Source organism: Cibotium barometz, chromosome 46 (genome assembly GCF_041138505.1).
Source record: "Cibotium barometz isolate CiBa-2024 chromosome 46, ASM4113850v1, whole genome shotgun sequence".
Classification (NCBI taxonomy): Eukaryota; Viridiplantae; Streptophyta; class Polypodiopsida; order Cyatheales; family Cibotiaceae; genus Cibotium; species Cibotium barometz.
This window is the reverse complement of record NC_141091.1, coordinates 1,085,589-1,229,767: the sequence shown is the minus strand read 5'-3', so window position 1 is coordinate 1,229,767 and position 144,179 is coordinate 1,085,589.

The window sequence follows — 144,179 nt, the reverse complement described above, 5'->3', positions numbered from 1 at the left end:
CACGTGGCTTGTCTTGGGGAGTCTCAGTTAGTTTGGGTGGTCGAGAGGGCATTAACTGACTTGGTTGTGGGGCTGACAAAGTTTCCTTCTGTTTTTCCTTATTTATGTACTCGCTTGATTCTCCTTCATTGAGCTCCCGAGTGGGTTCCTCCTTTAAGGTAGTGGCTTTGGTCCCCATGGTTTCTATTGAATCAGAATCATCTTCAGGATCATTCATATACACGGGGTTGTCTCCTGTCCCTATGTTAGTCTTTGAACTGGGCTTGGAGCTCGTGGCATTAAGCGATCTCTTTCGTCGTGTTTTCTTTTTCTTTGCCTAAGCGATTGATGCAGTATCCCTCTCTTCAAGAATGTAGTTTTGATTTTGAAGCATTGACCGTGTAACTACATTCGCGGGTACAACAGGTGTGGTTCCTCGTGCTTGGTTGGTGACCTCAACCAAATTCAATGGCGTAATCTTGGGTGCATTAGGATTATGTGGACATTGAGCGATCAAATGATCTATGCCACAACGATTACATGTAAGTACCGGCATTCCCGATGTGCTCCCTTGATTTGGTTGCATTTGAGTAGCGATCTTCTGTAGCCTATTAGGGCACTCCGCTACACGATGCGGTCCACCACACTCATAGCATTGAAGAGGTGGTCTCCTCGCCAAGGTGTTAAGGTTTTGCCCTCTTGTGGCGAGAGAAGCCGCTTGATATACAGGCTTGACTTGCCCGAAATGATCCTCCATGTAGTACTGGGGAATCATTTCAAACGTATCAATCCCGTATGGAGCAGTAGGGTCTATCTCCTCTTCATAATCCCCACATGCACTATGTGACTAACAGCCCATCTGGTTTATTGGGGTAATCCTTGGGATGTGGAGGTTGTGGTCCTAGCACTGGCGGTGGTAACGGCACAGACTGGACTACATTCGGATTCCTTGGAACTATGTGCTGTGACGGTTGCTCGATAGGTTGTGCAGGCATTAGCGCGGGCACTTGAGGTGTGTTTGACCAAGCTAGTGGTGCCTGGTTTGCCAACATTCGCTTAAGTGTTAGGCAATCTTTAGATTGATGGCCATACTTACCACATGCATTGCAATTTCCATTGAATTTGACTCTGAATGTGGGACATTCACTCGTGCTATGTGGTCCTAAGCACACCGAACACCATTGTTGCTCTCTCCTTGGGTACATATGGCTATTCTGGGGAGCTCGATTACCCCTAAAGTATTCTTGGAGAGCCTTAGTAAGGTTGGTCACAGACATTTCAGATATCTTGGGCTCCTTGGCAATAGGTTTCACCGTCATTGGCTCGTGCCCAGATACTTGCGAACTAATGGATTTTGTCTCCGAAGACACCTTTTTACCTGCAATCATCAAGTTGTCTTCTAACTGGATTGCATTGGCAGTGACTGCTTCCCACGTTGTAAGACCTCTAATGACTAGGCCATTGTAAATGTCCTCGTGGCGCAATCCTCGGATGAATCTATCGAGGAGTTGGTTGTTATTAAAGCGTTCATCGGGAGTGCAGCGAGAATTTAGATGCTTCAATCGACTTATAAAGTCTCTCACTGACTCCCCTTCCTCGCGTTCAGCTTTTTGGAGTTGAGATGCTACTCCCCAAAGCACACCCTCACGTATGTATTCTTTCAAGAACAATCTCTTGAGAGTGGGGTAGTGAGTGCGCTCTTCAACCCTTAAGGTTCGATACCAATCTCCGGCCTTCCCACTCAAGGTTAAGCCTAAGGCTTTACATTTATGCAGCTCATTGTGCTCTTCCAAGGAATCACACACGTGTTCAAAGACTTCAATGTGCTTCCTAACATCCTCGTTACCACCACTGAAGTTTTGAGTGAGCTTAGCCACTTGTACTGCCTTGCTTCTAGGTTCTCTCTCAAGCATGCCCCGCATGTTTTCCGCAATAGATCGTCCGATCGTCTGAGCAAACGCTGCGAGATCACCTAAGTGAGCAGGCATAGTTGGTGGAGGCACTTCTGGGATAGCCTGGATAGGAGTTGGCATTGGTCTGAGTATGTTGGCAAATGACGTAGGATATGATATGTGGCTAGGCCTAGCTCCCCTTGGATAATGGTTATGATAAGGTGGTCGTGGAGCATATGCCATTGGCATACTAAGAGGCGTAGGAGCTATTTGAGCATGAGTAGCAATAGGTACATAAGGCCGATAGGCACTACCACGCACTGTTGTAGGTACTGTTCCACCAGGTAGCGGTGTCGTACTAACTGCAGTGGCAACAGGTACGCTTTCTGTCATGCTCATCATTGGGGTAGGCATTGTGGATTCCTTAATGGAAAGTTGAGCCAAGATTGGAAAGCTAAAGTTACTACTCGTGGGCTCAACTTGCATTGAGACTCCAGGCGAAACAACATATGAAGGGTCTATGGGACTCACCGAGGGAGTCTCCAATTGTGATAGGGTTGGTTGTTTGGCCTTGCCTGTATCCAAAAATCTCATAGGGCCAGTGGAACCTAAGTTCACTCCCCTATTTTGCCTCTCAATTTGGATAATTCTATGAATAACCTCACATATCATTTGCTGCTGCTCTTCTAGATTAGTGGCGCTAGATGTAGATCGTAGGACTTCTAACCAACCTACATGGTATGTGTAACCCGTGTATAGGTCCGTTAGAGTCTCTGTGTGTAGATCATATTCCCAATTTTCATTGAGAAATATCCCATCCAGACTTGGTGTGCCAAACGGCTCTCTTGAAGTGGACGCAATGTCACTTCTTATGGGTTGGCTTCTAGGGACCTCTACTTTAGGAAGAGCATCGGAAGTTGGTAGCTCAGTAGGGCCCTCATTAAACGAAGTGGGTAGAATATCCACATGGACACTCTTTGGGAGGGTAGGGTCTACATAAGATGTGAATGGTGAATCTACTACCCCTCCTTCTTCATTTACTTCGCTTGTCGCATGCTCAGAGCGTGTAGCTTACTAAAGGTCTCTATTAGACGACTAAACATGCTAGATCCAGGTTGTGGGGCCCACACTGGCATGTTTTGGCTTGTCTCCTCAGGGTTCTTGGTAGGGTGTCCTTCCATGGCTTCTGAGTCAGAAGATGAGTCACTATCCACTATTCGTGGATCTTGGGTCGCACTCCCTTGGGTTCCAGCCGAAGGCCAAGATGCCAACGTGGAGGGATGGTGTGAGCCTGCGTAGACTGAAACGCTTTCTAGTGGCTCAGACTCCAGCACCCGACCAGAGCGTAGATGCATGTGACGTGGGTACCCTACGTGCGTTGGTAACTACCCTTGAAACTCACACAAGTGGTTTCTTAGGTGTTTCGCACCTCATTTTTACTTGTTTTTAGATTATTTTTAACCCGTTTTTGACCCCCTTACTTATGGTCGAACCTGGACTAGGGCGTGTGATAGCTCGAAACGAGTGTATTGTTTAAAGGGTCCTAGTGTGCTTTACAGCACCGTGTTCGCCTATCTAGAGCTCCTGTGGTCCTCAAAACAGTCCGTTTCCCTTGGGGGGAAGGGGCAAAAGCCTATTTGCTTGTGGAGGAAAGGGTGAGGGCTTTATCCCACATACTCACTTTACTCCTTGGGGAGTGGGCTACATATAGGGCACAACTTCCCATAAGCTCTCACTTGAAAGAAAGCTATGGAGGCTCACTCTCCTATATATATATATCAAAAGACCGAGGCCGGGGTCGTGGGTCAATTGGGGTTCTCTCTTTTCAAAATTTTTTTCTCCAATTAGAAAATCTTTCCTCTCCACATGTTTGGTTCTTTCTTCAAAAATAAAATTTAATTTTTTATTTTTAATTGTTTATATTTTTTTAAATTTCTATTTTTTTGGATAAGTTTTCTGGAGTTTCTATCTAGGGTTCAGCCTTGGCCGCGGTGCAGTTCGCACACAGCACAGGTCTAGGGATTCAGAAATCCCCCCTCACACGCAGAAACCAGATAACAGATCACACGCCCACACGCGGAGCGGAAAAATAACAGAAATGCAGAAGACAAATTACAGAAACAGATTGCAAATCACAGAAACACCTTAACAACAAACACACAATCGCTTTCCTATAGTGTAGATTAAACTTCACGCAGCAGCCGAACTGCAAACTGAAGCTTGGTGCAGGGCAACTCCCTGGCAGCGGCGCCAAAAATGTGCGCTTTTGCCGCACAGGTCGTAGCTGGGGACTTGCCGAACACCGTATGCGAGCCACGAATGGCTGCAAGCATACAACCAGGAAGGCAAGCTCAAAACAGAATGCAAAAGGTGTGTCACTCACCGCTTAACTGCCGCCTTGAAGGATTCTCGCGTCGCAGCCGTGAAGGAGGAGCCGCCGTCGCGCCGCTCTACCGCCTCTCCGCCGTCGTGCCGCTACACAGTGCTCAAACGCTCTCTTACTCTCTCTCTCTCTCTCTCTCACACACAGGAGAAGGAAACCAAAGAGATAAGGCAAGAGCACTCTTGTATTCACAACACATGAGAATGAGGATTTTAGGGTTACATTTGACTCATATAGGTGACTTGGCCGTTCACACTTGGGCGCCCATACATGGCCGGCCGACCCTAACCCTTATCCTACTGATATCCAAGGTGCGCCTCTCATCGGCGATCACCCATGTTAATTGGGGACAATACCTCCAAAGTGTCATGTGGTGTATTCCGCAACCTCATGACGTCGCCCAATTAGAAATCGAAGAGAAGCCAAAACTAAGTCGTACTGCAAGAAGGCGGCAAAACCAAGAGTTGGCTCAACAACAAAAGGAAGCGGAATTGAAAGAAAAAAGCCTGGCACAACAAGAACCAGTAGACTTACACCCCGCACCCGAGCATTTCAAATCATTCACCACAGGGGAACGTAAAGTAGTCTACACAAAAGCCCAACGAACGCCTACCAATGGGAGTAGCGGTGTCTACGATGGCCCTGCGGTAGTCAAGGAGATAGACTTAGCAGATCTAGGTGAGGAGTCTAAACCAGTTTTTATTGCTCAAGACCTCACCAAGGCGGAAGAAGCTGCACTTACGAAGCTTCTTAAAGAATTCAAGGACATATTTGCTTGGACATATCATGATATGAAGGGTGTTCCACCCTCGGTGGTGCAACACACGATTCCAATGATTAGCACTGCTAAACCAGTACAGCAACGTCCCTACCCAATGAATCCTAAGTACGCAAAGATTGTACAAGAGGAAATTGAAAAGCTGGTAAAATGTGGATTCATATATCCTATTGAGCACTCAGAATGGGTTTCTCCGATAGTCATCGTGCCAAAGAAGAATGGGAAACTCAGAGTGTGCGTTGATCTCAAAAAGGTTAATGCAGCCACCAGAAGGGATCACTACCCCTTGCCATATTCTGAACATGTGCTTGAAAGAGTGGCAGGCAAGGAGGCATATAGCTTTTTAGATGGGTACTCGGGTTACAATCAGATCACAATTGCAGTCGAGGACCAAGCTAAAACAGCATTTATCTCACGGAGTTTGGAGTGTTTGCCTTTCGAGTCATGGCTTTTGGCTTGACCAATGCACCTACAACATTCCAACGATTGATAAACACGGCCTTTAAGGAATATCTAAGGGACTTTTGTGAAGCTTTCTTAGACAATATTTGTGTTCATTCCTCTTGGGATGAGCACTTGGTGATGTGTTTACGAAAAGTATTTGAAAGGTGTAGATTATATCGCATCTCCTTGAATCCTTTCAAATGCCAATTCTGGGTTAAACACGGAGTTATCTTAGGGCATATAGTGTCCAAAAATGGGATTTCCACTGACGAGAGTAAAATCAAGGTCATTCTGGAATTACCCCCACCCACCAACTACAAGGGAGTCCAACGCTTTATGGGCCACGTTGGTTATTATCGAAGGTTTATTCTCTTCTTCGCCGAGATAGCTCGACCATTGTATAAGCTTCTCATCGAGTTTATTTGGACCGAAGAATGTGACCGTGCCTATGAGCTATTAAAGAAGGCCTTGGCGAGTGCTCCAATCTTGAGAATGCCTAACTGGGATTTACTCTTCCATGTGCATATTGATGCATCAAACTTTGCTATTGGGTGTGTGTTAACTCAACCTGGAGAACACAAACTAGACTACCCCATTAGCTTTGCCAGTCGTCAGTTGAACGATGCTGAGATGAACTACACCACTACGGAGCGAGAAGGGTTGGCAATGATAGATGCCGTAAGGAAATTTTGTTATTACCTCCTTGCCACCAAGTTTGTTTTCTATGTAGATCATCAAGCATTGTTGTATCTGGTAAACAAACCATGCTCCACAGGAAGAATCACACGATGGCTATTGATTCTTCTTGAGTTTGATTTCACTGTTGTTGTGAGACCTGGCAAAAAACATGTTATGGCTGATCATTTGTCTCGCATACCTAATAGCAAGGCTACTACGGGGGTTGATGATGACTTACCAGACATTTCCCTGTTCATGGTGGAGACAATGCCTGAATGGAGTGAGAAGATTGTTAACTTTTTGGTTAATGGCTTTCCACCCAAGGAGCTTCGTAAAGATCTAGCTCGAAAGCTAATCAAAGAATGCGAACCTTATTGCCTGATAGCCGGGACTCTTTATAAAAGAGGAAAGGATGACGTTCTTAGGCGTTGTGCTCGAGAGGATGAGTATCTATACATTTTACAAGAGGCACATATGGGCGTAGCCGGTGGTCACTTCTCAGGAGACTTAACTGCGCAAAAGATCTTACAATCAGGGTATTGGTGGCCCACTATGTTCCGATGCATCACTCTTTGTGAAGGGTTGCGATGAATGCCAACGATACAAGAAACCCCAACGAAAAGATCAGATGCCCCTACCAATCTCGCTATATTATTGTGGCCACTGACTATATGACCAAATGGGCTGAAGCGAAAGTGACACGTAAGGCAGATGCAAGGACAACAGCCAAGTTCCTCTTTGAAAATATAATCACACGCTTCGGTTGTCCTTTTGAACTTGTGAGCGACAATGGTACGTATTTTATAAATGAAGTGATTAAGGAGCTCACAACAAATTTCATGATATCACATCATAAATCTACTCCTTACTATCCGCAAGCGAATGGCCAAGCCGAGAGTACCAACAAGACTTTAATCTCTATTTTGACAAAGACAGTTGAAGCTCATCGCACGGATTGGGATCTAAAGCTTACGACAGCTTTATGGGCCTATCGTACTGCGTACAAAGTGGCTATTAATTGCACACCATTCAAAATGGTATATGGCCAAGAAGCAGTCATGCCGTGGGAATTTGTCATTCCTAGTCTTCGTGTTGCTACTCAAGAGGGTTGGGATGGTAATCCCTTAGCAGAGCGTCTGTATATCCTTGAGCGACTAAACGAAGAAAGACAATTGGCTGTATACAATGCCCTTGTGGAGAAGGATAGAAGGAAAAAATGGTTTGATTGCCATCTAAAGGACAAGGACATCAAGGTTGGGGATAAAGTCCTGATGTATGGAGTGCGAAACGAAAAGAAGAAGCTCAAATATGCTGGTAAGGGACCATATAGAGTATGTGAAATTACCCCGCAAGGTACCATCAGAGTGGAGACTCTCGACGGAGTTGAAACCATTGGATTCCTTAATGGGAGTAAATTCAAACGATACTATGACCCCCTGAGCCAGGAAGAGTTACATGCAATCCATCAAAAGAAGGCAGCTAAAGAACAAGCTGAGCTTAAAAAGATACAAGCGAGAGTTGAAGCCAAAGAACGTCAACAGCGTGCTAGGAGACAACGAGAAGCCAACTTGGGAATTACGCAAGTATTTTTCGAGGAAGCAGAAGAGGATGCACTGGAATCTGACCCACCTCTAAGATACCCAATTGAGTTACAGAGTCCTTACGGGGAGGTGCTGTGTAATGCATTATTGGATACAGGAGCTCAACACAATTTGCTATCATATGGCGTGTGGTGTCAACTGGGAAAACCACCTTTAACCAAGAGTTCTATCCAAGTTCAAGGAATCAACAAGAAGAAAACCCCTGTCTCAGGAATTCTGCACACTCCGGTTGCTTATGACAAGGGAACCATAATTCAAAGCTTTTTGGTTATGCCTGCTGGTACCATGGAAGGGAGTGTAATCTTAGGGCGCAAATGGATGATGGCCACCAAGTGCAATATCGATTGGGCAACCAGACAAGTCACAACGCAAGAACCAACACTAGGTCTGACCGCTCAAAATCCCGCACCTAAGTCATCCACTCAAATATTAGATAATGAAAAATCACAAAGTCCAATGGCAAAACCATCTTCGATTGTTGGCCACCCCTCTAACGCTTCAACGCCAAGAGTGGAAACAGGCAAGGTGGTCCCTAAAGCTTCGCTTACTATGCCAAAGAGTACATACAAATGGGTCCCCAAAGCTTCGCTAACAGCTACTTCCCCTGCTCAATCTCGTTTAGCCACCAAGAAGCCTCGTAAAAGGAAAGCAGCCACCCACCCGAGAAAGGGCAATGTAACATCACGATGGATCCCTAAAAAATTATTAGTAGCCCAAGGGTACTACGAGGGGAATGACCAGATTTGGGTCCCTAAACATAAGGTGAATCCCTCTACATCACCTGTAAAACCTTGCAAACCAATTGTTGCCACCCCAATGACAATTCAAGATCGTGGTAAGGGAAAGGTAACAGAGTGCTCCGCACCACTTCTTCCAGAGTTATTTTGGATTCCCAAACGATATCGATCATTACCACCTAGCTCAGGAAGGGGGGAGCCACATGAAGCTTCTAGCTCCTCATACCAGGCACACGCTGATATAGAAGTTTCTACATGCTCTACACCTACTCTTGCCAACACCCAACAAAAAACCGATGAGTCTACGTCTCCCCTTGTAATAGTATCGTCGGAAACCATTTCCTCCATTCGTCAATGGGAGCGTACCCTACCATCTCTACAATTGGATGTGGCCACAAGGGTAGGTCTTGACCAGCCTCAGTTCGATTAAAATGGTGAGCTTCCGGTACGGTGGATGAGGGACCAAGGAAGCGGCCTATGAGTGAAGCGCTAGGTCACCTGCGAAGGATCCTAGAGGGTGCTGACCATACGGTGCTCGGGCTCTGGGTCGCCCAGGATACCCACGCGTGCGTCGAGGAAGATATTGGAACAAGGAGTAAGAGTTGTTTTGTGAAAACGGGCATGGATCTGGTTGATTGACCTTGCTAGTCTTCAATGGATGAGTCCATGGCTCTTTATATGGATCTGTTGGTTGATCTTGCTGATCTTCAACGAGAGTCCATCTTGATTTTTATAAGTGATTATATTGCCGAGTATTATGGGCTAGGAACTATTGAAAAGGCCCCTGTGTGGACAGGTGGTGAGCGTTCTAGTTGCCAATGATGCCATAGATACTCTGATGAAGGAATGATGGGAAATTATGAATCAACTGGATAAATTGGAAGATTGTGATCAGTGGTACTATGGTTTCATTAAAGGATTGTTTTAAAGTTAGCTGATGCTAAGAAAAAGGCAATTTTCATATTGGGTGTGTAAGTGGTGTGGCTAGTTTTATGTTTGCATGAACTTCCGGCTAGGGGGCCTTGGAACTCTTTTCCTTGGTACCCGGGACAAAACCTAACCAAATTCCAAATTGGATCCCATCACTACAGTGGTTGGGCGGTTGGCTAACCCATGGGATCGGATGGGGTTAGGCTGGACTGATGGATCCGTAAATCGAGATTTAATTTCTATTATTACGATAGATGAAGTAAATCCCGGATAGAAATTGTTCTATGGATAGGAATCAACGGCTGTGCCTCTTGATGGGGAAAAAAGCGTTGATCCCAATGATCCAAGTGCAAGTTTCTTCCTTGATTTGACCAAGTACCGTTAAAGGTGCAGTCAGATCAGTTGATCTGTAATGATCTTGACTGCGTTAGAGTAAAGAGTTATCCTGGTGGAATCGCCCATGCTTTCCGGGTAAGGGAAGTTTTTTTCGAGTTCGGTTTTTGGAAAAACCGACGGATTAGTCTCTTGTCCGGATATCCGTGGGCGAGGCCCCGAATGTGGGACCCCTGTCCCGCGCGAGAAGTGCTACTTCCGCTGCTAGTACCCCGAATCCGTTGCTCGGTGGGAACAGGGGGACCTCACAGGTTTTCCAAGTTGACACCACACGCCATATGATAGCAAATTATGTTGAGCTCCTGTATCCAATAATGCATTATACAGCACCTCCCCGTAAGGACTCTGTAACTCAATTGGGTATCTTAGAGGTGGGTCAGATTCCAGTGCATCCTCTTCTGCTTCCTCGAAAAATACTTGCGTAATTCCCAAGTTGGCTTCTCGTTGTCTCCTAGCACGCTGTTGACGTTCTTTGGCTTTGACTCTCGCTTGTATCTTTTTAAGCTCAGCTTGTTCTTTAGCTGCCTTCTTTTGATGGATTGCATGTAACTCCTCCTGGCTCAGGGGGTCATAGTATCGTTTGAATTTACTCCCATTAAGGAATCCAATGGTTTCAACTCCGTCGAGAGTCTCCACTCTGATGGTACCTTGCGGGGTAATTTCACATACTCTATATGGTCCCTTACCAGCATATTTGAGCTTCTTCTTTTCGTTTCGCACTCCATACATCAGGACTTTATCCCCAACCTTGATGTCCTTGTCCTTTAGATGGCGATCAAACCATTTTTTCCTTCTATCCTTCTCCACAAGGGCATTGTATACAGCCAATTGTCTTTCTTCGTTTAGTCGCTCAAGGATATACAGACGCTCTGCTAAGGGATTACCATCCCAACCTTCTTGAGTAGCAACACGAAGACTAGGAATGACAAATTCCCACGGCATGACTGCTTCTTGGCCATATACCATTTTGAATGGTGTGCAATTTAATAGCCACTTTGTACGCAGTACGATAGGCCCATTTTGAATGGTGTGCAATTTAATAGCCACTTTGTACGCAGTACGATAGGCCCATAAAGCTGTCGTAAGCTTTAGATCCCAATCCGTGCGATGAGCTTCAACTGTCTTTGTCAAAATAGAGATTAAAGTCTTGTTGGTACTCTCGGCTTGGCCATTCGCTTGCGGATAGTAAGGAGTAGATTTATGATGTGATATCATGAAATTTGTTGTGAGCTCCTTAATCACTTCATTTATAAAATGCGTACCATTGTCGCTCACAAGTTCAAAAGGACAACCGAAGCGTGTGATTATATTTTCAAAGAGGAACTTGGCTGTTGTCCTTGCATCTGCCTTACGTGTCGCTTTCGCTTCAGCCCATTTGGTCATATAGTCAGTGGCCACAATAATATAGCGAGATTGTGTGTTGCGGGCTGCTGGGCTAATTGGACCTACAAAGTCTAAACCCCACTTTTCAAATGGTTGGTTTACTTTGATCGGATGTAGGGGCATCTGATCTTTTCGTTGGGGTTTCTTGTATCGTTGGCATTCATCGCAACCCTTCACAAAGAGTGATGCGTCTTGGAACATAGTGGGCCACCAATACCCTGATTGTAAGATCTTTCGCGCAGTTAAGTCTCCTGAGAAGTGACCACCGGCTACACCCATATGTGCCTCTTGCAAAATGTATAGATACTCATCCTCTCGGGCACAACGCCTAAGAACGTCATCCTTTCCTCTTTTATAAAGAGTCCCGGCTATCAGGCAATAGGGTTCGCATTCTTTGATTAGCTTTCGAGCTAGATCTTTACGAAGCTCCTTGGGTGGAAAGCCATTAACCAAAAAGTTAACAATCTTCTCACTCCATTCAGGCATTGTCTCCACCATGAACAGGGAAGTGTCTGGTAAGTCATCATCAACCCCCGTAGGAGCCTCACCATTAGGTATGCGAGACAAATGATCAGCCATAACATGTTTTTTGCCAGGTCTCACAACAACAGTGAAATCAAACTCAAGAAGAATCAATAGCCATCGTGTGATTCTTCCTGTGGAGCATGGTTTGTTTACCAGATACAACAATGCTTGATGATCTACATAGAAAACAAACTTGGTGGCAAGGAGGTAATAACGAAATTTCCTTACGGCATATATCATTGCCAACCCTTCTCGCTCCGTAGTGGTGTAGTTCATCTCAGCATCGTTCAACTACTAGCAAAGCTAATGGGGTAGTCTAGTTTGTGTTCTCCAGGTTGAGTTAACACACACCCAATAGCAAAGTTTGATGCATCAATATGCACATGGAAGAGTAAATCCCAGTTAGGCATTCTCAAGATTGGAGCACTCGCCAAGGCCTTCTTTAATAGCTCATAGGCACGGTCACATTCTTCGGTCCAAATAAACTCGATGAGAAGCTTATACAATGGTCGAGCTATCTCGGCGAAGAAGAGAATAAACCTTCGATAATAACCAACGTGGCCCATAAAGCGTTGGACTCCCTTGTAGTTGGTGGGTGGGGGTAATTCCAGAATGACCTTGATTTTACTCTCGTCAGTGGAAATCCCATTTTTGGACAGTATATGCCCTAAGATAACTCCGTGTTTAACCCAGAATTGGCATTTGAAAGGATTCAAGGAGATGCGATATAATCTACACCTTTCAAATACTTTTCGTAAACACATCAAGTGCTCATCCCAAGAGGAATGAACACAAAGATCGTCTAAGAAAGCTTCACAAAAGTCCCTTAGATATTCCTTAAAGGCCGTGTTTATCAATCGTTGGAATGTTGCAGGTGCATTGGTCAAGCCAAAAGCCATGACTCGAAAGGCAAACACTCCAAACTCTGATAAATGCTGTTTTAGCTTGGTCCTCGACTGCAATTGTGATTTGATTATAACCCGAGTACCCATCTAAAAAGCTATATGCCTCCTTGCCTGCCACTCTTTCAAGCACATGTTCAGAATATGGCAAGGGGTAGTGATCCCTTCTGGTGGCTGCATTAACCTTTTTGAGATCAACGCACACTCTGAGTTTCCCATTCTTCTTTGGCACGATGACTATCGGAGAAACCCATTCTGAGTGCTCAATAGGATATATGAATCCACATTTTACCAGCTTTTCAATTTCCTCTTGTACAATCTTTGCGTACTTAGGATTCATTGGGTAGGGACGTTGCTGGACTGGTTTAGCAGTGCTAATCATTGGAATCGTGTGTTGCACCACCGAGGGTGGAACACCCTTCATATCATGATATGTCCAAGCAAATATGTCCTTGAATTCTTTAAGAAGCTTCGTAAGTGCAGCTTCTTCCGCCTTGGTGAGGTCTTGAGCAATAAAAACTGGTTTAGACTCCTCACCTAGATCTGCTAAGTCTATCTCCTTGACTACCGCAGGGCCATCGTAGACACCGCTACTCCCATTGGTAGGCGTTCGTTGGGCTTTTGTGTAGACTACTTTACGTTCCCCTGTGGTGAATGATTTGAAATGCTCGGGTGCAGGGTGTAAGTCTACTGGTTCTTGTTGTGCCAGGATTTTTTCTTTCAATTCCGCTTCCTTTTGCTGCTGAGCCAACTCTTGGTTTTGCCGCCTTCTTGCAGTACGACTTAGTTTTGGCTTCTCTTCGATTTCTAATTGGGCGACGTCATGAGGTTGCGAAATACACCACATGACACTTTGGAGGTATTGTCCCCAATTATCCGCTATCTTCCGATGGCTCCTACATAACTAAGCCATTCTGCAATGGATCTTTCCTTGTTTATTGCAGTGCGTACATTAGCTCGATAGCGTTGGCGCTTATGTCTCGTTTTCTTCTTACCAAGTTTTTGATTTTTGTTTCTATCAGATTCAGACTCACTTGGTCGATCTTCACTTTCGGATGAACTGCAGGAGGCCACTGTCCTAGGCCTTGAGCACCTTGCTTCCACATTTGGGTGAATATTTGATTCATTTTCCCCATCAGGCTCAGGGTCAGTTTCTTCTTCAGATTCATACTCAGAGTTGCATTGGTCAGAGTCTTCGCTACTTTCAGTGTCGGTGGAGTTTGCCACGTTCTCGCCATCAGGAGTCAAGTGCATCACACCTATCATGTTTATTGGCACTAACGGTGGCATATCTTGCCCCTCAGGTGTTACCCAACTTGTGCCTCTATTTCCCCATGTGTCTATGGTTGCCGCTAGGTGTACCCAATCCACGTTATCCGACTCAGTCATACCCGGTAGGACATCCATGTAAGGAGAATCTTTCCCATCATCAGTCTCTTTTTTGCATGTATAGCAATACCTTAATGGGGCGGAGTGAACAGTGGTATCCGATCGATTATCGATGATAACCTTGCTTCCTAAAGGATGCGCACGACCATTCTCAAGATCAACTCGAATGACAGAGTCCTGGAATTGTAGATAGACATGGTTTTTCGACCAGTCATGCACCATTTGTGCTTCCCTCATGAAAGGACGTCCTAAGATCATTTGATATGACATAGGATGCTTGGAGAAATCCATTACAATGAAGGTATGTTTTACCTTGTATCCCAGGACCTTGATCTTGAGGTCCCTTAACATTCCAATAGGTTTAGCTATGGTTCCGTTTGCCATCTTAACCACTATATTTGTGACTTCGAGGTGAGGCCTTCCCATAGATTCCCAACAGTTTTTAGTCACAATGCTCACTCCAGCACCACCATCAAGGATTCCCTTTAGAGTTAATCCCTTGGTAGTAATGGGGAGGGTGGCATTAGATTCGTCCCCTTCAAAGTACTGACCCAACTTGTTCACAGGTATTTCAACGACCGAATCTTCATCTAAGTTGGGTTATAGATCCCAATGCTCCCCTTCATCTTGAAGCGTGTCAGGTCTATCCATATTTGCAAATTGTGGTAGCCCCACCTTTAGTTCTCCATTGAGAAATGCCTGAAGAGCTAAGAATAGCTCAGGATCTCCGTATAATTTGGATATGATCGTGGTTTTGATCTCAGAGGACATGAAATCCATTAGCTTAGACACATTCAACGGTACTTTTCGAGACATCGCCCCTTGACTAGGGATTGGTGAAGATGGAATCACTTCCTCTTCGATGGGGTCAGGCATTCCCTCACTAAACATTCTTTCCAGCAAGAAGGGTGTTTGCCCACTTCCTGATGTCCTATCCTCACTTTCTTCCCGAATGATACTAGGTATAGCTAACGGTTTATGGTTCCGGTGAGGCTGAACTTGCGTAGGAAACACTGTGTCTGGAATTTTGATTTTTCTCGGGTTTGGCTCCAGTTCTCTTTGTGTTTCTTCCACCAAACCCCTTAAGTGTTGCACTTGTTCAATCTCCTCAACTGGGTTTGGGTAAGTTCCAATCTTTTTCTTGAGGGTTTTTGGCCCACGTGGCTTGTCTTGGGGAGTCTCAGTCAGTTTGGGTGGTCGAGAGGGCATTAACTGACTTGGTTGTGGGGCTGAGGAAGTTTCCTTCTGTTTTCCCTTATTTATGTACTCGCTTGATTCTCCTTCATTGAGCTCCCGAGTGGGTTCCTCCTTTAAGGTAGTGGCTTTGGTCCCCATGGTTTCTATTGAATCAGAATCATCTTCAGGATCATTGAGCTCCCGAGTGGGTTCCTCCTTTAAGGTAGTGGCTTTGGTCCCCATGGTTTCTATTGAATCAGAATCATCTTCAGGATCATTCATATACACGGGGTCGTCTCCTGTCCCTATGTTAGTCTTTTAACTGGGCTTGGAGCTCGTGGCATTAAGCGATCTCTTTCGTCGTGTTTTCTTTTTCTTTGCCTGAGCGATTGATGCAGTATCCCTCTCTTCAAGAATGTAGTTTTGATTTTGAAGCATTGACCGTGTAACTACATTCGCGGGTACAACAGGTGTGGTTCCTCGTGCTTGGTTGGTGACCTCAACCAAATTCAATGGCGTAATCTTGGGTGCATTAGGATTATGTGGACATTGAGCGATCAAATGATCTATGCCACAACGATTACATGTAAGTACCGGCATTCCCGATGTGCTCCCTTGATTTGGTTGCATTTGAGTAGCGATCTTCTGTAGCCTATTAGGGCACTCCGCTACACGATGCGGTCCACCACACTCATAGCATTGAAGAGGTGGTCTCCTCGCCAAGGTGTTAAGGTTTTGCCCTCTTGTGGTGAGAGAAGCCGCTTGATATACAGGCTTGACTTGCCCGAAATGATCCTCCATGTAGTACTGGGGAATCATTTCAAACGTATCAATCCCGTATGGAGCAGTAGGGTCTATCTCCTCTTCATAATCCCCACATGCACTATGTGACTAACAGCCCATCTGGTTTATTGGGGTAATCCTTGGATGTGGAGGTTGTGGTCCTAGCACTGGCGGTGGTAACGGCACAGACTGGACTACATTCGGATTCCTTGGAACTATGTGCTGTGACGGTTGCTCGATAGGTTGTGCAGGCATTAGCGCGGGTACTTGAGGTGTGTTTGACCAAGCTAGTGGTGCCTGGTTTGCCAACATTCGCTTAAGTGTTAGGCAATCTTTAGATTGATGGCCATATTTACCACATGCATTGCAATTCCCATTGAATTTGACTCTGAATGTGGGACATTCACTCGTGCTATGTGGTCCTAAGCACACCGAACACCATTGTTGCTCTCTCCTTGGGTACATATGGCTATTCTGGGGAGCTCGATTACCCCTAAAGTATTCTTGGAGAGCCTTAGTAAGGTCGGTCACAGACATTTCAGATATCTTGGGCTCCTTGGCAATAGGTTTCACCGTCATTGGCTCGTGCCCAGATACTTGCGAACTAATGGATTTTGTCTCCGAAGACACCTTTTTACCTGCAATCATCAAGTTGTCTTCTAACTGGATTGCATTGGCAGTGACTGCTTCCCACGTTGTAAGACCTCTAATGACTAGGCCATTGTAAATGTCCTCGTGGCGCAATCCTCGGATGAATCTATCGAGGAGTTGGTTGTTATTAAAGCGTTCATCGGGAGTGCAGCGAGAATTTAGATGCTTCAATCGACTTATAAAGTCTCTCACTGACTCCCCTTCCTCGCGTTCAGCTTTTTGGAGTTGAGATGCTACTCCCCAAAGCACACCCTCACGTATGTATTCTTTCAAGAACAATCTCTTGAGAGTGGGGTAGTGAGTGCGCTCTTCAACCCTTAAGGTTCGATACCAATCTCCGGCCTTCCCACTCAAGGTTAAGCCTAAGGCTTTACATTTATGCAGCTCATTGTGCTCTTCCAAGGAATCACACACGTGTTCAAAGACTTCAATGTGCTTCCTAACATCCTCGTTACCACTGAAGTTTTGAGTGAGTTTAGCCACTTGTACTGCCTTGCTTCTAGGTTCTCTCTCAAGCATGCCCCGCATGTTTTCCGCAATAGATCGTCCGATCGTCTGAGCAAACGCTGCGAGATCACCTAAGTGAGCAGGCATAGTTGGTGGAGGCACTTCTGGGATAGCCTGGATAGGAGTTGGCGTTGGTCTGAGTATGTTGGCAAATGACGTAGGATATGATATGTGGCTAGGCCTAGCTCCCCTTGGATAATGGTTATGATAAGGTGGTCGTGGAGCATATGCCATTGGCATACTAAGAGGCGTAGGAGCTATTTGAGCATGAGTAGCAATAGGTACATAAGGCCGATAGGCACTGCCACGCACTGTTGTAGGTACTGTTCCACCAGGTAGCGGTGTCGTACTAACTGCAGTGGCAACAGGTGCGCTTTCTGTCATGCTCATCATTGGGGTAGGCATTGTGGATTCCTTAATGGAAAGTTGAGCCAAGGTTGGAAAGCTAAAGTTACTACTCGTGGGCTCAACTTGCATTGAGACTCCAGGCGAAACAACATATGAAGGGTCTATGGGACTCACCGAGGGAGTCTCCAATTGTGATAGGGTTGGTTGTTTGGCCTTGCCTGTATCCAAAAATCTCATAGGGCCAGTGGAACCTAAGTTCACTCCCCTATTTTGCCTCTCAATTTGGATAATTCTATGAATAACCTCACATATCATTTGCTGCTGCTCTTCTAGATTAGTGGCGCTAGATGTAGATCGTAGGACTTCTAACCAACCTACATGGTATGTGTAACCCGTGTATAGGTCCGTTAGAGTCTCTGTGTGTAGATCATATTCCCAATTTTCATTGAGAAATATCCCATCCAGACTTGGTGTGCCAAACGGCTCTCTTGAAGTGGACGCAATGTCACTTCTTATGGGTTGGCTTCTAGGGACCTCTACTTTAGGAAGAGCATCGGAAGTTGGTAGCTCAGTAGGGCCCTCATTAAACGAAGTGGGTAGAATATCCACATGGACACTCTTTGGGAGGGTAGGGTCTACATAAGATGTGAATGGTGAATCTACTACCCCTCCTTCTTCATTTACTTCGCTTGTCGCATGCTCAGAGCGTGTAGCTCTACTAAAGGTCTCTATTAGACGACTAAACATGCTAGATCCAGGTTGTGGGGCCCACACTGGCATGTTTTGGCTTGTCTCCTCAGGGTTCTTGGTAGGGTGTCCTTCCATGGCTTCTGAGTCAGAAGATGAGTCACTATCCACTATTCGTGGATCTTGGGTCGCACTCCCTTGGGTTCCAGCCGAAGGCCAAGATGCCAACGTGGAGGGATGGTGTGAGCCTGCGTAGACTGAAACGCTTTCTAGTGGCTCAGACTCCAGCACCCGACCAGAGCGTAGATGCATGTGACGTGGGTACCCTACGTGCGTTGGTAACTACCCTTGAAACTCACACAAGTGGTTTCTTAGGTGTTTCGCACCTCATTTTTACTTGTTTTTAGATTATTTTTAACCCGTTTTTGACCCCCTTACTTATGGTCGAACCTGGACTAGGGCGTGTGATAGCTCGAAACGAGCGTATCGTTTAAAGGGTCCTAGTGTGCTTTACAGCACCGTGTTCGCCTATCTAGAGCTCCTGTGGTCCTCAAAACAGTCCGTTTCCCTTGGGGGGAAGGGGCAAAAGCCTATTTGCTTGTGGAGGAAAGGGTGAGGGCTTTATCCCACATACTCACTTTACTCCTTGGGGAGTGGGCTACATATAGGGCACAACTTCCCATAAGCTCTCACTTGAAAGAAAGCTATGGAGGCTCACTCTCCTATATATATATATCAAAAGACCGAGGCCGGGGCCGAGGCCGTGGGTCAATTGGGGTTCTCTCTTTTCAAATTTTTTTTCTCCAATTAGAAAATCTTTCCTCTCCACATGTTTGGTTCTTTCTTCAAAAATAAAATTTAATTTTTTATTTTTAATTGTTTATATTTTTTTTAAATTTCTATTTTTTTGGATAAGTTTTCTGGAGTTTCTATCTAGGGTTCAGCCTTGGCCGCGGTGCAGTTCGCACACAGCACAGGTCTAGGGATTCAGAAATCCCCCCTCACACGCAGAAACCAGATAACAGATCACACGCCCACACGCGGAGCGGAAAAATAACAGAAATGCAGAAGACAAATTACAGAAACAGATTGCAAATCACAGAAACACCTTAACAACAAACACACAATCGCTTTCCTACAGTGTAGATTAAACTTCACGCAGCAGCCGAACTGCAAACTGAAGCTTGGTGCAGGGCAACTCCCCGGCAGCGGCGCCAAAAATGTGCGCTTTTGCCGCACAGGTCGTAGCTGGGGACTTGCCGAACACCGTATGCGAGCCACGAATGGCTGCAAGCATACAACCAGGAAGGCAAGCTCAAAACAGAATGCAAAAGGTGTGTCACTCACCGCTTAACTGCCGCCTTGAAGGATTCCCGCGTCGCAGCCGTGAAGGAGGAGCCGCCGTCGCGCCGCTCTACCGCCTCTCCGCCGCCGTGCCGCTACACAGTGCTCAATCGCTCTCTTACTCTCTCTCTCTCTCTCTCACACACACAGGAGAAGGAAACCAAAGAGATAAGGCAAGAGCACTCTTGTATTCACAACACATGAGAATGAGGATTTTAGGGTTACATTTGACTCATATAGGTGACTTGGCCGTTCACACTTGGGCGCCCATACATGGCCGGCCGACCCTAACCCTTATCCTACTGATATCCAAGGTGCGCCTCCCATCGGCGATCACCCATGTTAATTGGGGACAATACCTCCAAAGTGTCATGTGGTGTATTCCGCAACCTCATGACGTCGCCCAATTAGAAATCGAAGAGAAGCCAAAACTAAGTCATACTGCAAGAAGGCGGCAAAACCAAGAGTTGGCTCAACAACAAAAGGAAGCGGAATTGAAAGAAAAAAGCCTGGCACAACAAGAACCAGTAGACTTACACCCCGCACCCGAGCATTTCAAATCATTCACCACAGGGGAACGTAAAGTAGTCTACACAAAAGCCCAACGAACGCCTACCAATGGGAGTAGCGGTGTCTACGATGGCCCTGCGGTAGTCAAGGAGATAGACTTAGCAGATCTAGGTGAGGAGTCTAAACCAGTTTTTATTGCTCAAGACCTCACCAAGGCGGAAGAAGCTGCACTTATGAAGCTTCTTAAAGAATTCAAGGACATATTTGCTTGGACATATCATGATATGAAGGGTGTTCCACCCTCGGTGGTGCAACACACGATTCCAATGATTAGCACTGCTAAACCAGTCCAGCAACGTCCCTACCCAATGAATCCTAAGTACGCAAAGATTGTACAAGAGGAAATTGAAAAGCTGGTAAAATGTGGATTCATATATCCTATTGAGCACTCAGAATGGGTTTCTCCGATAGTCATCGTGCCAAAGAAGAATGGGAAACTCAGAGTGTGCGTTGATCTCAAAAAGGTTAATGCAGCCACCAGAAGGGATCACTACCCCTTGCCATATTCTGAACATGTGCTTGAAAGAGTGGCAGGCAAGGAGGCATATAGCTTTTTAGATGGGTACTCGGGTTACAATCAGATCACAATTGCAGTCGAGGACCAAGCTAAAACAGCATTTATCACGGAGTTTGGAGTGTTTGCCTTTTGAGTCATGGCTTTTGGCTTGACCAATGCACCTGCAACATTCCAACGATTGATAAACACGGCCTTTAAGGAATATCTAAGGGACTTTTGTGAAGCTTTCTTAGACGATCTTTGTGTTCATTCCTCTTGGGATGAGCACTTGATGTGTTTACGAAAAGTATTTGAAAGGTGTAGATTATATCGCATCTCCTTGAATCCTTTCAAATGCCAATTCTGGGTTAAACACGGAGTTATCTTAGGGCATATACTGTCCAAAAATGGGATTTCCACTGACGAGAGTAAAATCAAGGTCATTCTGGAATTACCCCCACCCACCAACTACAAGGGAGTCCAACGCTTTATGGGCCACGTTGGTTATTATCGAAGGTTTATTCTCTTCTTCGCCGAGATAGCTCGACCATTGTATAAGCTTCTCATCGAGTTTATTTGGACCGAAGAATGTGACCGTGCCTATGAGCTATTAAAGAAGGCCTTGGCGAGTGCTCCAATCTTGAGAATGCCTAACTGGGATTTACTCTTCCATGTGCATATTGATGCATCAAACTTTGCTATTGGGTGTGTGTTAACTCAACCTGGAGAACACAAACTAGACTACCCCATTAGCTTTGCCAGTCGCCAGTTGAACGATGCTGAGATGAACTACACCACTACGGAGCGAGAAGGGTTGGCAATGATATATGCCGTAAGGAAATTTCGTTATTACCTCCTTGCCACCAAGTTTGTTTTCTATGTAGATCATCAAGCATTGTTGTATCTGGTAAACAAACCATGCTCCACAGGAAGAATCACACGATGGCTATTGATTCTTCTTGAGTTTGATTTCACTGTTGTTGTGAGACCTGGCAAAAAACATGTTATTGCTGATCATTTGTCTCGCATACCTAATGGTGAGGCTCCTACGGGGGTTGATGATGACTTACCAGACACTTCCCTGTTCATGGTGGAGACAATGCCTGAATGGAGTGAGAAGATTGTTAACTTTTTGGTTAATGGCTTTCCACCCAAGGAGCTTCGTAAAGATCTAGCTCGAAAGCTAATCAAAGAATGCGAACCTTATTGCCTGATAGCCGGGACTCTTTATAAAAGAGGAAAGGATGACGTTCTTAGGCGTTGTGCTCGAGAGGATGAGTATCTATACATTTTATAAGAGGCACATATGGGCATAGCCGGTGGTCACTTCTCAGGAGACTTAACTGTGCGAAAGATCTTACAATCAGGGTATTGGTGGCCCACTGTGTTCCAAGATGCATCACTCTTTGTGAAGGGTTGCGATGAATGCCAACGATACAAGAAACCCCAACGAAAAGATCAGATGCCCCTACATCCGATCAAAGTAAACCAACCATTTGAAAAGTGGGGTTTAGACTTTGTAGGTCCAATTAGCCCAGCAGCCCGCAACACACAATCTCGCTATATTATTGTGGCCACTGACTATATGACCAAATGGGCTGAAGCGAAAGCGACACGTAAGGTAGATGCAAGGACAACAGCCAAGTTCCTCTTTGAAAATATAATCACACGCTTCGGTTGTCCTTTTGAACTTGTGAGCGACAATGGTACGCATTTTATAAATGAAGTGATTAAGGAGCTCACAACAAATTTCATGATATCACATCATAAATCTACTCCTTACTATCCGCAAGCGAATGGCCAAGCCGAGAGTACCAATAAGACTTTAATCTCTATTTTGACAAAGACAGTTGAAGCTCATCGCACGGATTGGGATCTAAAGCTTACGACAGCTTTATGGGCCTATCGTACTGCGTACAAAATGGCTATTAATTGCACACCATTCAAAATGGTATATGGCCAAGAAGCAGTCATGCCGTGGGAATTTATCATTCCTAGTCTTCGTGTTGCTACTCAAGAGGGTTGGGATGGTAATCCCTTAGCAGAGCGTCTGTATATCCTTGAGCGACTAAACGAAGAAAGACAATTGGCTGTATACAATGCCCTTGTGGAGAAGGATAGAAGGAAAAAATGGTTTGATCGCCGTCTAAAGGACAAGGACATCAAGGTTGGGGATAAAGTCCTGATGTATGGAGTGCGAAACGAAAAGAAGAAGCTCAAATATGCTGGTAAGGGACCATATAGAGTATGTGAAATTACCCCGCAAGGTACCATCAGAGTGGAGACTCTCGACGGAGTTGAAACCATTGGATTCCTTAATGGGAGTAAATTCAAATGATACTATGACCCCCTGAGCCAGGAAGAGTTACATGCAATCCATCAAAAGAAGGCAGCTAAAGAACAAGCTGAGCTTAAAAAGATACAAGCGAGAGTCGAAGCCAAAGAACGTCAACAGCGTGCTAGGAGACAACGAGAAGCCAACTTGGGAATTACGCAAGTATTTTTCGAGGAAGCAGAAGAGGATGCACTGGAATCTGACCCACCTCTAAGATACCCAATTGAGTTACAGAGTCCTTACGGGGAGGTGCTGTATAATGCATTATTGGATACAGGAGCTCAACACAATTTGCTATCATATGGCATGTGGTGTCAACTGGGAAAACCACCTTTAACCAAGAGTTCTATCCAAGTTTAAGGAATCAACAAGAAGAAAACCCCTGTCTCAGGAATTCTGCACACTCCGGTTGCTTATGACAAGGGAACCATAATTCAAAGCTTTTTGGTTATGCCTGCTGGTACCATGGAAGGGAGTGTAATCTTAGGGCGCAAATGGATGATGGCCACCAAGTGCAATATCGATTGGGCAACCAGACAAGTCACAACGCAAGAACCAACACTAGGTCTGACCGCTCAAAATCCCTCACCTAAGTCATCCACTCAAATATTAGATAATGAAAAATCACAAAGTCCAGTGGCAAAACCATCTTTGATTGTTGGCCACCCCTCTAACGCTTCAACGCCAAGAGTGGAAACAGGCAAGGTGGTCCCTAAAGCTTCGCTTACTATGCCAAAGAGTACATACAAATGGGTCCCCAAAGCTTCGCTAACAGCTACTTCCCCTGCTCAATCTCGTTTAGCCACCAAGAAGCCTCGTAAAAGGAAAGCAGCCACCCACCCGAGAAAGGGCAATGTAACATCACGATGGATCCCTAAAAAATTATTAGTAGCCCAAGGGTACTACGAGGGGAATGACCAGATTTGGGTCCCTAAACATAAGGTGAATCCCTCTACATCACCTGTAAAACCTTGCAAACCAATTGTTGCCACCCCAATGACAATTCAAGACCGTGGTAAGGGAAAGGTAACAGAGTGCTCCGCACCACTTCTTCCAGAGTTAGTTTGGATTCCCAAACGATATCGATCATTACCACCTAGCTCAGGAAGGGGGGAGCCACATGAAGCTTCTAGCTCCTCATACCAGGCACACGCTGATATAGAAGTTTCTACATGCTCTACACCTACTCTTGCCAACACCCAACAAAAAACCGATGAGTCTACGTCTCCCCTTGTTATAGTATCGTCGAAAACCATTTCCTCCATTCGTCAATGGGAGCGTACCCTACCATCTCTACAATTGGATGTGGCCACAAGGGTCATAAAAAGCTATCTGCCCACATCACAACCTATGACCCGCTGGACAAATTGGTTCCAAGAGGCTGCAACATCATTGCAAATAATATGATCTACCCAAGGAAAGGGGGAGCATGTACTCACGCTCGACATTCTAATGCTTCCTCCTTAGCCTTCTCCCCTGACCATGTAATTGCCAAATTCAAGGGGATGTATATATATAGCTTCATACATTTAAAAAAAAAACAAAGAAAAGAAAAACAAAAAATAGTAAAAAGAGCAAGAGCACAAAAATAAGAGAAATATCCGTATACAATCAAGAACTAGATTGATCTATTTCTTTTTTATCTTTGCTCCTGAACTATAATTTGTCTTGCATCCTTTCGACAAAGGGGTAATAGCTATGTCCTAGAGGTCAACACACACATGGCCAGGTGTCAAACATTAAGATGGTTTGATCCTAGACCTAAGACAATCGTATTCCAAGGTTAACTAAAGACGTCATGCTGCCTAGGAATATTTCCAATAAAGTTAAGCTCATTAATGATTTACACTAGCATGCAAGCAACTTCAAAAACTAAGTAGTACATTGATAATTTCCATGTGGTCATGCATTATAGTTTATGCAATTGATTGAACAGTAAAAACGAAAGAGAGTGGGTATGGAAGAATTACACCTGTAATTGGAGATCTCCTTGATTTGACGAGACAGATATATTTTGATGAACGTTGTGGCAGTCTCAGGACTTGAAAGCGAACCCACCTCAAACTTTTTAACCTGTACAATCAACTAACAAGCACTATACCTCGAGAGGCACATCAGTGTGGAAAATCAAAGACTCGTTTAAAGAATCCAAACTAGAAAAAACTTGAAAATACTAACCTACCTACAAGTTACCACACTACTACTGAGGATACGGTAAGAGGATGTTGTAGAGTCCTGGCTCTAGCCCTAAGGCTAAGCCTCTATCCGCATCATCCAAACAAATAAAGTCAACCTCAGTAGTGCCATGAGTTTCATCCGTCCATTCATCACTGTCAGATATTTCCTTTTCATTTATTGTAGGCTTTTTTTTAAAAAAAAATCTATTTCTTTTTTATCTTTGCTCCTGAACTATAATTTGTCTTGCATCCTTTCGACAAAGGGGTAATAGCTATGTCCTAGAGGTCAACACACACATGGCCAGGTGTCAAACATTAAGATGGTTTGATCCTAGACCTAAGACAATCGTATTCCAAGGTTAACTAAAGACGTCATGCTGCCTAGGAATATTTCCAATAAAGTTAAGCTCATTAATGATTTACACTAGCATGCAAGCAACTTCAAAAACTAAGTAGTACATTGATAATTTCCATGTGGTCATGCATTATAGTTTATGCAATTGATTGAACAGTAAAAACGAAAGAGAGTGGGTATGGAAGAATTACACCTGTAATTGGAGATCTCCTTGATTTGACGAGACAGCTTGCAATTTGATGTAGATATATTTTGATGAACGTTGCGGCAGTCTCAGGACTTGAAAGCGAACCCACCTCAAACTTTTTAACCTGTACAATCAACTAACAAGCACTATACCTCGAGAGGCACATCAGTGTGGAAAATCAAAGACTCGTTTAAAGAATCCAAACTAGAAAAAACTTGAAAATACTAACCTACCTACAAGTTACCACACTACTACTGAGGATACGGTAAGAGGATGTTGTAGAGTCCTGGCTCTAGCCCTAAGGCTAAGCCTCTATTCACATCATCCAAACAAATAAAGTCAACCTCAGTAGTGCCATGAGTTTCATCCGTCCATTCATCACTGTCAGATATTTCCTTTTCATTTTCCCATCCACATAAACTCATCAAAAATGTAACCATGCGAGGATAGTCATCTTGTGGAAAAGGAAAGTATTGGGCTATCGGGGATATGTCCTCTACGGAGTAGGGGTCAGTCATGGTCAATAGGCGAATTAACCATTCTAATTCCTCAACATTTTCCTCTCTGGCTAGTACATCTATATGATCCCATTCAGTTTCAATTACAGGATAGCACATGTGGAATATCTGAGAAAGGTACAGATGATACCTCTCACCAAAGGTAGGAGTGGATGAAGTGTATGATGATCGGGCATCTGCCATATCTGCAAACACAAATATAGCATCAGTAGGTTTAGACAGGTCAATCTAGTTCTTGATTGTATACGGATATTTCTCTTGTTTTGTGCTCTTGCTCTTTTTACTATTTTTTGTTTTTCTTTTCTTTGTTTTTTTTTTAAATGTATGAAGCTATATATATACATCCCCTTGAATTTGGCAATTACATGGTCAGGGGAGAAGGCTAAGGAGGAAGCATTAGAATGTCGAGCGTGAGTACATGCTCCCCCTTTCCTTGGGTAGATCATATTATTTGCAATGATGTTGCAGCCTCTTGGAACCAATTTGTCTAGCGGGTCATAGGTTGTGATGTGGGCAGATAGCTTTTTATGACCCTTGTGGCCACATCCAATTGTAGAGATGGTAGGGTACGCTCCCATTGACGAATGGAGGAAATGGTTTCCGACGATGCTATTACAAGGGGAGACGTAGACTCATCGGTTTTTTGTTGGGTGTTGGCAAGAGTAGGTGTAGAGCATGTAGAAACTTCTATATCAGCGTGTGCCTGGCATGAGGAGCTAGAAGCTTCATGTGGCTCCCCCCTTCCTGAGCTAGGTGGTAATGATCGATATCGTTTGGGAATCCAAACTAACTCTGGAAGAAGTGGTGCGGAGCACTCTGTTACCTTTCCCTTACCACGGTCTTGAATTGTCATTGGGGTGGCAACAATTGGTTTGCAAGGTTTTACATGTGATGTAGAGGGATTCACCTTATGTTTAGGGACCCAAATCTGGTCATTCCCCTCGTAGTACCCTTGGGCTACTAATAATTTTTTAGGGATCCATCGTGATGTTACATTGCCCTTCCTCGGGTGGGTGGCTGCTTTCCTTTTACGAGGCTTCTTGGTGGCTAAACGAGATTGAGCAGGGGAAGTAGCTGTTAGCGAAGCTTTGGGGACCCATTTGTATGTACTCTTTGGCATAGTAAGCGAAGCTTTAGGGACCACCTTGCCTGTTTCCACTCTTGGCATTGAAGCGTTAGAGGGGTGGCCAACAATCAAAGATGGTTTTGCCACTGGACTTTGTGATTTTTCATTATCTAATATTTGAGTGGATGACTTAGGTGCGGGATTTTGAGCGGTCAGACCTAGTGTTGGTTCTTGCGTTGTGACTTGTCTGGTTGCCCAATCGATATTGCACTTGGTGGCCATCATCCATTTGCGCCCTAAGATTACAGTCCCTTCCATGGTACCAGCAGGCATAACCAAAAAGCTTTGAATTATGGTTCCCTTGTCATAAGCAACCGGAGTGTGCAGAATTCCTGAGACGGGGGTTTTCTTCTTGTTGATTCCTTGAACTTGGATAGCGCTCTTGGATAAAGGTGGTTTTCCAAGTTGACACCACACGCCATATGATAGCAAATTATGTTGAGCTCCTGTATCCAATAATGCATTATACAGCACCTCCCCGTAAGGACTCTGTAACTCAATTGGGTATCTTACAGGTGGGTCAGATTCCAGTGCATCCTCTTCTGCTTCCTCGAAAAATACTTGCGTAATTACCAAGTTGGCTTCTCGTTGTCCATGTAACTCCTCCTGGCTCAGGGGGTCATAGTATCGTTTGAATTTACTCCCATTAAGGAATCCAATGGTTTCAACTCCGTCGAGAGTCTCCACTCTGATGGTACCTTGCGGGGTAATTTCACATACTCTATATGGTCCCTTACCAGCATATTTGAGCTTCTTCTTTTCGTTTCGCACTCCATACATCAGGACTTTATCCCCAACCTTGATGTCCTTGTCCTTTAGATGGCGATCAAACCATTTTTTCCTTCTATCCTTCTCCACAAGGGCATTGTATACAGCCAATTGTCTTTCTTCGTTTAGTCGCTCAAGGATATACAGACGCTCTGCTAAGGGATTACCATCCCAACCCTCTTGAGTAGCAACACGAAGACTAGGAATGACAAATTCCCACGGCATGACTGCTTCTTGGCCATATACCATTTTGAATGGTGTGCAATTAATAGCCACTTTGTACGCAGTACGATAGGCCCATAAAGCTGTCGTAAGCTTTAGATCCCAATCCGTGCGATGAGCTTCAACTGTCTTTGTCAAAATAGAGATTAAAGTCTTGTTGGTTCTCTCGGCTTGGCCATTCGCTTGCGGATAGTAAGGAGTAGATTTATGATGTGATATCATGAAATTTGTTGTGAGCTCCTTAATCACTTCATTTATAAAATGCGTACCATTGTCGCTCACAAGTTCAAAAGGACAACCGAAGCGTGTGATTATATTTTCAAAGAGGAACTTGGCTGTTGTCCTTGCATCTGCCTTACGTGTCGCTTTCGCTTCAGCCCATTTGGTCATATAGTCAGTGGCCACAATAATATAGCGAGATTGTGTGTTGCGGGCTGCTGGGCTAATTGGACCTACAAAGTCTAAACCCCACTTTTCAAATGGTTGGTTTACTTTGATCGGATGTAGGGGCATTTGATCTTTTCGTTGGGGTTTCTTGTATCGTTGGCATTCATCGCAACCCTTCACAAAGAGTGATGCGTCTTGGAACATAGTGGGCCACCAATACCCTGATTGTAAGATCTTTCGCGCAGTTAAGTCTCCTGAGAAGTGACCACCGGCTACGCCCATATGTGCCTCTTGTAAAATGTATAGATACTCATCCTCTCGGGCACAACGCCTAAGAACGTCATCCTTTCCTCTTTTATAAAGAGTCCCGGCTATCAGGCAATAGGGTTCGCATTCTTTGATTAGCTTTCGAGCTAGATCTTTACGAAGCTCCTTGGGTGGAAAGCCATTAACCAAAAAGTTAACAATCTTCTCACTCCATTCAGGCATTGTCTCCACCATGAACATGGAAGTGTCTGGTAAGTCATCATCAACCCCCGTAGGAGCCTCACCATTAGGTATGCGAGACAAATGATCAGCCATAACATGTTTTTTGCCAGGTCTCACAACAACAGTGAAATCAAACTCAAGAAGAATCAATAGCCATCGTGTGATTCTTCCTGTGGAGCATGGTTTGTTTACCAGATACAACAATGCTTGATGATCTACATAGAAAACAAACTTGGTGGCAAGGAGGTAATAACGAAATTTCCTTACGGCATATATCATTGCCAACCCTTCTCGCTCCGTAGTGGTGTAGTTCATCTCAGCATCGTTCAACTGGCGACTGGCAAAGCTAATGGGGTAGTCTAGTTTGTGTTCTCCAGGTTGAGTTAACACACACCCAATAGCAAAGTTTGATGCATCAATATGCACATGGAAGAGTAAATCCCAGTTAGGCATTCTCAAGATTGGAGCACTCGCCAAGGCCTTCTTTAATAGCTCATAGGCACGGTCACATTCTTCGGTCTAAATAAACTCGATGAGAAGCTTATACAATGGTCGAGCTATCTCGGCGAAGAAGAGAATAAACCTTCGATAATAACCAACGTGGCCCATAAAGCGTTGGACTCCCTTGTAGTTGGTGGGTGGGGGTAATTCCAGAATGACCTTGATTTTACTCTCGTCAGTGGAAATCCCATTTTTGGACACTATATGCCCTAAGATAACTCCGTGTTTAACCCAGAATTGGCATTTGAAAGGATTCAAGGAGATGCGATATAATCTACACCTTTCAAATACTTTTCGTAAACACATCAAGTCCCAAGAGGAATGAACACAAAGATCGTCTAAGAAAGCTTCACAAAAGTCCCTTAGATATTCCTTAAAGGCCGTGTTTATCAATCGTTGGAATGTTGCAGGTGCATTGGTCAAGCCAAAAGCCATGACTCGAAAGGCAAACACTCCAAACTCCGTGATAAATGCTGTTTTAGCTTGGTCCTCGACTGCAATTGTGATCTGATTGTAACCCCAGTACCCATCTAAAAAGCTATATGCCTCCTTGCCTGCCACTCTTTCAAGCACATGTTCAGAATATGGCAAGGGGTAGTGATCCCTTCTGGTGGCTGCATTAACCTTTTTGAGATCAACGCACACTCTGAGTTTCCCATTCTTCTTTGGCACGATGACTATCGGAGAAACCCATTCTGAGTGCTCAATAGGATATATGAATCCACATTTTACCAGCTTTTCAATTTCCTCTTGTACAATCTTTGCGTACTTAGGATTCATTGGGTAGGGACATTGCTGGACTGGTTTAGCAGTGCTAATCATTGGAATCGTGTGTTGCACCACCGAGGGTGGAACACCCTTCATATCATGATATGTCCAAGCAAATATGTCCTTGAATTCTTTAAGAAGCTTCGTAAGTGCAGCTTCTTCCGCCTTGGTGAGGTCTTGAGCAATAAAAACTGGTTTAGACTCCTCACCTAGATCTGCTAAGTCTATCTCCTTGACTACCGCAGGGCCATCGTAGACACCGCTACTCCCATTGGTAGGCGTTCGTTGGGCTTTTGTGTAGATTACTTTACGTTCCCCTGTGGTGAATGATTTGAAATGCTCGGGTGCAGGGTGTAAGTCTACTGGTTCTTGTTGTGCCAGGATTTTTTCTTTCAATTCCGCTTCCTTTTGCTGCTGAGCCAACTCTTGGTTTTGCCGCCTTCTTGCAGTACGACTTAGTTTTGGCTTCTCTTCGATTTCTAATTGGGCGACGTCATGAGGTTGCGGAATACACCACATGACACTTTGGAGGTATTGTCCCCAATTATCCGCTATCTTCCGATGGCTCCTACATAACTAAGCCATTCTGCAGTGGATCTTTCCTTGTTTATTGCAGTGCGTACATTAGCTCGATAGCGTTGGCGCTTATGTCTCGTTTTCTTCTTACCAAGTTTTTGATTTTTGTTTCTATCAGATTCGGACTCACTTGGTCGATCTTCACTTTCGGATGAACTGCAGGAGGCCACTGTCCTAGGCCTTGAGCACCTTGCTTCCACATTTGGGTGAATATTTGATTCATTTTCCCCATCAGGCTCAGGGTCAGTTTCTTCTTGAGATTCATACTCAGAGTTGCATTGGTCAGAGTCTTCGCTACTTTCAGTGTCGGTGGAGTTTGCCACGTTCTCGCCATCAGGAGTCAAGTGCATCACACCTATCATGTTTATTGGCACTAACGGTGGCATATCTTGCCCCTCAGGTGTTACCCAACTTGTGCCTCTATTTCCCCATGTGTCTATGGTTGCCGCTAGGTGTACCCAATCCACATTATCCGACTCAGTTATACCCGGTAGGACATCCATGTAAGGAGAATCTTTCCCATCATCAGTCTCTTTTTTGCATGTATAGCAATACCTTAATGGGGCGGAGTGAACAGTGGTATCCGATCGATTATCGATGATAACCTTGCTTCCTAAAGGATGCGCACGACCATTCTCAAGATCAACTCGAATGACAGAGTCCTGGAATTGTAGATAGACATGGTTTTTCGACCAGTCATGCACCATTTGTGCTTCCCTCATGAAAGGACGTTGATGGCACGGAAGCGGTAAAGCTGTCTACGCCCTTATAGCATGCCACACTTCCACACACGCATGCAAACACACCAGAACACCAGACCAAAGAGCATGAACAAAACTCATATTTCAGAAAGGACCTTGACCTTTACAGAGGTAGATATCCCAAAATATCCCAGACACCAGCTACACCAAGCACCCGCTCACAATCAGCCCTCTCCAGCTCCTGGTCGCTCCAAAATCCCTTCGCTCTCTTCTCTGCTCCAGCTCCTCTCGCTCTCTGCTTTGCACCTCAGCTGAGGTCCTCTCTGCTATACCACCAGCACACTGCCAGTCCTCGAAGCAAGAACCCAATGACCCTTCTATCTTTGGCACCAATCCAACAACCAAAAACCTCTGCTGTATCACCAGCCCAACAAAACCAGCACTAAGCACTACTCCCTCCTTCACATGAACACCTAATATCCACACTTGCCAGCCCGACGCCAACCTTGAAGTCCCTTTGTGCATCTACTTCAAACACCAGCTGCCTTCACGTTATCATAAGGCGGCCACTCCTCATTCGCTGCAGATATTCCAGTGGCCTTTGCACACCAGCTGCCCTCTCTTCCCGTCTACTCTCAGCAGAATCCACACACTCAGCTGCGCCTTCCTACGCCTAGCTCCACACGTCAGTCCTCTTCAGCCAACCTCAGTTACGCCTAGCTGCACTTCGCCTGCAGCCTCCACACAGCAAACTCCCTTCGCGTCTCTGGGCTCCTGTGGCTACAGCTAGCCACCACACACACAACCAGGCCACTTCCGTCCTCGCGCTCTCCCCCGCTACTCTTTCTGCAGCGCCTCACCCCCAGAACACACGGGGCTCTCCTCCCCGTCGGCTCCCTGCAGTCCTCCTCTTTGCTGCGCTCTTTCCATGTTCAGTAGCCCGTCGCTGCTCCAGCTCCTGTGGCTGCAGCAAGCCACCCAAAACACTTGCGGGGCTCTTCCGTCCTCGCACTCCACCGCCCACCGCTGCACTCACACCCGGCGGCTTCCTCTTCTTTTCCACTGTGCCGACTCACCAGCTTCTCCAGAAGCATGCGTTGGCAGCCCCTCAACGCTCCATGCACACCACCTTTTTATGGCCACGTTATCCATCATTTATTTATTTTTTTCAAAGGCTTAAAGATGGCCACCCATATTGCTTTCACACCCACCAATTTTAAAGGCAACAAAGGCCCCTTCACCTATTAATTGCCCTCCCTTCCACATACCTTCAATGCGACCTTGAGTGCTCGCTTCTCTTGGAGACGCATACACATATCCAAACACCCGAGCAGCGGATATTATCTCCATCATCTGACCTCTCACCCGTCAGGCCTGCAACAAGCTCAACACCAAACTGTTCACCCTGAACACCTGAAGACGCATTTCAAAGCAAAACCTTACACACGCCATGTACACGTATGTACACATTATCCGCCTCTATTTTTAGCCACACAACGTCCTAAGATCATTTGATATGACATAGGATGCTTCGAGAAATCCATTACAATGAAGGTATGTTTTACCTTGTATCCCAGGACCTTGATCTTGAGGTCCCTTAACATTCCAATAGGTTTAGCTATGGTTCCGTTTGCCATCTTAACCACTATATTTGTGACTTCGAGGTGAGGCCTTCCCATAGATTCCCAACAGTTTTTAGTCACAATGCTCACTCCAGCACCACCATCAAGGATTCCCTTTAGAGTTAATCCCTTGGTAGTAATGGGGAGGGTGGCATTAGATTCGTCCCCTTCAAAGTACTGACCCAACTTGTTCACAGGTATTTCAACGACCGAATCTTCATCTAAGTTGGGTTATAGATCCCAATGCTCCCCTTCATCTTGAAGCGTGTCAGGTCTATCCATATTTGCAAATTGTGGTAGCCCCGCCTTTAGTTCTCCATTGAGAAATGCCCGAAGAGCTAAGAATAGCTCAGGATCTCCGTATAATTTGGATATGATCGTGGTTTTGATCTCAGAGGACATGAAATCCATTAGCTTAGACACATTCAACGGTACTTTTCGAGACATCACCCCTTGACTAGGGATTGGTGAAGATGGAATCACTTCCTCTTCGATGGGGTCAGGCATTCCCTCACTAAACATTCTTTCCAGCAAGAAGGGTGTTTGCCCACTTCCTGATGTCCTATCCTCACTTTCTTCCCGAATGATACTAGGTATAGCTAACGGTTTATGGTTCCGGTGAGGCTGAACTTGCGTAGGAAACACTGTGTCTGGAATTTTGATTTTTCTCGGGTTTGGCTCCAGTTCTCTTTGTGTTTCTTCCACCAAACCCCTTAAGTGTTGCACTTGTTCAATCTCCTCAACTGGGTTTGGGTAAGTTCCAATCTTTTTCTTGAGGGTTTTTGGCCCACGTGGCTTGTCTTGGGGAGTCTCAGTCAGTTTGGGTGGTCGAGAGGGCATTAACTGACTTGGTTGTGGGGCTGAGGAAGTTTCCTTCTGTTTTCCCTTATTTATGTACTCGCTTGATTCTCCTTCATTGAGCTCCCGAGTGGGTTCCTCCTTTAAGGTAGTGGCTTTGGTCCCCATGGTTTCTATTGAATCAGAATCATCTTCAGGATCATTCATATACACGGGGTCGTCTCCTGTCCCTATGTTAGTCTTTGAACTGGGCTTGGAGCTCGTGGCATTAAGCGATCTCTTTCGTCGTGTTTTCTTTTTCTTTGCCTGAGCGATTGATGCAGTATCCCTCTCTTCAAGAATGTAGTTTTGATTTTGAAGCATTGACCGTGTAACTACATTCGCGGGTACAACAGGTGTGGTTCCTCGTGCTTGGTTGGTGACCTCAACCAAATTCAATGGCGTAATCTTGGGTGCATTAGGATTATGTGGACATTGAGCGATCAAATGATCTATGCCACAACGATTACATGTAAGTACTGGCATTCCCGATGTGCTCCCTTGATTTGGTTGCATTTGAGTAGCGATCTTCTGTAGCCTATTAGGGCACTCCGCTACACGATGCGGTCCACCACACTCATAGCATTGAAGAGGTGGTCTCCTCGCCAAGGTGTTAAGGTTTTGCCCTCTTGTGGCGAGAGCAGCCGCTTGATATACAGGCTTGACTTGCCCGAAATGATCCTCCATGTAGTACTGGGGAATCATTTCAAACGTATCAATCCCGTATGGAGCAGTAGGGTCTATCTCCTCTTCATAATCCCCACATGCACTATGTGACTCACAACCCATCTGGTTTATTGGGGTAATCCTTGGATGTGGAGGTTGTGGTCCTAGCACTGGCGGTGGTAACGGCACAGACTGGACTACATTCGGATTCCTTGGAACTATGTGCTGTGACGGTTGCTCGATAGGTTGTGCAGGCATTAGCGCGGGTACTTGAGGTGTGTTTGACCAAGCTAGTGGTGCCTGGTTTGCCAACATTCACTTAAGTGTTAGGCAATCTTTAGATTGATGGCCATACTTACCACATGCATTGCAATTCCCATTGAATTTGACTCTGAATGTGGGACATTCACTCGTGCTATGTGGTCCTAAGCACACCGAACACCATTGTTGCTCTCTCCTTGGGTACATATGGCTATTTTGGGGAGCTCGATTACCCCTAAAGTAATCTTGGAGAGCCTTAGTAAGGTCGGTCACAGACATTTCAGATATCTTGGGCTCCTTGGCAATAGGTTTCACCGTCATTGGCTCGTGCCCAGATACTTGCGAACTAATGGATTTTGTCTCCGAAGACACCTTTTTACCTGCAATCATCAAGTTGTCTTCTAACTGGATTGCATTGGCAGTGACTGCTTCCCACGTTGTAAGACCTCTAATGACTCCATTGTAAATGTCCTCGTGGCGCAATCCTCGGATGAATCTATCGAGGAGTTGGTTGTTATTAAAGCGTTCATCGGGAGTGCAGCGAGAATTTAGATGCTTCAATCGACTTATAAAGTCTCTCACTGACTCCCCTTCCTCGCGTTCAGCTTTTTGGAGTTGAGATGCTACTCCCCAAAGCACACCCTCACGTATGTATTCTTTCAAGAACAATCTCTTGAGAGTGGGGTAGTGAGTGCGCTCTTCAACCCTTAAGGTTCGATACCAATCTCCGGCCTTCCCACTCAAGGTTAAGCCTAAGGCTTTACATTTATGCAGCTCATTGTGCTCTTCCAAGGAATCACACACGTGTTCAAAGACTTCAATGTGCTTCCTAACATCCTCGTTACCACTGAAGTTTTGAGTGAGCTTAGCCACTTGTACTGCCTTGCTTCTAGGTTCTCTCTCAAGCATGCCCCGCATGTTTTCCGCAATAGATCGTCTGATCGTCTGAGCAAACGCTGCGAGATCACCTAAGTGAGCAGGCATAGTTGGTGGAGGCACTTCTGGGTTAGCCTGGATAGGAGTTGGCGTTGGTCTGAGTATGTTGGCAAATGACGTAGGATATGATATGTGGCTAGGCCTAGCTCCCCTTGGATAATGGTTATGATAAGGTGGTCGTGGAGCATATGCCATTGGCATACTAAGAGGCGTAGGAGCTATTTGAGCATGAGTAGCAATAGGTACATAAGGCCGATAGGCACTGCCACGCACTGTTGTAGGTACTGTTCCACCAGGTAGCGGTGTCGTACTTCTGTCATGCTCATCATTGGGGTAGGCATTGTGGATTCCTTAATGGAAAGTTGAGCCAAGGTTGGAAAGCTAAAGTTACTACTCGTGGGCTCAACTTGCATTGAGACTCCAGGCGAAACAACATATGAAGGGTCTATGGGACTCACCGAGGGAGTCTCCAATTGTGATAGGGTTGGTTGTTTGGCCTTGCCTGTATCCAAAAATCTCATAGGGCCAGTGGAACCTAAGTTCACTCCCCTATTTTGCCTCTCAATTTGGATAATTCTATGAATAACCTCACATATCATTTGCTGCTGCTCTTCTAGATTAGTGGCGCTAGATGTAGATCGTAGGACTTCTAACCAACCTACATGGTATGTGTAACCCGTGTATAGGTCCATTAGAGTCTCTGTGTGTAGATCATATTCCCAATTTTCATTGAAAAATATCCCATCCAGACTTAGTGTGCCAAACGGCTCTCTTGACGCAATGTCACTTCTTATGGGTTGGCTTCTAGGGACCTCTACTTTAGGAAGAGCATCGGAAGTTGGTAGCTCAGTAGGGCCCTCATTAAACAAAGTGGGTAGAATATCCACATGGACACTCTTTGGGAGGGTAGGGTCTACATAAGATGTGAATGGTGAATCTACTACCCCTCCTTCTTTATTTACTTCGCTTGTCGCATGCTCAGAGCGTGTAGCTCTACTAAAGGTCTCTATTAGACGACTAAACATGCTAGATCCAGGTTGTGGGGCCCACACTGGCATGTTTTGGCTTGTCTCCTCAGGGTTCTTGGTAGGGTGCCCTTCCATGGCTTCTGAGTCAGAGGATGAGTCACTATCCACTATTCGTGGATCTTGGGTTGCACTCCCTAGGCCAAGATGCCAATGTGGAGGGATGGTGTGAGCCTGCGTAGACTGAAACGCTTTCTAGTGGCTCAGACTCCAGCACCCGACCAGAGCGTAGATGCATGTGACGTGTGAGAGAGAGAGAGAGAGAGAGTAAGAGAGCGATTGAGCACTGTGTAGCGGCACGGCGGCTGAGAGGCGGTAGAGCGGCGCGACGGCGGCTCCTCCTTCACGGCTGCGACGCGGGAATCCTTCAAGGCGGCAGTTAAGCGGTGAGTGACACACCTTTTGCATTCTGTTTTGAGCTTGCCTTCCTGGTTGTATGCTTGCAGCCATTCGTGGCTCGCATACGGTGTTCGGCAAGTCCCCAGCTACGACCTGTGCAGCAAAAGCGCACATTTTTGGCGCCGCTGCCGGGGACGGAATCTACATCAGGAAGGGGGGCATGTTAACCCATAGAGCCTTTTGCCTTTTTTTTTTTTAAATGCACGTGATAATTTTTACACAATGGCGACCTTCCTAAGGCAAAACTAACATCGATCCTGGTACCATGTTTAACACAAGGCATTATCCAGGAATCTATTAGCTCACTTTAGGCAAGGCTACCCCCTACCAACCAAGGCATCGGTTTGGAGTAGAATACTCCTCGCCTACCAAGTATCAATAAGGTGATAGGCCAACATTAAAGCACATCATAGACTTGTATTGCCATTTATTGTAGGCTTTTTTTAAAAATCTATTTCTTTTGATCCTCGCTCCTGAACTATAATTTGTCTTGCATCCTTTCGACAAAGGGGTAATAGCTATGTCCTAGAGGTCAACACACACATGGCCAGATGTCAAATTTTAAGATGGTTTTACACTAGACCTAAGACAATCGTATTCCAAGGTTAACTAAAGACGTCATGCTGCCTAGGAATATTTCCAATAAAGTTAAGCTCATTAATGATTTACACTAGCATGCAAGCAACTTCAAAAACTAAGTAGTACATTGTTAATTTCCATGTGGTCATGCATTATAGTTTATGCAATTGATTGAACAGTAAAAACGAAAGAGAGTGGGTATGGAAGAATTACACCTGTAATTGGAGATCTTTTTGATTTGACGAGACAGCTTGCAATTTGATGTAGATATATTTTGATGAACGTTGCGGCAGTCTCTGGACTTGGAAGCGAACCCACCTCAAAATTTTAACCTGTACAATCAACTAACAAGCACTATACCTCGAGAGGCACATCAGTGTGAAAATTTCAAGACTTGTTTAAGGAATCTGAACTAGAAAAAACTTGAAAACGCTAACCTACCTACCAGTCACCACACTACTACTGAGGATACGGTAAGAGGATGTTGTAGAGTCCTGGTTCTAGCCCTAAGGCTAAGCCTCTATCCACATCATCCAAACAAATAAAGTCAACCTCAGAAGTGCCATGAGTTTCATCCGTCCATTCATCATTGTCAGATATTTCCTTTTCATTTTTCCATCCACATAAACTCATCAAAAATGTAACCATGCGAGGATAGTCATCTTGTGGAAAAGGAAAGCATTGGCTATCGGGGATATGTCCTCTACGGAGTAGGGGTCAGTCATGGTCAATAGGCGAATTAGCCATTCTAATTCCTCAACATTTTCTTCTCTGGCTAGTACATCTATATGATCCCATTCAGTTTCAATTACAGGATAGCACATGTGGAATATCTGAGAAAGGTATAGATGATACCTCTCACCAAAGGTAGGAGTGGATGAAGTGTATGATGATCGGGCATCTGCCATATCTGCAACACAAATATAGCATCAGTAGGTTTATGATAGGTCAATCTAGTTCTTGATTGTATACGGATATTTCTCTTGTTTTTGTGCTCTTGCTCTTTTTACTATTTTTTGTTTTTCTTTTCTTTGTTTTTTTTTAAATGTATGAAGCTATATATATACATCCCCTTGAATTTGGCAATTACATGGTCAGGGGAGAAGGCTAAGGAGGAAGCATTAGAATGTCGAGCGTGAGTACATGCTCCCCCTTTCCTTGGGTAGATCATATTATTTGCAATGATGTTGCAGCCTCTTGGAACCAATTTGTCCAGCGGGTCATAGGTTGTGATGTGGGCAGATAGCTTTTTATGACCCTTGTGGCCACATCCAATTGTAGAGATGGTAGGGTACGCTCCCATTGACGAATGGAGGAAATGGTTTCCGACGATACTATTACAAGGGGAGACGTAGACTCATCGGGGTGTTGGCAAGAGTAGGTGTAGAGCATGTAGAAACTTCTATATCAGCGTGTGCCTGGTATGAGGAGCTAGAAGCTTCATGTGGCTCCCCCCTTCCTGAGCTAGTGGTAATGATCGATATCGTTTGGGAATCCAAACTAACTCTGGAAGAAGTGGTGCGGAGCACTCTGTTACCTTTCCCTTACCACGGTCTTGAATTGTCATTGGGGTGGCAACAATTGGTTTGCAAGGTTTTACAGGTGATGTAGAGGGATTCACCTTATGTTTAGGGACCCAAATCTGGTCATTCCCCTCGTAGTACCCATGGGCTACTAATAATTTTTTAGGGATCCATCATGATGTTACATTGCCCTTTCTCGGGTGGGTGGCTGCTTTCCTTTTACGAGGCTTCTTGGTGGCTAAACGAGATTGAGCAGGGGAAGTAGCTGTTAGCGAAGCTTTGGGGACCCATTTGTATGTACTCTTTGGCATAGTAAGCGAAGCTTTAGGGACCACCTTGCCTGTTTCCACTCTTGGCGTTGAAGCGTTAGAGGGGTGGCCAACAATCGAAGATGGTTTTGCCACTGGACTTTGTGATTTTTCATTATCTAATATTTGAGTGGATGACTTAGGTGCGGGATTTTGAGCGGTCAGACCTAGTGTTGGTTCTTGCGTTGTGACTTGTCTGGTTGCCCAATCGATATTGCACTTGGTGGCCATCATCCATTTGCGCCCTAAGATTACACTCCCTTCCATGGTACCAGCAGGCATAACCAAAAAGCTTTGAATTATGGTTCCCTTGTCATAAGCAACCGGAGTGTGCAGAATTCCTGAGACAGGGGTTTTCTTCTTGTTGATTCCTTGAACTTGGATAGAACTCTTGGTTAAAGGTGGTTTTCCCAGTTGACACCACACGCCATATGATAGCAAATTGTGTTGAGCTCCTGTATCCAATAATGCATTATACAGCACCTCCCCGTAAGGACTCTGTAACTCAATTGGGTATCTTAGAGGTGGGTCAGATTCCAGTGCATCCTCTTCTGCTTCCTCGAAAAATACTTGCGTAATTCCCAAGTTGGCTTCTCGTTGTCTCCTAGCACGCTGTTGACGTTCTTTGGCTTCGACTCTCGCTTGTATCTTTTTAAGCTCAGCTTGTTCTTTAGCTGCCTTCTTTTGATGGATTGCATGTAACTCCTCCTGGCTCAGGGGGTCATAGTATCGTTTGAATTTACTCCCATTAAGGAATCCAATGGTTTCAATTCTGTCGAGAGTCTCCACTCTGATGGTACCTCGCGGGGTAATTTCACATACTCTATATGGTCCCTTACCAGCATATTTGAGCTTCTTCTTTTCGTTTCGCACTCCATACATCAGGACTTTATCCCCAACCTTGATGTCCTTGTCCTTTAGATGGCGATCAAACCATTTTTTCCTTCTATCCTTCTCCACAAGGGCATTGTATACAGCCAATTGTCTTTCTTCGTTTAGTCGCTCAAGGATATACAGACGCTCTGCTAAGGGATTACCATCCCAACCCTCTTGAGTAGCAACACGAAGACTAGGAATGACAAATTCCCACGGCATGACTGCTTCTTGGCCATATACCATTTTGAATGGTGTGCAATTTAATAGCCACTTTGTACGCAGTACGATAGGCCCATAAAGCTGTCGTAAGCTTTAGATCCCAATCCGTGCGATGAGCTTCAACTGTCTTTGTCAAAATAGAGATTAAAGTCTTGTTGGTACTCTCGGCTTGGCCATTCGCTTGCGGATAGTAAGGAGTAGATTTATGATGTGATATCATGAAATTTGTTGTGAGCTCCTTAATCACTTCATTTATAAAATGCGTACCATTGTCGCTCACAAGTTCAAAAGGACAACCGAAGCGTGTGATTATATTTTCAAAGAGGAACTTGGCTGTTGTCCTTGCATCTGCCTTACGTGTCGCTTTCGCTTCAGCCCATTTGGTCATATAGTCAGTGGCCACAATAATATAGCGAGATTGTGTGTTGCGGGCTGCTGGGCTAATTGGACCTACAAAGTCTAAACCCCACTTTTCAAATGGTTGGTTTACTTTGATCAGATGTAGGGGCATCTGATCTTTTCGTTGGGGTTTCTTGTATCGTTGGCATTCATCGCAACCCTTCACAAAGAGTGATGCATCTTGGAACATAGTGGGCCACCAATACCCTGATTGTAAGATCTTTCGCGCAGTTAAGTCTCCTGAGAAGTGACCACCCGCTACGCCCATATGTGCCTCTTGTAAAATGTATAGATACTCATCCTCTCGAGCACAACGCCTAAGAACGTCATCCTTTCCTCTTTTATAAAGAGTCCCGGCTATCAGGCAATAAGGTTCGCATTCTTTGATTAGCTTTCGAGCTAGATCTTTACGAAGCTCCTTGGGTGGAAAGCCATTAACCAAAAAGTTAACAATCTTCTCACTCCATTCAGGCATTGTCTCCACCATGAACAGGGAAGTGTCTGGTAAGTCATCATCAACCCCCGTAGGAGCCTCACCATTAGGTATACGAGACAAATGATCAGCCATAACATGTTTTTTGCCAGGTCTCACAACAACAGTGAAATCAAACTCAAGAAGAATCAATAGCCATCGTGTGATTCTTCCTGTGGAGCATGGTTTGTTTACCAGATACAACAATGCTTGATGATCTATATAGAAAACAAACTTGGTGGCAAGGAGGTAATAACGAAATTTCCTTACGGCATATATCATTGCCAACCCTTCTCGCTCCGTAGTGGTGTAGTTCATCTCAGCATCGTTCAACTGGCGACTGGCAAAGCTAATGGGGTAGTCTAGTTTGTGTTCTCCAGGTTGAGTTAACACACACCCAATAGCAAAGTTTGATGCATCAATATGCACATGGAAGAGTAAATCCCAGTTAGGCATTCTCAAGATTGGAGCACTCGCCAAGGCCTTCTTTAATAGCTCATAGGCACGGTCACATTCTTCGGTCTAAATAAACTCGATGAGAAGCTTATACAATGGTCGAGCTATCTCGGCGAAGAAGAGAATAAACCTTCGATAATAACCAACGTGGCCCATAAAGCGTTGGACTCTCTTGTAGTTGGTGGGTGGGGGTAATTCCAGAATGACCTTGATTTTACTCTCGTCAGTGGAAATCCCATTTTTGGACACTATATGCCCTAAGATAACTCCGTGTTTAACCCAGAATTGGCATTTGAAAGGATTCAAGGAGATGCGATATAATCTACACCTTTCAAATACTTTTCGTAAACACATGCTCATCCCAAGAGGAATGAACACAAAGATCGTCTAAGAAAGCTTCACAAAAGTCCCTTAGATATTCCTTAAAGGCCGTGTTTATCAATCGTTGGAATGTTGCAGGTGCATTGGTCAAGCCAAAAGCCATGACTCGAAAGGCAAACACTCCAAACTCCGTGATAAATGCTGTTTTAGCTTGGTCCTCGACTGCAATTGTGATCTGATTGTAACCCGAGTACCCATCTAAAAAGCTATATGCCTCCTTGCCTGCCACTCTTTCAAGCACATGTTCAGAATATGGCAAGGGGTAGTGATCCCTTCTGGTGGCTGCATTAACCTTTTTGAGATCAACGCACACTCTGAGTTTCCCATTCTTCTTTGGCACGATGACTATCGGAGAAACCCATTCTGAGTGCTCAATAGGATATATGAATCCACATTTTACCAGCTTTTCAATTTCCTCTTGTACAATCTTTGCGTACTTAGGATTCATTGGGTAGGGACATTGCTGGACTGGTTTAGCAGTGCTAATCATTGGAATCGTGTGTTGCACCACTGAGGGTGGAACACCCTTCATATCATGATATGTCCAAGCAAATATGTCCTTGAATTCTTTAAGAAGCTTCGTAAGTGCAGCTTCTTCCGCCTTGGAGGTCTTGAGCAATAAAAACTGGTTTAGACTCCTCACCTAGATCTGCTAAGTCTATCTCCTTGACTACCGCCGCAGGGCCATCGTAGACACCGCTACTCCCATTGTTAGGCGTTCGTTGGGCTTTTGTGTAGACTACTTTACGTTCCCCTGTGGTGAATGATTGAAATGCTCGGGTGCGGGGTGTAAGTCTACTGGTTCTTGTTGTGCCAGGCTTTTTTCTTTCAATTCCGCTTCCTTTTGTTGTTGAGCCAACTCTTGGTTTTGCCGCCTTCTTGCAGTACGACTTAGTTTTGGCTTCTCTTCGATTTCTAATTGGGCGACGTCATGAGGTTGCGGAATACACCACATGACACTTTGGAGGTATTGTCCCCAATTATCCGCTATCTTCCGCCGATGAGCGTCAATGGCTCCTACATAACTAAGCCATTCCGCAGTGGATCTTTCCTTGTTCATTGCAGTTCGTACATTAGCTCGATAGCGTTGGCGCTTTGTTTCTATCAGATTCGGACTCACTTGGTCGATCTTCACTTTCGGATGAACTGCAGGAGGCCACTGTCCTAGGCCTTGAGCACCTTGCTTCCACATTTGGGTGAATATTTGATTCATTTTTCCCATCAGGGTCAGTTTCTTCTTGAGATTCATACTCAGAGTTGCATTGGTCAGAGTCTTCGCTACTTTCAGTGTCAGTGGAGTTTGCCACGTTCTCCCCATCAGGAGTCAAGTGCATTACACCTATCATGTTTATTGGCACTAACGGTGGCATATCTTGCCCCTCAGGAGTTACCCAACTTGTGCCTCTTTTTCCCATGTGTCTATGGTTGCCGCTAGGTGTACCCAATCCACGTTATCCGACTCAGTCATACCCGGTAGGACATCCATGTAAGGAGAATCTTTCCCATCATCAGTCTCTTTTTTGCATGTATAGCAATACCTTAATGGGGTGGAGTGAACAGTGGTATCTGATCGATTATTGATGATAACCTTGCTTCCTAAAGGATGCGCACGACCATTCTCAAGATCAACTCGAATGACAGAGTCCTGGAATTGTAGATAGACATGGTTTTTCGACCAGTCATGCACCATTTGTGCTTCCCTCATGAAAGGACGTCCTAAGATCATTTGATATGACATAGGATGCTTGGAGAAATCCATTACAATGAAGGTATGTTTTACCTTGTATCCCAGGACCTTGATCTTGAGGTCCCTTAACATTCCAATAGGTTTAGCTATGGTTCCGTTTGCCATCTTAACCACTATATTTGTGACTTCGAGGTGAGGCCTTCCCATAGATTCCCAACAGTTTTTAGTCACAATGCTCACTCCAGCACCACCATCAAGGATTCCCTTTAGAGTTAATCCCTTGGTAGTAATGGGGAGGGTGGCATTAGATTCGTCCCCTTCAAAGTATTGACCCAACTTGTTCACAGGTATTTCAACGACCGAATCTTCATCTAAGTTGGGTTGTAGATCCCAATGCTCCCCTTCATCTTGAAGCGTGTCAGGTCTATCCATATTTGCAAATTGTGGTAGCCCCGCCTTTAGTTCTCCATTGAGAAATGCCCGAAGAGCTAAGAATAGCTTAGGATCTCCGTATAATTTGGATATAATCGTGGTTCTGATCTCAGAGGACATGAAATCCATTAGCTTAGACACATTCAATGGTACTTTTTGAGACATCGCCCCTTGACTAGGGACTGGTGAAGATGGAATCACTTCCTCTTCAATGGGGTCAGGCAGTCCCTCACTAAACATTCTTTCCAGCAAGAAGGGTGTTTGCCCACTTCCAGATGTCCTATCCTCGCTTTCTTCCCGAATGATACTAGGTATAGCTAACGGTTTATGGGTCCGGTGAGGCTGAACTTGCGTAGGAAACACTGTGTCTGGAATCTACACCTTTCAAATACTTTTCGTAAACACATCAAGTCCCAAGAGGAATGAACACAAAGATCGTCTAAGAAAGCTTCACAAAAGTCCCTTAGATATTCCTTAAAGGCCGTGTTTATCAATCGTTGGAATGTTGCAGGTGCATTGGTCAAGCCAAAAGCCATGACTCGAAAGGCAAACACTCCAAACTCCGTGATAAATGCTGTTTTAGCTTGGTCCTCGACTGCAATTGTGATCTGATTGTAACCCCAGTACCCATCTAAAAAGCTATATGCCTCCTTGCCTGCCACTCTTTCAAGCACATGTTCAGAATATGGCAAGGGGTAGTGATCCCTTCTGGTGGCTGCATTAACCTTTTTGAGATCAACGCACACTCTGAGTTTCCCATTCTTCTTTGGCACGATGACTATCGGAGAAACCCATTCTGAGTGCTCAATAGGATATATGAATCCACATTTTACCAGCTTTTCAATTTTCTCTTGTACAATCTTTGCGTACTTAGGATTCATTGGGTAGGGACGTTGCTGGACTGGTTTAGCAGTGCTAATCATTGGAATCGTGTGTTGCACCACCGAGGGTGGAACACCCTTCATATCATGATATGTCCAAGCAAATATGTCCTTGAATTCTTTAAGAAGCTTCGTAAGTGCAGCTTCTTCCGCCTTGGTGAGGTCTTGAGCAATAAAAACTGGTTTAGACTCCTCACCTAGATCTGCTAAGTCTATCTCCTTGACTACCGCAGGGCCATCGTAGACACCGCTACTCCCATTGGTAGGCGTTCGTTGGGCTTTTGTGTAGATTACTTTACGTTCCCCTGTGGTGAATGATTTGAAATGCTCGGGTGCAGGGTGTAAGTCTACTGGTTCTTGTTGTGCCAGGATTTTTTCTTTCAATTCCGCTTCCTTTTGCTGCTGAGCCAACTCTTGGTTTTGCCGCCTTCTTGCAGTACGACTTAGTTTTGGCTTCTCTTCGATTTCTAATTGGGCGACGTCATGAGGTTGCGGAATACACCACATGACACTTTGGAGGTATTGTCCCCAATTATCCGCTATCTTCCGATGGCTCCTACATAACTAAGCCATTCTGCAGTGGATCTTTCCTTGTTTATTGCAGTGCGTACATTAGCTCGATAGCGTTGGCGCTTATGTCTCGTTTTCTTCTTACCAAGTTTTTGATTTTTGTTTCTATCAGATTCGGACTCACTTGGTCGATCTTCACTTTCGGATGAACTGCAGGAGGCCACTGTCCTAGGCCTTGAGCACCTTGCTTCCACATTTGGGTGAATATTTGATTCATTTTCCCCATCAGGCTCAGGGTCAGTTTCTTCTTGAGATTCATACTCAGAGTTGCATTGGTCAGAGTCTTCGCTACTTTCAGTGTCGGTGGAGTTTGCCACGTTCTCGCCATCAGGAGTCAAGTGCATCACACCTATCATGTTTATTGGCACTAACGGTGGCATATCTTGCCCCTCAGGTGTTACCCAACTTGTGCCTCTATTTCCCCATGTGTCTATGGTTGCCGCTAGGTGTACCCAATCCACATTATCCGACTCAGTTATACCCGGTAGGACATCCATGTAAGGAGAATCTTTCCCATCATCAGTCTCTTTTTTGCATGTATAGCAATACCTTAATGGGGCGGAGTGAACAGTGGTATCCGATCGATTATCGATGATAACCTTGCTTCCTAAAGGATGCGCACGACCATTCTCAAGATCAACTCGAATGACAGAGTCCTGGAATTGTAGATAGACATGGTTTTTCGACCAGTCATGCACCATTTGTGCTTCCCTCATGAAAGGACGTTGATGGCACGGAAGCGGTAAAGCTGTCTACGCCCTTATAGCATGCCACACTTCCACACACGCATGCAAACACACCAGAACACCAGACCAAAGAGCATGAACAAAACTCATATTTCAGAAAGGACCTTGACCTTTACAGAGGTAGATATCCCAAAATATCCCAGACACCAGCTACACCAAGCACCCGCTCACAATCAGCCCTCTCCAGCTCCTGGTCGCTCCAAAATCCCTTCGCTCTCTTCTCTGCTCCAGCTCCTCTCGCTCTCTGCTTTGCACCTCAGCTGAGGTCCTCTCTGCTATACCACCAGCACACTGCCAGTCCTCGAAGCAAGAACCCAATGACCCTTCTATCTTTGGCACCAATCCAACAACCAAAAACCTCTGCTGTATCACCAGCCCAACAAAACCAGCACTAAGCACTACTCCCTCCTTCACATGAACACCTAATATCCACACTTGCCAGCCCGACGCCAACCTTGAAGTCCCTTTGTGCATCTACTTCAAACACCAGCTGCCTTCACGTTATCATAAGGCGGCCACTCCTCATTCGTTGCAGATATTCCAGTGGCCTTTGCACACCAGCTGCCCTCTCTTCCCGTCTGCTCTCAGCAGAATCCACACACTCAGCTGCGCCTTCCTACGCCTAGCTCCACACGTCCGTCCTCTTCAGCCAACCTCAGTTACGCCTAGCTGCACTTCGCCTGCAGCCTCCACACAGCAAACTCCCTTCGCGTCTCTGGGCTCCTGTGGCTACAGCTAGCCACCACACACACAACCAGGCCACTTCCGTCCTCGCGCTCTCCCCCGCTACTCTTTCTGCAGCGCCTCACCCCCAGAACACACGGGGCTCTCCTCCCCGTCGGCTCCCTGCAGTCCTCCTCTTTGCTGCGCTCTTTCCATGTTCAGCAGCCCGTCGCTGCTCCAGCTCCTGTGGCTGCAGCAAGCCACCCAAAACACTTGCGGGGCTCTTCCGTCCTCGCACTCCACCGCCCACCGCTGCACTCACACCCGGCGGCTTCCTCTTCTTTTCCACTGTGCCGACTCACCAGCTTCTCCAGAAGCATGCGTTGGCAGCCCCTCAACGCTCCATGCACACCACCTTTTTATGGCCACGTTATCCATCATTTATTTATTTTTTTCAAAGGCTTAAAGATGGCCACCCATATTGCTTTCACACCCACCAATTTTAAAGGCAACAAAGGCCCCTTCACCTATTAATTGCCCTCCCTTCCACATACCTTCAATGCGACCTTGAGTGCTCGCTTCTCTTGGAGACGCATACACATATCCAAACACCCGAGCAGCGGATATTATCTCCATCATCTGACCTCTCACCCGTCAGGCCTGCAACAAGCTCAACACCAAACTGTTCACCCTGAACACCTGAAGACGCATTTCAAAGCAAAACCTTACACACGCCATGTACACGTATGTACACATTATCCGCCTCTATTTTTAGCCACACAACGTCCTAAGATCATTTGATATGACATAGGATGCTTCGAGAAATCCATTACAATGAAGGTATGTTTTACCTTGTATCCCAGGACCTTGATCTTGAGGTCCCTTAACATTCCAATAGGTTTAGCTATGGTTCCGTTTGCCATCTTAACCACTATATTTGTGACTTCGAGGTGAGGCCTTCCCATAGATTCCCAACAGTTTTTAGTCACAATGCTCACTCCAGCACCACCATCAAGGATTCCCTTTAGAGTTAATCCCTTGGTAGTAATGGGGAGGGTGGCATTAGATTCGTCCCCTTCAAAGTACTGACCCAACTTGTTCACAGGTATTTCAACGACCGAATCTTCATCTAAGTTGGGTTGTAGATCCCAATGCTCCCCTTCATCTTGAAGCGTGTCAGGTCTATCCATATTTGCAAATTGTGGTAGCCCCGCCTTTAGTTCTCCATTGAGAAATGCCCGAAGAGCTAAGAATAGCTCAGGATCTCCGTATAATTTGGATATGATCGTGGTTTTGATCTCAGAGGACATGAAATCCATTAGCTTAGACACATTCAACGGTACTTTTCGAGACATCACCCCTTGACTAGGGATTGGTGAAGATGGAATCACTTCCTCTTCGATGGGGTCAGGCATTCCCTCACTAAACATTCTTTCCAGCAAGAAGGGTGTTTGCCCACTTCCTGATGTCCTATCCTCACTTTCTTCCCGAATGATACTAGGTATAGCTAACGGTTTATGGTTCCGGTGAGGCTGAACTTGCGTAGGAAACACTGTGTCTGGAATTTTGATTTTTCTCGGGTTTGGCTCCAGTTCTCTTTGTGTTTCTTCCACCAAACCCCTTAAGTGTTGCACTTGTTCAATCTCCTCAACTGGGTTTGGGTAAGTTCCAATCTTTTTCTTGAGGGTTTTTGGCCCACGTGGCTTGTCTTGGGGAGTCTCAGTCAGTTTGGGTGGTCGAGAGGGCATTAACTGACTTGGTTGTGGGGCTGAGGAAGTTTCCTTCTGTTTTCCCTTATTTATGTACTCGCTTGATTCTCCTTCATTGAGCTCCCGAGTGGGTTCCTCCTTTAAGGTAGTGGCTTTGGTCCCCATGGTTTCTATTGAATCAGAATCATCTTCAGGATCATTCATATACACGGGGTCGTCTCCTGTCCCTATGTTAGTCTTTGAACTGGGCTTGGAGCTCGTGGCATTAAGCGATCTCTTTCGTCGTGTTTTCTTTTTCTTTGCCTGAGCGATTGATGCAGTATCCCTCTCTTCAAGAATGTAGTTTTGATTTTGAAGCATTGACCGTGTAACTACATTCGCGGGTACAACAGGTGTGGTTCCTCGTGCTTGGTTGGTGACCTCAACCAAATTCAATGGCGTAATCTTGGGTGCATTAGGATTATGTGGACATTGAGCGATCAAATGATCTATGCCACAACGATTACATGTAAGTACCGGCATTCCCGATGTGCTCCCTTGATTTGGTTGCATTTGAGTAGCGATCTTCTGTAGCCTATTAGGGCACTCCGCTACACGATGCGGTCCACCACACTCATAGCATTGAAGAGGTGGTCTCCTCGCCAAGGTGTTAAGGTTTTGCCCTCTTGTGGCGAGAGCAGCCGCTTGATATACAGGCTTGACTTGCCCGAAATGATCCTCCATGTAGTACTGGGGAATCATTTCAAACGTATCAATCCCGTATGGAGCAGTAGGGTCTATCTCCTCTTCATAATCCCCACATGCACTATGTGACTCACAACCCATCTGGTTTATTGGGGTAATCCTTGGATGTGGAGGTTGTGGTCCTAGCACTGGCGGTGGTAACGGCATAGACTGGACTACATTCGGATTCCTTGGAACTATGTGCTGTGACGGTTGCTCGATAGGTTGTGCAGGCATTAGCGCGGGTACTTGAGGTGTGTTTGACCAAGCTAGTGGTGCCTGATTTGCCAACATTCTCTTAAGTACTAGGCAATCTTTAGATTGATGGCCATACTTACCACATGCATTGCAATTCCCATTGAATTTGACTCTGAAGGTGGGACATTCACTCGTGCTATGTGGTCCTAAGCACACCGAACACCATTGTTGCTCTCTCCTTGGGTACATATGGCTATTCTGAGGAGCTCGATTACCCCTGAAGTATTCTTGGAGAGCCTTAGTAAGGTCGGTCCATAGACATTTCAGATATCTTGGGCTCCTTGGCAATAGGTTTTACTGTCATTGGCTCGTGCCCAGATACTTGCGAACTAACGGATTTTGTTTCTGAAGACACCTTTTTACCTGCAATCATCAAGTTGTTTCTAACTGGATTGCATTGGCAGTGACTGCTTCCCACGTTGTAAGACCTCTAATGACTAGGCCATTGTAAATGTCCTCGTGGCGCAATCCTCGGATGAATCTATCGAGGAGTTGGTTGTTATTAAAGCGTTCATCGGGAGTGCAGCGAGAATTTAGATGCTTCAATCGACTTATAAAGTCTCTCACTGACTCCCCTTCCTCGCGTTCAGCTTTTTGGAGTTGAGATGCTACTCCCCAAAGCACACCCTCACGTATGTATTCTTTCAAGAACAATCTCTTGAGAGTGGGGTAGTGAGTGCGTTCTTCAACCCTTAAGGTTCGATACCAATCTCTGGCCTTCCCACTCAAGGTTAAGCCTAAGGCTTTACATTTATGCAGCTCATTGTGCTCTTCCAAGGAATCACACACGTGTTCAAAGACTTCAATGTGCTTCCTAATATCCTCGTTACCACTGAAGTTTTGAGTGAGCTTAGCCACTTGTACTGCCTTGCTTCTAGGTTCTCTCTCAGGCATGCCCCACATGTTTTCCGCAATAGATCGTCCGATCGTCTGAGCGAGATCACCTAAGTGAGCAGGCATAGTTGGTGGAGGCACTTCTGGGATAGCCTGGATAGGAGTTGGCGTTGGTCTGAGTATGTTGGCAAATGACGTAGGATATGATATGTGGCTAGGCCTAGCTCCCCTTGGATAATGGTTATGATAAGGTGGTCGTGGAGCATATGCCATTGGCATACTAAGAGGCGTAGGAGCTACTTGAGCATGAGTAGCAATAGGTACATAAGGCCGACAGGCACTGCCACGCACTGTTGTAGGTACTGTTCCACCAGGTAGCGGTGTCGTACTAACTGCAGTGGCAACAGGTGCGCTTTCTGTCATGCTCATCATTGGGGTAGGCATTGTGGATTCCTTAATGGAAAGTTGAGCCAAGGTTGGAAAGCTAAAGTTACTACTCGTGGGCTCAACTTGCATTGAGACTCCAGGCGAAACAACATATGAAGGGTCTATGGGACTCACCGAGGGAGTCTCCAATTGTGATAGGGTTGGTTGTTTGGCCTTGCCTGTATCCAAAAATCTCATAGGGCCAGTGGAACCTAAGTTCACTCCCCTATTTTGCCTCTCAATTTGGATAATTCTATGAATAACCTCACATATCATTTGCTGCTGCTCTTCTAGATTAGTGGCGCTAGATGTAGATCGTAGGACTTCTAACCAACCTACATGGTATGTGTAACCCGTGTATAGGTCCGTTAGAGTCTCTGTGTGTAGATCATATTCCCAATTTTCATTGAGAAATATCCCATCCAGACTTGGTGTGCCAAACGGCTCTCTTGAAGTGGACGCAATGTCACTTCTTATGGATTGGCTTCTAGGGACCTCTACTTTAGGAAGAGCATCGGAAGGTGGTAGCTCAGTAGGGCCCTCATTAAACGAAGTGGGTAGAATATCCACATGGACACTCTTTGGGAGGGTAGGGTCTACATAAGATGTGAATGGCGAATCCACTACCCCTCCTTCTTCATTTACTTCGCTTGTCGCATGTTCAGAGCGTGTAGCTCTACTAAAAGTCTCTATTAGACGGCTAAACATGCTAGATCCAGGTTGTGGGGCCCACACTGGCATGTTTTGGCTTGTCTCCTCAGGGTTCTTGGTAGGGTGTCCTTCCATGGCTTCTGAGTCAGAAGATGAGTCACTATCCACTATTCGTGGATCTTGGGTCGCACTCCCTTGGGTTCCAGCCCGAAGGCCAAGATGCTAACGTGGAGGGATGGTGTGAGCCTGCGTAGACTGAAACGCTTTCTAGTGGCTCAAACTCCAGCACCCGACCAGAGCGTAGATGCATGTGACGTGGGTACCCTACGTGCGTTGGTAACTACCCTTGAAACTCACACAAGTGGTTTCTTAGGTGTTTCGCACCCCATTTTTACTTGTTTTTAGATTATTTTTAACCCGTTTTTGACCCCCTTACTTATGGTCGAACCTGGACTAGGGCGTGTGATAGCTCGAAACAAGCGTATCGTTTAAAGGGTCCTAGTGTGCTTTACAGCACCGTGTTCGCCTATCTAGAGCTCCTGTGGTCCTCAAAACAGTCCGTTTCCCTTGGGGGGAAGGGGCAAAAGCCTATTTGCTTGTGGAGGAAAGGGTGAGGGCTTTATCCCACATACTCACTTTACTCCTTGGGGAGTGGGCTACATATAGGGCACAACTTCCCATAAGCTCTCACTTGAAAGAAAGCTATGGAGGCTCACTCTCCTATATATATATATCAAAAGACCGAGGCCGGTCGTGGGTCGTGGGTCGTGGGTCAATTGGGGTTCTTTCTTTTCAAAATTTTTTTCTCCAATTAGAAAATCTTTCCTCTCCACATGTTTGGTTCTTTCTTCAAAAATAAAATTTAATTTTTTATTTTTAATTGTTTATATTTTTTTTAAATTTCTATTTTTTTTGGGGATAAGTTTTCTGGAGTTTCTATCTAGGGTTCAGCCTTGGCCGCGGTGCAGTTCGCACACAGCACAGGTCTAGGGATTCAGAAATCCCCCCTCACACGCAGAAACCAGATAACAGATCACACGCCCACACGCGGAGCGGAAAAATAACAAAAATACAGAAGACAAATTACAGAAACAGATTGCAAATCACAGAAACACCTTAACAACAAACACACAATCGCTTTCCTACAGTGTAGATTAAACTTCACGCAGCCGAACTGCAAACTGGAGCTTGGTGCAGGGCAACTCCCCGGCAGCGGCGCCAAAAATGTGCGCTTTTGCCGCACAGGTCGTAGCTGGGGACTTGCCAGACACCGTATGCGAGCCACGAATGGCTACAAGCATACAACCAGGGAAGGAAGCTCAAACAGAATGCCAAAGGGTGTGTCACTCACGGCTCAACCGCCGCCTTGATTCCCGCGTTGCAGCCGTGAAGGAGGAGCCGTCGTCGCCACTCTACCGTCTCACCGCCGCCGCCGTGCCGCTACGCAGTGCGCTCGATCGCTCTCTCACTCTCTCTCTCTCTCTCTCTCTCTCACACACACGCAGGAGAAGGAAACCAAAGAGATAAGGCAAGAGCACTCTTGTATTCACAACACATGAGAATGAGGATTTTAGGGTTACATTTGACTCTTATAGGTGACTTGGCCGTTCACACTTGGGCGCCCATACATGGCCGGCCGACCCTAACCCTTATCCTACTGATATTCAAGGTGCGCCTCTCATCGGCGATCACCCAATCCCTTTATCCTTAACATATGGTACCGACAAGCCCGGCCCATGACTCAGAATATTTAAATTAATGACGTAAAACATAGTATGTCTCAATGTCCGCCGTCACCCACCATGGGTTAACAGTTATCCTTCTTATCCATTGTAAGTACGCTATCCTATCGAAGGAGAAAAAAAACATTATGAAACATATGGAAGTAACGTGCATCAATGTTAATTTTCAAATATAGAGCATCACTCAAACTAAAATTAGAACATCCCCTTTGGTGGATGTACAGAATGTGTGCAATTAGTGTTTCCTCTTGGACATGTGGGGAAAGTCTCCTACGTTAGTGAATATCTTAAGCCTCAATGATAGTGTAGCCCTCTTTTATTAAGTTGATTACCATGCTAAATTGGAACTTCTAAAACAATCAACAACAATAAGACTAGTGGTATTTGCTAGTGTAGCAAAGATGATGTAGGATTACCACTTATCTTGGATCGTGGAAGTCCCAATAGAAGAGGCAAAAGAGGCCAAGAGGAGTGTTTTAACCCTTCCTCTACTCTTAGTATGGCAAGCCTTCTGAAGCAATGGTTAAGCTAGAAAGCTTGAACCACTATCCACTCCACCATAGCTCAATATAGAAGAGGCAAAAACAGCCAAGAGGAGTGTCAATCCCTCTTATTTAAACATTACCTCTACTCTCAGTCCTCTATGGCAACCCTTCCACCAATGGCAATGGTTAAGCTAGAAAGCTTGGACCACTCTCCACTCCACTCTAGCTCAACTATCTCACTCAAGCTATCAAGCACGCATACCCAACACACCACAAGCACTCACACAAGCAAGTAAGGGGGTAAGAGCTCAAGAAAAGAAGAATCTTTGCACAAGATAAATGGCTGTTCTCCCCATTCTCATTATCAAAATTTATATTTATACAAGGGGTGTGCTTGGCCACCCAACTCAAGTGGGTGCCCATAGCCTCTTATCTCTACTAATATATACAAGCATTATGTCTAGGCATTTGTTACATCAATGGGGCCTATGGCCATACATAATGTGAATGCTATTAGGCTAGAGGTGGGGATTTCAAATACAAGGAATGTATGAACACCCCCTACCTCTTATCTCTACTAATGTATACAAGCATTATGTCTAGGTATTTGTTACATCAATGGGGCCTATGGCCATACATAATGTGAATGCTATTAGGCTAGAGGTGGGGATTTCAAATACACTAAATGTATGAACACCCCCTACCTAGTCTTGCTTCCATCCAAAGTTGTGAGAGGAACAATCTTTGTCAGTTGTAGAATCTTCGGCTTTCACCTTTGTGAGGATGAGCTCTGCATGTAAAAGTGTTGCACTAACTTTAAGCATTGGAGAGAGTAGCTTTCCATTGAACCCAAAGTTGTAGCTAGAGAGGTTGAACTTGGAGGAGAGAACATCTCTTGTGGAAAGCTCACATCCTATAGGCTTTTGGATTTGAACATGTGTGAACAGCCCATAGATCTAACGAAGAGTGGACCTAATGTTGAGGTCAAAGGCGAGGCCTTGCACATCGCCTTCCTCTTGCATCACCTGTATGTGTCGACTGGAGAGTAAGGTTAATTAATACTAGAAGAGCATAGGGAAGGGCAAGTTTGGCAAGCAATCAAGCACAATAGAAGACAACAAGAAAGCCACTTTTGATACGAAAGGGCCCTAGTAGATTATAAGTTTGAAGAAGACCTAGTCAAGGAAGGAGCTAGACCTATAAACCCTATTTGTGCTGGGCTGATTTTCATGTGCAGCACCAAAATGGATTGTTATAAGACGAAGGACTTAGCCTATTGAAGGGCATGAAGAATCTGGTAGAACTAATAAGGAAAGGCATGTCCAGGAAGAAAAAGAAACTTAAATACCGAGGCCTAGGACCATTCCGAGTATCGAAAATCACACCACAGGGGTCTGTCCGAATAGAAACAATTGACAGCATCCAAATGGAGGGTTATGTCAATGGGAGTAAACTAAAAAATATTTTGGACCATTGACCCAAGAGATGCTCTGGCAAGAACATTTCTTAAAACAACACAAACAGCTTGCAAAAGAAAAAATCCAGCAAGCGCGAGAAGAAGCTAAGGCTAGGCAAGTCAAAGCTAAAATGCATAAAGGCCTGGTACATGTCAACATGGCTTCCATAACCCTTGTGGACAAAGGGGATCTAAACATTGAGCCAGCACGACTTAATTTGGGACTCACAATAGCTAAGGGCATTGCCAAAAGTATTGCATTAATAGATATAGGGTAAAGTCATAACTTGATCTCGTATGATACTTGGGTAGCCTTAGAAAAACCACACCTTGAATCCACGATGTGCAAGTTGGTAGTGTGCACCTAATAACCACAAAGGCCGAGGGGTATTTTAATGTTAATATTTCCATCAATAATAATTCCTTGGTCGGAAAGGTGTTTGTGATGCCTGCAGGTACAATGGAGGAAGAGATGATCCTAGGACGATCCTGGATCTTTGCCAACAAATGCAATATCTAATGGGAAGAAAGAATAGCATCGTTGAGCATCGGTGAGAAGGTCATGTCCGTACTTTTATGGAACTCGGCAAACCAAGAAGCAAATCAATACAGAGGCAACACCTCAAAAAACAGAACCCGCACCCATTCTGCAGAGCTTGCCTACACAATACCCAACATACAAGGGTACACATAAATGGGTGCTTAAGAATCAACTTAAGGATCAACCAGATAGGAAGGACACAATGAGTAATGTAAGGATTGAGGGGAAAACACAATTCAAAAGTCTGCTAACATTGCCAACACTTTACCAAGTGGCAAAACTCTAAGCATTCGAAGAGGCCTCATGAATTTCGTAAGCAATGGGTCCAAAAGGACCTACTGCGAGCACAAGGCTACTATCAAGGCAATGCAGCAATATGGGTACCCAAACCCAATTCCATGGCCAAAACCACAAACGGTTTGAATCACCAACCAAAGAGATGGGTACCCAAACCCAATTCCATGGCCAAAACCACAAATGGTTTGAATCACCAACCAAAGAGATGTGATGGCTTACAACATCAACTTCCCGATCGAGCCAGCACCACACCTACTCTTGGAGGAGAAAGAGAAATCAACCAACTGAATTGAGAATGACCAAGGCAACAACAGTACCCACTTTGACCATAGAATTGAACAAGAAATCTAAAGATAGAAGCAAAGGAGTTCTAAATGGAAGCCATCCACAACCAAACACAGCAACAAAATTGTTCAGTTGGGTAGAAGGAACAATAAGGAGCTCCCACATAGAGCTAAAACGACTGCATTAGCAAATGCCTAAAAGTACCCAGGTGAACCCTTGATTTTCATGGTGATAACAAAAGGTACAAGGTAAGCAATGCATCATCATATGCATGTTTGAATGTTTGAGCATAGTAAGAAAAAGATTCGATCTTCTGCACTCCACGTGAAACTGCAAAAATAATTTGCTCACAAAAATTTGCTCACACCGTGAACCACACTACAGCCGTTCATGTCGTGAACCGTTTATTAGCGTTTCACTCCGTGAAAGAGTTTGAGGAGTTTCACGTCATGAAACGATAAATTTTTGGCAGCCAATTATGCAGTGACATGTGGCATTCTTCATTAAACATAGCCGCCCTGTCCGACGGCTGCATTATAAAATCAAATTTTCTTCTTTTCGTGGTCATTTTGCATTGTGTGTGAGCAGTTGTTCATTCATCGTGCATTCTCCGAACCTTCTTCCATCGTACAACCACCCAACTGATCCCTTTCGAGGTGGGAGCTTAACCTCTTTCTTTTCTTTTCTTTCCTTTTCTGTATGAATGAGTTCTTGTCCTCTTGCGTATAATATCAATCAATTGTATGAATGAGTTCTTGTCGTCTTGCATTAATATGTAAAAATCCATCCTTATAAACCATCCACCATAAGCATGTGCAAACACAGTTGTTACCCTTCCACAAACAAATCCTGTAAATTCACGGCCCACTCCAGTCCCCTTGCATTTTCACATCTACATATTCACGTGGATGTGTTTCACGTCACACTAATTCACGTCCAAGTGTTTCACGTGTAGGTGTTTCACGTGTAGGTGTTTCACGTCACACTGTTTCACGTCTACATATTCACGTGGATGTGTTTCACATCACACTGTTTCACGTCCAAGTGTTTCTCATGTGTAGGTGTTTCACGTCACACTGTTTCACATCCAAGTGTTCATGTGTATGTGGTTCATGTCTGCATTCACATCACAATCCTACATTTTCACACCTTATACATGGACATACTCTGACTATTGACTAATCACTAGAATTCTAATACACTAACATTCTCTTCATCCAGAAAAACTTACTCCCACTAACTTACTAACCCAAAAAGAAAAAGGGGAAAAAAAAAAGACAGAAGTAACAACCCACTAGTGGTGCCATGGCCATTGCAGATTTGGTGAAAACCACCCTTGGGCCAAAAGGAATGGACAAGATTTTGCAGTCTACAGGACAAGATCAACGTATATAGCAATCACCAATGATGGAGCAATGGAGCAACTATCTTGAAAGCTCTTCACATAGACAATCCACTAGAAGCAAGGGTGCTAGTTGACATATCAAAAGTTCAAGATGATGAAGTAGGAGATGGAACAACATCAGTGGTCATGAGAGCATACAAACTATACAACAAACCATGTGAACCTGGAGGCAGTGTCTAAGTGAGTCTGGACCCCAAAACAAACATGTGGCCAGATGAGGAAAAGCCCATGCGTCCACAACTAATCCATCATGAGCAACCATCCACATATGGTGGATATGTTGCCATAGTGTCAAGATAATTCATAGTTCATAGTTCACAATTCATAGTTCAGAGTTCATAAATCATAGTTTATAAATCATAGTTCATAATTCATAGTTCATGTACTTAATCATGTGCACTTGATTCTCATTTTGGGCATGAATCCTTTAATATTATCATAAGTATAGAATTAATATGCATTTATAGTATTAATATACAATTCACACATATAATATACATACTATAATATGCATTCATACATCTAATTACATCCCATAATATGCATTTACACATATAATATGCATTCATACATATTATATACATATGATAATATGCATTCACACGTACAATATACACACCAAAATTTGTATTAGATCTAGTTACATTTGAATTCCAATGTAAGCTAGTGACTACTCACAGCCAAGATGACTCAAAAACAATCATCAATAAGGGCTCTCCTTGGGATGGGTGTGGTGGATATTGTTGCATGCAAATGAAGATCAATACAAGGATGCAACAAAAAAGATACTTAGGGCTCTTGTAAAGAGTTCCACTTTGTAGATGAATGTGGGAGAGGGCTTGACAATAATCCCACATGGGAACTTTTGGGAGTTCTAGAATTTTTGTATAAAAGGTGGCTCATTTGAGAGCATGGACACATTGGGCAAACTCATGTTTGAGCTCTCTTGAGATTAGCTCTCCCTCTTCTTCCATAGAGGTGCAAGCTCTTCTCACTCCCCATCTACATTGTTGTAAGTTCTATTCTTTTGTTAATTCAATGCAATGAGTTGATATTTGTCTCTCTTCTCTTGTCAATTCTCTAGTATGCATGTTTCTTATTGATAGCTTAAAGGATTGTGTGCATGCTAGGGAAATGAGTATTGAGAATGAAGAATGCTTTGATCATGTGTAAGCAATAGCTAGGCTTTCTTCTTGTTTGGATGTATGGATGAGTGGAATGTGGAGTTGAGTGAGCAATAGCAAGATTGAGTTTGAGTGTGTGTTGAGTCTATGTCAATAGTAGTAGTTTTCTTAGCATTCTCTCCATCAAATGGATAAGCTTTTGTGCACCGGTACGGGTTGAATCCCTAGCTCCGAAAGGGATGCAAATCCCATTGGATTGAGCTAAGTGTGGATCATACTACTCTTGCTACAAGTGAGAGAGTTATTCCGTCTCTCCATTGGCGCCGCTGCCGGGGAGAAGACTCAAATCCGGTTGAGAGTGTGTGGAAACCACCACTATTTCCTCTTTTGGTTGCAAAACCATTGAGTGATTAGGTTAAGTTCGGGTGTGCGATCCCGGTGTGAGTAGATAAGGTTAGGATAAGAAAAAAACTATTGAGCGGTTGAGGTTTCTCCCGCATTGTTTTTTAAGTTTTATTGATTTTATTTCTTTTCAAGTACCGTCATTATGCTTACATTCATTGTTTTTTGCCATTTCATGCTTTCATGCTCTTCGTTAACACGTGATTAGTAAAAAAAGAAAAAAGAAAAAGAAAAGAGGTACGTTGCTAAGCTCTTCCATAGCTTATGCAAGCTCCATAGACTCCCAAGCGTGAAGCCCACTCAAGGAAGAGAGGAGAGAGGGAAAGAGAAGGGAGAAAGGAAAAAAAAGGAGGAGAGTGGTTGCAAATTTTATTTTTTATTTTTGTTATATATATATTTTTTAAAAAAAAACACACAAAAGGCATAGGCTGTTGCATCGTGGAGAATGGCCGCGTGGAAGTATTGAGTGGCCGTTGAAAGAGCCTTGAAGGCGGCCTTAAAATAGAAATATAAATCTATATATATATAGATATATATTTCTATTTTACAGTTGCTTTGAGAGCTGCATCGTGTAGGGGGTCGCGAGGCCAACAAGTGCAGGCGAAGGCGGCAATAATATATATATATATATATATATATATATATATATATATATATATATATATATATATATATATATATATATAATCACGTGGAAGTAGGCGCCCAGTTGCAGTGAGGCGTAGGCGAGCGAAGGCGAAGGCGAAGGCGCCCAGCTGCAAGAAGGCCGGGCAGCAAAGGCTGGTCAGTGGAGGGCGCCTGGGTGAAGTGGCCGAAGGAGAAAGAAGAAGGTGGTGAAGAGGCCTCAGCTGCTGCAGACGGCGGCTGGAAGGTGACTGTGTGGAAGCGAAGGAGTAGAGGGCGACTGTTGGCGTGGGGAGGCACAGCACTTGTGAAGGCACCAGCAGGCGAGTCGAAGAGGAGAGGAGAGTGCGTAGAGGGAAGAAGCCGCCTCAGAGCGTGGACAGCAGCCGAAGGCGGTGAGGCGCAGCAGCAAAGGGCGTTTGTGAAGGTGGGGCGGCTGGCAGCTGGAGGTTTCTAAGGGTGCGAAGGAGTGGGCTGCGTTGGCATAGCGCCTGCAGCCGACAGCAGAGGCGAGAGGCTGCGTTGGTGTAGGCGGTCTGCATTGTGCGCCTGCAGACGACAGCAAAAGAGCAGAGAAGTAGGCGGACGGCAGCACGGTGAGCTCTGCAGTAGATGAGCTGGTGCATTGAAGACGGCAAGTGGGTGCGCCAGCGGCAAATCCGGCGAACGGCGAGCGAAGAAGATAAGGTTGGTGGATTTTGATTTTTTTGATTTTATTTATATTTCATGTTTGTGTATTTTTTTTAAATAAAAAAAGTAATAATAAAAATAACAAAACAAAAAAAAATTTATAATTTCTTCAAAAAAAAAAGAGAAAAAGAGATAGATTAAAAAAAAGATAAATAAAAGAAAAAAAAACATAAAACAAATTAATAAATTTTAAAAAAAAAGAATAAAAAAGAAAAAAGAAGAAAAAAAATAATAATTAAATTTACAAAAAAAGAATTTAAAAAAAAAGAAAAAAAAGAAAAAAAAAAGAAAAACAATTAAATTAAAAAAAACAATTTTTTTGAATCCATTGTTTCTTATTTAAATTTTTGCATAAGTAAAGTAGCGTTTATTTTTATTTTTTTTGTAATTGATGCATAATTAGCCAATTCATATTTTTTAATTAGGCACGAAATCTATTAGTTAAAAAAAAAACAAACAAACAAACAAAAAAACCACAAAAAGAAAAAAAAAACAAAAGAAAACAAAAGAAAATTTATTTAAGAAGTTTTTTTTTAAAAAAAAAATCTATAAATTGAGTGTTTTTTAGGAGTATTTTTGCATATTTTGTAATTCTTCAATTTTTGCATAATTAGTGTAACCTGTATTTTTTAATTTTTAATTTTTTTGTAACTTTGTGCATAATTAGTATTTTTTAGTGTGATTCATAATTTTTGTGTAAATTAAAAAAAAGGTAAAAATCTTAAAAACATAAAATCATTAAAAAAAAAACATTTAAAAATCATAGGATAGATAGTTACGCCCACATACCCATTTTTAGTTGCCTTTAGTGGTTAGGTAGGTTAAAATATATATATATATATATATATATATATATTTAAAGACAAAAACAAAAACAAAACAAAAGCACATAAAAACCCAAAAAAATTTGACCTTATGCACTTGTGGTCGGGACGTCTTGTAGATTCTGCCATAGGGCCTAGGGCACCTTCTAGAGTACCTACGCAAGAAAGTGGGACCCAATCGGTGGACAATTTGGCAGATATTGCTGAAACCCTATCTGAATCCCAATCCGATACCCTTTCCTCCAGAACAACTAGTTCATTGTCCATGGACAATCTAGGGCCGACAAATAGTCATCCCGTAGCCCCAAATAGAACACCCTCAAGATCCTTTAATCCATTTGAAGCCGACACCATGGGGTTAACACTTAATGTGAGACTCCAATATGTCTACACAAATGCTCAAGGAGCTGAGATCTTTAGGGACCCACAACAACGGTATTTTGTTAAGATCGCCGACGTATTCTCAGAACTTGATAGAGCACCTCTAGTCAATGACCAGGGTAACATGTATATGGGTGGAGATGGTGTTCGCTACGAAGTCACCTACCATCCAGAAAAGGTAGACAAATTAGGGGAGCTCTCTAAAACCGAGTTCTTAGACTTATCAGAACTTTCCAGAGCAAGGGAGTCTAGAGATGACTGGCTCATCGAGCCGGACATGCCTGGACCATCCAATGCCCAGTCCTCAAAGCCATCCATAGATGATTTACTTCTTGTAGATCTAAATTTGGAAAGGGATAGGAAAGGCAAATGTAAAATGGATCAGGGGGCTGAGAATCAATGGGAGTTTGTACGACAAATTCCAGTGATAAAGGTCTTACAGGATGACCCACTTCAAGAGGTCTATAAGGACTCGTTAGAGGGATATTATGCCACAACTAAATTGCCACAGCTAGATCTTCCTCTAGCACTGGTAGTGGTAGTTGAGAAGCGTGCAGGACACATGAACAGAATAATTGATAAATGGGCCAATGAATACCGAACCTTAGATTGGAAAGAGATTCGGGAACTCACGTGGAAAGGACAACCATTATTCATGGAAGTGTTCTCAACAAATACAGCCAAACCAGGAGAGACAGCCTTTCTTGGAGAAACTGTTGCTCCTCCCCTACGAGAGTTCACTAGAGAGGGACCTTCAACATCCAAGTGGACCACAGCTAGTAGCCCAACTCTAGCACCAAGATATTGTCCTACACCAAATGTGCGACCACCGGTCACACCACAACAACATCTTTCTCATTATAACAATCGGAGGATAGGGGAGCCAACTCCGCCTCCTATAAATGCACCTCTTGAAATGCGGGTGACAAGATCTTTGGAGGGGTTTGGTGAGGCTGGTAATAGGGTACCCACACCAATTTTGGAAACATGTGGACCATCTTTCCAAAGAGAGGAACAATTCCCACTAAGAGCGAGAGGCCGTAGGCCCTATGACGAGTATTCAAGACAAGTAAGACCATCAACTCTTCAGAAACTGGTAAAGAAGTATGAAGGGTCGGGAGATCCATACGACCATGTAGCAGCATTTAGGCAAGCAGTTCAAGCTGAGCAAGTGGCTGATAAGCATACTCAAATTGAAGGCTTTGGACTCACTCTTGAAGGAAAAGCCCTGGCTTGGTTTCAGGCATTAGAGGCTTCAGACAAATCTTCTTTGCGAGTTTTGGAAGAGAGATTCATTGCTGCTTTTTCCTTGATGGGAATTCAACATGACACGGTAGCACACATCTACTCTTTCAAACAAGGCAAGAATGAGAGTGTTAGAGACTGTGTAAATAGAATGAAGCAGTACATTAATCGTTGCCCAGAAGATGAGAAGCCCGCCCAAAGTCGATTAATTTCTCTCTTCTTAAAAGGCCTCAAAAATTCGACACTGCATACACATCTTTATGCGAAGAAGCATACAAGTTTCAATGAGTGTTGCCATGATGCTATGGATTTCACCGATAACTTCAAGTTCCAAGATGGTTCTGGCCCAGAGGTGAAACCTAGAGATCAGTGGGGTGATGACCAAAGATCAGGGTCTAGCGCGCTAGTAAATCCAGACCAGATAGCTAACCTAGTGCTAAGGAGATTAGGACAAACTTATCGTCCACCCATGCAGCCACAACAACAGCAGCAGAGAATGAGGAGTGTACTTCCTACAGGCCCTCATCTTTGTGGAGCATGTGGCGGTGACCATAAAACAGAGGACTGTAATACCTTTTCTCCTCTAGTCACAAACCAACCCACAAAAAAATGGTGCCAAGCCTGTGCTTGGAACTTTACTCACACCACACAGGATTGTACTCGCATTGCGAGTACAATCCTGTGTGGTGACCATAAAACAGAGGACTGTAATACCTTTTCTCCTCTAGTCACAAACCAACCCACAAAAAAATGGTGCCAAGCCTGTGCTTGGAACTTTACTCACACCACACAGGATTGTACTCGCATTGCGAGAATGAGACAGGAACGTGAGCAGCCGAGGGGTGGAGTGGCTCCACAAATGTATCAACAGTATACTAGTTTTGAACGTAAGCCACCGATGACACAAGAACAAGCACGACCTGTTCTTGGTGCTCAACCTCCTGCTCCAGGGACTGCTCCTGTGAGGGTTGTCGACTATGACAATTCAAATGTATGTAGAGACTTGGTAAACCCAGGCTATGTGGAGGAAGAATATGTATCATATTCATCCAAAGAAAATATCTTTGAAATTCCCGCATACCCAAGCCAAGCACTGGAGACTCAACCAGGGGAACAAAACTCTTTAATGTTGCTAGGCGGCTACCAACCTAGGACTCCAGGCCCCTCAGGTCAATGGCAGCCAAGGAAAGTAGAGGCCAAACCAATGGGCCCCTGTTATGAGTGCGGAGAACCCCATTGGGCTCGTGATTGTCCACATCGCTCAAGGCAAGCATCTCGGTCAAATACAACAGTACAACAGTTTCCACCGATTGAAAGATATTGTCTAGGGTGTTGTGTAGAACACTTCCCAAAAGACTGTCTGCTGCTGAAACCACATGAGGAAGGCACCTCTCAACCAAAGGTTTCACTCAACCTTGTAGGCACAGTTCCATCGCCACCTTCATCTGAGAATAAGGATGTCGTGCCACTTAGAGTCATGACTAGATCACAGACACGAAATGCCGAAATACAGACTGATGAGACACCTCGAACTAGGGATGCAAAGACAAATCTAGTGGACAAGACCCTACAGTCCAATAGAAAAAAAACCACTAGGAGGAAGAAGAACCGAAACAAGCAAACTAAAAGTACATCCACTAGTTCTCAAGAAACCTCTAAACAAAACATGAGGGATAAAACTTTTACATCCCAAGAAGTGCGTGAGGAACATCAACCTCAACCTGGGCCTAGTGTTAAACAAGATGAGGCTAGTACGACTGAGGATAGTTCTGGGGGTTCTGTTTTTGTGGATAAAGTGAATGAGACTCTAGAGGCCATTATTGATGCTCATAGAAGTCGCATTGCAGCTTTATTTGAGCTACCCAAGAAGCTTCAAGAATACCCAAACCCTCGTGAGGAGAAGATCAATCTAGCTGTACATCAGCAACTCATTAGGGAAGCTCAGTCAATACTTGAGGGACCACCACCACCTATTCCTCGGGGCCCGACCTCTCTTAAGCCAACATTAGAAACCATACCGGAAGTGTCATCAAGTCGGGAAATGAAAAGTGAGCTCATTTCACAAGCTCATAGTGAAAGGTCTGCACCAATTGACACCCAATTGAAAGGGGGTAATCTGCCACCACCTAGCCTTGTCTTCCCATGCAATGATGAAGTTATTGATGCTAATGAGGACATGGCAAATGAAATGTGGGCCGCAGTAACTGAGAAAATTAATGAGAACATGTCTTCTGTTAGTTCGCCTCCATTCTCTGAGGTGGATTTTACCAGAGGCACGAAAAACAAATTTGGACACCCAAGCATCCAAGAGGAAGGTCAAACAATTGTTTCTCCTAGAAGTAAGCATACAATGAAAACCTTACCATCATATCTGGGAGAATATGAGAACTGTTCTCAAACCTTGAGGATACCCTCCATGCATAAAAGGTTGACAAAGGAGAAAGATATGAGTATGGTGCAGGCTATTTTGTCAGCACCAGTGGCTTGTACCTTACCTTTGCTTGATTTGATAAAAATTCGACTTGAGTTGTGGAATGATATTGCCACATGTTTGTCTGAGCAGGTATTGCTACAAAAGGGTCACCATGAGTGTACTATGCACCCTGAGACAAAGCATGTAATGCCAGTTCCTATCAACAAAGTAGGAAAATTTTGTGAAGACGATCAGGGAAATGCTACCCTCCCATTAGAAGTGTAAAAAGTATCTTCAATTGCAATACTTGATAGTGGTGCAGGAGTGGGCATTGTGACAAGGTCCATTTGGAAAAAGTGGGGCAAACCAGCTATTAGGAGTACCAGGATGCGCTTGCAGCTAGCAGATGGAAGCTTAGAACATCCCCTTGGGCTGCTTGAGAACATATTGGTCACCACATGTGGGATTGAATATGAGCATACCTTTGCAGTAGTGGATTTTGGAAAGCATCCAAACTACGAAGTGATATTGGGTAGACCATTCATGCGACAATTTCAAATGATTCAAGATTGGGGATACAATTACTTGTACCTCCGACATGATTCTGTCATCACAAGGGTCAACCTAAGAAATCACTCATATTGTGATGTAACAAGGTCTCCAATAGATGAGTTTGATTCTGCTTCATCTGAGGGCTCAAGAGTTACATTGTCAGATGGGCGAGAAGATCTATGGATGTGTGGAGCCTCATGTAGGGATTTCAACACTGAGAGACTTAAGGGTAATCGAAGTGTATCAGACGAGGCATACATTCCACAACCCTTCCCTGAGCATTTAATTGATCCATTAGAATGGAGTCATGTCCTTGCAACATTATCGACATGTGCTTTACCGAAGCCAATTCAATTTTGTGACTCAGATGGATATGATATCATTCCTATACGAATGGTACAACCACGTGCCCCTCTAGATGATTTGTACTATAGAGATGCATCCACAACAGCATTACATGTTAAGGAAGTCTCAGCTACTCCACGAGCTTTATCGTGTCAAAAGGGTAATGTTTCTACCTTACCCAACCCACAATCAAAATCTGCTCTTGAAGCTCCAAAACAAATGATGTGGATAATTGATGAGTACTCAAGTGAGGGCCATGGCTGGCATGTTCCAACTACTCTAGTTGCTGCTCAAAGAAGGCCCGGCAAGAAGGAATTATCAATGTGGCTACCCAAATATGCGTACAAACTTGTACCATCTAGTCCAGTTGCTAAGCCTCTTAAGAAGCACATCATTTCCAAGCCTAAACCTCGGATTGTTACTCGATGGGTCCCAAAACAGGTTCTTAAAGCACAAGGTTATTATGAGGGTGCAACAGCAATTTGGCTTCCAAAATGCCATGCTTTGCTAAGGGTAAAAGAATGTTTCAAAAAGGTTCCAAGAGCCACCCTTGATTTTCCATATCAGTGGGTACAAAAGAAATCAACACAAACTCTTCAGGATAAGATAGGTGGTTGTAATAGCACCTACAAATCTACTGGTGTTGATCTTCCTAAAACATGTATTGAAACACCTGTTGTCCCGATTTCTCCTTGTTACATAATTCAACCATCAATTGGTGTACTTAAGACCCATCCAACTTCACATGGGTCTAATTTGAGCATAGATTCTAGCATTTCAATGCCTAAATCCTCTTATCTTGCTCAAATTCCTCGACAATTGATAAAATTCCTACCCAAGAAGGACATACCTAAAACCAAAGATAAGGCATTAGCACTACAAATGAAGCTCTTTGGTAGATCAATGTTTGAATAGTGTGGTGCCTTACGCCTTTAAAGGATTATGTTCTTTTTGAGATAATCTCCACCACCAGCGCAAGGGTAAGTTCAACGACTCCACAATAAGATCGACAAGCCAGGGCACTTTTCTCCCATTGGGTTTTTCCCCTCGGCTATATTCGGTGTTTGGCACCAATGGCAAATTTTATTTTATTTTTCTTTTCTTTTCTTGTTTGTTAATAAAAATTTTACAGAGATCTTCGCTAAAACAAGAGCATCAAACACGCCCCAATAGTCCACCTATCGTGCACACAAATTAGGAAGGGGGGAGACATGCTACGCTTACAAAGATCAAGGAGGAGTAATCTGCACAAAATCAGCAATGCATCAATGCAAACATCAACAGGGCACTATAACAGGTGTATTCAAATCTTAATCTTTACTTCTTTTTGTGCTCTTATCTTTCGAATATATGGTTTGCATGTTCACACAATGTTGGCTGGTTTCAGTTTTTGATTAGTTGTTAAAATATGGTGAGTGAATTCTAGAGTCTTAGAAGACTTAGTAAAAGATATTTCTATCTAAAGACAGTGTAGGATATATACCAATGGAGTATGCCAAGTACTTATGTTTTCAAGGTATATTAGTTATCCCTAGTGGTAGTTACCTCTTAGAGCTAGGTGCTAGGAGTCATAAAAATTTATGAAAATATACCCTAAAAAAATATATATATACAAAGTGAATTGAGACATGAAGTGTCTACCGCCATGTGAAATGCTTGGTAGGACCTGAGGTTGTCTTAGCACCTTGGGGCCGATGCCTTGGTTTCCATGGGGTGAACACTGATGTCTAAAAACTTCAGAAGAAGAACTTTGAGGAATCTATCGCCTTGATAGATGTTGGTAGGACTCGGGGGTACACTATGGGCCCTCAAGACCGATGCTTTCATCTTCAAGGGGTACTCCTTAGGTCATAACAGAAAGAAAAAGGGTCTGTCGCCCTTGAGATACTTAGCGGTCTTTAGATTCTCTTGGCGGAGGTCTCTGGGCCAATGCTTGGGTCTCTTTGGGATAGAAACTTAATCTTTATCACCTTCTACATACATATCAAGAGATATCCAAAAAAAAAAAAAAGGAGAGAGTTCCAATCACCTTTGCTCATATTTAGGAGTAGGGTTGCCACTTAGGAATAACTTACATACTTATAGGACATTGAGACTGCGGTCATAACCGGCGGTGTACAAAGCACACTTGCCTTTGCATAGCATTATCTACTACTTAAGTCTCACTTTGACTAGTCTTTACTCACCTATTTTAGTACTCGTTAAAACTTTAATCAGCCCTGCACTTATATGCTCATGTGTGAAATTATCATTGTTGGTTTTTCTTTTCTTTTCTTTTCTTTTTCTTTTTCAATAAAAGACTTCAATGTATCAATTGTTTTTTGTTGCAGCTCTTGCTACTACCACGCTCGAGGACGTGCGCAAAATAGGAAGGGGGGAGTGTTGCATGCAAATGAAGATCAATACAAGCATGCAACAAAAAAGATACTTAGGGCTCTTGTAAAGAGTTCCACTTTGTAGATGAATGTGGGAGAGGGCTTGACAATAATCCCACATGGGAACTTTTGGGAGTTCTAGAATTTTTGTATAAAAGGTGGCTCATTTGAGAGCATGGACACATTGGGCAAACTCATGTTTGAGCTCTCTTGAGACTAGCTCTCCCTCTTCTTCCATAGAGGTGCAAGCTCTTCTCACTCCCTATCTACATTGTTGTAAGTTCTATTCTTTTGTTAATTCAATGCAATGAGTTGATATTTGTCTCTCTTCTCTTGTCAATTCTCTAGTATGCATGTTTCTTATTGATAGCTTAAAGGATTGTGTGCATGCTAGGGAAATGAGTATTGAGAATGAAGAATGCTTTGATCATGTGTAAGCAATAGCTAGGCTTTCTTCTTGTTTGGATGTATGGATGAGTGGAATGTGGAGTTGAGTGAGCAATAGCAAGATTGAGTTTGAGTGTGTGTTGAGTCTATGTCAATAGTAGTAGTTTTCTTAGCATTCTCTCCATCAAATGGATAAGCTTTTGTGCACCGGTACGGGTTGAATCCCTAGCTCCGAAAGGGATGCAAATCCCATTGGATTGAGCTAAGTGTGGATCATACTACTCTTGCTACAAGTGAGAGAGTTATTCCGTCTCTCCAGATATCTTGCCATGTTGGATAGATAATTCATAGTTTATAGTTCATAGTTTATAAATCATAGTTCATAAATCATGGGTCATAGTTCATAGTTCATAATTCATAATTCATAGATCCTAGAGCAGCAAGATTATAAACATCATAAGAGGTTCAGGACCATGAAGATGTTCATTATCACAAATACACTTCTACTCACCATAAAAACCACATAGTTATACCTCATTGTTCATAACTCATAGTTCATAGATCAAAGTTCATAAATCATAGGTCATAGTTCAGAGTTCATAATTCATAGTCCCTAGAGTTCATAGTTATAGCTCATAGTTTATAGTTCAGGATTCATAGTTCATAGTTCATAGTTCATAGTTCATAGTTCATAATTCATAATTCATAATTCATAATTCATAGTTCATAGTTCATAGTTCAGAGTTCATAGATCATAGTTCATAGGTCATAAAAGAGAAAAAAGTCCCATGTTAAGGTAGTCGTGCCATAGTGTCAAGATAATTCATAGTTCAGAGTTCATAAGTCATAGTTCATAGTCCATATGTCAAAGCTCATAGCTCATAGATCATAGGTCATAGTTCATAGTTCATCAAGCATCACTCATCTAAATGGAAATGATCCAAACATGCTTATGATCCAAACAGTTATAAGAAAGACGTGCTTCTCATTGGGATGGCTGTCGTGCATAGTGTCAAGATAGTTCATAGTTCATAGTTATAGCTCATAGTTCATAGTTCATAGTTCATAGTTCACAAAAGAGAAAAAAGTCATAGTTCAGAGTTCATAAGTCATAGTTCATAGTCCATATGTCAAAGCTCATAGGTCATAGGTCATAGTTCATAGTTCTTAGGTCATAGTTCATAGTTCATCTAAATGGAAATGATCCAAACATGCTCATGATCCAAACAGTTATAAGGTAGTCGTGCTTCTCATTGGGATGGCTGTCGTGCATAGTGTCAAGATAGTTTATAGTTCATAGTTCATAGTCCATAGTCCATAGTTCATAGTTCATAGTTCATAGTTCATAGAGATTATAAACATCATAAGAGGTTCAGGACCATGAAGATGTTCATTATCACAAATACACTTCTACTCACCATAAAAACCACATAGTTATACCTCATTGTTCATAACTCATAGTTCATAGATCAGAGTTCATAGTAATAGCTCATAGTTCATAGTTCATCGTTCATAGTTCATAGTTATAGCTCATAGTTCATAGCTCATAGTTCATAGTTCATAGCTCATAGTTTATAGTTCAGGATTCATAGTTCATAGTTCATAGTTCATCAAGCATCACTCATCTAAATGGAAATGATCCAAACATGCTCATGATCCAAACAGTTATAAGGTAGTCGTGCTTCTCATTGGGATGGCTGTCATGCATAGTGTCAAGATAGTTCATAGTTCATAGTTCATAGTCCATAGTCCATAGTCCATAGTCCATAGTTCATAGTTCATAGTTCATAGAGATTATAAACATCATAAGAGGTTCAGGACCATGAAGATGTTCATTATCACAAATACACTTCTACTCACCATAAAAACCACATAGTTATACCTCATTGTTCATAACTCATAGTTCATAGATCAGAGTTCATAGTTATAGCTCATAGTTTATAGTTCAGGATTCATAGTTCATAGTTCATAGTTTATAGTTCATCAAGCATCACTCATCTAAATGGAAATGATCCAAACATGCTCATGATCCAAACAGTTATAAGGTAGTCGTGCTTCTCATTGGGATGGCTGTCGTGCATAGTGTCAAGATAGTTCATAGTTCATAGTTCATAGTTCATAGTCCATAGTCCATAGTTCATAGTTCATAGTTCATAGTTCATAGTTCATAGAGATTATAAACATCATAAGAGGTTCAGGACCATGAAGATGTTCATTATCACAAATACACTTTTACTCACCATAAAAACCATCATCTAGGTCAATTATTTCTTGAAAATGTACCAAGACTCGATCTTTATCCAGATTTTGATGATTGCTTGAATTGTGAATCAGTTCTGCTACTTTGTTCAAGTGCATCTGTTTTGCACACTTGCCAAAGACAAAATCATAACATCAATTAGGTTGCTTCTACCACTTCCATTTGGCCCAACAACTACAGAAAAGTACTTGTGGAAGGGGCCGACGCACTACTCACCAGCGTAGGATTTGAAGTTCTCCATGACCATTTCCCAAATGAAGAGCCTGGAGGTGCAGCGGAGCTTGTTGGGCTCGTGTTCCTCAAGTATTTGACCCATGGTGATGGCGATCAACAAGAACACTCTCTGTGTGTGAGAAAAGGAAACTCTCAAGGAAGGGGGAGCCAGAGAGGACGCAAAAACTATTAGAGAAATGAATTGGATACAAACAACAGTAGCTGCTATGGACATATGGAAAACCAAACTTCTTTGAAAGGGACTGCCCATGGAAAAACCAGGGCAATAGGAGGCAGAAAAATAATTATGCATCCAATGGTTGGGAGATTCTGGAATGTCAGAATTGAGTTTGATGGTCCCTCTCTCTCTCTATCACACACACACACACACACACATACACACACACATGCTTTTTTTGTGTTAGAATTAACATATAAGACATAGTAGTCTGTAACTTGTACCTTGTAACTTGAAGCAACATATATAAGATAGGCATGGACCACACCCCACTACCTCCTATCCACAAAGATGCTATACTACAATGATCTAGCTATGCATCTATCTATGTATTTACCTATCTATCTACCACTTGTATCTAGTTTGGTATAATCTCTATGGAGCTAGCTAGCAACATGCAAAAGTCTATGCGTGGAGATGAGTATTTGAATGAGAAGTAAAGATGGGCAAAAGTGGTGAGCCATCTTATGCAAGGATCTTCCACATTTTACAATCAATTTTATTGTTATAAAATCCTTCACTAGCTCATTAGAAAATTAGTCATTCACCAACTTACACAGCCTACTGACATGATACAGACAACCTAGCCTTCATGTTTAATAGCGCTTTTCTGTGTCTCTATCCCACTACTATGTTGCATAGCTAGATACACACAGTTTCATAATCAACATGGTGATTTTTAAAAGCATGCGTCAGGTTCAAAAATTATAACACATGCTCTCTCTCTCTCTCTCTCTCTCTCTCTCTCTCTCTCTCTCTCTCTCTTTTGCGAGAAGAGGTGGGCTGGTTCCCATTTCATTAATGCTTGAAAAGTACAAAACGGCCTTAGGCCCACATACAAAGATCAACCTGGAGTAAAAACCATTGATTTGCTTTTCAAGGCTCTCCTCGTGTGCCTTGGTTATCTCTTCTTTAATTGCTTCTCTATGTCCCTAGCATTTGTTCTCCTCTATCACCATCCCTCTCAATGTAGTCAAAAAACTCATCCACATACATGCCAATTAGTGTAAGAGATAACGGGCACCTTGCTTCACCATAAAATCATGATTACTATTGTTTTATCGGAGTTCAAAACTAGCAATAGAATTACAGAGAATCATTTCATGATATCAAGTAGACCATTAGCCTTCCAAAATTTACTAACATTATTAAGAGTAATGTACTTTAGTAACATATTCAAGTCATCATGTTGCAAGTTTCTTATCCCTTGTTTTCTTTGTTGCCTCAAATGGCTCTTATGAGCAAGATTGGATCATAGATTCATCTGCATCTTTTCATGTGACTCCTCATATATGGAGTGATTTTCTACGTATGAAAGTAGACATAGAGTGGTGAGTTTGGGAAACAATTATGCTTGTGACTACAATAAAGTTTTCTTATCTCTAGCTTTCTACCATGTTTCTTTCTATGAAGATGGTGATGAAATTGGTGCATACTTATGCCATCCTCTTGTCTATGATCATAAGCATCCTTGAGGATTCTCAACTCAATTTTTAAACTGGAATTTGCTAAATTTCTGTGCTTGCAGTTTAATAAGAAGGTTCCTCCTTAGGTTTTCCTAACTAGTCTTACAAACTTAAAAAAATTGGAAGCGATATCCCAGATGAGCCAAGAACATCCTCTTGAATCAGGCTCATGGTTAAATGTCCATGTGTTGCTTCTTATATCCCTCCTGAAGGTCTGTTTTTAATAGCCAGTCTTAAGACATTGCTAAATGAGTATAGCCACATACATAGTGGAAAACCAAACTTCTTTGAAAGGGACTGCCCATGGAAAAACCAGGGCAATAGGAGGCAGAAAAATAATTATGCATCCAATGGTTGGATCCAATAATGTCTTCCAAGTATCCTAAGAACCCTTCATCATGGGGTCCTTGTGACTTGGGCTTCATCAAAGAGATTTGTTCCAACTTCACCTTGTAGAATCAAGAATCAATTGTTATCCAAGTCTACACCTTTGGCTTTCTGTTTCTTAATGACCTTTATAAAGTTGCTGGCCCAATCATCAAGGTAATACTTAGAGGAGCTGTCCTTAAAGGCAACTCTAGTTAAAGTGAAATTTGAGCCTGGTATATTGGGATATATAACTTACATAATATGTAGTGGCGGCAAGTAGTGCCACTTTGCACATGCCAATTTGAACTTATGTCACCACCCTTTACATTAACATTTTATCTCTACTAGCATTACAGACAATAGTCGTCCATGTTTCATTGGATCTCTTTAACCGAGGCCAGCTTTATAAACAAGTTTGAAGAAAAAGTTGCCAAGGGACAGTCACGTTTCCCTTCTCTGCTGTTAAGAGGTTGAGCAAAACGGATATTGCTTCCGGCTCCATGGTATTTATTCCACCAAAATTATAGAAGGTGTACATTTTGATGCATATAATATTCATGATGTTACTTAAATATGCATTGAACCAAATATATAATAATATGCATGTTCTTCAAGAAGCTCACATACACTGACCAAGTCTTCTTTTCTATCCATGCCTTGGTCACTCACAAAGCTTGCGCCAAAACTCGGCTTCTTGTTGTACATTGCTTGGCCCTAGTGTGGTAATCGTCTCTATCCGCTGCTTCACCGGTAACCATCTCTATCCGCTGCTTCCCCTTGCTGGTTTGGACTCTACTAACACTTGCCAAGGCAGCTTCACAAAGGGCCATCTTGGTCATGGGGATTTGAAAAGATTTCATGGGAATATACACACAATAGGTAATGCAAGCCTCGGAAACATTCATGTGAAGTGATGGTGCCATTGTGCCTTCAAAACAACACTTGTCGTGTGTGTGTATGTGTGTGCATGTGCAGAGCTACAAAGAAAGTCAGCAAAGTGTACTGGGCCTTACGGGTGAAAGAGAAGATTTCGGTAATCTTGATCTGGATGCTGACCTTCAGCTCAAGGGCAGTGGCAACCTTGAAGCCATACAAATTATAAAGAAGGTAGGGGGTTCTCTCAAAGACTCGTTTTTGGATGAAGGGTTTATTCTTGACAAGAAGATTGGCATAGGTCAGCCAAAACACATTGAGAATGCTAAAATTTTAGTTTCAAACACATCGATGGGACACTCACAAGGTAAAAATTTATGGTGCCCGTGTAAGGGTAGATTCCATGTGTTGTGTAGGATAACCCCTATAAGATATGATGCCTCTCTCTCTCTCTCTCTCTCTCTCTCTCTCTCTCCATGTGTGTGCATGTGGTGGGGGGGGAATTACAATCTCTTCTATAGACGAGTGCAGCTACATTGTGTGTGTAGAAGCTTGCAACAAGTAGCCGCTCGTTGACATCCGTCACTCAACATCCATCACCTTCCATATAGATAGAACCGCTAGCAAATGTCATAATACGAACTCTCCTCTCCATGTCTGCATCTGCGGGATACCACTCTGTAAGACGCTTCAACACCTCCGTCTTATCAGCATCCCTTGTCGAGGATGCTAGTACGCCAGTACATTTGGAAGGATACCCTCACGCTGTATCTCTTTAAATAAACTTAGTGCATGATTTCCATGACCTTCTTGTGCATACCCCTTAATCAATTTAGCAAGGGTAGGTCTACTCTGAGGCCCAAACTAGTCTGTTTGTCGAAGTGGCCTCCACCCACACCATAAAGGCGAGCTCATTCTTGCTTTATTTTAGTCACACCACTTTCTTTGCTTGCAAAGATCATTCAGCAGCTGCAAAATGATTTCGTGGTGTCTAATTGTGTCTTGTGATTGTGCTTCTGGATCTTTACTTGTCGGACATTTTTTAGTGCTCCTGGTTAATTGCTAGTTAAATGTTTGTTATTGTGGGCTATTTGTTGATTGTACACGTGTTAACATATATATGATGGTTCCACCCTGATCTTGTAATGTAATGTCTTTCACTTTGTTGCTCTGGTGGGTGCTGGTAGTATGAAGGATTGTATGTGCGTATTGTTCCTTTGCTCTGCCGACTTTGATGTGATGCTCTGCTGAGGCTGTTATACTGTGAACTAACATGCGTTGCCCGGGGTCCGGGACACGTGTGGCTACGATTGGCCCGATTTTTGTGCAGAGACTTTCGGGCCGTGGATCCCCTCCCTTACTTAATACTATGTTTTACTTAGTCATGTGGGTTGCAACTTGCCCTTCTTAAAATTTCGGGCCTCGCTTGACAAGTTGACATGACCAGCCAGGCCTGGCTTGTGTGCGGCGTTCATTAACTTGTCTTGTCTACAGCACGTTTATTAACTTGCTCTCAGAACTAGAGAGCCGGGCAACCTGCAGGAGACGCTGTGTTGGTGAGTGCTTTTGCCAGTCAAATCTTGCTCGTAGTTCTTAACGCGGTTTTGAATAGATCAATTAAAAGGGTTTTGAATTATAGCTTATGGCAGACAGGTACATAGATAGGTAGATTGGTAGGTACATAGATAGGTAGATTGGTAGATAGATAGATATATAGATACATAGATAGATAGATACATAGGTGGGCTAGGCCCTCTTGGCATATACATAGAGGCAAAAGCAGTTGCCTCTATGTATATAGCTTATGGGCAGACAGGTACATAGATAGGTAGATTGGTAGGTACATAGATAGGTAGATTGGTAGATAGATAGATATATAGATACATAGATAGATAGATACATAGGTGGGCTAGGCCCTCTTGGCATATACATAGAGGCAAAAGCAGTTGCCTTGTATCAACCGAGATGCCTTTTACCGTGAAGGCAAGAGGGAGAGAGAAATGTTTTGACTATGATCTATTCAAAGAAGGAGAGGGAATCATTACAAGGCTGACTCAACTACATTTCGGATAAGGAGCGTTTAATGAAACTGAGAAGCTGGTATAACTCCAATTTGCCAATGCCATCCCTAGAGATTCTTGAAGCCCATGGGGAGCTTTTTCAAGGAAAATTTCTGCTTGTTTTATCTCATTTTCCCAAGTAAGGTAGATAGAACCTACAAGTACCATTACTTTTGTTAGTTAGTGCCCCCCCTCCCCAAAGAAAAGAACGTTGTCTGGGATGTTGTTCAGTCATCTCAGTACTATTGTAAGCTACTTTATGAGTTAATAAAGCATTGTGTTTTCTATTCTACTCTATAGAGGAGGTTGGGAACAAGAAGTCAGTTTTACTGCTCTAAATGTCATGTGGCAGCAAGGTTTTAAAGGCAAGGTTGGAGTTAATTTTGGTTTTGGTACAAATTATCGAGGATATTTCATATTTGAAGTAGATGGCATTTTCTATACATAATTTTGTTGCAGAGAACGGGCAGTGTCTTAGAGGGCGCGAGCAATGAAGCGGCCAATGTCTTAAGGGTGAGGTCTATATACAAGATCCCTAAAGCTGTTCGCTTCCTTTGCACGCTGGGCCATGTGTGAACGCGGTGCTCAGCGAGACCTCGGTTAATGGCCTGTGTACATAATCTCCAATTTACAAGTGGTCAAAAAGATACATGGTCACAAAGGTACAAAAAGTCTCAAAGGTGTGTCAAAACTACACATCATCTTAAAGATACAAGTGGTCACAAAGGTCATGGTCACAGAGATATATATATCTCAAAGCTATATATATCTCAAAGGTACATATTATTTGTTCACAAAGATATATACATCTCAAAGGTACATGTGGTCTAATGATATTACTAATGATGATTTAGATTCCAATGGGAGGGCTGGTAACTACGCTTCGTTCGTGAGACGAGGATGACATGGTTTGAAAGTGTGCTTCGACATCTTGAGTGATTTTTCCTTTGAAGGACAGGTGATTGAATACGGTGGGTGAGTGGTCCCTATGTTGGCGTTGTTCGATCACATGTACCTTTGAGATATATATATCTTTGTCAACAAATAATATATGTATCTTTGTAACTGTGAGATGCTTTGACACAATACATCTACGTTTCTAACCATGTACCTTTCTGACACAATATATGTACCTTTGAGACTACTTCTAACTTTGAGATGCTTTGTAGCTTTGACACATAATATGAAGCTTTGTGACCACTTGTATCTTTGAGACTACTTGTAACTTTGAGATATATGTATCTTTATGACCATGTACCTTTGTGACATACTTGTAACTTTGAGATGAGAGATATATGTATCTTTGTGACCATATACCTTTGTGACCACTTATACCTTTCTTTATTATGTCTCTTTCCAAAGCAATTACAGATATATAAATCAAATTCAAAAACACATTAATGGAATGATGTGGCGTTCTTGATCCCATCCCCTTTTATTCAAGCTTGTCGTTCCTGCTGCAAAAAGTTCCCTAAAACGTTTGCGCTCCCTTGTGACTATGAATTAGCCCCCAAGCTATTGTTGTCTTGGATTCCTGAGATTCGGAGCAGAGGCCTTGCTGGGAAAGCTTGTTAGAGAACTTACCCCAAGAGAGCAATTTAAGAAATGTCTAACATACATACAGGGACGTATTATCTTTCACCGATTGATTAGGCGAAAGAAACAGGCATAGTTGAGACAGCTAGAGAGTGACTTGTACCATCTCTTCTTAGGACGGGACTCTAGGGAGGCCCGGAGGATGTTTTAGGAGCAGCAACAGCCCACACCACCTGCCACATGGGGTCAGTATGCCACTACTCTCTACATGCCGGATCAGCCACCTTTGCCTGCACCTCCTGAGCCTAGACCGCAAATTTCATCTTTCCGTGAACTGAACCGTGCACTCTAGGGCATCCATATCCCTCCCATGAGTCCTCTAGGGAATCCATATCCCTCCCATGAGTCCTCGTCGAGGGCATCCATATCCCTCCCATGAGTCCTCGAGGGCATCCATATTGTCCTCTAGGGCATCCATATCCCTTCTATGAGTCCTCTAGGCAGTCCCAATGGCGCCATATTGTCCTCTAGGGCATCCATGTCCCTTCTATAAGTCCTCTAGGCAGTCCCAATGGCGCCATATCCCTCCCATGAGTCCTCTAGGGCATCCATATCCCTCCCATGAGTCCTCTAGGGCATCCATAGCCTTCCCATGAGTCCTCTAGGAGGGCATCCATATCCCTCCCATGAGTCCTCTAGGGCATCCATAGCCTTCCCATGAGTCCTCTAGGAGGGCATCCATATCGTCCTCTAGGGCATCCCATGAGTCCTCTACTACGACATCCAAAACCCTCGTATGAGTTCTCTAGGGCATTCCTATGGTGACATCTCTAGGACTCATAGGATGGATATGGCGCCATTGGGATGAGGACTCATGGGATGGATATGGCGCCATTGGGATGCCGTAGAGGAGTCATGGGAGGGATACTCCAGGCCATCCATATCCCTCCTATGAGTCCTCTAGGGCATCCATATCCCTCCTATGAGTCCTCCAGGCCATCCATATCCCTCCTATGAGTCCTATGAGTCCTATGAGTCCTCTAGGGCATCCATATCCCTCTTATGAGTCCTCTAGGGCATCCATATTGTCCTCTAGGGCATCCATATCCCTCCTATGAGTCCTCTAGGGCATCCATATCGTCATATGAGTCCTCTAGGGCATCCATATCCCTCCCATGAGTCTTCTAGGATATCCATATCCCTCCTATGAGTCCTCTAGGTGGCGACATATTCCTATGAGTCCTCTAGGGCATACACATCCCTCTAGGGCATACACATCCCTCCTATGAGTCCTCTAGGGCATCCCTATCCCTCCCATGAGTCCTCTAGGGCATCCCTATCCATCCTATGAGTCCTCTAGAGCATCCATATCCCTCCTATGAGTCCTCTAGAGCATCCATATCCCTCCCATGAGTCCTCTAGGGCATCCATATCCATCATATGAGTCCTCTAGGGCATCCATATCCCTCCTAGAGGACTCATAGTAGGGAGGGATAGGGATGCCCTCCTAGAGGACTCATAGGAGGGATATGGATGCCCTTCTAGAGGACTCATAGGAGGGATATGGATGCCCTAGAGGACTCATAGGACTCATAGGAGGGATATGGATGCCCTGGTGGAGGACTCATGGGAGGGATATGGATGCCCTGGAGGACTCATAGGAGGGATATGCTAGGGCATCCATATCGTCCTCTAGAGCATCCATATCCCTCCTATGACTACTCTAGGGCATCCATATCCCTCCTATGAGTCCTCTAGGGCATCCATATCCCTCCTTCCTCTAGGGCATCCATATCGTCCTTTGAGTTCTCTAGGGCATCCCTATCGTCCTATGAGACCTCTAGGGCATCCATATCCCTCCTATGAGTCCTCTAGGGCATCCATATCGTCCTATGAGTCCTCTAGGGCATCCATATCCCTTCCATGATGTTGGAATTAGGGTTGCAGGAATGCACACACAACTTCAAGAAGATGAGGAAGCTTGAGCACAACACAGTAGTGTATTATAAGTGCCAAAAATGAAAGATTACCAGCCCTAGAAGATAATGGGCGTATATACAATGCACGGGGGAAAAAACCTCCTAGTGAGGGAAAAAGTGCCCCGGCGGTCCTAAGTGTGTTCACACACATCACTACTATAATATGGTAACAAATCCCCCCTGGAGTGATGCGGTGAACAAGAGCTAGCACTCATGTATAGGGAAGTGTCTAGCTATGTGGACGAATCCACAAAAGGGAGTAAGCCCAAAGCTTTGCGAAAAGCTTCGAACTTCTCACGAGGCAGAGCCTTTGTGAAAAGGTCTGCAAGGTTATCCTGTGTTGGCACATAAGCCAAACTGATCTCTCCTGCAGAGAGTCTCTCCCTGACATAATGGTAGTGCACCTCAATGTGCTTCGTACGAGCATGGAACACTGGGTTCCGCGCAACTGCCAATGCGCTCTGACTGTCAGTGAAGATGGTGGTGGCAGATGGCTGCCCAACACCCAAATCAGCCATAAGGCGTCTGAGCCACACACACTCAACCGTAGCTGTGAAAGCTGCCCTGTACTCAGCTTCACAACTAGAAGTGGCCACAGTAGGCTGCTTCTTGCTCAACCATGATATGCATGAGCTTCCAAGCATGAAGCAAAAACCACTGGTGGACACGCGTGTGTCATAACAACCAGCCCAGTCAGAATCTGAAAAAACATGTAAATCTGGCGGCAATGATCCCCCCTTGGGATAAAACAACCCAAGATGCCGAGTACCACTCAAATAGCGAAAGATACGCTTCACTGCCTGCCAATGCTTAATGCCTGGGCTATGCATAAATCTGCTCACCTGTGAGACTGCAAACTGAATGTCTGGCCTCGTAATGCATACATAAATGAGGCAACCAACAGCTGTCTGATAGAGTGTGACATCAAAGTGATCTCCAGCATCATGAAGACTCAACTTCAAACCTGTCTCCATTGGAGTAGCAATAGGCTTGCAGTCTTCAAGGCCAAATCTTCGCAACAATGTTTCAATATACTTTGTCTGACACAAAGCAATACCTCCATCACACTGCTTAAATTGTATCCCCAAATAATGATGCAAATGCCCCAAATCTGACATCTCAAAAGAGGCATTCAAATCAGCCTTAAAATCAGCAATATGACTCTCATTTGGTCCTGTGAGCAGCATGTCATCGACATAGAGAGCAATGATTAGATGTACACCATCCACACGTTTAACATACAAAGTGCTTTCTGTTGGACTATTCTGAAACCCATGTGCAGTCAAATATGCATGTATTTTTTCATACCAAGCTCGTGGAGCTTGCTTTAAACCATATAAAGCCTTTTTTAACCTGCACACTTTGTTTTCCTGCCCTCTTTGAACAAAACCACGAGGCTGAGATACATACACCTCCTCATGCAAATCTCCATTTAAGAACGCAGTCTTTATGTCCAGCTGATGTACATTCCAACCATTATGAGCTGCTAATGCACAGATGCTACGAACAGTGGTCATACGACATGTGGGAGCAAAAGTCTCATCAAAATCAATGCCCTTCTCTTGAGCATAACCTTTTGCAACAAGCCTAGCCTTATGGTGATCCACTGTGCCATCAGGCTTACGCTTCAATTTGTATACCCACTTAGTGCCAATGGCCTTCTTGCCAGGGGGCAAGTCACATAAAGACCATGTACCATTCTTCATAATAGCATCGTATTCTGCTTGCATAGCAGCCATCCAATTTTCTGAACTTTGTGCCTCATCAAATGAAACAGGCTCACTTTCATCGCACATACTAGAAACAGCCAATGCATAACAATCTGACGCATAAGAGGCACCATGAGAGCCAGAACGAGTGCGACTAGACAAAGGGGCATCCAACTTGCTGTCACGCAAAGTCTGCACCAGCCATCTAGGCATATTCCTAGAGCCCTCAATCTCTTGTCTCTCATCCTCAAGTGCATCATGCACATCTGCATCAGATATAGGCTGATCTGTGCCATCATTTAAAACCTGCATAGGCTGAAAAACTGCCTCATGAGGTATTGCACTTGACTGTGCACCACTGAAAAGAGGCAACAATGTATCATAGACATCACGTGAGCTGATATCTGTCTCCTTAGTACATGAAACCAAGGGCTGAACTGCATCTTCCACAAATACAACATCACGGCTAACCAAAATGCGCTTTGTCTGTGGATGATACAAACGATAGCCTTTGCTCTCAGCACTATATCCAACAAAAATACATTTGACAGCTTTGTCATCCAATTTTCTGCGATGTTGCACAGGCACTAATGCATATGCCAGGCAACCAAAAACACGTAAATGGCCAACAGATGGCTTGCGGCTATGCCAAGCCTCATATGGAGTGACAACCTGTAATGCTTTGGTGGGACACCTGTTTAGTACATAAGTGGCACACATGACAGCCTCAAGCCAAAAACCATGTGGTAGACTTTGACTCTTAACCATACATCTTGCCATTTCCATGAGAGACCTGTTTTTTCTCTCAGCCACACCATTTTGCTGTGGTGTATACGGCACTGTACATTGGTGTTTTATCCCACGCTCAGCCAGAAATGCATTAAATTCTGAAGACATATACTCCCCCCCTCGATCTGAACGGAGGGTGCCCATCTTACTTTCTGACACATTTTCAGCCATAACCAAAAACTGTTTGAAGCACAAAAACACTTCGGACTTTGCCTTCAAAGGATATACCCATGCATGCCTGGTAAAATCATCAATGAAAGTCACGAAGTAAAGGTAGTTTCCAAATGATGGAGTTTGCATGGGACCACAAACATCACTGTGAACAAGCTGCAATCTGCGTTCAGCTCTCACTGATCCATCTTTGGGAAAGGAAGCACGCTGCATTTTACCCAATATGCAGCCCTCACAAACATGCTTGACAGGTGCCTCAAGCTTAGGCAAAGAAGACACCATTTCAGATTTCTGCAGGCGCAGCAAACTTGCAAAATTCAGATGACCAAAACGTGCATGCCACAGTTTTGCATTTGAAATAGCCTGCGTATCCATAATAGCACATGCTGAATCCTCTACACATTTGCCATTCATATTGAGCTTATACAGCCCTCGACATAGTGAACCAGATGCTACAATGATGTCACCACAAGAGAGATCATGAACAGTACATCTGTCATTCACAAATTTTACAACCAAACCTGTTTTGGCAAATGCGGAGACTGACAGCAGATTCTTTTTGATCCCTGGCACATACAATGCATCAAAAAGTGTAAAGGTGTTGCAATTTGCAACATTCAGCACAATCTGTCCAACTCCTTTAACGGGATAAGAGGAGTTATTGGCACAAGTGACAGTATTCCCTGTGGGAGCAGACTCAAGGAAAGTGAATAAACTGCGCTACGAGGTGATATGCTTAGTGGCACCACTGTCAAAGTACCATACATCTGAATCTACTGCAGACATACATGTGTCATGCAAAGATGGGTCATAACTGCACTGCGCATTGAATGCCCATTCTGTATCTTGCACAACATTAGCAGATTCATTGTTAGAAGGAGAGGCATCTGCAACAGCCATACCAGCCTCTTTCTTCTTAGCCTCTTTCGCAGCCAGCTTAGGACACGCTTTGATGACATGATCATTTCCCTTACAGTACTTGCAAAATGTCTTCTGTTTGTCACCCTTCTTCTCATCTTTGTCTTCCTTCTTTGGTTGCGCAGCATTTGCAGATTTCTGCTTACTAGAAGAAAAGCCAGCTTTACCTTTCCCGCTTCTCTGACTAGCAACGAAAGCTTGATCTGCGACACGCATAATATTCCTGTTTTGCCTTGACTGGTCTTCTTGCAGCAAAACAGAAACTAACTCCTCAAATGATAAGGCATTGGGATTGCCTTTCATCATCAAGCGAAGAGTGGAAGCAAAACCCTGATAAGAATCTGGTAGACCATTCAAAACAGTCTGCACAAGTGAACTGTCTGACAGGATTTCATCTGCAGAAATGAGCTGCTCTTTGAAATCCTTGATCTTTGTCAAAAAGCTATCCATAGAATCACCTTCGTTCATATGCTCACTCTCCAACTGTTTTCGGAGGTAAGCAACACGAGCCTCATTTCTTGCCTGATACAATGTGGCAAGTACATCCCAAGCATCCTTAGAAGTCCTGCAGGAGCGAATATGTGGGATAATGGTACGTTTGACAGACAGCACAATCAAGGCATGAGCCTGCGCATCTCTACCATCCCAACGAATCTGCTCTGCTGAAAGTGGTGGTTCTCGAACAGCTGCTACAGCACTTGTGCCTGCACCATCATCAACAGTACCTGTTTCTGATGTGTTTGCAGCATTCCCAGCCACAATAGGACGTGCATCAATACCCTGCACAATGTTCCATAACCCCTTTGCTACCAATACATGTCGCATCATATATGCCCACAATGGATAGTTGGTGCCATCCAACTTATCCTCAGCAGCCAACATGCGGAATACATCATTGTTGTCAGCCATGGCCAATGACTGTACTACTAGATGTAAATGCTGTCTGTAAGAGGTAAACCTGTATAAAATCGACCTGTGCTATGTAGCACAGCCCAAAACAGACGAATGGGCACCTGTCCTGCAGATTTTAATCTTGACAGAAAATCTGCACAGTAGGACGATTTTGCCTGCGCAGTACTTGGAATGCAAAAACGGAGGGCGAAATGACTTCAGATCAAAATTCTGAAACGAACATGCCCTACAGGCTCTCCCACGGCATATACTAACCTGCAGACGCTCGTGAAACCTCGTCGCAATCGGAGGAGATGAAGCGGCAGGTGCCGGTGATGCTGCCCGGGAGGAGGAAGCCTGCTCTGATACCAATTGTTGGAATTAGGGTTGCAGGAATGCACACACAACTTCAAGAAGATGAGGAAGCTTGAGCACAACACAGTAGTGTATTATAAGTGCCAAAAATGAAAGATTACCAGCCCTAGAAGATAATGGGCGTATATACAATGCACGGGGGAAAAAACCTCCTAGTGAGGGAAAAAGTGCCCCGGCGGTCCTAAGTGTGTTCACACACATCACTACTATAATATGGTAACACATGAGTCTTCTAGGGCATCCATATCATCCCACCCTAGGGCATCCATATCCCTCCCATGAGTCCTCTAGGGCATCCATATCCCTCCCATGAGTCCTTATGGATGCCCTAGAGGACTCATAAAAGGGATATCCATGCCCTAGAGGACTCATAGGAGGGATATGGATGGAATGCCCCAGAGGACTCATACAAGGGATATCCATGCCCTAGAGGACTCATAAAAGGGATATGGATGGAATGCCCTAGAGGACTCATAAAAGGGATATCCATGCCCTAGAGGACTCATGGGAGGGATATGGATGGAATGCCCTAGAGGACTCATAGGAGGGATATCCATGCCGTAGAGGACTCATGGGAGGGATATCCATGCCCTAGAGGACTCATGGGAGGGATATGGATGGAATGCCCTAGAGGACTCATAGGAGGGATATGGCTGCCCTAGAGAACTCATAGGAGGGATATGGCTGCCCTAGAGGACTCATGGGAGGGATATGGATGCCCTAGAGGATTCATAGGAGGACTCATAGGAGGGATATGGATGCCCTAGAGGACTCATAGGGATATGGATGCCCTAGAGGACTCATAGGAGGACTCATAGGAGGGATATGGATGCCCTAGAGGACTCATAGGAGGGATATGGCTTGCCGATGCCCTAGAGGACTCATAGGAGGGATATGGCTGCCCTAGAGGACTCATGGGAGGGATATGGCTGCCCTAGAGGACTCATGGGAGGGATATGGTGGCATTGGGATGCCCTAGAGGACTCATGGGAGGGATATGGTGGCATTGGGATGTCCTAGAGGACTCATAGGAGGGATATGGAGGCCCTAGAGGATGAGGATATGGATGCCCTAGAGGAATCATAGGAGGTATATGGATGCCCTACAAGACTCATGGGAGGGATATGGATGCCCTAGAGGACTCATGGGAGGGATATCGATGCCCTAGACGACGATATGGATGCCCTAGAGGACTCATAGGAGGGATATGGATGCCCTCCTAGAGGAATCATAGGACGATATGGATTCCCTAGAGGACTCATAGGAGGGATATGAATGCCCTAGAGGACTCATGGGAGGGATATGGATACCCTAGAGGACTCATAGGAGGATGGATGCCCTAGAGGACTCATAGGAGGGATATGGATGCCCTAGAGGACTCATAGGAGGTCTATGACTCATGGGAAGGATAGGGATGCCCTAGAGGACTCATGGGAGGGATATGGATGCCCTAGAGGACTCATGGTGGGAAGGATATGGATGCCCTAGAGGACTCATGGGAGGGATATGGATGCCCTACAGGACTCATAGGACGATATGGATGCCCTAGAGGACTCATAGGACGATATGGATGCCCTAGAGCACTCATATGAGGGATATGGATGCCCTAGGACGATATGGATGCCCTAGAGGACTTACAGGACGGATATGGTGCCATTGGGATGCCCTACAGAGGAGGAATATGGTGCCATTGGGATATGCATTCCCTAGAGGACTCATGGGAGGGATATGGATGCCCCCCAGAGGACTCATGGGAGGGATATGGTTGCCCTAGAGGACACATAGGAGGAGGGATATGGATGCCCTAGAGGACTCATAGGAGGGATATGGATGCCCTAGAGGACTCATAGTAGGAGGGATATGTATGCCCTAGAGGAGGAATCTGGATGCCCTAGAGGACTCATAGGATGGATATGGCGCCATTGGGATGTCGTAGAGGACTCATGGGAGGGATATGCATGCCCTAGGGCATCCATATCCCTCCTATGAGTCCTCTAGGGCATCCATATCCCTCCTATGAGTTCTCTAGGGCATCCATATTGTCCTCTAGGGCATCCATATCCCTCCTACTAGGAGTCCTCTAGGGCATCCATATCCCTCCTAGGAGTCCTCTAGGGCATCCATTTCCCTCCTATGAGTCCTCTAGGGCATACCAATGGTGCCATATCCCTCCCATGAGTCCTCTAGGGCATCCCAATGGCGCCATATCCCTCCCATGAGTCCTCTAGGGCATCCATATCCCTCCCATGAGTCCTCTAGGGCATCCATATCCCTCCCATGAGTGCCATTGGGATGCCCTACAAAGGAGGGATATGGTGCCATTGGGATATGGATGCCATTGGGATATGGTGCCATATCCCTCCTATGAGTCCTCTAGGGAATCCATATCCCTCCCATGAATCCTCTAGGACATACATATCCCTCCCATGAGTCCTCTAGGGCATCCATATCCCTCCTATGAGTCCTCTAGGGCATCCATATCATCCTCAAGGGAATCCATATCCCTCCTACGAGTCCTCTAGGGCATCCATATCCCTCCTATGAGTCCTCTAAAGCATGCATATCCCTGCTATGAGTCCTCTAAAGCATGCATATCCCTCCTACGAGTCCTCTAGGGCGTGCATATCCCTCCTACGAGTCCTCTAGGGCATCCATATCCCTGCTCTACGAGTTCTCTAGGGCATCCATATGCCTGCTACATATCCCTGCTACGAGTCCTCTAGGGCATGCATATCCCTGCTATGCGTCCTCTAGGGCTCTAGGCCATCCATATCCCTCCCATGAGTCCTCTAGGCATCTATATCCCTCCCATGAGTCCTCTAGGCATCTATATCCCTCCCATGAGTCCTCTAGGGCATACATATCCCTCCTATGTGTCCTCTAGGGCATCCCAATGGTGACATATCCCTTCTATCCATATCCCTCCCATGAGTCCTCTAGGGCATCCATATCCCTTCTATGAGCCCTCTAGGGCATCCATATCATCCTCTAGGGTATACATATCCCTCCCATGAGTCGTCTAGGGCATCCATATCGTCCTATGAGTCCTCTAGGACATGTATATCCCTCCTTTGAGTCCTCTACGACATCCATATCGTCCTATAAGTCCTCTAGGGCATCCATATCCCTTCCATGAGTCCTCTAGGGCATCCATATTCCTCCCATGAGTCCTCTAGAGCATCCATATCCCTCCCATGAGTCCTCCAGGGCATCCATATCCCTCCCATGAGCCCTCCAGGGCATCCATATCCCTCCTATGCGCCCTCTAGGGCATCCATATCCCTCCTATGAGCCCTCTAGGACATCCAATGGCGTAGAGGGCATCCAATGGCCTCCTATGAGTCCTCTAGGGCATCCATATCCCTCCTATGAGCCCTCTAGGGCATCCAATGGCGTAGAGGGCATCTAATGGCGTCTAGGGCATCCAATGGCGACATATTCCTATGAGTCCTCTAGGGCATACATATCCCTCCCCCATGAGTCCTCTAGGGCATCCATATCGTCCTATGAGTCCTCTAGGGCATCCATATCCATCCTATGAGTTCTCTAGGGCATCCATATCGTCCTATGAGTCCTCTAGGGCATCCATATCCCTCCTATGAGTCCTCTAAGGCAACCATATCCCTCCCATGAGTCCTCTAGGGCATCCATATCCCTCCCATGAGTCCTCTAGGGCATCCATATCGTCCTATGAGTCCCCTAGGGCATCCATATCCCTCCCATAAGTCTTCTAGGATATCCATATCCCTCCTATGAGTCCTCTAGGTGGCGACATATTCCTATGAGTCCTCTAGGGCATACACATTCCTCTAGGACATATTCCTATGAGTCCTCTAGGGCATACACATCCCTCCTATGAGTCCTCTAGGGCATACACATCCCTCCCATGAGTCCTCCAGGGCATCCCTATCCCTCCCATGAGTCCTCCAGGGCATCCGTATCCCTCCCATGAGTCCTCCAGGGCATCCATATCCCTCCTAGAGGACTCATAGTAGGGAGGGATATGGATGCCCTAGAGGACTCATATGATGGATATGGATGCCCTGGAGGACTCATGGGAGGGATACGGATGCCCTCCTGGAGGACTCATGGGAGGGATATGGATACCCTGGAGGACTCATAGAAGGGATATGGATACCCTGGAGGAGGACTCATGGGAGGGATATGCTAGGGCATCCATATCGTCCTCTAGGGCATCCATATCCCTCCTATGACTGCTCTAGGGCATCCATATCCATCCTATGAGTCATCTAGGGCATCCATATCCCTCCTATGAGTCCTCTAGGGCATCCATATCCATCCTATGAGTTCTCTAGGGCATCCCTATCGTCCTATGAGACCTCTAGGGCATCCATATACCTTCTATGAGTTCTCTAGGACATCCCTATCGTCCTATGAGACCTCTAGGGCATCCATATACCTTCTATGAGTCCTCTAGGGCATCCATATCCCTTCTATGAGTCCTCTAGGGCATCTATGAGTCCATATCCCTTCTGTGAGTCCTCTAGGGCATCTATGAGTCCTCTAGGGCATCCATATCCCTCCTATGAGTCCTCTAGTGCATCCATATCTCTTCTATGAGTTCTCTAGGGCATCCCAATGGCGCCATATCCCTCCTATGAGTCCTCTAGGGCATCCATATCCCTCCTATGAGGCATCCCAATGGCGCCATATCCCTCCTATGAGTCCTCTAGGGCATCCATGGCACCATACCCCTTCTATGAGTCCTCTAGGGCATCCATAGCCTTCCCATGAGTCCTCTAGGGCATCCATATCCCTTCTATGAGTCCTCTAGGGCATCCATAGCCTTCCCATGAGTCCTCTAGGGCATCCATATCTCTTCTATGAGTAGGGCATCCCAATGGCACCATATCCCTTCTATGAGTCCTCTAGGGTATCCCAATGGCGCCATATCCCTTCTATGAGTCCTCTAGGGCATCCATAGCCTTCCCATGAATCGTCTAGGGCATCCATATGAGTCCTCTAGGGCATCCCTCCTACGAGTCCTCTAGGGCATCCATAGCCTTCCCATGAGTCCTCTAGGGCATCCATATGAGTCCTCTAGCCTTAACATGAGTCCTCTAGGGCATCCATATGAGTCCTTTAGGGCATCCATATATGAGTCCTCTAGGGCATCCATAGCCTTCCCATGAGTCCTCTAGGGCATCCCTCCTACGAGTCCTCTAGGGCATCCATAGCCTTCCCATGAGTCCTCTAGGGCATCCATATGAGTCCTCTAGGGCATCCATGAGTCCTCTAGGGCATCCATATGAGTCCTCTAGGGCATCCCTCCTACGAGTCCTCTAGGGCATCCACATGAGTCCTCTAGGGCATCCACTAGGACATCCACATGAGTCCTCCAGAGCATCCACATGAGTCCTCTAGGGCATCCAGGGCATCCATATGAGTCCTCCAGGGCATCCATATAGTCCTCAAGGGCATCCATATCGTCCTCCAGGGCATCCATATCGTCCTCTAGGGCATCCCATGAGTCCTCTACTACGACATCCAAAACCCTCGTATGAGTTCTCTAGGGCATTCCTATGGTGACATCTCTAGGACTCATAGGATGGATATGGCGCCATTGGGATGCTGTAGGACTCATGGGAGGGATATGGATGCCCTAGGGATATGGCGCCATTGGGATGCCGTAGAGGACTCATGGGAGGGATATGGATGCCCTAGGGCATCCATATCCCTCCTATGAGTCCTCTAGGCCATCCATATCTCTCCCATGAGTCCTCTAGGGCATCCATATTGTTCTCTAGGGCATCCTCTAGGGCATCCTCTAGGGCTTCCATATCCCTCGTATGAGTCCTCTAGGGCATCCTCTAGGGCATCCATATTGTCCTCTAGGGCATCTATATCCCTCCTATGGGTCCTCTAGGGGCATCGCAATGGCGCCATATCCCTCCCCCATGAGTCCTCTAGGGCATCCATATTCCTCCCATGAGTCCTCTAGGGCATCCATATTCCTCCTATGAGTTTTCTAGGGCATCCATATTCCTCCTAGGGCATCTATATTCCTCCTAGGGCATCCATATCCCTCCCATGAGTCCTCTAGGGCATCCATATACCTCCCATGAGTCTAGGACATCCAATGGCGACATATCCCTAGGGCATCCAATGGTGACATATCCTATGAGTCCTCTAGGGCATCGGTGACATATCCCTATGAGTCCTCTATGGAATCCATATCCCTCCCATGAGTCCTCTAGGGCATCCATATCCCTCCTTTGAGTCCTCTAGGGCATCCATATCCCTCCTTTGAATCCATATCCCTCCCATGAGTCCTCTAGGGCATCCATATCCCTCCTTTGAGTCCTGTAGGGCATCCATATCCCTCCTAAGAGTCCTGTAGGGCATCCATATCCCTCCGATGAGTCCTCTAGGGCATCCCTCCTATGAGTCCTCTAGGGCATCCCTCCTATGAGTCCTCTAGGTCATCCTCCCTATCCCTCCTATGAGTCCTCTAGGGCATCCCTATCCCTCCTATGAGTCCTCTAGGTCATCCTCCCTATCCCTCCTATGAGTCCTCTAGGTCATCCCAATGGCACCATATCCCTCCTTCTTTGAGTCCTCTAGGGAATCCATATCCCTCCTTTGAGTCCTCTAGGGAATCCATATCCCTCCCATGAGTCCTCGAGGGCATCCATATCCCTCCCATGAGTCCTCGACGAGGGCATCCATATTGTCCTCTAGGGCATCCATATCCCTTCTATGAGTCCTCTAGGCAGTCCCAATGGCGCCATATTGTCCTCTAGGGCATCCATGTCCCTTTTATAAGTCCTCTAGGCAGTCCCAATGGCGCCATATCCCTCCCATGAGTCCTCTAGGGCATACATAGCCTTCCCATGAGTCCTCTAGGGCATCCATATCCCTCCTATGAGTCCTCTAGGGCATCCATATCCTTCCCATGAGTCCTCTAGGGCATCCATATCCCTCCTATGAGTCCTCTAGGAGGGCATCCGCATCCATATCGTCCTCTAGGGTATCCCATGAGTCCTCTACTACGACATCCAAAACCCTCGTATGAGTTCTCTAGGGCACTCCTATGGTGACATCTCTACGACTCATAGGATGGATATGGCGCCATTGGGATGAGGACTCATGGGATGGATATGGCGCCATTGGGATGCCGTAGAGGAGTCATGGGAGGGATACTCCAGGCCATCCATATCCCTCCTATGAGTCCTCTCTAGGGCATCCATATCCCTCCTATGAGTCCTCTAGGGCATCCATATTGTCCTCTAGGGCATCCATATCCCTCCTATGAGTCCTCTAGGGCATCCATATCCCTCCTATGGGTTCTCTAGGGCATCCCAATGGCGCCATATCCCTCCCATGAGCCCTCTAGGGCATCCATATCCCTCCCATGGGTCCTCTAGGGCATCCCAATGGTGCCATATCCCTCCCATGAGTCCTCTAGGGCATCCATATCCCTCCTTGGAGTCCTCTAGGGAATCCATATCCCTCCCATGAGTCCTCTAGGGAATCCATATCCCTCCCATGAGTCCTCTAGGGCATCCCAATGGCATCATATCCCTCCCATGAGTCCTCTAGGGAATCCATATCCCTCCCATGAGTCCTCTAGGGCATCCATATCCCTCCCATGAGTCCTCTAGGAGGGCATACACATCCCTCTCCTCCTATGGGTCCTCTAGGGCATCCATATCCCTGCTATGGGTCCTCTAGGGCATCCATATCCCTCGCATGAGTCCTCTAGGGCATCTATATTCCTCCCATGAGTCCTCTAGGGCATCCATATCCCTCCCATAAATCCTCTAGGGCATTCATATCCCTCCTCATTAATCCTCTAGGACATCCATATCCCTCCCATGAGTCCTCTAGGGCATCCATATCCCTCCCATAAATCCTCTAGGGTATCCATATCCCTCCTCATCTCATTAGTCCTCTAGGGCATCCATATCCCTCCTCATCTCATTAGTCCTCTAGGGCATTCATATCCCACCTCATTAATCCTCTAGGGCATCCATATCGTCCTCTAGGGCATCCATATCCCTCCTATGAGTCCTCTAGGGCATCCATATCCCTCCTATGAGTCCTCTAGGACATCCATATTATCCTAGGGAATCCTCTAGGGCATTCATATCCCTCCTATGAGTCCTCTTAGGGAATCCATATCATCCTATGAGTCCTCTAGGGCATCCATATCCCTCCTATAAGTCCTCTAGGCCATCCATATCCCTCCTATGAGTCCTCTAGGCCATCCATATCCTCTAGGCCGTCCATATCCCTCCTATGAGTCCTCTAGGCCATCCATATCATCCTCTAATGAGTCCTCCAATGAGTCCTCTAGGGCATCCATATCCCTCCTCCTATGAGTCCTCTAGGGCATCCATATCCCTCCCATGAGTCCTCTAGGGCATCCATATCCCTCCTCCTATGAGTCCTCTAGGGCATCCATATCCCTCCCATGAGTCCTCTAGGGCATCCATATCCCTTCCATGAGTCCTCTAGGGCATCCATATCATCCTTCCATGAGTCCTCTAGGGCATCCATATCGTCCTCTAGGGTATACATATCCTTCCCATGAGTCCTCTAGGTGACATATCCCCAGCCTCCAGGGCATCCATATGCCTCCCATGAGTCCTCCAGGGCATCCATATCGTCCTATGAGTCCTCTAGGGCATCGATATCCCTCCCATGAGTCTTCTAGGGCATCCATATCCCTCCTATGCGCCCTCTAGGGCATCCATGGCCTCTAGGGCATCCAATGGCCTCCTATGAGCCCTCTAGGGCATCCTTATCCCTCCTATGAGCCCTCTAGGACATCCAATGGCGTAGAGGGCATCCAATGGCGTCTAGGGCATCCAATGGCGACATATTCCTATGAGTCCTCTAGGACATACATATCCCTCCCCCATGAGTCCTCTAGGGCATCCATATCGTCCTCTAGGGCATCTATATCCATATTCCTATGAGTCCTCTAGGGCATCCATATCGTCCTATGAGTCCTCTAGGGCATCCATATCCATCCTATCGTCCTATGAGTCCTCTAGGGCATTCATATCCCTCCTATGAGTCCTCTAGGGAATCCATATCGTCCTATGATTCCTCTAGGAGGGCATCCATATCCCTCCTATGAGTCCTCTAGGGCATCCATATCGTCGTCTAGGGCATCGATATCCCTCCCATGAGTCCTCTAGGGCATCCATATCCCTCCCATGAGTCTTGTAGGGCATCCATATACCTCCTATGATTCCTCTAGGGCATCCATATCCTCATCCTCTAGGGCCTCCATATCCCTCCCATGGGTCCTCTAGGGCATCCCAATGGTGCCATATCCCTCCCATGAGTCCTCTAGGGCATCCATATCCCTCCTTGGAGTCCTCTAGGGAATCCATATCCCTCCCATGAGTCCTCTAGGGAATCCATATCCCTCCCATGAGTCCTCTAGGGCATCCCAATGGCATCATATCCCTCCCATGAGTCCTCTAGGGAATCCATATCCCTCCCATGAGTCCTCTAGGGCATCCATATCCCTCCCATGAGTCCTCTAGGAGGGCATACATATCCCTCTCCTCCTATGGGTCCTCTAGGGCATCCATATCCCTGCTATGGGTCCTCTAGGGCATCCATATCCCTCGCATGAGTCCTCTAGGGCATCTATATTCCTCCCATGAGTCCTCTAGGGCATCCATATCCCTCCCATAAATCCTCTAGGGCATTCATATCCCTCCTCATTAATCCTCTAGGACATCCATATCCCTCCCATGAGTCCTCTAGGGCATCCATATCCCTCCCATAAATCCTCTAGGGTATCCATATCCCTCCTCATCTCATTAGTCCTCTAGGGCATCCATATCCCTCCTCATCTCATTAGTCCTCTAGGGCATTCATATCCCACCTCATTAATCCTCTAGGGCATCCATATCGTCCTCTAGGGCATTCATATCCCTCCTATGAGTCCTCTAGGGCATCCATATCCCTCCTATGAGTCCTCTAGGGCATCCATATCCCTCCTATGAGTCCTCTAGGACATCCATATCATCCTAGGGAATCCTCTAGGGCATTCATATCCCTCCTATGAGTCCTCTTAGGGAATCCATATCATCCTATGAGTCCTCTAGGGCATCCATATCCCTCCTATAAGTCCTCTAGGCCATCCATATCCCTCCTATGAGTCCTCTAGGCCATCCATATCCTCTAGGCCGTCCATATCCCTCCTATGAGTCCTCTAGGCCATCCATATCATCCTCTAATGAGTCCTCCAATGAGTCCTCTAGGGCATCCATATCCCTCCTCCTATGAGTCCTCTAGGGCATCCATATCCCTCCCATGAGTCCTCTAGGGCATCCATATCCCTCCTCCTATGAGTCCTCTAGGGCATCCATATCCCTCCCATGAGTCCTCTAGGGCATCCATATCCCTTCCATGAGTCCTCTAGGGCATCCATATCATCCTTCCATGAGTCCTCTAGGGCATCCATATCGTCCTCTAGGGTATACATATCCCTCCCATGAGTCCTCTAGGTGACATATCCCCAGCCTCCAGGGCATCCATATGCCTCCCATGAGTCCTCCAGGGCATCCATATCGTCCTATGAGTCCTCTAGGGCATCGATATCCCTCCCATGAGTCTTCTAGGGCATCCATATCCCTCCTATGCGCCCTCTAGGGCATCCATGGCCTCTAGGGCATCCAATGGCCTCCTATGAGCCCTCTAGGGCATCCTTATCCCTCCTATGAGCCCTCTAGGACATCCAATGGCGTAGAGGGCATCCAATGGCGTCTAGGGCATCCAATGGCGACATATTCCTATGAGTCCTCTAGGACATACATATCCCTCCCCCATGAGTCCTCTAGGACATACATATCCCTCCCCCATGAGTCCTCTAGGGCATCCATATCGTCCTCTAGGGCATCTATATCCATATTCCTATGAGTCCTCTAGGGCATCCATATCGTCCTATGAGTCCTCTAGGGCATCCATATCCATCCTATCGTCCTCTAGGGCATCCATATCCATCCTATCGTCCTATGAGTCCTCTAGGGCATCGATATCCATCCTATCGTCCTATGAGTCCTCTAGGGCATCCATATCCATCCTATGAGTTCTCAAGGGCATCCATATCGTCCTCTAGGGCATCCATATCCATATTCCTATGAGTCCTCTAGGGCATCCATATCGTCCTCTAGGGCATCCATATCCATATTCCTATGAGTCCTCTGGGGCATCCATATCGTCCTATGAGTCCTCTAGGGCATCCATATCCATCTTATCGTCCTCTAGGGCATCCATATCCATCCTATCGTCCTATGAGTCCTCTAGGGCATCCATATCCATCCTATCATCCTCTAGGGCATCCATATCAATCCTATGAGTTCTCTAGGGCATCCATATCGTCCTATGAGTCCTCTAAGGCAACCATATCCCTCCCATGATCCTCTAGGGCATCCATATCCCTCCCATGAGTCCTCTAGGACATCCATATTGTCCTATGAGTCCTCTAGGGCATCCATATCCCTCCCATGAGTCCTCTAGGGCATCCATATCTCTCCCATGAGTCTTCTAGGATATCCATATCCCTCCTATGAGTCCTCTAGGTGGCGACATATTCCTATGAGTCCTCTAGGGCATACACATCCCTCTAGGGCATACACATCCCTCCTATGAGTCCTCTAGGGCATACACATCTCTCCCATGAGTCCTCTAGGGCATCCATATCGTCCTATGAGTCCTCCAGGGCATCCATATCATCCTATGAGTCCTCCAGGGCAACTATTGTTGAGATATCGATCTCGTCTAGTGAGGCGGTGGCCACTGATGACCCGCCTGGGGGATAGGCCCCACACTTACACCACTGGCATGGTTGGTGAGATCATGGGAGATATGCGGCTAGTGGGATGACAGGCTGTGTGACAGCCATTCTAGAGACTGGCATAGTTATAGCGCCAGCTCATTTTAGTCCGGGTTCACACTATAGAGAACCCGTGTATGTATTGGTTGAGTACCTTTCATATTATTGTGTACTCTTATTCTTGTATATGGTGTGTTGAGTGTTGAGTGAAGAAGAAGAAGATTTTCAGCCTCTCACCTTGTGTGTTCTCTATTAGGGTTTTGTGAGTGTGTGTATGTACTTGCAAGAGCTCAAGCTCTCTTCCCCCCTGCATCTTTTCATGGTATCAGAGCCTGGTTCGTGCTAAGGGCTGAGCTGCAAGCAAGAGAACCACAGGAAGCGGTACGAGGGTAAGAGCTTCAACTACTCTACCCTATTGTGTTGGTGACTACACCCTTGTCGGGAGCTCTACGGGAGGCACCGGTCTCTGATTGAGGAGCTTTCTTCGTGGGAGTAGAGCTATAGGGAAACTATGTAGTCCTTTGGACTGAATTTTTTGGGCCGAAAACGCGTTTCGGGCGCGTCTGGACCTCCGTTTTTCAGAAAGCAGGCGATTTCGAGCACTGCGGGTAAGTCATCGATTCTCTGCAGAACTCTGTTTTAAGAACTGCAGGAAGACAGATTGACTGTGCAGACACTGTGGGTGCTGCAAAGAGGTCTACAGTTGCCATTGGGTGTATGTATGCATATTGAGGTCACTGATTGTGACATTTGAGTGGATTGCAGTACCGATGTGCAGAAAATACAGCAGTTGTGCAGAAAAAACCAGAGTGCAGTTTTTGGTGAAATTGTGTGTTTGGCAAGATGTCTAATGATGGCATAACACAGATTGTGGCTGAGAAGCTGGATAAGAATAACTTCCATGCTTGGAGGTTCATGTTGACGAATTTCCTGATGGGAAAAGGCTATTGGGACTACATAGAAGGTGAGCATGAAGAGGCACCGGAGATACCGGATATAAATCCGACTGCTGCAGATGTGAAAGAGTTTAAAGACTGGAACCAAGGAGCAAGGAAGGTTATGTATTGGCTATCCATTAGTATACAGGACACCATGATTGGGCACATTCAGGATGCCAAGTCCCCCAAAGAGGCGTGGGACACCTTGGTAAAGCTCTATGAAACAAATACCAAGGCACGTAAGATACAGTTGAAGAATGAACTTCATACTGTGGAGAAAAAGAGCATGTCTGTGAATGACTATGCGTTGAAGATAAAGGGTATTGTGGAATCCCTTGCATCTATTGGTGTGTCAGTAGATGATGATGACAAGGTGGAGGTCTGTCTACGTGGTCTCGGGCCACAATACAAGGCGTTTAAGACGTCTATTCAGACTCGGGAAAACATTCCCAACTTTACAGATTTGGTGTCTATGCTGATTATCGAAGAGAAGAACTTGGGTGAAGACCAACAGTCTTCACAAAGCAAAAACAGTTCAGAGCAACAGGCCTTCTACACGAGTTCAGGAAGAGGACGAGGTAGAGGAGGCCGTGGACGCGGTCAAGGAGGTGGCCGAACAGGTAATCAGAATTATGGTCAGCAGAAGCAGCAGCAACAACAACAGTCCCAGAGTCAACAACAACAACAACAACCCGCAGGTGGAAGAGGCAAATTTAGAGGCAGGGGGAGTCAAAGAGGTCGTGGAAATTGGCAAAGGCAATATAATGATGCACGTGAATGCTATTATTGTGGTAAGCCTGGACATGTGCAGTCAGAATGTTATAAGAAGCTGGCTGACATGCAAAATGGGAAAGTGCAGCAAAACAACTATGCATCCTCAACAAGCAGAAATAATGAGGACAATGAAAGCTTGTTTGTTATGCAGCATGTTATGAATGCCATGTCTAAAAATGTTGATGCAGCACAAAAAGATAATGTATGGTATGTGGATTCAGGCGCTTCGAACCACATGACGAGTCATGGGGAGTGGTTCAAGGAGATGAAAAACCCGGAAAGACCAGGTTTTGTGGAAACAGGGAATGATACTGCTCATCCAATTGCCCACGTTGGAGATGTGCCATTGTCGATGCAGGATGGCAAAGTGAAGTACCTTGCAGATGTACTTCATGTACCGAACATAACAAAGAATCTGGTTTTAGTTGGCCAGATGATTGAGCAGGGTTTGCAGGTTCGGTTTAACCCTGATGGATGTTATGTTGAAGATTTTAAAGACAAGTGCAGGTTGGTTGCAAAAGGCAACAGAGTGGGCAGAATGTTTACGTTGAATGTAGACATGCCTGAAATGAGTGCTGCGATGTTTGCAAATGGTTCAGGAGTTGTTGCAGACACAGACATATGGCATAAAAGAATTGGACATGTAAATGTGCAGAGATTGAAGTCTATGCAGACAAAAGGAATTGTGACAGGGCTGCCAAAATTTAAAGTGGAAGGTATGCAGAAAATATGTGAAGCATGCCAATTTGGGAAGCAAACAAAGCATGTGTTTCCACGTAACAGATATGTGAGCAGAAATGCACTAGATGTGCATTCAGATGTATGGGTCCTACGAAGACCATATCTATGGGAGGCTGTAGGTATTATGTGACTTTCATTGATGACCACACAAGGAAAGTGTGGGTATATTTCATGAAGGAGAAGAGTGAGGTGTTCACTCACTTTCAGAATTTCAGAGTTTTGGTTGAAAAGCAAACAGGGAAATATGTAAAGTGCCTAAGGTCAGATGGAGGGGGAGAATACTTCTCCAATGAGTTCTCTGAATTTTTGAAGAAGAATGGTATTCGGAGACAGTTCACATGCAGATACACTCCGGAGCAAAATGGAGTTGCTGAGCGAAAAAACAGGCACATTGCTGAGATTGCGCGAGCATTGATGGAAGAGAAGAATATGCCGCATTGTTATTGGGCTGAGGCTATTTCTACAGCAGTATAATGTTAACCCATGACGGACATTGAGACGTACTATGTTTTACGTCATTTATTTAAATATTCTGAGTCATGGGCCGGGCTTGTCGGCACCATATGTTAAGGATAAAGGGATTGGGTGATCGCCGATGAGAGGCGCACCTTGAATGTCAGTAGGATAAGGGTTAGGATCGGCCGGCCATGTATGGGCGCCCAAGTGTGAACGACCAAGTCACCTATAAGAGTCAAATGTAACCCTAAAATCCTCATTCTCATGTGTTGTGAATACAAGAGTGCTCTTGCCTTATCTCTTTGGTTTCCTTCTCCTGCGTGTGTGTGTGAGAGAGAGAGAGAGAGAGAGTGAGAGAGCGATCGAGCGCACTGTGTAGCGGCACGGTCGGCGGTAGAGCGGCGAGACGGCGGCTCCTCCTTCACGGCTGCGATGCGGGAATCCTTCAAGGCGGCGGTTGAGCGGTGAGTGACACACCCTTTGGCATTCTGTTTGAGCTTCCTTCCTTGGTTGTATGCTTGTAGCCATTCGTGGCTCGCATACGGTGTCTGGCAAGTCCCCAGCTACGACCTGTGCGGCAAAAGCGCACATTTTTGGCGCCGCTGTCGGGGAGTTGCCCTGCACCAAGCTCCAGTTTGCAGCTCGGCTGCTGCGTGAAGTTTAATCTGCACTGTAGGAAAGCGACTGTGTGTTTGTTGTTAAGGTGTTTATGTGTTGCATTTCTGTTTCTTTTGTTATATTTTCGCTCCGCGTGTGGGTGTGCGTTCTGTTATCTGGTTTCTACGTGTGAGAGGGATTTCTGAATCCCCAGATCTGTGCTGTGTGTGCGAACTGCGCCGCGGCCTAGGCTGAACCCTAAGGAAACCCTAGAAAACTTATCTTAAAAAAAACAGAAAATAAAAAATAAAAAAAATATAAAAAATATAAAAAATAAAAAAGAAAAAATTAAATTTTATTTTCAAAGAAAGAACCGAACGTGTGGAGAGGAAAGATTTTCTAATTGGAGAAAATTTTTTTGAAAAGAAAGAACCCCAATCGACCCACGACCCACGACCCCGGCCTCGGTCTCAGTCTTTTGATATATATATATAGGAGAGTGAGCCTCCATAGCTTTCTTTCAAGTGAGAGCTTATGGGAAGTTGTGCCCTATATGTAGCCCACTCCCCAAGGAGTAAAGTGAGTATGTGGGATAAAGCCCTCACCCTTTCCTCCACAAGCAAATAGGCTTTTGCCCCTTTCCCCCACCAAGGGAAACGGACTGTTTTGAGGACTACAGGAGCTCTAGATAGGCGAACATGGTGCTGTAAAGCACACTAGGACCCTTTGAACGATACGCTCGTTTTCGAGCTATCATACGCCCTAGTCCAAGTTCGACCGTAAGTAAGGGGGTCAAAAACGGGTTAAAAACAACACAAAAACAAGTAAAAACGGGGTGCAAAACACCTCAGAAACCACTTGTGTGAGTTTCAAGGGTAGTTACCAACGCACGTAGGGTACCCACGTCACATGCATCTACGCTCTGGTCGGGTGCTGGAGTCTGAGCCACTAGAAAGCGTTTCAGTCTACGCAGGCTCACACCATCCCTCCACGTTAGCATCTTGGCCTTCGGCTGGAACCCAAGGGAGTGCGACCCAAGATCCACGAATAGTGGATAGTGACTCATCTTCTGACTCAGAAGCCATGGAAGGACACCCCACCAAGAACCCTGAGGAGACAAGCCAAAACATGCCAGTGTGGGTCCCACAACCTGGATCTAGCATGTTTAGTCGTCTAATAGAGACCTTTAGTAGAGCTACACGCTCTGAACATGCGACAAGCGAAGTAAATGAAGAAGGAGGGGTAGTAGATTCGCCATTCATATCTTATGTAGACCCTACCCTCCCAAAGAGTGTCCATGTGGATATTCTACCCACTTCGTTTAATGAGGGCCCTACTGAGCTACCACATTCCGATGCTCTTCCTAAAGTAGAGGTCCCTAGAAGCCAATCCATAAGAAGTGACATTGCGTCCACTTCAAGAGAACCATTTGGCACACCAAGTCTAGATGGGATATTTCTCAATGAAAATTGGGAATATGATCTACACACAGAGACTCTAACTGACCTATACACAGGTTACACATACCATGTAGGGTGGTTAGAAGTCCTACGATCTACATCTAGTGCCACTAATCTAGAGGAGCAACAACACATGATATGTGAGGTGATTCATAGAATTATCCAATTTGAGAGGCAAAATAGGGGAGTGAACCTAGTTTCCACTGGCCCTATGAGATTTTTGGATACGGGCAAGGCCAAACAACCAACCTTATCACAATTGGAGACTCCCTCGGTGAGTCCCATAGACCCTTCATATGTTGTTTCGCCTGGAGTCCCAATGCAGGTTAAGCCCATGAGCAGTAACTTTAGCTTTCCAACCTTGGCTCAACTTTCCATTAAGGAATCCACAATGCCTACCCCAATGATGAGCATGATAGAAAGTGCACCTGTTACCACTGTAGTTAGTACGACACCACTACCTAGTGGAACAGTACCTACAACAGTGCGTGCCAGTGCCTATCGACCCTATGTACCTATCGCTACTCATGCTCATGTAGCTCCTACGCCTCCTAGTATGCCAATGGCGTATGCTCCACGACCGCCTTATCACCACCCTTATCCAAGGGGAGCTAGGCCTAGTCATTTAAGATTCCTCCCCCACCCCCTTTTTGATATCTAGTATCTTTCCCTGTAATCAATCCCTCTTCAGAAATATAAAGACCTTGTTTCTATCTGTTTTAGCCTAGAGAGAGAAAAATATTCTAGAGAGAGAATATTCAGATTTTGAATATTTTTGGATAGAAAAATATCTCTTCTAATTCAGATGAGTTCCCCTGAAACAGAAATTCAAAAAGAATTTTCCAATGTGCAATTGGAATTAATTGAAAATAGCTATAAAGAACCTTAGCCTAAGGGTCTAGATTTTCAGAAATCTTTAGACTATGGTCCAATTAAGGTTCCTATGGACCAATAGCATCAATCCATGTGTAGGGAGGAGATAAATCCAACTTGTAAAAAAGAAAATACCCAAAAATGAGTAAATGCTCACATGAGGTGAAGAGTTGAAAATGTACAAGGTTTATTAGTAAAAAACTATGAGCAATATTAAAAATATGACATATGTAAGGAAGGGGAATTCTTTAAAGGAGGTGCATATTTCACATAAGATGAAGAGTTGAAAATGTACAAGGTTTATTAGTAAAAAATTATGAGCAATATTAAAAGTATGACATATGTAAGGAAGAGGAGTTCTTTAAAGGAGGTGCATATTTCACATAAGATGAAGAGTTGAAAATGTACAAGGTTTATTAGTAAAAAAATTATGAGCAATATTAAAAGTATGACATATGTAAGGAAGGGGAGTTCTTTAAAGGAGGTGCATATTTCACATAAGATGAAGAGTTGAAAATGTACAAGGTTTATTAGTAAAAAAATTATGAGCAATATTAAAAGTATGACATATGTAAGGAAGGGGAGTTCTTTAAAGGAGGTGCATATTTCACATGCTTGAATGAGTTTTAAACTCATAAAAATTGAGATATTTCATCTCTCCTCTCTCCTCATTTAAGTCTAGTTCCAAAAAGTTAGCTTAACTGACCTAAAAATGGTCAAATATTGACCAAACTGATTTAGAAAATTCTAGAATCAGTTTGTTTGGTTAGGAGCTCAATTTTTCCTATAAATAGAAGCCTCCCCCTTGTTGAAAAATATATAGTGTTTATGCATCGTTACTCTACTCCACCTAAGCCAAGAACTGTGAATTCATTTAATAATTCACTAGTTTTTGGAGCTTCCCTCTTTCTTCAATCCCCATTAGTGGCTCCATCAACATACTTAACCAATTGATTGGTTGGGGGCCTCTACCGTGAACAAAGAATCAAGCAAGTTGTAAGGTAATTAGTGAATATTGATCTTTCTATAATTTCTCAATGTTTCTCTCTTCTCAACCCCTCTCAAGCTTGAGAAGTTTAATTGGTATGGTTTTTTTTTAAAATGCTATTGAAGTTTGAATAGTAGTGAAGAGTTACATGATTTAATAAATGCTATTGAAGTTAATTTTCATTTATGTTTAAATTCTAATGATTCTTATGTAAATTCTCTCTCTCACTCAAGAAATGGTCATACTCATGACCCATTCTCAATCCAAATCAAGCTTTTCATAAAGCTTTTCCTTAACCCAAGATTAAGCTATGCTTGAGGCCAAATTAATGGCTTTTTCTTATGCTTTTAGTTTATGTATATTAATGATTCAATCCATTATGGATTGATAATCCAATTAGAGATTATTTTAATTATTTTCTTAATGATAAGCATTATCCCTTAGAAAAATTGAGATTTATCAGTCATAGCAGCGGAGCTATGGCAAAATTTTTATAAAAATTATGCATAAAATAATCTCATTCAAAGCATAAAAAGAGGACTTCCTACCATATTCTAGGAATTATCATCCTAGATTAATTGAAAGAATTTCATTACAATCATGGAGAAATTGAATTTTAATGCTAGGCATAATGGATAAATTTTTATATCAAAAGTGTTATTTTTACCATTTTTATTTCATGCATAGAAGTATGCATAATGGATAAATTTTTATATCAAAAGTGTTATTTTTACCATTTTTATTTCATGCATAGAAGTATGCATAAAGGAAAAATTTTTATATCAAAAGTGTTACTTTTATTATTTTTAATTTTCATGCATAAAAGTATGCATAAAAGAAAATTTTTATATCAAAAGTGTTACTTTTATCATTTTTAATTTTCATGCATAGAAGTATGCATAAAGGAAAATTTTTATATCAAAAGTGTTACTTTTATCATTTTTAATTTTCATGCATAGAAGTATGCATAAAGGAAAAATTTTTATATCAAAGGTGTTACTTTTATCATATTGGATTTCATGCATATAGGTATGCATAAAAGATATTCTTTTTATACTAAAAGTATGATTTTCCTCATAAATGGATTTTATGCTTAACTTAGATGCATAAGAGAAATTCTTTTATTCTAAAAGTATAATTCCCTACCAAATTGAAATCATGCATAAGAAGATGCATAAAAGATTGATTTTAATTTTGAAAGTGTTAGTCTCCTTAAATGGAATTTATGTATAAATAAATGTGTAGAGAAATCTTATATCAAATAAAAGAATTCTCTTTTTTTTTTAAAAAGATATGAAATGTGATAAGATGTGATAAGAGGTGTATGAGATGTGATAAGAATTGATAAGATGCATATGGAAAGTGATAGGATGTGATAAGAGGTGTGATAAGAGGTGATAAGATGCTTATGAAATAAGTTAGGATGTGATAAGATGAATTAAGATGTGTATGGGGGGATGAGGTAAGAAGTGTATGTGATAGGATAAGATGTATATGGGTTGTGATAGGGCGAGAATGGATGTGATGTAAAAGATTAGATGTGAAGGTATATGGGGTTATATAAATGGGAATGTGAAAATGGATGTATGTATGTGGATGTGTGGATGTGGAGATGGGAGTGTGGATGTATGAACGTGAAAATGGATATATACATGAAGATGTATATGCATAGATGTGAATGTGGATGTAGATGTGGATGTATAGATGTGAATGGATGTGGATGTATAGATGTGAATGGGAATGTGAAAATGGATATATGTATGTGGATGTAGATGTGGATGTATGGATGTGTATGTATGAATGTGGATATGGGATGTGGATGAATAAATGAGGATGTGAAAATGGAGGTAAGCATGTAGATGTGGATGTATAGATGTGAATGGATGTGGATGTATAGATGTGAATGGGAATGTGGATGTGGATGTATGTGAATGTAGATGTAGATGTATAGATGTGAATGGATGTGGATGTATAGATGTGAATGTGGAATGTGGATGTGGATGTATGTATGTATGTGGATGTAGATGTGGATGTATAGATGTGAATGGGAATGGGGATGTGCATGTATGTGAATGTGAATGTAGATGTGGAAGTATGTGAATGTGAATGTAGATGTGGATGTATAGATGTGAATGTGGAATGTGGATGTATAGATGTGGATGTATGGGAATGTGGATGTGGATGTATGTGAATGTGAATGTAGATGTGGATGTATAGATGTGAATGTGGAATGTGGATGTGGATGTATGTATGTATGTGGATGTAGATGTGGATGTATGGATGTGTATGTATGAATATAGATATGGGATGTGGATGAATAAATGAGGATGTGAAAATGGAGGTAAGCATGTAGATGTGGATGTATGGATGTGAATGTGGATGTGGATGTGGATGTATGGATGTGGATATGGATGTGTATGTATGAATGTGGATATGGGATGTGGATGTATAAATGAAGATGTGAAAATGGAGATAAGCATGTAGATGTGGATGTATGGATGTGAATGTGGATGTGGATGTGGATGTATGGATGTGGATATGGATGTGAATATATGATATGTGATGTGAAGGAATCTGAAGTGAAGAGATGGAAAATGAGGTGATTGGATGAGTACTCATATAAATGGAATGTGGAATAAGTAATGTGGATTAATGAGGGATAATGTGGAAAAATGAGAGTTAATATAGAAACTGTATTTGTAAACTGTTTGTAAATGCTGTTTGCAAATGGCTGTTTTATGTCAAGAATGCTGGGGAAGCATTTTGACCGTCTTGTGATTAAGGTCGTGGAGACCTAACTGATAAAGTTGCAACTGCTGACGGAGAGTCAATGGAGGACGTCTCGCGTAGCAAGGTCGACCGAGGTCTTGACCAGCCTCGGTTCGATTAAAATGGTGAGCTTCCGGTACGGTGGATGAGGGACCAAGGAAGCGGCCTATGAGTGAAGCGCTAGGTCACCTGCGAAGGATCCTAGAGGGTGCTGACCATACGGTGCTCGGGCTCTGGGTCGCCTAGGATACCCACGCGTGCGTCGAGGAAGATATTGGAACAAGGAGTAAGAGTTGTTTTGTGAAACCGGGCATGGATCTGGTTGACTGACCTTGCTGGTCCTCAACGGATGAGTCCATGGCTCTTTTATATGGATCTGTTGGTTGATCTTGCTGATCTTCAACGAGAGTCCATCTTGATAAGTGATTATATTGCCGAGTATTATGGGCTAGGAACTATGGAAACGGCCTCTGAGTGGACAGGTGGTGAGCGTTCTAGTTGCCAATGATGCCATAGATACTCTGATGAAGGAATGATGGGAAATTTGAGAATCAACCGGATAATTTGGAAGACTGTGATCAGTGGTACTATGGTTTCATTAAAGGATTGTTTTAAAGTTAGCTGATGCTAAGAAAAAGGCAATTTCATATTGGGTGTGTAAGTGGTGTGCCTAATTTTATGTTTGCATGAACTTCCGGCTAGGGGGCCTTGGAACTCTTTTCCTTGGTACCCGGGACAAAACCTAACCAAATTCCAAATTGGATCCCATCACTACAGTGGTTGGGCGGTTGGCTAACCCATGGGATCGGATGGGGTTAGGCTGGACTGATGGATCCGTAAATCGAGACTCAACTTTTGTTAATACGATAGATAAAGTAAATCCCGGACAGTAATTGTTCTATGGATAGGAATCAACGGCTGTGCCTCTTGAATGGGGAAAAAAGCGTTGATCCCAATGATCCAAGTGCAAGTTTCTTCCTTGATCTGATCTAGTATCTTGAAGATACAATTGGATCAGCTTGATCAGAAATGATCTTGTCTTCGTTAGAGAAAAAAATTATCCTGGTGGAATCGCCCGTGCTTTCCGGTAAGGGAATTTTTTTTCCGGGTTCGGTTTTGGAAAAACCGACGGATTAGTCTCTTGTCCGGATATCCGTGGACGAGGCCCCGAATGTGGGACCCCTGTCCCGCGCGAGAAGTGCTACTTCCGCTGCTAGTAACCGAATCCGTTGCTCGGTGGGAACAGGGATCTCACAGTTGGTATCAGAGCATTTGGTTAATAAAGATCAATTGAGAAGACAAATAGGTCAGAAATTTATCAAGAAACACAAAAAGGTTGTAATTGTGTGATATAATTCATACAATTTGATATTCAAATTGAAATTCGTAATTTGGTAATTGGGTCTTCAGATGGAAGTACCGCAATTATATAGAATCCTTGGCTTGCTTGAGGCCTAGACATGATGGTATTTACCTTATAATTCCAAGGGCCGTGACTATCCGTATATACCGAGAGTATAACTGCAGCTCTTTACTGACAGTATATACGAGTAAATCTAAGACTTGAAATTATAAGCGTTAATGCTATCCAGATGATGAATTTGAATGTGGTTGATATGATTTTTAATTCTGTTTGGGAACTGATGAATTGATTGGGATTCTGATTGAAAAATGATGATTTTTGAAATTTAGTTGAAATATAATAACTTGAGCAAAACCGCAATGAGGATGAATGGGACGAGTCCCTGTAATGATAAATGATGATAATGATTTCAACAAATCACTATGAGATTAGTGGATTGTGCTGTCAAAGTACTACTGTTAACACTTGACTCGGTATATCAAGTTAAGGGATGACAAATTGAAAACTTGCTTGACTGAAATTCCCGTGGAGGAATGTTCAGAAAGAAAAAATTTCGATCTGATGGACCATTATCGTGTTAAAGATATGAATGATATGATCTGAAATGAATTTATTTAATGATGAGTTCTATATAAGGGATATTTATCCCCGTATTCTGTTGGGTTGACCAGAATATAAGGAACCCTAGAATAAATTGGATCTTAAGAAAAAGGGTTGTCCTCTACTTGGCGAGATGAGGACATCTCACACTTTTTTAAGTGGGGTAGAATGTAAGATTCCTCCCCAGCCTTCGAGGCATACAGGAGTAAGAATCTCCCTTTTTGATCTTAAAATTATTCCCTCTCAAAAATAAAAGAAAGATTCTGTTTAAAAAAAGGAAGACCCTTTCCCTAGAATACTTCTCAGGAGTCACGCTGTTTTAAGGATTCAGAACAATGAGTTCAGAAGTGAAAATCGGTGTTTTGGATACCAAGGTTTTGGTCTTCATTCGAGTACGGCACAAAAGAAGTTCTTTATCTATTGGGGAGTTTAAGAAGTTATCCCCCAGATATTGTGAGCCTTATCTGACTTCAAAGAAAGTAAGTGACTTAGCTTACGAGCTTCTTTTATCTCCTCATCTCAAAGTTCTTAATGCCTTCTATAGAAAATTGTGCCAAACCCAAATCATGGAAAGACGGTAAAACTTCAGTGGGGCAAGCTACCGCTGGCTTCTAAGTTACGCTAGCTCCTTCCTTTATATAAGTCGTAACTTTTACTTGTCGTTCACAGTAATCTTACTCCCATCGATCTCCTTTCTTCCTAATCTCCTTCATGGCTTGGCAACAAGAATTAGTTTTATCCATAATGATTCCTCACCTTCAAGACGCAAGTGAGTCTGTGAAGAAGGATTTTATAGAACAGTATGAGCGCTCACTTTTCCCTCACTTGGGAACTTCTGTAGCGCAGACCAAATGGCGGACCTATCAAGACATAACTAGGGTAACACCCTGGGGTCAGCAGCACTTTCGCAACAATGTCCGCTTGGCCATGGTTATTGAAGCCTTGGGTTTGGGTCCCCGATACTACTGCGTCATGAGATCAAGACATCCTGGGTTTTCTGAGCGGGTCTTCTTACTGGCGTGTTTTCTTCCTCATGAGAAGATATGCCTTTACCCCGTTTTTGGCTTACCTCTCAGAGGTCCTTTTGTTAGAACACCTCATACCACTGAGATAGGCGCAGCAATAACCCACAGAATCATTCCCATAGATGAGTTACCTTATACTTGTGCAGCTTGTGAGGACTGCTTTTGTGACCATATGATGGATGGGCTTATGGAAGTGTAAAGAGTTCCTCTATCTTTACTGTATAAGTTCCGAGAATGAATAAAGTTTAAATCTTGTTCTTATCTTGAATCTTGCTCTCTTTGAGACTTTTTCTTGGTGGTTAATCCTGATTTAAATTTTTCTCTAAGTCTCATAATTCGTGCATCTTGCGAAATTATCCCAGTTTGCGAGATGAGGACATCTCGCGTTTTTTAAGTGGGGTAGAATGTAAGATTCCTCCCCCACCCCCTTTTTGATATCTAGTATCTTTCCCTGTAATCAATCCCTCTTCAGAAATATAAAGACCTTGTTTCTATCTGTTTTAGCCTAGAGAGAGAAAAATATTCTAGAGAGAGAATATTTAGATTTTGAATATTTTTGGATAGAAAAATATCTCTTCTAATTCAGATGAGTTCCCCTGAAACAGAAATTCAAAAAGAATTTTCCAATGTGCAATTGGAATTAATTGAAAATAGCTATAAAGAACCTTAGCCTAAGGGTCTAGATTTTCAGAAATCTTTAGACTATGGTCCAATTAAGGTTCCTATGGACCAATAGCATCAATCCATGTGTAGGGAGGAGATAAATCCAACTTGTAAAAAAGAAAATACCCAAAAATGAGTAAATGCTCACATGAGGTGAAGAGTTGAAAATGTACAAGGTTTATTAGTAAAAAACTATGAGCAATATTAAAAATATGACATATGTAAGGAAGGGGAATTCTTTAAAGGAGGTGCATATTTCACATAAGATGAAGAGTTGAAAATGTACAAGGTTTATTAGTAAAAAATTATGAGCAATATTAAAAGTATGACATATGTAAGGAAGAGGAGTTCTTTAAAGGAGGTGCATATTTCACATAAGATGAAGAGTTGAAAATGTACAAGGTTTATTAGTAAAAAAATTATGAGCAATATTAAAAGTATGACATATGTAAGGAAGGGGAGTTCTTTAAAGGAGGTGCATATTTCACATAAGATGAAGAGTTGAAAATGTACAAGGTTTATTAGTAAAAAAATTATGAGCAATATTAAAAGTATGACATATGTAAGGAAGGGGAGTTCTTTAAAGGAGGTGCATATTTCACATGCTTGAATGAGTTTTAAACTCATAAAAATTGAGATATTTCATCTCTCCTCTCTCCTCATTTAAGTCTAGTTCCAAAAAGTTAGCTTAACTGACCTAAAAATGGTCAAATATTGACCAAACTGATTTAGAAAATTCTAGAATCAGTTTGTTTGGTTAGGAGCTCAATTTTTCCTATAAATAGAAGCCTCCCCCTTGTTGAAAAATATATAGTGTTTATGCATTGTTACTCTACTCCACCTAAGCCAAGAACTGTGAATTCATTTAATAATTCACTAGTTTTTGGAGCTTCCCTCTTTCTTCAATCCCCATTAGTGGCTCCATCAACATACTTAACCAATTGATTGGTTGGGGGCCTCTACCGTGAACAAAGAATCAAGCAAGTTGTAAGGTAATTAGTGAATATTGATCTTTCTATAATTTCTCAATGTTTCTCTCTTCTCAACCCCTCTCAAGCTTGAGAAGTTTAATTGGTATGGTTTTTTTTTAAAATGCTATTGAAGTTTGAATAGTAGTGAAGAGTTACATGATTTAATAAATGCTATTGAAGTTAATTTTCATTTATGTTTAAATTCTAATGATTCTTATGTAAATTCTCTCTCTCACTCAAGAAATGGTCATACTCATGACCCATTCTCAATCCAAATCAAGCTTTTCATAAAGCTTTTCCTTAACCCAAGATTAAGCTATGCTTGAGGCCAAATTAATGGCTTTTTCTTATGCTTTTAGTTTATGTATATTAATGATTCAATCCATTATGGATTGATAATCCAATTAGAGATTATTTTAATTATTTTCTTAATGATAAGCATTATCCCTTAGAAAAATTGAGATTTATCAGTCATAGCAGCGGAGCTATGGCAAAATTTTTATAAAAATTATGCATAAAATAATCTCATTCAAAGCATAAAAAGAGGACTTCCTACCATATTCTAGGAATTATCATCCTAGATTAATTGAAAGAATTTCATTACAATCATGGAGAAATTGAATTTTAATGCTAGGCATAATGGATAAATTTTTATATCAAAAGTGTTATTTTTACCATTTTTATTTCATGCATAGAAGTATGCATAATGGATAAATTTTTATATCAAAAGTGTTATTTTTACCATTTTTATTTCATGCATAGAAGTATGCATAAAGGAAAAATTTTTATATCAAAAGTGTTACTTTTATTATTTTTAATTTTCATGCATAAAAGTATGCATAAAAGAAAATTTTTATATCAAAAGTGTTACTTTTATCATTTTTAATTTTCATGCATAGAAGTATGCATAAAGGAAAATTTTTATATCAAAAGTGTTACTTTTATCATTTTTAATTTTCATGCATAGAAGTATGCATAAAGGAAAAATTTTTATATCAAAGGTGTTACTTTTATCATATTGGATTTCATGCATATAGGTATGCATAAAAGATATTCTTTTTATACTAAAAGTATGATTTTCCTCATAAATGGATTTTATGCTTAACTTAGATGCATAAGAGAAATTCTTTTATTCTAAAAGTATAATTCCCTACCAAATTGAAATCATGCATAAGAAGATGCATAAAATATTGATTTTAATTTTGAAAGTGTTAGTCTCCTTAAATGGAATTTATGTATAAATAAATGTGTAGAGAAATCTTATATCAAATAAAAGAATTCTCTTTTTTTTTTAAAAAGATATGAAATGTGATAAGATGTGATAAGAGGTGTATGAGATGTGATAAGAATTGATAAGATGCATATGGAAAGTGATAGGATGTGATAAGAGGTGTGATAAGAGGTGATAAGATGCTTATGAAATAAGTTAGGATGTGATAAGATGAATTAAGATGTGTATGGGGGGATGAGGTAAGAAGTGTATGTGATAGGATAAGATGTATATGGGTTGTGATAGGGCGAGAATGGATGTGATGTAAAAGATTAGATGTGAAGGTATATGGGGTTATATAAATGGGAATGTGAAAATGGATGTATGTATGTGGATGTGTGGATGTGGAGATGGGAGTGTGGATGTATGAACGTGAAAATGGATATATACATGAAGATGTATATGCATAGATGTGAATGTGGATGTAGATGTGGATGTATAGATGTGAATGGATGTGGATGTATAGATGTGAATGGGAATGTGAAAATGGATATATGTATGTGGATGTAGATGTGGATGTATGGATGTGTATGTATGAATGTGGATATGGGATGTGGATGAATAAATGAGGATGTGAAAATGGAGGTAAGCATGTAGATGTGGATGTATAGATGTGAATGGATGTGGATGTATAGATGTGAATGGGAATGTGGATGTGGATGTATGTGAATGTAGATGTAGATGTATAGATGTGAATGGATGTGGATGTATAGATGTGAATGTGGAATGTGGATGTGGATGTATGTATGTATGTGGATGTAGATGTGGATGTATAGATGTGAATGGGAATGGAGATGTGCATGTATGTGAATGTGAATGTAGATGTGGAAGTATGTGAATGTGAATGTAGATGTGGATGTATAGATGTGAATGTGGAATGTGGATGTATAGATGTGGATGTATGGGAATGTGGATGTGGATGTATGTGAATGTGAATGTAGATGTGGATGTATAGATGTGAATGTGGAATGTGGATGTGGATGTATGTATGTATGTGGATGTAGATGTGGATGTATGGATGTGTATGTATGAATATAGATATGGGATGTGGATGAATAAATGAGGATGTGAAAATGGAGGTAAGCATGTAGATGTGGATGTATGGATGTGAATGTGGATGTGGATGTGGATGTATGGATGTGGATATGGATGTGTATGTATGAATGTGGATATGGGATGTGGATGTATAAATGAAGATGTGAAAATGGAGATAAGCATGTAGATGTGGATGTATGGATGTGAATGTGGATGTGGATGTGGATGTATGGATGTGGATATGGATGTGAATATATGATATGTGATGTGAAGGAATCTGAAGTGAAGAGATGGAAAATGAGGTGATTGGATGAGTACTCATATAAATGGAATGTGGAATAAGTAATGTGGATTAATGAGGGATAATGTGGAAAAATGAGAGTTAATATAGAAACTGTATTTGTAAACTGTTTGTAAATGCTGTTTGCAAATGGCTGTTTTATGTCAAGAATGCTGGGGAAGCATTTTGACCGTCTTGTGATTAAGGTCGTGGAGACCTAACTGATAAAGTTGCAACTGCTGACGGAGAGTCAATGGAGGACGTCTCGCGTAGCAAGGTCGACCGAGGTCTTGACCAGCCTCGGTTCGATTAAAATGGTGAGCTTCCGGTACGGTGGATGAGGGACCAAGGAAGCGGCCTATGAGTGAAGCGCTAGGTCACCTGCGAAGGATCCTAGAGGGTGCTGACCATACGGTGCTCGGGCTCTGGGTCGCCTAGGATACCCACGCGTGCGTCGAGGAAGATATTGGAACAAGGAGTAAGAGTTGTTTTGTGAAACCGGGCATGGATCTGGTTGACTGACCTTGCTGGTCCTCAACGGATGAGTCCATGGCTCTTTTATATGGATCTGTTGGTTGATCTTGCTGATCTTCAACGAGAGTCCATCTTGATAAGTGATTATATTGCCGAGTATTATGGGCTAGGAACTATGGAAACGGCCTCTGAGTGGACAGGTGGTGAGCGTTCTAGTTGCCAATGATGCCATAGATACTCTGATGAAGGAATGATGGGAAATTTGAGAATCAACCGGATAATTTGGAAGACTGTGATCAGTGGTACTATGGTTTCATTAAAGGATTGTTTTAAAGTTAGCTGATGCTAAGAAAAAGGCAATTTCATATTGGGTGTGTAAGTGGTGTGCCTAATTTTATGTTTGCATGAACTTCCGGCTAGGGGGCCTTGGAACTCTTTTCCTTGGTACCCGGGACAAAACCTAACCAAATTCCAAATTGGATCCCATCACTACAGTGGTTGGGCGGTTGGCTAACCCATGGGATCGGATGGGGTTAGGCTGGACTGATGGATCCGTAAATCGAGACTCAACTTTTGTTAATACGATAGATAAAGTAAATCCCGGACAGTAATTGTTCTATGGATAGGAATCAACGGCTGTGCCTCTTGAATGGGGAAAAAAGCGTTGATCCCAATGATCCAAGTGCAAGTTTCTTCCTTGATCTGATCTAGTATCTTGAAGATACAATTGGATCAGCTTGATCAGAAATGATCTTGTCTTCGTTAGAGAAAAAAATTATCCTGGTGGAATCGCCCGTGCTTTCCGGTAAGGGAATTTTTTTTCCGGGTTCGGTTTTGGAAAAACCGACGAATTAGTCTCTTGTCCGGATATCCGTGGACGAGGCCCCGAATGTGGGACCCCTGTCCCGCGCGAGAAGTGCTACTTCCGCTGCTAGTAACCGAATCCGTTGCTCGGTGGGAACAGGGATCTCACAAGTCACATATCATATCCTACGTCATTTGCCAACATACTCAGACCAACGCCAACTCCTATCAGCCAGGCTATCCCAGAAGTGCCTCCACCAACTATGCCTGCTCACCTAGGTGATCTCGCAGCGTTTGCTCAGACGATCGGACGATCTATTGCGGAAAACATGCGGGGCATGCTTGAGAGAGAACCTAGAAGCAAGGCAGTACAAGTGGCTAAGCTCACTCAAAACTTCAGTGGTAACGAGGATGTTAGGAAGCACATTGAAGTCTTTGAACACGTGTGTGATTCCTTGGAAGAGCACAATGAGCTGCATAAATGTAAAGCCTTAGGCTTAACCTTGAGTGGGAAGGCCGGAGATTGGTATCGAACCTTAAGGGTTGAAGAGCGCACTCACTACCCCACTCTCAAGAGATTGTTCTTGAAAGAATACATACGCGAGGGTGTGCTTTGTGGGGGGTAGCATCTCAACTCCAAAAAGCTGAACGCGAGGAAGGGGAGTCAGTGAGAGACTTTATAAGTCGATTGAAGCATCTAAATTCTCACTGCGCTCCCGATGAACGCTTCAATAACAACCAACTCCTCGATAGATTCATCCGAGGATTGCACCACGAGGACATTTACAATGGCCTAGTCATTAGAGGTCTTACAACGTGGGAAGCAGTCACTGCCAATGCAATCCAGTTAGAAGACAACTTGATGATTGCAGGTAAAAAGGTGTCTTCAGAAACAAAATCCGTTAGTTCGCAAGTATTTGGGCACGAGCCAATGACGGTAAAACCTATTGCAAAGGAGCCCAAGATATCTAAAATGTCTGTGACCGACCTTACTAAGGCTCTCCAAGAATACTTTAGGGGTAATCGAGCTCCTCAGAATAGCCATATGTACCCAAGGAGAGAGCAACAATGGTGTTCGGTGTGCTTAGGACCACATAGCACGAATGAATGTCCCACATTTAGAGTCAAATTCAATGGGAATTGCAATGCATGTGGTAAGTATGGCCATCAATCTAAAGATTGCCTAGTACTTAAGTGAATGTTGGCAAATCAGGTACCACTAGCCTGGTCAAACACACCTCAAGTACCCGCGCTAATGCCTGCACAACCTGTCGAGCAAACCGTCATAGCACATAGTTCCAAGGAATCCGAATGTAGTCCAGTCTGTGCCGTTACCACCGCCAGTGCTAGGACCACAACCTCCACATCCCCAAGGATAACCCCAATAAACCAGATGGGTTGTGAGTCACATAGTGCATGTGGGGATTATGAAGAGGAGATAGACCCTACTGCTCCATACGGGATTGATACGTTTGAAATGATTCCCCAGTACTACATGGAGGATCATTTCGGGCAAGTCAAGCCTGTATATCAAGCGGCTGCTCTCGCCACAAGAGGGAAAAACCTTAATACCTTGGCGAGGAGACCACCTCTTCAATGCTATGAGTGTGGTGGACCGCATCGTGTAGCGGAGTGCCCTAATAGGCTACAGAAGATTGCTACTCAAATGCAACCAAATCAAGGGAGCACATCGGGAATGCCGGTACTTACATGTAATTGTTGTGGCATAGATCATTTGATCGCTCAATGTCCACATAATCCTAATGCACCCAAGATTACGCCATTGAATTTGGTTGAGGTCACCAACCAAGCACGAGGAACCACACTCGTTGTACCCGCGAATGTAGTTACACGGTCAATGCTTCAAAATCAAAACTACATTCTTGAAGAGAGGGATACTGCATCAATCGCTCAGGAAAAGAAAAAGAAAACACGGCGAAAGAGATCGCTTAATGCCACGAGCTTCAAGCCCAGTTCAAAGACTAACATAGGGACAGGAGACGACCCCGTGTATATGAATGATCCTGAAGATGATTCTGTATATGAATGATCCTGAAGATGATTCTGATTCAATAGAAGCCATGGGGACCAAAGCCACTACCTTAAGGGAGGAACCCACTCGGGAGCTCAATGAAGGAGAATCAAGCGAGTACATAAATAAGGAAAAACAGAAGGAAACTTCCTCGGCCCCACAACCAAGTCAGTTAATGCCCTCTCGACCACCCAAACTAACTGAGACTCCCTAAGACAAGCCACATGGGCCAAAAACCCTTAAGAAAAAGATTGGAACTTACCCAAACCCAGTTGAGGAGATTGAACAAGTGCAACACTTAAGGGGTTTGGTGGAAGAAACACAAAGAGAACTTGAGCCAAACCCGAGAAAAATCAAAATTCCAGACACCGTGTTTCCTACGCAAGTTCAGCCTCACAAGAACCATAAACCGTTAGCTATACCTAGTATCATTCGGGAAGAAAGTGAGGACAGGACATCCGGAAGTGGGCAAACACCCTTCTTGCTGGAAAGGATGTTTAGTGAGGGAATGCCTGACCCCATTGAAGAGGAAGTGATTCCATCTTCACCAGTTCCTAGTCAAGGAGCGATATCTCAAAAAGTACCATTGAATGTGTCCAAGCTAATGGATTTCATGTCCTCTGAGATCAGAACCACGATCATATCTAAATTATACGGAGATCCTGAGCTATTCTTAGCTCTTCGGGTATATCTCAATGGAGAACTAAAGGCGGGGCTACCACAATTTGCAAATATGGATAGAGCCCACACGCTTCAAAATGAGGAGGAACATTGGGATCTACAACCCAACCTAGATGAAAACTCGGTCGTGGAAATACCTGTTAACAAGTTGGGATAGTACTTTGAGGGGGACGAATCTAATGCAACCCTCCCCATTACTACCAAGGGATTAACTCTAAAGGGAATCCTTGATGGTGGTGCTGGCGTGAGCATTGTGACTAAAAACTGTTGGGAATCTATGGGGAGACCTCACCTCGAAGTCACAAACATAGTGGTTAAGATGGAAAACGGAACTATTGCTAAACCTATTGGAATGTTAAGGGACCTTAAGATTAAGGTTCTGGGGTACAAGGTAAGACATACCTTCATTGTAATGGATTTCTCCAAGCATCCTATGTCATATCAAATGATCTTAGGACGTCCTTTCAGAGGGAAGCACAAATGGTGCATGACTGGTCGAAAAACCATGTCTACCTACAATTCTAGGACTCTGTCATTCGGGTTGATCTTGAGAATGGTCGTGCACATCCTTTAGGAAGCAAGGTTATCATCGATAATCGATCGGATACCACTGTTCATCATTCCGCCCCATTAAGGTATTGCTATACATGCAAAAAAGAGACTGATGATGGGAAGGATTCTCCTTACATGGATGTCCTACCGGGTATGACTGAGTCGGATAACGTGGATTGGGTACACCTAGCGGCAACCATAGACACATGGGGAAATAGAGGCACAAGTTGGGTAACACCTGAGGGGCAAGATATGCCACCGTTAGTGCCAATAAACATGATAGGTGTTATGCACTTGACTCCTGATGGCAAGAAAGTGGCAAACTCAACTGACAGTAGAGCGAAGACTCTGACCAATGTAACTCTGACTATGAATCTCAAGAACAAACTGACTCTGAGCTTGATGGGGGGGATGAATCAAATATTCACCCAAATGTGGAAGCAAGGTGCTCAAGGCGTAGGACAGTGACCTCATGTAGCTCATCCGAAAGTGAAGATCGACCAAGTGAGTTCGAATTTGATAGAAACAGAAATCAAAAACTTGGTAAGAAGAAAACAAGACATAAGCGCCACCGCTATCGAGCTAATGTACGCACTGCAATAAACAAAGAGAGATCCACTGCAGAATGGCTTAGTTATGTAGGAGCCATTGACGCTAATCGGAAGTTAGCAGATAATTGGGGACAATACCTCCAAAGTGTCATGTGGTGTATTCCGCAACCTCATGACGTCGCCCAATTAGAAATTGATGAGAAGCCAAAACTAAGTCGTACTGCAAGAAGGCGGCAAAACCAAGAGTTGGCTCAGCAGCAGCAAAAGGAAGCGGAATTGAAAGAAAAAAGCTTGGCACAACAAGAACCAGTAGACTTACACCCCGCACCCGAGCATTTCAAATCATTCACCACAGGGGAACGTAAAGTAGTCTACACAAAAGCCCAACGAACGCCTACCAATGGGAGTAGCGGTGTCTATGATGGCCCTGCGGTAGTTAAGGAGATAGACTTAGCAGATCCGGGTGAGGAGTCTAAACCAGTTTTTATTGCTCAAGACCTCACCAAGGCGGAAGAAGCTGCACTTACGAAGCTTCTCAAAGAATTCAAGGACATATTTGCTTGGACATATCATGATATGAAGGGTGTTCCACCCTCGGTGGTGCAACACACGATTCCAATGATTAGCACTGCTAAACCAGTCCAGCAACGTCCCTACCCAATGAATCCTAAGTATGCAAAGATTGTACAAGAGGAAATTGAAAAGCTTGTAAAATGTGGATTCATATACCCAATTGAGCACTCAGAATGGGTTTCTCCGATAGTTATCGTGCCAAAGAAGAATGGGAAACTCAGAGTGTGCGTTGATCTCAAAAAGGTTAATGCAGCCACCAGAAGGGATCATTACCCCTTGCCATATTCTGAACATGTGCTTGAAAGAGTGGCAGGCAAGGAGGCATATAGCTTTTTAGATGGGTACTTGGGTTACAATCAGATCACAATTGCAGTCGAGGACCAAGCTAAAACAGCATTTATCACGGAGTTTGGAGTGTTTGCCTTTCGCGTCATGGCCTTTGGCTTGACCAATGCACCTGCAACATTCCAACGATTGATAAACACGGCCTTTAAGGAATATCCAAGGGACTTCTGTGAAGCTTTCTTAGATGATCTTTGTGTTCATTCCTCCTGGGACGAGCACCTGATGTGTTTACGAAAAATATTTGAAAGGTGTAGATTATATCGCATCTCCTTGAATCCTTTCAAATGCCAATTCTGGGTTAAACACGGAGTTATCTTAGGGCATATAGTGTCCAAAAATGGGATTTCCACTGACGAGAGTAAAATCAAGGTCATTCTGGAATTACCCCCACCCACCAACTACAAGGGAGTCCAACGCTTTATGGGCCACGTTGGTTATTATCGAAGGTTTATTCTCTTCTTCGCCGAGATAGCTCGACCATTGTATAAGCTTCTCATCGAGTTTATTTGGACCGAAGAATGTGACCGTGCCTATGAGCTATTAAAGAAGGCCTTGGCGAGTGCCCCAATCTTGAGAATGCCGAACTGGGATTTACTCTTCCATGTGCATATTGATGCATCAAACTTTGCTATTGGGTGTGTGTTGACTCAACATGGAGAACACAAGCTAGACTACCCCATTAGCTTTGCCAGTCGCCAGTTGAACGATGCTGAGATGAACTACACCACTACGGAGCGAGAAGGGTTGGCAATGATATATGCAGTAAGGAAATTTCGTTATTACCTCCTTGCCACCAAGTTTGTTTTCTATGTGGATCATCAAGCATTGTTGTATCTGGTAAACAAACCATGCTCCACAGGAAGAATCACACGATGGCTATTGATTCTTCTTGAGTTTGATTTCACTGTTGTTGTGAGACCTGGCAAAAAACATGTCATGGCTGATCATTTGTCTCGCATACCTAATGGTGAAGCTCCTACGGGGGTTGATGATGATTTACCTGACACTTCCCTGTTCATGGTGGAGACAATGCCTGAATGGAGTGAGAAGATTGTTAACTTTTTGGTTAATGGCTTTCCACCCAAGGAGCTTCGTAAAGATCTAGCTCGAAAGCTAATCAAAGAATGCGAACCCTATTGCCTGATAGCTGGGACTCTTTATAAAAGAGGAAAGGATGACGTTCTTAGTAGGCGTTGTGCCCGAGAGGATGAGTATCTATACATTTTGCAAGAGGCACATATGGGCGTAGCCGGTGGTCACTTCTCAGGAGACTTAACTGCGCGAAAGATCTTACAATCAGGTATTGGTGGCCCACTATGTTCCAAGATGCATCACTCTTTGTGAAGGGTTGCGATGAATGCCAACGATATAAGAAACCCCAGAGGAAAGATCAGATGCCCCTACATCCAATCAAAGTAAACCAACCATTTGAAAAGTGGGGTTAAGACTTTGTAGGTCCAATTAGCCCAGCGGCCCGAAACACACAATCTCGCTATATTATTGTGGCCACTGACTATATGACCAAATGGGCTGAAGCGAAAGCAACACGTAAGGCAGATGCGAGGACAACAGCCAAGTTCCTCTTTGAAAATATAATCACACGCTTCGGTTGTCCTTTTGAACTTGTGAGCGACAATGGTATGCATTTTATAAATGAAGTGATTAAGGAGCTCACAACAAATTTCATGATCTCCCATCATAAATCTACTCCTTATTATCTGCAAGCGAATGGCCAAGCCGAGAGTACAAACAAGACATTAATCTCTGTTTTGACAAAGACAGTTGGAGCTCATCGCACGGATTGGGATCTAAAGCTCACGACAGCTTTATGGGCCTATCGTACTGCGTACAAAGTGGCTATTAATTGCACACCATTCAAAATGGTATATGGCCAAGAAGCAGTCATGCCGTGGGAATTTGTCATTCCAAGTCTTCGTGTTGCTACTCAAGAGGGTTGGGATGGTAATCCCTTAGCAGAGCGTCTGTATATCCTTGAGCGGCTAAACGAAGAAAGACAATTGGCTGTATACAATGCCCTTGTGGAGAAGGATAGAAGGAAAAAATGGTTTGATCGCCATCTAAAGGACAAGGACATCAAGGTTGGGGATAAAGTCCTGATGTATGGAGTGCGAAACGAAAAGAAGAAGCTCAAATATGCTGGTAAGGGACCATATAGAGTATGTGAAATTACCCCGCAAGGTACCATCAGAGTGGAGACTCTCGACGGAGTTGAAACCATTGAATTCCTTAATGGGAGCAAATTCAAAAGGTACTATGACCCCCTGAGCCAAGAGGAGTTACATGCAATCCATCAAAAGAAGGCAGCCAAAGAACAGGCTGAGCTTAAAAAGATACAAGCAAGAGTCGAAGCCAAAGAACGTCAACAGCGTGCTAGGAGACAACGAGAAGCCAACTTGGGAATTACGCAAGTATTTTTCGAGGAAGCAGAGGAGGATGCACTGGAATCTGACCCACCTCTAAGATACCCAATTGAGTTACAGAGTCCTTACGGGGAGGTGCTGTATAATGCATTATTGGATACAGGAGCTCAACACAATTTGCTATCATATGGCGTGTGGTGTCAACTGGGAAAACCACCTTTATCCAAGAGCTCTATCCAAGTTCAAGGAATCAACAAGAAGAAAACCCCTGTCTCAGGAATTCTGCACACTCCGGTTGCTTATGACAAGGGGACCATAATTCAAAGCTTTTTGGTTATGCCTGCTGGTACCATGGAAGGGACTGTAAACTTAGGGCGCAAATGGATGATGGCCACCAAGTGCAATATCGATTGGGCAACCAGACAAGTCACAACACAAGAACCAACACTAGGTCTGACCGCTCAAAATCCCGCATCTAAGTCATCCACTCAAATATTAGATAACGAAAAATCACAAAGTCCAGTGGCAAAACCATCTTCGATTGTTGGCCACCCCTCTAACGCTTCAACGCCAAGAGTGGAAACAGGCAAGGTGGTCCCTAAAGCTTCGCTTACTATGCCAAAGAGTACATACAAATGGGTCCCCAAAGCTTCGTTAATAGCTACTTCCCCTGCTCAATCTCGTTCAGCCACCAAGAAGCCTCGTAAAAGGAAAGCAGCTACCCACCCGAGAAAGGGCAATGTAACATCGCAATGGATCCCTAAAAAATTATTAGTAGCCCAAGGGTACTACGAGGGGAATGACCAGATTTGGGTCCCTAAACATAAGTTGAATCCCTCTACATCACCTGTAAAACCTTGCAAACCAATTGTTGCCACCCCAATGACAATTCAAGACCGTGGTAAGGGAAAGGTAATAGAGTACTCCGCACCACTTCTTCCAGAGTTAGTTTGGATTCCCAAACGATATCGATCATTACCACCTAGCTCAGGAAGGGGGGAGCCACATGAAGCTTCTAGCTCCTCATGCCAGGAACACACTCATATAGAAGTTTCTACATGCTCTACACCTAGACTTGTCAACACCCAACAAAGCCGATGAGTCTACGTCTCCCCTTGTAATAGTATCGTCGGAAGCCATTTCCTCCATTCGTCAATGCGAGCGTACACTACCATCTCTGCAATTGGATGTGGCCACAAGGGTCATAAAAAGCTATCTGCCCACATCACAACCTATGACCCGCTGGACAAATTGGTTCCAAGAGGCTGCAACATCATTGCAAATAATATGATCTACCCAAAAAAAACGGGGAGCATGTACTCACACTCGACATTCTAATGCTTCCTCCTTAACCTTCTCCCCTGACCATGTAATTGCCAAATTCAAGGGGATGTATATATATAGCTTCATACACAAAAAGAAAAGAAAAGCAAAAAATAGTAAAAAGTGCAAGAGCACGTTAAGAGCAGAAATATCCGTATATACAATCAAGAACTAGATTGACCTGTCATAAACCTACTCATGCTATATCTGTGTTTGCAGATATGGCAGATGCCCGATCATCATACACTTCATCCACTCCTACCTTTGGTGAGAGGTATCATCTGTACCTTTCTCAGATATTCCACATGTGCTATCCTGTAATTGAAACTGAATGGGATCATATAGATGTACTAGCCAGAGAGAAAAATGTTGAGGAATTAGAATGGCTAATTCGCCTATTGACCATGACTGACCCCTACTCCGTAGAGGACATATCCCCGATAGCCCAATGCTTTCCTTTTCCACAAGATGACTATCCTCGTTACATTTTTGATGAGTTTATGTGGATGGGAAAATGAAAAGGAAATATCTGACAATGATGAATGGACGGATGAAACTCATGGCACTACTGAGGTTGACTTTATTTATTTGGATGATGCGGATAGAGGCTTAGCCTTAGGGCTAGAGCCAGGACTCTACAACATCCTCTTACCGTATCCTCAATAGTACTGTGGTGACTGGTAGGTAGGTTAGTGTTTTCAAGTTTTTTCTAGTTTAGATTCCTTAAACAAGTCTTGAAATTTTCACACTGATGTGCCTCTCGAGGTATAGTGCTTGTTAGTTGATTGTACAAGTTGAAAAGTTTGAAGTGGGTTCGCTTTCAAGTCCTGAGACTGCCGCAACGTTCATCAAAATATATCTACATCAAATTGTCTCGTCAAATCAAGGAGATCTCCAATTACAGGTGTAATTCTTCCATACCCACTCTCTTTCGTTTTTACTGTTCAATCAATTGCATAAACTATAATGCATGACCACATGGAAATTGCCAATGTACTACTTAGTTTTTGAAGTTGCTTGCATGCTAGTGTAAATCATTAATGAGCTTAACTTTATTGGAAATATTCCTAGGCAGCATGATGTCTTTAGTTAACCTTGGAATATGATTGTCTTAGGTCTAGGGTCAAACCATCTTAATGTTTGACACCTGGCCATGTGTGTGTGGACCTCTAGGACATAGTTATTACCTCTTTGTCGAAAGGATGTAAGACAAATTATAGTTCAGGAGCGAAGATTAAAAGAAATAGATTAAAAAAAAAGCCTACAATAAATGGCAATACAAGTCTATGATGTGCTTTAATGTTGGACTATCGCCTTATTGATACTTGGTAGGCGAGGAGTATTCTACTCCAGACCGATGCCTTGGTTGATAGGGGGTAGCCTTGCCTAAAGTGAGCTAATAGATTCCTGGATAATGCCTTGTGTTAAACATGGTACCAGGATCGATGTTAGTTTTGCCTTAGGAAGGTCGCCATTGTGTGTAAAAATTGTCACGTGCATTTAAAAAAAAAAAGAAGAAGGCAAAAAGCTCCTGTAACTCTGATGTTTCTTGTGTCCCAAGGCTTGTGGTATTAACTTGTTCTTAGAGTAGACACAGTGTGGTCATCTGTTTATTTATTAAGCTTGGTTATTTTTCTTGACTTAGGCCAGTTATAAACCTTGATTAACCTTTGACACCTTGCTTACTCTTGTGTCCCAAGGCTTGTGGTATTAACTTGTTCTTAGAGTAGACACAGTGTGGTCATCTGTTTATTTATTAAGCTTGGTTATTTTCCTTGACTTAGGCCAGTTATAAACCTTGATTAACCTTTGACACCTTGCTTACTCTTGATTTACTTTCAATAATTTTAAACTCCTGTTAATTTGCTACACTAGCTCATTCATGTGACCCTTAAACTAAGTTCTCATAGCAACATCCATTGTGGTTTAACATGCTTGAATTTACACACTTTATATCTTTTGAATTCCAGCATACTTTCACTCTACTTTTCTATTTTGCAGACGGTCCACCACAACAACCCTATCGAGCTTACCATACCATAGCTTCCGAGGGGACGGAATCTACATCAGGAAGGGGGGCATGTTAACCCATGACGGACATTGAGACGTACTATGTTTTACGTCATTTATTTAAATATTCTGAGTCATGGGCCGGGCTTGTCGGCACCATATGTTAAGGATAAAGGGATTGGGTGATCGCCGATGAGAGGCGCACCTTGAATGTCAGTAGGATAAGGGTTAGGATCGGCCGGCCATGTATGGGCACCCAAGTGTGAACAGCCAAGTCACCTATAAGAGTCAAATGTAACCCTAAAATCCTCATTCTCATGTGTTGTGAATACAAGAGTGCTCTTGCCTTATCTCTTTGGTTTCCTTCTCCTGCGTGTGTGTGTGTGAGAGAGAGAGAGAGAGAGAGAGTGAGAGAGCGATCGAGCGCACTGTGTAGCGGCACGGCGGCGGCGATGAGGCGGTAGAGCGGCGACGGCGGCTCCTCCTTCACGGCTGCGACGCGGGAATCCTTCAAGGCGGCGGTTGAGCGGTGAGTGACACACCCTTTGGCATTCTGTTTGAGCTTCCTTCCCTGGTTGTATGCTTGTAGCCATTCGTGGCTCGCATACGGTGTCTGGCAAGTCCCCAGCTACGACCTGTGCGGCAAAAGCGCACATATACATCATGAACAGGACTCCCACTGCAGCCATACATGATGTAACTCCAGAGGAGAGTTTTACTGGCAGAAAACCAGATTTGTCTCATCTGAAAGTCTTTGGATGCATTGCATATGTGCATGTGCCAGATGAGCTGAGAACTAAGCTGGATCCAAAAGCTGAAAAATGTGTGTTTATTGGATACTCCCTTGAGCAAAAGGGATACAGGTGTTATAACCCTACTACACGTGAGTTGAGGGTAAGCAGGGATGTTGTCTTTGATGAGATGAGCAGCTGGTATGCTGCTGAAAAAGAAGCTGTTGGGGCTGATGTGAGTGGAAGTGTGGTTGCACAGAATGCAGGTCAGTAATCACAGTCTTTGAGTGGACCAGGAGAGTCCTCAGACCATGGAGTGGCAGGCTGCGTCATAATACCAGTCCTGCAAATGTGATTACTACATCACGTAAAGGAAAAGAGAAAGTGGTTGAGCCCCTTGGTATGCATGACATTTCTGCAGGGCATTCTCATGTTGATGGAGAGTCTAGTGGCTCAGATATGAGCCTTGATGAGAAGCTTGGGATCCCAGCTATGAGACCTGGTGTAAAGAAGGCTATGGAAGCCATGAATGAAAAGCTGCAAAGATCAGGGAGAGTGAAGAACCCTGTGCAGAGATTTACATATGATGGTTATGTGGCACATCACTATGCATATATGGCAAAGGTTGTGCAGGTTGTAGAGCCCACATGCATTGATGAGGCTGTTGGAAATGTGTGTTGGGAGAAAGCTATGGATGAGGAGATGGATGCACTATATGGAAATGAAACTTGGGATTTAGTGCAATTGCCAGAAGGCAAGAAAGCCATTGGATGCAAATGGGTGTACAAAGTTAAACATAACAGTGATGGAAGCATAAACAGGTACAAGGCTAGATTGGTAGCCAAAGGATATGCGTAGACATATGGGATTGATTATGAGGAAACTTTCAGCCCAGTTGCCAAGATGGCAACGGTGAGAGTTGTGATAGCAGTGGCTGCGTCAAAGCAATGGTCTTTACATCAGATGGATGTAAAGAATGCATTCTTGCATGGGGATTTGCAAGAAGAGGTGTATATGTTGCAGCCACCTGGTTATGAGGATGTGGGTCACCCTGAGCATGTTTGCAGGTTGAAGAAAGCCTTGTATGGCTTAAAGCAAGCACCAAGAGCTTGGTCTGACAAGATTTCTGAATATCTTGTCACTATTGGCTTTCATGTAGCCAATGCAGATTCCTCATTGTATGTGAGACATTGTGATAGAGGGGTTGTGCTTGTTGTCATCTATGTAGATGACTTGATCATTACGGGGGACCATGATGCAGAGATCTTTGTCACCTGAGCATGTTTGCAGGTTGAAGAAAGCCTTGTATGGCTTAAAGCAAGCACCAAGAGCTTGGTCTGACAAGATTTCTGAATATCTTGTCACTATTGGCTTTCATGTAGCCAATGCAGATTCCTCATTGTATGTGAGACATTGTGATAGAGGGGTTGTGCTTGTTGTCATCTATGTAGATGACTTGATCATTACGGGGGACCATGATGCAGAGATCTTTGATGTAAAGATCTTGCTAAGACAGAAGTTTGAGATGAAGGATCTGGGGGAGCTCAGATATTTCTTGGGCATTGAGGTGATTAGGTCACCACATGGTATTGGATTACTGCAGAGACAGTATGGCTTGGACATGTTGTCCAAGTATGGTATGACAGGCTGTAAGCTTATTTCTGTGCCATTGGATCAGAATGGCAAGTTGAGTGCAGATTCAGGAGAGATCTTGGAGGATCCTACTATGTACAGGAGCATAGTAGGAAGTTTGATATACATGACGATCACCAGACCAGATTTGAGCTATGCTGTTGGGTTGGTGAGTCAGTTTATGCAGGTTCCACGAAAACCGCATTTGGATGCAGTGAGACGCATACTGAGGTATGTGAAGTCTACTTTGCATTGTGGACTATTCTATGAGACTGGGACAGAGATATGTGTACATGGGTACACAGATGCTGATTGGGCTGGTAGTATCTCAGATAGATTATCTACTAGTGGATTCATGTTTTCTTTGGGGAGTGCTGCTGTGACTTGGAGCAGCAAGAAGCAGCCTACGGTTGCTTTATTGAGTAGAGAGGCCGAGTACAGAGGAGCTGCTATGGCAGCATGTGAGGTAGCTTGGTTGAGAAAGCTACTTGCAGATTTGGGTCTATCAGTGGATAGACAAGTTGTCATTTTCTGTGACAACATTAGCAGTATACAGTTGGCCAGGAACCCAATCTTTCATGCTCGTACGAAGCACATAGAGGTCCACTACCACTTTGTCAGAGAGAAGGTCTTGGCAGGAGACCTTGACCTTGTTTATGTCAGCACAGAGGATCAGGTAGCTGACATCTTCACCAAAGCATTGGGTACAGAGAAGCTCCGTAGATTCAGGGCTTTGCTTGGTGTACATGAGATGGAATTGAGCTCGAGGGGGAGTGTTGAGATATCGAGCTCGTCTAGTGAGGCGGTGGCCACTGATGACCCGCCTGGGGGATAGGCCCCACACTTACACCACTGGCATGGTTGGTGAGATCATGGGAGATATGCGGCCAGTGGGATGACAGGCTGTGTGACAGCCATTCTAGAGACTGGCATAGTTATAGCGCCAGCTCATTTTAGTCGGGTTCACACTATAGAGAACCCGTGTATGTATTGGTTGAGTACCTTTCATATTATTGTGTACTCTTATTCTTGTATATGGTGTGTTGAGTGTTGAGTGAAGAAGAAGAAGATTTTCAGCCTCTCACCTTGTGTGTTCTCTATTAGGGTTTTGTGAGTGTGTGTATATGCTTGCAAGAGCTCAAGCTCTCTTCCCCCCTGCATCTTTTCAACTATATCCCTCCCATGAGTCCTCTAGGGCATCCGCATCCCTATCCCATGAGTCCTCTAGGGCATCCCTATCCCTCCTATGAGTCCTCTAGAGCATCCATATCCCTCCCATGAGTCCTCTAGGGCATCCATATCCATCATATGAGTCCCTAGGGCATCCATATCCCTCCTAGAGGACTCATAGTAGGGAGGGATATGGATGCCCTCCTAGAGGACTCATAGGAGGGAGGGATATGGATGCCCTCCTAGAGGACTCATAGGAGGGATATGGATGCCCTAGCCTAGAGGACTCATGGGAGGGATATGGATGACCTGGAGAACTCATAGGAGGGATATGTATACCCTGGAGGACTCATGGGAGGGATATGCTAGGGCATCCATATCATCCTCTAGGGCATCCATATCCCTCCTATGACTGCTCTAGGGCATCCATATCCCTCCTATGAGTCCTCTAGGGCATCCATATCGTCCTATGAGTTCTATAGGGCATCCCTATCGTTCTATGAGACCTCTAGGGCATCCATATCCCTCCTATGAGTCCTCTAGGGCATCCATATCGTCCTATGAGTCCTCTAGGGCATCCATATCCCTTCCATGAGTCTTCTAGGGCATCCATATCATCCCACCCATGAGTCCTCTAGGGCATCCATATCCTTCCCATGAGTCCTCTAGGGCATCCATATCGTCCTATGAGTTCTATAGGGCATCCCTATCGTCCTATGAGACCTCTAGGGCATCCATATCCCTCCTATGAGTCCTCTAGGGTATCCATATCGTCCTATGAGTCCTCTAGGGCATCCATATCCCTTCCATGAGTCTTCTAGGGCATCCATATCATCCCACCCTCTAGGGCATCCATATCCTTCCCATGAGTCCTCTAGGGCATCCATATCCCTCCCATGAGTCCTTATGGATGCCCTAGAGGACTCATGGGAGGGATATGGATGCCCTAGAGGACTCATAGGAGGACTCATAGGAGGGATATGGCTGCCCTAGAGAACTCATAGAAGGGATATGGTTGCCCTAGAGAACTCATAGGAGGGATATGGTTGCCCTAGAGGACTCATGGGAGGGATATGGCTGCCCTAGAGGACTCATAAAAGGGATATCCATGCCCTAGAGGACTCATGGGAGGGATATGGCTGCCCTCCTAGAGGACTCATGGGAGGGATATGGTTGCCCTAGAAGAGGACTCATGGGAGGGATATGGATGCCCTAGAGGACTCATAAAAGGGATATCCATGCCCTAGAGGACTCATGGGAGGGATATGGATGCCCTAGAGGACTCATGGGAGGGATATGGATGCCCTAGTGGATTCATAGGAGGACTCATAGGAGGGATATGGATGCCCTGGACTCATAGGAGGATTCATAGGAGGACTCATAGGAGGGATATGGATGCCCTGGACTCATAGGAGGGATATGGATGCCCTAGAGGATTCATAGGAGGACTCATAGGAGGGATATGGATGCCCTAGAGGATTCATAGGAGGACTCATAGGAGGGATATGGATGCCCTGGACTCATAGGAGGACTCATAGGGATATGGATGCCCTAGAGGACTCATGGGAGGGATATGGCTGCCCTAGAGGACTCATCGGAGGGATATGGCTGCCCTAGAGGACTCATGGGAGGGATATGGTGGCATTGGGATGCCCTAGAGGACTCATGGGAGGGATATGGTGGCATTGGGATGTCCTAGAGGACTCATAGGAGGGATATGGATGCCCTAGAGGATGAGGATATGGATGCCCTAGAGGAATCATAGGAGGTATATGGATGCCCTACAGGACTCATGGGAGGGATATGGATGCCCTAGAGGACTCATGGGAGGGATATGGATGCCCTAGAGGACTCATGGGAGGGATATCGATGCCCTAGAGGACGATATGGATGCCCTAGAGGACTCATAGGAGGGATATGGATGCCCTCCTAGAGGACTCATAGGACGATATGGATTCCCTAGAGGACTCATGGGAGGGATATGGATGCCCTAGAGGACTCATGGTGGGAAGGATATGGATGCCCTAGAGGACTCATGGGACGATATGGATGCCCTAGAGGACTCATGGGAGGGATATGGATGCCCTACAGGACTCATAGGACGATATGGATACCCTAGAGGACTCATAGGAGGGATATGGATGCCCTAGAGGACTCATAGGATGATATGGATGCCCTAGAGGACTCATAGGAGGGATATGGATGCCCTAGAGGACTTATAGGACGGATATGGTGCCATTGGGATGCCCTACAGAGGAGGGATATGGTGCCATTGGGATATGGTGCCATTGGGATATGCATTCCCTAGAGGACTCATGGGAGGGATATGGATGCCCCAGAGGACTCATGGGAGGGATATGGTTGCCCTAGATGACTCATAGTAGGAGGGATATGGATGCCCTAGAGGACTCATAGGACGATATGGATGCCCTAGAGGACTCATAGGACGATATGGATGCCCTAGAGGACTCATATGAGGGATATGGATGCCCTAGAGGACTCATAGGAGGGATATGGATGCCCTAGGACGATATGGATGCCCTAGAGGACTTATAGGACGGATATGGTGCCATTGGGATGCTCTACAAAGGAGGGATATGGTGCCATTGGGATATGCATTCCCTAGAGGACTCATGGGAGGGATATGGTTGCCCCAGAGGACTCATGGGAGGGATATGGTTGCCCCAGAGGACTCATAGTAGGAGGGATATGTATGCCCTAGAGGAGGGATATGGATGCCCTAGAGGACTCATAGGAGGGATATGGTTGCCCCAGAGGACTCATGGGAGGGATATGGTTGCCCTAGAGGACTCATAGGAGGGATATGGATGCCCTAGAGGACTCATAGTAGGAGGGATATGTATGCCCTAGAGGAGGGATATGGATGCCCTAGAGGACTCATAAGATGGATATGGCACCATTGGGATGCCGTAGAGGACTCATGGGAGGGATATGCATGCCCTAGGGCATCCATATCCCTCCTATGAGTCCTCTAGGGCATCCATATCCCTCCTATGAGTTCTCTAGGGCATCCATATTGTCCTCTAGGGCATCCATATCCCTCCTACTAGGAGTCCTCTAGGGCATCCATATCCCTCCTAGGCGAGTCCTCTAGGGCATCCATTTCCCTCCTATGAGTCCTCTAGGGCTTCCCAATGGCGCCATATCCCTCCCATGAGTCCTCTAGGGCATCCATATCCCTCCCATGAGTCCTCTAGGGCATCCATATCGTCCTATGAGTCCTCTAGGGCATCCATATCCCTCCCATGAGTGCCATTGGGATGCCCTACAAAGGAGGGATATGGTGCCGTTGGGATATGGTGCCATTGGGATATGGTGCCATATCCCTCCCATGAGTCCTCTAGGGCATACATATCCCTCCCATGAGTCCTCTAGGGCATCCATATCCCTCCTTTGAGTTCTCTAGGTCATCCATATCATCCTTTGAGTTCTCTAGGGCATACATATCCCTCCCATGAGTCCTCTAGGGCATACATATCCCTCCCATGAGTCCTCTAGGGCATCCATATCCCTCCTTTGAGTTCTCTAGGTCATCCATATCATCCTTTGAGTTCTCTAGGGCATCCATATCCCTCCCATGAGTCCTCTAGGGCATACATATCCCTCCCATGAGTCCTCTAGGGCATCCATATCCCTCCTTTGAGTTCTCTAGGGCATCCATATCATCCTTTGAGTTCTCTAGGGCATCCATATCATCCTCAAGGGAATCCATATCCCTCCTACGAGTCCTCTAGGGCATCCATATCCCTGCTATGCATATCCGTGCTATGAGTCCTCTAGGGCATCCATATCCCTCCTACGAGTCCTCTCTAGGGCATGCATATCCCTACCATGCATCCTCTATGAGTCCTCGAGGCATGCATATCCCTACCATGCGTCCTCTAGGGCATGCATATCCCTCCCATGAGTCCTTCAGGGCATCCATATCCCTCCCATGCGTCCTCTAGGGCATGCATATCCCTCCCATGAGTCCTCGAGGGCATCCATATCCCTCCCATGAGTCCTCTAGGACATACATATCCCTCCTATGAGTCCTCTAGGCATCTATATCCCTCCCATGAGTCATCTAGGGCATACATATCCCTCCTATGTGTCCTCTAGGGCATCCCAATGGTGACATATACCTCCTATGAGCCTAGGGCATCCATATCTCTCCCATGAGTCCTCTAGGGCATCCATATCCCTCGCATGAGTCCTCTAGGGCATCCATATCCCTCCCATGAGTCCTCTAGGGCATCCATATCATCCTCTAGGGTATACATATCCCTCCCATAAGTCGTCTAGGGCATCCATATCGTCCTATGAGTCCTCTAGGACATGTATATCCCTCCTTTGAGTCCTCTACGGCATCCATATCCCTCCCATGAGTCCTCTAGGGCATCCATATCCCTCCCATGTGACCTCTACGGCATACATATCCCTCCTATGAGTCCTCTACAGCATCCACATCCCTAATTTGAGTCCTCTAGGGCATCCATATCCCTCCTATGAGTCCTCCAGGGCATCCAAATCCCTCCCATGAGTCTTCTAGGGCATCCATATCCCTCCTATGAGCCCTCTAGGGCATCCATATCCCTCCTATGAGGTCCTCTAGGACATACATATCCCTCCCCCATGAGTCCTCTAGGGCATCCATATCGTCCTATGAGTTCTCTAGGGTATCCATATCGTCCTATGAGTCCTCTAAGGCAACTATATCCCTCCCATGAGCCCTCTAGGGCATCCATATCCCTCCCATGAGTCTTCTAGGATATCCATATCCCTCCTATGAGTCCTCTAGGTGGCGACATATTCCTATGAGTCCTCTAGGGCATACACATCCCTCTAGGGCATACACATCCCTCCTATGAGTCCTCTAGGGCATACACATCCCTCCCATGAGTCCTCTAGGACATCCATATCGTCCTATGAGTCCTCTAGGGCAACTATATCCCTCCCATGAGTCCTCCAGGGCATCCGTATCCCTCCCATGAGTCCTCCAGGGCATCCATATCCATCATATGAGTCCTCTAGGGCATCCATATCCCTCCTAGAGGACTCATAGTAGGGAGGGATATGGATGCCCTAGAGGACTCATATGATGGATATGGATGCCCTGGAGGACTCATGGGAGGGATACGGATGCCTTGGAGGACTCATGGGAGGGATATGGATACCCTGGAGGACTCATAGAAGGGATATGGACACCCTGGAGGAGGACTCATGGAAGGGATATGCTAGGGCATCCATATCGTCCTCTAGGGCATCCATATCCCTCCTATGACTGCTCTAGGGCATCCATGTCCATCCTATGAGTCCTCTAGGGCATCCATATCCCTCCTATGAGTCCTCTAGGGCATCCATATCCATCCTATGAGTTCTCTAGGGCATCCCTATCGTCCTATGAGACCTCTAGGGCATCCATATCCCTCCTATGAGTCCTCTAGGGCATCCATATCCCACCCATGAGTCCTCTAGGGCATCCATATCCCTCCCATGAGTCCTTATGGATGCCCTAGAGGACTCATAGGAGGGATATGGATGCCCTAGAGGACTCATAGGAGGGATATGGATGCCCTAGAGGACTCATAGGGATATGGATGCCCTAGAGGACTCATAGGAGGACTCATAGGGATATGGATGTCCTAGAGGACTCATAGGAGGGATATGGCTGCCCTAGAGGACTCATGGGAGGGATATGGATGCCCTAGAGGACTCATAAAAGGGATATGGATGCCCTAGAGGACTCAAGGGAGGGATATGGATGCCCTAGAGGACTCATAGGAGGGATATGGATGCCCTAGAGGACTCATATGGATGCCCTAGAGGACTCATAGGAGGGATATGGATGCCCTAGAGGACTCGTAGGAGGACTCATAGGAGGACTCATAGGAGGGATATGGATTCCCTAGAGGACTCATAGGAGGACTCATCTCCTATAATTGTTTACTAACGAAGCTGATGCAGGCCAAATTGTTTTCTTTGCTGATCAGCTGGACGCTTTTTAGCAAACAAAGAATTACTTTTGCAGAAGGCGAAGGTGACGATAAAGCCGACAAGCACTGCGATAAAGGTTTATAATCTCTTATCTACAGCTTAAGCTATTAATCAAGCTCTTCATCTCCTATAATTGTTTACTAACGAAGCTGATGCAAGCCAAATTGTTTTCTTTGCTGATCAGTTGACACTTTTTATTACATTAACATAGCAAAGAATTGCTTTTGCAGAAGCCGAAGGACGATAAAGCCAACAAGCACTGCGATGACGATAAAGGTTTATAATCTCTTATCTACAGCTTAAGCTACATTGTATAAGGGATAGGTCCATCCTATAAGGTGGACACATTACATATAAGGCTTGGACCGAATGTGGTGGAACCATTGTATAAGGAGTGGACCCATTTTGTAGAGCGGACCCATTACTTAAGGGGTCGACACATGTATTCTTGGATTTGTGAAAAATCATCATTGCTAAGGTCTGTCAAGGCCTTTTGCACATACACGATGTTCTATCGTCGCTCGTGAAAGTGCATAAAGACTCCTTACCAAAGAAACCAAATCATCAGAAGGTTCCACACGTGATGTCTCTTTATAGCTTTGAAAAAGTTAATGTTTTGACTTCATGCGCTAAGAGCACTGCATCTTCCTTGGAAGATATGATCAACTGAAGCTTTTCATTACGTTAACATAGTAAACAAAGAATTACTTTTGTAGAAGGCGAAGATGACGATAAAGCCGACAAGCAGCACAGCGATAAAGGTTTATAATATCTTATCTACAGCTTAAGCTATTAATCAAGCTCTTTATCTCCTATAATTGTTTACTAACGAAGCTGATGCAAGCCAAATTGTTTTCTTTGCTGATCAGCTGACGCTTTTTAGCAAACAAAGAATTACTTTTGCAGAAGGCGAAGGTGACGATAAAGCCGACAAGCACTGCGATAAAGGTTTATAATCTCTTATCTACAGCTTAAGCTATTAATCAAGCTCTTCATCTCCTATAATTGTTTACTAACGAAGCTGATGCAAGCCAAATTGTTTTCTTTGCTGATCAGTTGACACTTTTTATTACATTAACATAGCAAAGAATTTCTTTTGCAGAAGCCGAAGGACGATAAAGCCAACAAGCACTGCGACGACGATAAAGGTTTATAATCTCTTATCTACAGCTTAAGCTACATTGTATAAGGGATAGGTCCATCCTATAAGGTGGACACATTGCATGTGGTGGAACCATTGTATAAGGAGTGGACCCATTTTGTAGAGCGGACCCATTACTTAAGGGGTCGACACATGTATTCTTGGATTTGTGAAAAATCATCATTGCTAAGGTCTGTCAAGGCCTTTTGCACATGCACGATGTTCTATCGTCGCTCGTGAAAGTGCATAAAGACTTCTTACCAAAGAAACCAAATCATCAGAAGGTTCCACACGTGATGTCTCTTTATAGCTTTGAAAAAGTTAATGTTTTGACTTCATGCGCTAAGAGCACTGCATATTCCTTGGAAGATATGATCAACTGAAGCTTTTCATTACGTTAACATAGCAAACAAAGAATTACTTTTGTAGAAGGCGAAGATGACAATAAAGCCGACAAGCAGCACATCGATAAAGGTTTATAATCTCTTATCTACAGCTTAGGCTATTAATCAAGCTCTTCATCTCCTATAATTGTTTACTAAAAGAACTGATGCAAACCAAATTATTTTGTTTGCTGATCAGCTGACGCTTTTTAGCAAACAAAGAATTACTTTTACAGAAGGCGAAGGTAACGATAAGCTGACAAGCACTGCGATATCCCTCCTATGAGTCCTCTAGGACATCCATATCCCTCCCATGAGTCCTCTAGGGCACATCCCAATGGCGCCATATCCATCCCATAGAGGACTCATAGGAGGGATATGGATGCCCTAGAGGACTCATAGGACGATATGGATGCCCTAGAGGACTCATGGGAGGGATATGGATGCCCTAGAAGACTCATAGGAGGGATATAGTTGCCTTAGAGGACTCATAGGACGATATGGATGCCCTAGAGAACTCATAGAACGGATATGGATGCCCTAGAGGACTCATAGGACGATATGGATGCCCTAGAGGACTCATGGGGGAGGGATATGTATGCCCTAGAGGACTCATAGGAATATGTCGCCATTGGATGCCCTAGACGCCATTGGATGCCCTAGAGGGCTCATAAGAGGGATATGTATGCCCTAGAGGGCTCATAGGAGTATGTCGCCATTGGATGCCCTAGACGCCATTGGATGCCCTCTACGCCATTGGATGCCCTAGAGGGCTCATAGGAGGGATATGGATGCCCTAGAGGGCTCATAGGAGGCCATTGGATGCCCTAGAGGCCATTGGATGCCCTAGAGGGCGCATAGGAGGGATATGGATGCCCTAGAGGGCTCATAGGAGGGATATGGATGCCCTAGAAGACTTATGGGAGGGATATGGATGCCCTAAAGGACTCATAGGACGATATGGATGCCCTGGAGGACTCATAGGAGGGATATGGATGCCCTGGAGGACTCATAGGATAATATGGATGCCCTGGAGGACTCAAAGGAGGGATATGGATGCCTTAGAGGACTTATGGGAGGAATATGGATGCCCTAGAGGTCACATGGGAGGGATATGGATGCCCTAGAGGACTCATAGGACGATATGGATGCCGTAGAGGACTCAAAGGAGGGATATACATGTCCTAGAGGACTCATAGGACGATATGGATGCCCTAGATGACTCATGGGAGGGATATGTATACCCTAGAGGAAGATATGGATGCCCTAGAGGACTCATAGAAGGGATCTGGATGCCCTAGAGGACTCATGGGAGGGATACCCTAGAGGATGATATGGATGCCCTAGAGGACTCATAGAAGGGATATGAATGCCCTAGAGGACTCATAGGAGGGATATGTCACCATTGGGATGCCCTAGAGGACACATAGGAGGGATATGTATGCCCTAGAGGACTCATGGGAGGGATATAGATGCCTAGAGGACTCATGGGAGGGATATGTATGCCCTAGAGGACTCATGGGAGGGATATAGATGCCTAGAGGACTCATAGGAGGGATATGTATGCCCTAGAGGACTCATGGGAGGGATAAAGATGCCTAGAGAACTCATAGGAGGGATATGTATGCCCTAGAGGATTCATGGGAGGGATATGGATGGCCAAGAGGACTCATGGGAGGGATATGGATGCCCTGAAGGACTGATCGGAGGGATATGGATGCCCTAGAGGAGGCATGGGAGGGATATGCATGCCCTAGAGGACGCATGGGAGGGATATGCATGCCCTAGAGGACTCGTAGAGCAGGGATATGGATGCCCTAGAGGACTCGTAGAGCAGGGATATGGATGCCCTAGAGGACTCGTAGGAGGGATATGGATGCCCTAGAGGACTCATAGCAGGGATATGCATGCTTTAGTAGAGGACTCATAGCAGGGATATGGATGCCCTAGAGGACTCGTAGGAGGGATATGGATTCCCTTGAGGATGATATGGATGCCCTAGAGGACTCATAGGAGGGATATGGATGCCCTAGAGAACTCATGGGAGAGATATGGATGCCCTAGAGGACTCATGGGAGGGATATGTATGCCCTAGAGGATTCATGGGAGGGATATGGATGCCCTAGATGTCTCATAGGATGATAGGGATGCCCTAGAGAACTCATAGGATGGATATGGATGCCCTAGAGGACTCATAGGAGGGATATGGATGCCCTAGAGCAGTCATAGGAGGGATATGGATGCCCTAGAGGACGATATGGATGCCCTAGCATATCCTTCCCATGAGTCCTCCTCCAGGGTATCCATATCCCTTCTATGAGTCCTCTAGGGCATCCGTATCCCTCCCATGAGTCCTCCAGGGCATCCATATCCATCATATGAGTCCTCTAGGGCATCCATATCCCTCCCTACTATGAGTCCTCTAGGAGGGATATGGCGCCATTGGGATGCCGTAGAGGACTCATGGGAGGGATATGGCGCCATTGGGATGCCGTAGAGGACTCATGGGAGGGATATGCATCCATATCCATCATATGAGTCCTCTAGGGCATCCATATCCCTCCCTACTATGAGTCCTCTAGGAGGGATATGGCGCCATTGGGATGCCGTAGAGGACTCATGGGAGGGATATGCATGTTCCCTCCTATGAGTCCTCTAGGGCAACCATATCCCTCCCATAAGTCCTCCTGGGGCATCCATATTCCTCCCATGAGTCCTCTAGGGAATGCATATCCCTCCCATATCGTCCCTCTAGGGCATCCATATCCCAATGGCACCATATCCCAATGGCATCCATATCCCAATGGCACCATATCCCTCCTTTGTAGGGCATCCCAATGGCACCATATCCGTCCTATAAGTCCTCTAGGGCATCCATATCGTCCTAGGGCATCCATATCCCTCCTATGAGTCCTCTAGGGCATCCATGTCCATCCTATGAGTCCTCTAGGGAATCCATATCCCTCCTATGAGTCCTCTAGGGCATCCATATCGTCCTATGAGTCCTCTAGGGCATCCATATCCTTCCCACCATGAGTCCTCTAGGGCATCCATAGCCTTCCCATGAGTCCTCTAGGGCATCCCTATCCTTCCCATGAGTCATAGACCTCCTATGAGTCCTCTAGGACATCCATATCCTCTTATGAGTCCTCTAGGGCATCCATATCCCTCCTATGAGTCCTCTAGGGCATCAATCCTCCTATGAGTCCTCTAGGGCATTCATATCCCTCCTATGAGTCCTCTAGGGAATCCATATCGTCCTATGAGGAGGGCATCCATATCCCTCCTATGAGTCCTCTAGGGCATCCATATCGTCCTCTAGGGCATCGATATCCCTCCCATGAGTCCTCTAGGGCATCCATATCCCTCCCATGAGTCCTGTAGGGCATCCATATACCTCCTATGATTCCTCTAGGGCATCCATATCCTCATCCTCTAGGGCATCCATATCCCTCCTATGAGTCCTCGAGGGCATCCATATCCCTCCTATGAGTCCTCTAGGGCATCCCAATGCCACCATATCCCTCCCATGAGTCCTCTAGGGCAGCCATATCCCTCCCATGAGTCCTCTAGGGCATCCATATCCCTATGAGTCCTCCTATGAGTCCTCTAGGGCATCCATATCCCTCCCATGAGTCCTCTAGGGCATCCATATCCCTCCCATGAGTCCTCTAGGGCATGGATATCCCTTTTATGAGTCCTCTAGGGCATCCATATCCCTCCCATGAGTCCTCTAGGGCATGGATATCCCTTTTATGAGTCCTCTAGGGCATGGATATCCCTCCCATGAGTCCTCTAGGGCATGGATATCCCTTTTATGAGTCCTCTAGGGCATGGATATCCCTTTTATGAGTCCTCTAGGGCATCCATATCCCTCCCATGAGTTCTCTAGGATAGCCATATTCCTTTTATGAGTCCTCTAGGGCAGCCATATCCCTCCCATTGTTGAAATGTCAAGCTCGTATACAGCTGGAGGATAGCACATGGGTGCTGATGACAGAGTGACAGTATGGTAGATAGATATCGTGTGGTGTGTTTATGACTGCGTCCAGCTGGTCATGTGTGGTGTGGACATTACATTAGGTTTACTTTGTAGTGTGGACATAACACTATGTTGTGTTCCCCTTTGTGTGTGTGAGAGAGATGATGACTATGGCTTCTCTCCTTCTTTATGATTGATGGATATGGATTAGGGTTTGCTTCTCTTGTGTGTGCTCCTTCCTGCTTCTATTTTTTATCATGGTATCAGAGCCAAGAGCTCATTAGCTGTGTTGTGAGAGTGAGTGAGAGAAGAGAGAAGAAGAAGAAAAAACTGTGAAGGAAGCCATTGGAGCTTGGAGCAAAGGAAAAACTATGGAGCACACATCGGCATCAGATCTGAGAGCTAAGGACCATTGGTAAGTGTAGCAAGACCCCCTCTGCGGATTGCAGGTATCAAGAGCAAGTGTAAGAGAAGATTAAAGGTGCAAAAGAAAGCATAAAATTTCTGTTTTGAAGCTTTCATGGAAAGCTTGTGAATGAATGTACTTTGGCACATGTATTTTGGGAAATGCAAGCAAAGAAGTGAAGGTCTCATGTATTTGGAAGGGCACATGTACTGGCAACTCAGGAGCAAATCATTCATGCAAAAAATTGATGCATTACAAGTGATGTGTGAAGGAAAAATTCTGGTTTTGTGAACTTCTGCAAAACAGAAAACATACCCCCGTGGAGGATCGATTGTGGAAGCTAGAGGAAGAATTGAGCCAAACCCTTCAAGCACATGTTAGTTTAGGTCATTGCTAAGGTTCTGATGATGTCAATGAGCAATTGCCCCTCTTCTACAGCCCCCAGGAGCAGGCGGCGCATCTTGGAGCAGATTCTTGGACAGGTTTCAATGATTATGGTCTAATTCCCTCATTTGGACACCAAATTGGATGCTTTAAAGCTTGGAGTACTTAGCAAAAGTGTTATTGAGAGCAAGATAACATTTGGGGCAGCTCACTTGATGTATTTGGAGCTCATTGAACTCAATTAGCAGAGGTTCGCAGGTTTGCAGAAAGTCTATCCAGAAACAGAGCATTATTAATCAAGGCATTAATCCTTGTCTATATCAAATTGGCCTAATTCCTTTGGTACAAGTAGAGTCCTATGAGTTACTAAACTTTTTATTCAAAAATTTTTGAATTTGGATAAGATTTGAAGGAGATAGAGCACTTTTAGTGAGAGGTGGTACCTGACAGATGCAGAAAAAAGCAAACCAGGGAGCTACAAAAATTGGTGGTTCTCATTCACCTTGAAGAATTTGATCAAACCCTTCTAGGATATGTTGGAGCAATGTGTTGGGAAGCCAATGCAAGTTGAATCATTGAATTTGGACAAGATTTGAAGGATTTAGAGCATAATCTTGACTGGTTACTGGCGAGAAAAAAAACCAAAATTTTTTTGTGAAGGAGTATTATTTGGTTTCAACTTTGATCGAGTGTACATTGTTGATGCATCATTGTGGGATGTTAATGCACACAATTTTCAAGAATTTGATGTGATTTGGAGAGATTTGAAGCTTTACAGGTCCGGTATACAACTTGTCAAAGGGGTACATCTACTATATTTTTGCAACAATGGGAGATGGTCCGATACAGATTGTTGGAGAGAAGCTTGATAGAACTAACTTCCAAGTGTGGAAGTTTCGAATGAAGAGTTTTTTGAAAGGCAAAGGATTGTGGAGCCTTGTATTGGATGAAGACCTAGAGCCATTCCTACCTCCTCAACCAAATAATGCTCAGATGTTGGCTCACAAGCAATGGGTAGAGCGGTCTTCGAAAGTGTTGCATTACTTTTCAATATGTGTAACAGATGCCTTGATTATTCACATCCAAGATGCAGATACACCGAAAGAAGCATGGGGTATATTGTGCCAAATGTATGAGACAGACACTGGTGCAAGGAAGATTCAACTAAAGCAACAGATTCACAGTGTAACACGAAGGAATAGGAGTATACATGAGTATGTTCAGGAAATCAAGGGTTATGCAGATTCCTTGTCATCAATCCATGCCCCAATGGATGATGATGATTTGGTTGCTCTCACATTGCGTGGTTTAGGCAAAGAATACAAATCTTTTGACACTTCCATCTCAGTAAGGTTGGGAGGAATGCCAGACTTTAATGAGCTTGTGTCATTGCTCATTGTGGAAGAATTGAAACTTGGACTTGGTGGTATGAGTATTACAGGTGGTGCATCCTCATCCAGTAATGATGAGCATGCAAGGAATCAGGCTTTTTACTCATCTAGAGGCTTTCGAGGCAGGGGGAGATTTACCCCTCGAGGCCTGGAGGACGTGGTTGGACTGACAGGTCTACTCAACTACAATCAAATCAGAATTTTCAGAATTCACAGTCATCATTTGGATCACGTGGTCGTGGATTTCAATCCCATAGGGGGAGAGTTGGAACAGGTGCTCGTGGTAGAGGACGATGGCAAGGTCCTCAAGAAAATTTGAATGGGATTGAATGTCACTATTGTGGCAAACTTGGACATATGGCAAAAGATTGTTACAAAAAGCAGAATGATGTCAGGAATGGAAGACCACAACATGGAAATTATGCATCTACTACTAACAATGATGGGAGTTTGTTGCTTGCAAATGAAGATCAATACCAGGATGCAACAAAAACGATACTTAGGGCTCTTGAAAAGAGTTCTACTTTGTAGATGAATGTGGGAGAGGGTTTGATAATAATCCCACATGGGGACTTATGGGAGTCCTAGAATTTTTGTATAAAAGGTGGCTCATTTGAGAGCTTTACACACTTTGGGCTTAGTTCATGCAAGAGCTCCTTTGAGAGACCTACTCTCCCTCTTCTCCATAGAGGTGAAGACTCTTCTCTCACCCCATCTACAATCACTATGCACTCAAGCAAAGAGAAAGACCTCACTCCACTCCTATCTTCCTACAAGCATGCACACATTCAAGCATCAAGCTTCCATGAAAGCTTCAAATCAATCCATGTACTCAAAAATGAAATACTAAAAGCATGCATAAGAGTAAAATGATTAGAGAAGAGGATGAGAAAGACTCATGACATTGCTAATGATTCAATGAAGAGATTAACCTCATACAATGATGTAGATGGGGTGAGAGAAG